The sequence below is a fragment of the Schistocerca nitens genome, chromosome 3 (assembly GCF_023898315.1).
Source record: "Schistocerca nitens isolate TAMUIC-IGC-003100 chromosome 3, iqSchNite1.1, whole genome shotgun sequence".
Taxonomy (NCBI): domain Eukaryota; kingdom Metazoa; phylum Arthropoda; class Insecta; order Orthoptera; family Acrididae; genus Schistocerca; species Schistocerca nitens.
Genome location: NC_064616.1, coordinates 435,311,078 through 435,455,256, shown reverse-complemented (window position 1 = coordinate 435,455,256; position 144,179 = coordinate 435,311,078).

Genomic DNA, 144,179 nt, shown 5'->3' with positions numbered 1-144,179 from the left:
GGCGCCAGCGCATCGAGGAACTGAAACGGAAAAGTGAGAGAGATAGAGAGATATGTATGATCGACTTTGAAAGTAGTCCCTATGGCAGCTGTGGACGACTAGCAAGCCATCGCCTCTCTCTTAAGACAGGTGGTAAGAGAAGAGATAACAGCAGTTCGTAGCAGCTTGAGTACACAAGATATGGCAGAAATGAATGTCGACCCCATACGTCAGTAGCAAATAGAGAACATTGAAGATAGTAGCACCGATCTTTAGAAACAGTCCCCGCCAACAGTCAGACCTCCTATGTAGAATGGACTCGATCAAATCGGGCTTATTGTCGCAGCCGTCAAACAACAATCCAACATCCGACAAACGCAGGTACAAATAACTCCCTCCTGAAGTGAACGCACTGAAGAAGATCACATTTAGAGGATGGAGGACAACTCGCTGGTATATTTCCAGTGTTGATGCACACGTCAAGTACGCTGCTGAGGAGGAACAAGGCCAGTGTCACGTGACTACTACGATGCCAGACTTCAGTCATCACAAAATTATTACGCACGCCAGTAAACTGCAGACAATTATAGTCGATCTGTGGGACGAAGCCTATTGCCTTACCCTGAACGAGGTTGCACCCCAACATGCGGTAGCCATTCCCCGTTGCCACACAGACGTACCAACCCCTCCCCTAACCGTCGAATTTACGGAAAATAAGGAAGGTGATCATCTATGGATGTGAGGCAGCTACAGATGAAAATGGACGACAGTTACCAGGATGTCAGGAAGTCTCATCGATGGACAATCCATCCAGGTTCTAGACGAATCAGAGGCTTCTTTTTCTCTTATGTCCAACACCTAGCGTCATCAGCTAAAGAAGAGTATGTTCTGTGACACGAGAGCAATTGTGCTAATGGGCGAAAATGGAAATACGTCTATCCAACGGGAAGACATATTGCAGGAATATCTGTCTACCAAACAACACAGCTGTTCGTGTTTGTCATTTAAAGGAGTGCGGCACTTCTTGCAGTCATCACAAGTGTTATAGGCTTTGGAAGATCAGATTGACGAAGTTATTCCAGCTAGCACACGTAATTAAGATAACTCTGGACAGCTGTGTGCAATTTAAGATAACGTTATCTCCCTGCAATCAACAAGATGAGTTCCAGTCATCAATCAAGATGCTCATTTAAACTGCGAAACTTCAATCGACTGTAAAAAGCTACGTACAGTTACAAAGAAACCTACATTCCACCAAGGATCCTAAACATTGCAGTTAGTTTAAAAGAACTTCGGACCACTAATAGCCATGAGTAACTACAATTCTTCTCTAAAGTTTTGTAGATAGGAACATGGGCAGCTCAGAGCCGTCATCCAAGAGTCATGCTTCATTAACATTGCATCCAATGCACTAGAGGAAACTACTATCGAGTTAAAAAGAGAATCTTGCCTGACTGAAGAACAACTTCAGCAAGTGTCAGGTGTGCTGCACCAATTGTCAGGTGCTTTCGTATATAGAGTGTAGAATACACACACCATACAGCCCATGGTAAAACACTGTATCAATAATGGGTACCCTGCATCAATTAGCCAGCATTCGTATAGGTTGTCGCCTGGTGAACGATCCATAATCTGAGAGGAAGTTGCCTGGATGTCACAGGATAACGTCACTGAACATTAATAGAGTCCATGGTCCTCTGCTGAAGAAGAACGACATTTGGCATTTCTGCATCAGCCACTGATGATTAAACCATATCATGAGAAAACAGATCTACCCAATACCATACACTGATAACATCTAGGACTACATGAATGGAGCAATGTATTTCTCAACTACAGACATGTACTCAAGCTATTGGCAGATTGTGGCTGGTGAGGCTGATCAGAAAAAGTTTGCCTTTATTATAGCTGACAACACCTCTACCTGCCAAGATATGCCATTTCGACTATGTTCTGCTTCAGCCACCTTGATGTGTATGATGGACAGCCTGGTTTGACATCTTAAGGGGATAACACGTCTTTGCTATCTGGATGACATTGCCCTCTGTTTGCAGCATCTGAAGGGCATCTTAAGTCGTCTCTCCATCCCTCAAGGAACAAAAATCTTGGGAAAGTTAGTTAATGGTGATGGAATCAATCCAATCCGGAGATAATGAGAGCATTTGCAGATTTTGTGACTCCTTGGTATACTCACTATAAGAGAAGTTTTCTCAGAACGTTCAAAAATGGTTCAAATGGCTCTGAGCGCTATGGGACTTAACATCTATGGTCATCAGTCCCCTAGAACTTAGAACTACTTAAACCTCACTAACCTAAGGACAGCACACAACACCCAGTCATCACGAGCCAGAGAAAATCCCTGACTCCGCCGGGAATCGAACCCAGGAACCCGAGCGTTTTCTCAGAACGTGCTCATATTACTGGAAATAAGGTATGTCCCTTGCAACAACTACTGTAGGGGGATGCCTGATTATCCTGGAACGTGCTTCAAAAAAGATCTGTCCTTGTCTTTAAGGAGGCACTAACACCTTCACCAGTCCTAGCAGCGTACAGCAAGTAAGCCAAGACAGAACTTTAGATCGATGGTAATGGTTATGAGATAAGTGAATTTTTAGTAAATTTCAAGAAGGTGCTGTAAAAGATGACAGCTTTTGGTTCCAGAGTGCTCTCCAAGACCGAGATGAGCTACTGCTCAACTGAGAAAGTGTGCTTGGCAGTAGTTTATACCACTAACCAGTTCTGGCCTTCTTTATTTGGCAAACCAATTGTTGCTGCAATGGATCACCATTCTCTATGGTGGCTGACTACCCTGATTAGCTAGCGAGACGGCACTGAGGCTTCACTAATACAACGTAACAGTCCTATAGAAAAGTGGACACAGATACAAGGACGACAGCTGTCTTTCAGCAGTACGGATGAAATCAGTGTCATTGCTGCATTAAATGACATAGCTGGTGAGCAGATAGAAAAAACAGCATTGCTGGAAACCATAGAAGCCTTAAAGAAGGAAGTACCGACCAAAGGAGAACCCCAGTTAATAAACTGGGCATAGTGTAAGAGGTACTGAATACACTGAGGTGGTCAACTCGTGTACACCCACTTATCACAAATTATTTCCACGTTGCTCCAATATGTGTTCACCCGGGAACGTGAAGACTCTAAACAAAATCTAAACTGCCCAGATCTCTGCCGATCCGTTGGACACAGTGTGAGACATTCTAAGAAATGTCAGCAGTGAAAGTACATGCCGCAATTACCTCCAGGGTATCTGACAACAATTAAGCAGTTCCGCCAGCATCTGCGCCATTCCACCGGATTTCAGTAGACGTCTTAAGGATGTTCCTAAAGTTGACAAACACAAACCACTGGATAAGACGCTGCACTGAAAACCTCACCTGGTACGATGTCACCAAAACTGTGCTGACTGCTAAAGCTCCAGAAATTTCAGTTCCTTGTAGGAGACATCATTTTGAACTACGGTGTGCGCTGTGTGATGATCTCTGATCGTGGGAAAGTTTTCCTGTCGAGACTAGAATCAGAAGTAATCACCAACTGGATAGCAATTGCCCACCATCCAGGGAAATATGGCCTCCCAGAACGCTTTAACACATGGTAAATATACTCTGACAGACGTTGAAGTCAAACACAGAAGTGAGACAGAGTGCTGCCTTTCGTGAAATACGTACACTTATAACACAATGAAGCTAGACTCTACAGATTTCACAATGTTCTTTCTGCCCCACTGACGCGAGATCCAAACGACAATCGATACACTCTTCCCGTTTTCACCAAACTATACTTAAGATGACAGCGGGAAACACCTCTTCATCAGGACCAAAGAAGCGAGGTAGCTGGCATGTATACGGTCTTCGGATGTCTAGTAGAAGGAGTAAGAGCATTGTAACGCTAAGTACCTGCCAGTGAGCTGCAGCCCAGAAGACTTCGTATGGATATTTATTCCTGACCGGAAAGTGGGACTATCACTGATTGACCTTGAAGGCTTCTTGTTCAAGGAAATAGAGGGTTGATCGCAAAGCTTCGATGCAAGGGGTTACTTTCAATGTTCTTCATTGCGAAGAGGATGTGACAACAAAACCCCAACATTAGGATCTTACGCCTGCCGGTGTGGCCGAGCGGTTCTAGGCGCTTCAGTCTGGAACCGCGGGACCGCTACGGTCGCAGGTTCGAATCCTGCCTCAGGCATGTATGTGTGTGATGTCCTTAGGTTAGTTACGTTTAAGTAGTTCTAAGTTCTAGGGGACAGATGACCTCAGATGTTAAGCCCCGTAGTGCTCAGACCCATTTTTTGAGGATCTTAAGTGCTGCCATAAAGAGGACCACTGTCTAGATATAAATCTAGGATACTGCATTAGTTTGCAATGACAACTTAATCAAAACCAGCTGCAAGGCCGTGGGCTGTGGTGCTTGCAGTGTGGAGTGGTGGCAGCGAGTGTTGCGAATCGGCAATTAAGACCTGATTATCAGTAAATATTTGTTATTTACTGTTCATCATATATTACTTCCAGGAGATTCTCGAAATTTCTTATGATTGTAATGTTTGCATATCCAAGAAGAAATGGGAGCACCGTACATCCTGGAAGCAGTTCTGTTTGTATGTTGGTGCCTGTAACAAATGCACTTTCAGTGTTAAGCGTTGTAGTTCGTTGAGAACACTGCTCTCGGATTTGAACTTGATAATAATTATTACGTGACAAAATTGTACTCATAGATGTACTTATGACGCTGATAGCTTACCTATATAACCAGAGATACTAGTTGTAGTTCATACTCTTCATGACAGTGTAATAAAACTTTGTACTGCTTACAGTGACACAACACCACGGAACATAAAATGTCGAATACATTGAAGTTTTGTGGATATGTATATCTTGGAAGGGCATTATTATATAAAGATAATCAGACTGAATTTCATTGTTGCCTCGATTTTGGACTAACTGTAATATTTTAAAATACAAAGAAATGTTCAGAGAGGCCTCTTTACCAAACCAGGCGGCTCAGTGGTTAGCACACCGGACTCGCATTCGAAAGGACGACGGTTCAAAGCCGCATTCGGCCATTCTGATTTCGGTTTTCCGTTGTTTCCCTAAACCGCTTCAGGCAAATGCCGGGATGGTTTCTTTGAAAGGGCATGGCTGACTTCCTTCCCCACTCTTCCCTAATCCGATGGGACCTATTACGTCGCTGTTTGGCCTCCTCGACGAAATCAATAACCAACCAACCTACGATAGTCCTCTTTGATTGTATTCCATTTGCAAAAAATGTCACTTGGAACTTAGTTTTAACGTATCTCTCTGCTTTGCCGTTTTGTTCTATGTATACAGATATTGTAATGTAATTTGTTGCAGGAATTATTTCGTGTTTTTTTCATAATTATGTTACGTATTGTTAACAAATAATATTATTGTTCATTACCTTTACCGTGTCAAATCCTTGAACTAAATCACACACTTGCAATGCGAACGCTTTAGTTATGGCTCTACTATTACTCTTTGACTAAAAACATGAAAAATATATAACTGTACAAAACCTTCAGTGGTCACCGACACTTTTTTGTGTCGATTTACACAACATAGGGCAACACACCCAATTTGTAAGTAGTGAATTTAACAGAGATGACGTGTGCAAAGAACAAACGCAAAATTAATTGTATCAATAATCTAAAAAAACACTGTTGTGGAAAGTCTCAAAGCATAGTGGAAGTCATTGGTTGTAAGGATGAACACAAATAGAAACATAAATATGTCTAGTGCTCACAAATCCTTTTCTTCTGTCGTGTTTACACAGCATATACATTGTACACATTTAAGCAAGCAAGGATGGTATATTAGAAACATCAGAAAGTATAAAGTTATTATGTGGCCAGCAGCAGCAAATTAATATAACAAAATTTAACATATTGTTATTACCCTATATATCTATATCCATACTAATAAAACTGTAAAACCGTCAGGGCTACTTGTTTGTGTGTTTCAATTCAAAAATGTTTAAATGTGCGTATATTCCTAAGGGACCAAACTGCTTAGGTCATCGGTCCCTAGACATACACAGTACTTAAAGTACCTTAAAGTAACTTATGCTATGAACAACTCACACACTCATGCCCGAGGGAGCACTAGAACCTCCGGCGGGAGGGGTGTTTGGATTCGATAATCTCGAAAACTAACAGAAGAATTTCCATGGGGTTCTTACAGGTAACTTAAGCGTAGCCTGGAACAAAATACGGACTTCATTTGATCAACATCGGGTAACGAAAAAACAAAAAAAAAAATCGTAATCAAAAGCTTTATCTAAGACTGTCTGTCTGTTTGTCAGTTTGGAAAAGCTAATTTCCAAACATACTAGACGAATTTTTATGGGGTTTTCACAGGTTACTTGGGCGTAGCCTGGAGGGAATTGGAGGCTTTATTCCATCAAAATCGGACCACGACAAAATTATCATTATTCAAAACTTTTTATCCGAAATGGTCGTATCGGTCAGTTGGAACAAATGGTTCAAATGGCTCTGAGCACTATGGGACTTAACATCTATGGTCATCAGTCCCCTAGAACTTAGAACTACTTAAACCTAACTAACATAAGGACATCACACACATCCATGCCCGAGGCAGGAGTCGAACCTGCGACCGTAGCGGTCCCGCGGTTCCAGACTGAAGCTCCTATAACCGCACGGCCACACCGGCCGATTCAGTTGGAACATATACAGGCATTATTGCATCGGGATTGTAACACGGAAAAAGAAGATACCGCAGTTTAAAATTTTATCTCAAATCGCCCGCTCAGCTCACTAGTTCTGATGTTTAGCCAGTGATACGATCATAGCAGCACAGTACATCAAACAACAAACAGATAGCTCTGTTAGTCTTCTTACCTCAGTATCAAGTTCCGGGTTTGACTCCCGGCCGTGTCAGGGATTTTTACCTGCCTTGAGATGACTGGCTGTTTGTGTTGTCCTCATCACTTCATCATCATTCATGAAAGTGGCGAGACTGGACTGAGCAAAGGTTGGGAATATGTACGGGCGCTGATAACCGCGCAGCTGATCGCCCCACAAAGTAAACCTCATCGTCATCATCAGTGCCACGTTCGTTTTCAGATGTTTACGTCAGAGACAGTTTCGAAGTCCAGCGAAAAGTTCAAATTAATTCTTTCCAAAGTAACGTCATAGAAGTGGAAATTTTGTCGGGACGTGGCGCAGGCGATCGAGTTCTTACGTTAAGGAACTCGCTAACCCCTAACGACTTACCAATTCCCTTTAAACGTGTACAAAACCCAGTGAACTCACGTTATGCCATTGCCATAGATGTAGCTCAAGACCACACGCTGCTTGATGTGGGCGTGGACGTAAGTGGTGGTTTCCTTTCGCACGTTCAGCTCTACGTGGGTCTCTCCCGTGTTAGAGAAGCAAACAAGCCCTTCGCCCATGTCCCCAATCACATTATTTCGAAAGTTGCATGCAAAGTAACTTTGTAAGTCAATAATAAATTCCACACGTACGAAATCTCGGGCACAGCTATAAATAAATACCTGAACCATGCCGGGTTTCTATTTATTAGTAATAAATCCATAAAACTGTCGTGTCTCTCTGTTGGAAGTTTTAATACGCTAATCTCCAAAACTACCAGTCGCTCATCTTTGCCTTTTTCACACGAAATTTGAACGTGGCTTGGGGCTACATACAGGCTTTATTTCATGAAAATTGGATCACAGAAGAAAGAGATTGTTATTTTAAGGTTTTTCCATACAAATATTATAAATGTAAAGGCAACTGTCTGTTAGGTTTTCACGATTAAGGAACGGATCCGATTCGGATGATGTTTCCTATTGAGACTGAACCCTGAGGAAGAACATAGACTACTTTAGAAAGAAAACAAAAAATCGACCATTAAATGGTCGTGTAGGGAATGGAACACATTTTTTACAATAACGAATACAATGTTAACCAATTATTAAATTTTTGGCATTATATGCACGGTATATTATTTATAGCTTCTTCAGTTGCATAGATGCATGCACCTTTCGCTGCACCTTTGTCCGCTTCGCAAGTTGGTGCATATGGACATAACATACGCACTCACCGTGTACACTCGTATACGTCAACGCGCAGCGCATTAGCTTGCGGGATATCGAGGTGCGCCAAATGTTTTGGAAATTTATGGCTGCTTCCTATGGAACCAAACTGCTGAGATCATCAGTCCCTAGGCTTACACACTACTTAATCTAGCTTAAACTAACTTACGTTAAGGAATACACTCACACCCATGCCCGAGCGAGGATTCGAACCTCAGAAAGGTGGAGTGGCGCGAACTGTGGGAAGCCGCCCAAGACCCGCGCTGCCCCGCGTGGCGAGGTTGTCCGAACGACAAGCAGAATATTCCCTCAATGTCATATTAATACCATTCTGGAGTAAAACACGGATGATTTGAATCTTCAAAGATAGCCTTGGTGGAGTTTAGCATTTGCCCTACGAGAGGGAAACCGCCTTGGAATACTTTCGAGCTAAATCAGTAGTGGGGCCAATGGGGCTTCAAGCACCAGCGACGTCACAGCCTATCTCTGACGTCACAATGACGTAATGATGACGTCACAATGACGTAATGATGACGTCACAGTGACAACCTATCTATGACGTCATAATGACGTAATTATGACGTCATAATGACGTCATAATGACGTCATGATGGCGTAGTGATGAATTACATCATAATGACATCATGATAGTGTAATATTTTTATGAAGTTATGATGACATACTTGGTGTTTTGCCAACAGCGTTGACCTTATTTCTACATGTTTTGATACTGACCTTACATAATATGACGTCTTCAGCTCACTGCGACATCATTTTTTTTATGAAGTTATGATATACTTGGTGGACTTTTGCCAACAGCGTTGATCTTATTTCCACATGTTTTGATACTGACCTTACATAATATGATGTCTTTAGCTCACTGCGATATCGTTTACAGTGCCACAACCTACATAGCTATATTCTGTTAAGTCATGATGATGTCATGGTGATGTACCTGATGGCACTGACCTTACGTAATATTACGTCTTTAGCTCATTGTGATATCATTGACAGATTTTTCCTCTTGTCCCCTCCTAAGTGACATTGAATTTTTTCATATATTCTGCATGTATAAAGAACATCAGACATGAGTAAATGACATCACTTTTCTGTAATTACACAACTCAATATGACACAACGTGCCATTGCTAATGAGCTCCATCGTAGTGCTCGAAAAGTGTATCCTAGGCGGACAGTTATTACCAAAGGACTTGATGACTTGCATGAAGCTGATTTAGTGGAAAGGAGTGCATATTCAAAATACAATTCAGGTTACTAGTATATACTAACACTGATTGATGTGTACTCGAAATATGCTTGGGCAGTTGCTTTAAAGACCTAGTCTGGAGATGAAGTTACAAAAGCTATTAAGAAATTGTACAAACATAGTGAGAGAGTACCTGCAGTTTTACAAACAGATTTTGGGAAATAATTATACAATTCAAAATTTAAAATGTTAATGATGCGACTTAACATCCATCATTATTCTACTTATTCCAATCTGAAGGCTTCAGTTGTTGAACGTTTCAACAGAACATTAAAAGGACTAATGTTTAAAGAATTTACAGCTACAGGCTCTTACAGGTGGATTAACATTCTACCACATTTAATTGATAAATATAATAGAACAAAACATTCCACAATTAAGATGCGACCTTGCGATGTTAATGATAATCACCTTTTATCCACAGTATATAATAAAATACGTACCATAGACAAATCAAAGCAGAAATTTAAAGTAGGAGAGTTCGTAAGAATCAGTAAAAACAAAGCCATTTTTGATAAAGGATACACACCAAATTGGTCTACAGAAATATTTAAGGTAATTGGAGTCCAAGAAACAAATCCTAGGACGTACACTCTGCAAGAGTTTGAACTAAATAATATTGCTGGTGCGTTTCATGGTTTTGAAGTACAGAAAACAAAATACCCCAAAACTTATCTAGTAGAGAGAGTCTTGTACAGGAAAGGAAATAAGGCATTTGTGAAATGGTTAGGTTTTGATAGAAAACATAACAGTTGGATTACAGTAACATAAAATGTAATTTTATTATATAAAATTACAGATATTTTTAAAGAGTTGTATAAAATTACAGTTATGTTTTAAAGATATACCAAACGAAAAACTGCTTCTTCCAGTTCCTAATAGTTGTACCACAGATGCACACCATCAAACCACACATCAGGAATTTTAAAGCATTTACAAAAACGGCCTGAATACTAGGAACTGAAAATAAGCTTCACAGTTTTCACAGGATTCACAATTGTCTAACAGTTCACACTTGCCTGCTTTTGTGAGGGTCCATTACACTCTTTACACTACACTGTTCGGCATAATTTTTAAGTCGTACTCTTTGTACCACTTCACTAGCAGATTTGTATTCAATTTCGCAGTTACTGGTTGGTACCTGCCAATACTATTCAGCATACGTAGAGCATGTAGTGAAGGGCAGCCTTTCTCCTCCACATTAGTTATTAGGCAGTCAGATAAGAACTCTCTTACCCATTTCACTTATTCAGTACCTTTAACAAGTACAGTGCAGTTTCTTGGTACCACTGAATTAATGTTGTAGTGGTGATGGTTCTCTGTCAACCATTTTGCTGATTCGATATCAAGTTCGTAATACGGTGTTGTACATTGAAGAATGTAACTTCCAGAGGCAAACACTGTTCCATCATCACACAGCATTTGGAATGCTAAGTCCTTAGGAACCAATTCACTCGCACATGTCTTGAAGCCTTGGCAGTCGAAAATTACAGTATACATCTTGAAAGAAGTTTACACACACACCAGAATGGTGAAGAGTGAAGTGACTAATATGATTCACATATTTGTTGTATAAATACCATTTTAGTTTGGTTGAGGAGATAATTTACAGATAAATAAATATAACGCCTTTAGCTCATTGCAATGTCGTAAATAGCTTCTTCTTTATTCCCTTCTCCAAGGGCTGGCTATGTAATAAAGAGGTGAGTAGTTTTAAGCAGCTTGTTGACCCTATTGTCAACCTTTTGCATACGCTAAACATTTCGTTAGGCAACAGACTGATACCACTTATCGATTAATTATGAGTTGCTGATTGTAACTAAGACCACCAGCTCGCTAACCTACGAATAACCTTTTCAAAGTGCGTTTCTCCATGGAGTTAACAAATCATTACTTTTATTGACCTATGTAGATAACCCTTTGCTTGTGGTAAACATTTCGTCAGCCAACAGACCAGTATTGCATATCGTTTATTTAGCAGATACTGGGTGTAATTAAGACTACTAGCTCGGTGAACTATGGATAACCCTTTGAATGTGGTAAAATTTCATCAGACAGCAGGCTGACGTCACAATTCAAGCTGTTGACCTGATGGATAATCTGTAAACATTTCATCAGCCAACTGGCCGTTAACAAATCGATTAATTAGCAGGCTTTCTGTTATAATTAAGACTGCTAGACTGTTGACCTATGGATAACCCTTTGCATGCGGTAAAATTTTATCAGACAGACCAGAATCGCATATCGTTTAATTAGCAGACACTGGGAGTAATTAAGACTACTAGCTCGCTGACATATGGATAACCCTTTGCATGTGGTAAAATTTCATCAGCCAGCAAGCTGACGTCACAATTCAAGCTATTGACCTGATGGATAATCTGTAAACATTTCGTTTGCCAACTGGCTGATATCACATCGATTAATTAGCTGGCTTTCAGTTATAATTAAGACTGCTAGATTGTTGACCTATGGATAACCATCTGCATGGGGTACAAATTTCATCAGCCAGCAGGCTGATGTCACATTTCAGCATGTTGACCTGATGGATAACCTTTTAGTTTTGTAGAAGCTGCAAAGCATTACATCTTCTAACCTTCTGGATCACCTTTTAAGACAAAAAAGTGGAACTTTAGAGATATCCTGGTGGAGTGTGTATATCAGAGAAGTTAGAGTTCTACAAGTCAATAGCTGTGTTATTCATCTTGCTGCAAAGACCTACAAAAATGTGAGTATATGTTATTGCATTAAGCATAGTTAAGCATTAACATAAAGATGAAATAGTTTATATTATATATTAAGATAGGAATCCTTCATTGCAGAACCGTAATACTCTTGGCAGTGGGGCTAGCATACAGAAGGCAACAACGAGGTTGTCAACATTACCTATAAATGAGAAGTTCATAATACTACAGGCAAAAAGGGTTACTACACCCTTTGGTCCGGCAGTGCTTGTGGAATTAGAAAGCACAAAAGTCTTTCTTCCTACTCAGTTTTCTAAGTTGAGCGAGGAAGATTTGGAGTACCTCAACAGTGGAAAAGTTCATTTAACATATACTGGAAGAGTTGAGGAAAATAATATGGACACAGATAGTTTTTGTGTAGACTAAGAAGAGTGTTTATAGTGTGTTTTATAGTGTGTTTTATAGAGTGTTTTATAGTGTGACTAATTACTTTGCGTTTAGAAAAAAGAAAAATGTCTTTAGAATTTAATAAAGTATGTGCACATGGGAATGTCAAGGTTGTAGATGTTAACAGTTTTGTGAATCATGGGTGTGATAGAAAGCTTAAAGATGAGGATACACTCAACTTCAGATTTTCATTACACAGTGTCAGTAACAATTTTTTAGAATATAAAAGGCTTCTAGAAGAAGTAATTTTGAAAGCAATAAATGACATGTTCTGTAAAAGTGAGCATTACTTAGCTTATCTGAGATACAGTAAACTCCAATGTACTTATGAGACTGAACTTTTCGTATTCAATCCAAATGAACTTGGAGTACACTACTTCAAAGAATTGTTATATATATTACAGACATCTTCGATATCAGATTCTGTGTTCTGTAGACATGACCATTGTGAAGCAGAGTATCATTTGAAAACAGATTTCTCAAACAGAGAAATCAAGTGTGTATATTCAAATTGTAAGCAATTACTTATCGGTACAGATAGAATGTACAAACTGTGGGGGCATGGCTACTAGGGCTCTACCGCAAAAGCGAGAAAGTGAGGAAGCAGATGTAGAATTAGAATGGACTGATAGACAATCAGCATTCCGAAAATGTATTTGTACTGGTGAAATATAAAATCACAACATTCAAGACCCTCGACTTTTTTTGGAAAGGTGTTTTCCATTGTTTAAGACAAATGTTGAAACAAAACATCAGGCTTTGAAAATCAATTGTTCTCTTTTGTGCATATTCCTCTCACCAATATCTGCTGAGGAAAAGGAACTTTATATTTCTTCTAAAAATAAAGAGTTTTTTTATTTCTGATGATATATAAGCATGGTACACAGAACATGTTGTGGAGGCAATCATGAAAAAATTTGATTCATTTCGAGAGAGAGATCCAGGTTTAGCATTAAAGGAAATTGTAAAGCTTTGTGTAAATCTTAACGTAAATAAAGGCTTTCAGTTGGGAGGAATCATGAATCGCCTCATGTAATTAGAGACAAGAGAGCGGTAGTTAGCATACATAGTAGTGATAATGAATGTTTTAAATGGGCAGTGTTATGTGCTTTGTATCTGGTGAAACAGAATAGATATAAGTTGTCTAATTATAAAAAATTTTAAAATGAACTTAATTTTACTGGAATTATGTTTCCAATGGAGTTTAAATATCGTACTCAATTCGAGAGGCCGAATCCAGGTATATCAGTTAATGTCTATGGAATTCAGTATGATAATGGTGATTGGACGGTTGCAAGGAAAAACATTACTCAAAATAAAGAGTTTAATTTTATACCTATACATATAAGCAAACAAAGATATAATAGGCATGCAAATTTATTAGTACTTCAAACAGATTTTTCTAATATTTATCACTTCTACTGCATAACCAATCCATCTCGTTTGATGATATCTTCACTAACAAGCCACAAACAATCGATTCACTTCTGTGAAAGATATTTGTGTTACTTTTACACTGAGGATAAACTGAAGGTGCATTTGGATGATTGTATTAAATTTGAGGCTGTGAGAACAGTAATGCCAACTAAAGAAACTAAAACTATACAATTTGAAAACTACTGCAATAAGGAAAAGGTACCATTTGTTATTTATGGTGATATTGAATGTATGTTACAACCTCTTACAACATGTTCTCAAAGTAGTGAGAGATCTCATTCAGAACCTGTTCATGTTCATATTCCATACAGTGTAGCAATGTATATACATTGTACTCATGATGAAAAATATTCCAATTTTCACTTGTATAGTGGGTTAGATTGTATGAAGTGGTTTACTGATAATCTAAATGCAATTTCGGATAATACACTATAGTACTTTAAGAATAAAAAGCAATTACATATGAATGATCAGGACAAAGAATTCTTTGAAAACGCTAAAACATGCCATATATGTAAAAAAACACTTCCTTACAAGTGATGTAAGAGTCAAGGATCATTGTCATTTTACTGGAAAATTTCTTGGAGCGGCACATCAATCTTGTAATTTAAATTATAAGCCTAGTATGATAGTACTAGTAATATTCCATAACTTAACTAACTATGATGCTCACTTTCTAATAAAATATTTATGTGAATGCAAGGTATCTGATGAGGAGAAGGAAATTTCAAAAAAGAATAAAAGTCATGTCACCTTAATACCTACAAATACTGATAAATACAAGTCATTTACACAATATGTGAGAAAAGTACTAGGTGATAGATCATTTGGCTTCATTAAATACCGATTTATAGACTCTCTAAATGTTTTAGCTTGTTCATTAGAAAAATGTGTCTCATATATGGATAAATGCTTTTTACAATTAACAAGAAAAATGATGAAAACCAGTTCAGTTTAGTATGTCAGAAAGGTATCTTCCCATATGAGTATATCACTGATGAAATGAAATTGCAAGAAACAAAACTACCTCAGACAGAACATTTCCAAAGTCTTCTAACTGGTTAAACTGTATCAGACTTAGAGTATAAATGTGTATGTGATGTATGGACTCTTTTTAAATGTAAAACTATTGGAGATTATTCAGATATATACTTAAAATCTGATGTTCTATTGCTAGCTGATGTATTTGAAAATTTCAGAAAATTATGTCTTGATATATATAAATTAGATCCTGCTCATTATGTAATATCACCAGGTTTAGCTTGGGATGCTCTTCTTAAATCTACTAATGTAAAATTGGAGCTAATTACAGATGTAACCCAATTACAATTTGTTGAAAGAGGAATCAGAGGAGGTATTGTTCATTGCTCATACAGACATGCTGTAGCTAATAACAAGTATATGAAGAGTTATGATTCTTCTAAGGAAGAATCATTCATTGGGTATTTTGATGTAAATAATCTGTATGGGTGGGCAATGATGCAATACTTACCTGTTGGTAATTTCAAGTGTTTAACAACAGATGAGGTACAAACATTCAATGTAATGAACGTATTGGATGAAGCTGATGTTGGATACATATTAGAAGTTGATCTGAAGTATCCCAAAAAATGTCATGACCAACATCAGGATTTTCCTTTGTGCCCCGAGATAATGAAATCTCCTAAGAGTAATAGTAAAGCCCCACCTAGATTAATGGGTACACTTTATGATAAAACGAAATATGTTTTACATTACAGAAATCTTAAACAAAGCCTCTCTTTAGGTCTTGAATTAGAAAAGATTCACAGAATTCTATCATTTTCTCAGAAGGCATGGATGAAACCATATATTGAAATCAACACAAGAAAAAGGATTCAAGCTAAAAACGATTTTGCAAAAAACTTTTTTAAGTTAATGAATAATAGTACCTTTGGTAAGACTATGCAAAATGTAAGAAAAATGCGAGATCTTCGATTGGTAACCTCATGGAATGGTAGGTATGGTGCAGCAGCATATATTGCCCAACCAAATTTTAAGAAGAGGGTTATTTTCGATGAAACTTTAGTTGCTATATAAATGGCAAATACATCAGTAGTATTTGATAAACCGATTGCGGTAGGAATGACAATCCTCGACATTTCTAAAACGTGTATGTTTAACTTCCATTATAATTATATGTTGAGAAAGTATCCTCTACAAAAAGTGAAAACGTGTTATACTGATACTGACAGCTTTGTATATCTTATATCTACAAGTGAGTTGTATAGTGATATCAGACCTGACATTAATTGAATGTTTGATACATCTGGATATCCATCTGAAAATAGATATAATATTCCAATATGTAACAAACGTGTAATTGGTTTAATGAAAGATGAATTTAATGGAGAGATTGTAACTGAATTTATTGGTCTAAGAGCAAAAATGTATGTAATAGATACTGATTCTAATTCTACTATAAAGAAGGCGAAAGGTGTGAATTGTGCATCTCTGAAGCAAATGAGTATTGATGACTATCGTAGTTGCATATTGGATAATGTACCAAAAATTACTACACAATACACTATTCAATCTAATTCTCATATAGTACACACTATAAAGCAAAGAAAATTAGCATTATCATATGATGATGATAAAAGGTATGTGGAAAAAAATGGTGTATATACATTACCATTGGGATATTATAGGATAGAAAAAGTTTCAGATGTATAACACAATAAGTCATTATCAAAAATTGTGATATGTAAAATGTATACTTATAAAGTTAATAAAAATAATAAGTCTATACATGTTGTTCAGTATTTTATTAAAAAAATAAACATTATCACTTACATTCACATTTAACAATTATCTCTAACATCATTGACATGAATTTGATAACAATATTGGTAACATTTTAAATATTCATCATCTTGCATACATTGTGGTAACAGTTTAAAGACTTGTGGAACTGAGATTAACTTACGTAAGAGCTTGACCGGAAATAGATAATAATCTAAACCATTTAGATTCTGAGGTTGCCCCAGTTTTTGATATATTCTAAATATAGTTTTACAAACATTTATTGACTTTAACCATTGAAACACCATAAAAACGTCGCACTCATCTTCTTGGAAACCATAATCTTCAAGTTGTATGAGATTTAAGTCATCTGGAATAATATTCTTCAAGCACTGTAGAATTTCCGTTTGCAGATGATTTCTAGAGTATGCAATTGTTTTACACTCACTGTGTGCTAGAAGCAAGGTTCTTATAAGACTTTCCAGTGTACTTGCTGAATAAGGTACAGTATGAACACTTAATATTTTTTCCGCATCCTCTATCAAGTTCACCATTAAACAAGTCACAATATTGCGTGTTGATTCAATGATTATTACCTTATTCATTTTGATTCAGTCTGTTACAAGAGTGGTACTAACAGTAGAATATAACTTTATAAGGTTATATCTGCACACGTTTTATCACACGTTGGTAGTGGGTTTCATATCAATAATAACATCATGTATTACAAGACAGTATGCCACTGAGTTTCTTTTAAAAGGATTCTTTGTTTCTATCTCAATCTTCATATCTATTATGGAGGATTTTATTGATTCATTTTGATGTGAACAATCAATAACAAATATGGGGTTGTTATGGAATTCAATTGGACTCAAAATTGGTTTACTTCATCCATTACGAATATAATATGAGGGCTGAAATCTTGAATATAAATCATATGCTCGAGCCAATGTTTTGGTTTCAAAATCACATAGAAAGTTTTCTTCTGGATATCTCGCAGAATTTAAATACACTTTCCAATTTGTTATATCTACACTATCAAATATACTAGAATCTTTGTCATAGGCTTCCCTATCAACTTGAAAACCCAAAATTACATATCTAGCAGTTTCCAGATGTGTTGTGAACTTAATTTGCCAGGACCAAAAATTAATCCCTGGTGCTATGCTTTCTATTAAATCCCAATGACGAAAGGCAAGTCTTAAACTTCTATCATTTTTCAAAATATTCCACAATCGAATTTGATTTTTATCTGATACATACAAGTGAGGCATTTCCCACCACACTTATTCCAGTATTATTTGCACATCTGGATCTGATTTAGTTGCTAATACAGAAGATGTACCATTCCTGTTACGAATTAAAACTAATTCATGTCGTGCATTGAGTATAAATTTTTTATTATCTTCACAAAAGCCAAATATCATTTTCAAAGGAATACAGAAGTTAAAATGACCTTTACTATCTACAAGTTCTTTGATGTTTGCAACTGAGCCCCATCCTGCATTTAACAGTATATTGGAATGATCAGGTGTATAAGATGCAGTTCCCTTCAGAAGTGTAGTAATTCCAGGATTACGAACATGGTCAACAACTTCATTATTAAGATGATATTGAAGTTCTGAAAATAAGAAAAGTGCACAGTTTTGGCCTAAATTAGCATCAGTTGCCTTAGTTTTAGCAGTATTTACTATTTTTCCTTCAATGAATAATCTAATTTCTGAAGGTAATAAGTAACTGTTTTCATTTTGAATGACAATTGATACTGAATCATTATACCCAAATACTGATTGTCCATAAGGTTTGTATGCATGGTTCTCAATTTGATGAATTGAATCGTCAAAAGTAATGTTTTCACGAACATTCAAAATACTGCTCATCGCTCCTTTTTCACTGTTTAGCAATCCGTGCACAAGTGTTGTTACCATCCATGATGTTATAGTATTTATACTAATTTGTACCCTAATGACTTCAATAGCTGTTTACAGAATATAGTTAAAAGCGTTTTTTTATTTTTCTTACTTTCTTGATAGTGACACCACTTCCATTATTAAAATTACAGTTCTCCTTATACACAATTCCCATTACTTAATTCGTCTCAAGTGAAGTCTAACAGTTATTTCGTCTTCATCTAGTGGTACAACTTGCCCGTCTTGGTCACAAATAGATATTATCAAATCTGTTATGTATCTTGTAATGACTGGCATATAAATGGGTGAATTTTGTGTTTCCACAATCTTATATCCTGGAGCTACTGTTGGCCAAAACTGGTGAATAACATGAGAAGGTTCACCATTAATATAGGAACCACCTGATATTTTACATTCTATATTTAAAACATTTATGTTTAGAATATTCACAGGATGCTTAGCTGTTGATACAATGTTATAATCTTTATTTCCTTTAATCACTCCTTTTGTAAATCCTAGAAGAGATCCAAGATTGTTATTTAAATCAAAGTTTAGTGTAACATTGTGCTTTATTTTGCATCGATTAAGATGTTTATCATAATCAAAGTCAAGAAAAATTTTGAGAGATGAACTTGGTAATTTTTCATTATATTCATCTTTTTGTATTAACAATTCAGAGAAAATATCTTGCAATTCGTATGAACCAGTTGGAATGACAAACTTCTGGAATATTTCATTATGTTTAGAAAAATAGAAATTGCAATTCTGTGGAGTAACATTAGGTATTGAATTGTATGAAAAATAGTTCAGAAGCGCTATTTCCTAGACACCATTTGATACATCCAATGCCGGATTAAATTTTGTTACCAGCACTGAATTTTTTCCACTAACAATTAATGTCTTACCTTGTCTAATATCCATTGTGTGGATGCATATGTATGTACACTTGTAGCTCCTTTTATTCTTTAGAAAGACATTTCAAACACAGGTGACCACAATTGTAACTATTAACTGCTTGAAAGGTGTTGTAATTATATTTAAAAGTGCAATGATTCAAATATTTTAAGATTTCATAAGGTGGTGGTAGATTACCAAAGCTATCAAAGTAGTAGACAGTATCACTCTTCTTTTTGTATGCAACCCAGTGTGATCCAGGCTCTTTTGAAGTTTTCAAGTTCACAATTGCACTTTCAAATTTTTTTGCTGTTTTAGGTAATGCGTCTCTCATGAAAACACCTCGGAAATTAGGTATTTTCATCTTTTTTGCATAGAATCTCAAATCGATATTTGTAAGAGGTAGATCTGGTAAGATAAACTGGATTTTTTTTTTAGTTCCTTTATTTAGATAAAGTCCCATACCATTCTTTTTGTATGGGGTTAAATAAAGGCCTGTACCCTTTTGCAAAGTTATAGCTTCAATCTTTCTATTATGTTGTTGCATCTCTGCCAACTGCTTACGGGCACTTTTTGCATCATTAACTGCTTTAGCTATACCAGAGGCTCCACCTGCAAGACTTCCAATAGCAGAAAGAGCTGCAAAAATTGGTATAAGAGGTAAAGCACCACCAGTTTTGGGAATAGGTATAAAACGAGTCTTATTCTTTTGTAAATTTTCGACTCCTGTCTTTCGAACACTGTCTACCGCTATTTTATGAGCAATCTTAGCTGTACTAAGAGGATTCCCATTCTTCTTTAATCCCTTCATAGCTCTACCTACCTTTGTAATAACCTTCTTCAATGTGTCTTTTTTCCTCCTTGAAGAATTTTTTGCACCCATCCCCAATTTAACTTTTGCTTTCATTGTTCCTGCAACTCCTAATGCCGCCAGTTTCTCACCAAGCTTTGCGGATTTTGCTTTAACACGTTCCCAAGCTTTCTTTGCTAACATTTCATCAGCTTTATGTCTTTGTGAAAGATTATCTGGAAATGTGGCGTATGCTATGTCATGCTCTTTACATGCATCATCTAGTGGATTGATACCACGATCACTGCGTTGTAATCTCTTCTGTAGTTTGGTACCTGGACCACAATAATTGTATCCTGGTAGGTGCAATTCTATAGGGAGTTTGTTAATAGCTGTGTTTAAAATACCTCTGCCAACCTTCCACTGAGCGTGTCTAGTCATTAAATGATTAGATTGGTAGGAAAAATCTACTTATATATACATTACACCAAGCATCTGTAACACTTTTAACCAACATGCGCTTGAAGAAGCATGTACTCCAACTACCAGTTACAAATATTTCATTTGATAATACAGAAGGTAAGAGGAAGAAAGATGGTGATTTGTTACCAGATACTGTACAATGCATTATTTGCGGTCCCTCAAATTGTGGAAAAACTAACATTGTAGTGACTCTTCTGATTCATGAAAGTGGTCTAAAATTTCAGAATCTTTATATATATTCAAAATCGTTGCATCAAGCGAAGTATAAATTTCTCACAAACATATTATCTGGGCTTGAAGGGATCAAATTCTTTACATTTTCAAACAATGAAGATGTTATTTTACCTGATAAAGCCTTACCATCTTCAGTTTTTGTTTTTGATGATGTCATATGTGACAAAGAAGACAATATAAGGGCTTATTTTAGCATGGGGTGGCATTATGACATTGACTGCCTTTACCTATGTCAGACATACAGTCGGATCCCAAAGCAACTGATTAGAGATAATGCTAACATGATTATACTATTGAAACAAGATGAGTGGAACTTAAGACATGTATACAATGATCATGTTGATACAGATATGGTTTATGCTCAATTTCTAAACTTGTGTAAACAAGTTTGGGATAGTGTACCACACAGTTTCTTAGTTATCAGCAAAGATGATAAAATTCGCAATGGACATTATCGCAAGAAGTTTGATGAGTACTTTTGCATTTAAGAAGACTTCGCATTACTTTTATTTTAGTTTGCACAATGCAGTCCTCTGGAAACGTTCAGCTTGTTCTCCCTGAACCACAAGCAGTGAATGATGTAGCTACAATGCAATATGTTGACAATTTCTTAGCTTCAATCAGTAAATGAATTCCACAGCTAAAATCATTTTTCAGTATACTACATCTTTCACATGATGCAGTCAACTTTGGAAACAAACGTGTTTCAGGTTTGCAAGATCCACTGGAGAACAGCGATGCATCTACCAAAAAGTATGTTGATAGTTCCATAACTAGTCTTAGAAGGTTTGTTGACAATATAGTTACCTGGAACAAACTTAATGTTGTTTTAAGTGCATTCGATGTCTTAAGTGATTCTATCAGACTTAACTCGAAATGCATTAGCAACCTTTCTTCTCCTAAGGAAAATAATGATGCTAGCACAAAGAAATATGTGGATGATTCATTTATACAGATTAAGAAGCAGTTTGAGCAAAAAATGGACTTGAAAAAGAAGAGCTTCTTAGAATCAGATGATAGAACCAATGTCATATGAGTTAAAGGTAAACGACTAAGTGGGGTCATAGATCCATTAATATCAAGCGATGTGGCTACAAAGGGTTATGTGGATGGAAAATATAATCAGTTAGAAGTAAAAATCAGACCACTTGTCGATTCCTATAAGATTCCTCAGAATGATTTACTACTGAATAATTTATCAGTCAGGGAAGGTGTTCTTGATATAAACAATATGAGAATTGAAAATGTTTCGGATCGAACTAATATGCATGATGTTGTTAATAAGAAATATGTTGAAAATATTGTAAAAAAATCGATCATAAAGTAACATCTATGTTAGAAATTGAGAATAATATTCGAGTTAAAATGTCACAGCCTAATATAAATATGTTAGATCTCTTTGGTGTGACAGATTGAGTGTTTGATATACAACATAAGCATCTTGTAAATTTGCGAGAACCAATAATAGAAACCGATGCAGCTAACAAAGCATATGTAGATAAAACACTCTCTAAAGTAAGTCAGAAATTCATTTTACGCATAGATAGCATACCTTCCACAAATCCTAATTCTATACAATATTTGTTACATAATGGGAAGTATGAATATGATATTCCTTGTACAGGAACTATGAAACTACGCTCAGCATCACCTGATTTGGAAGTGATTACATTTGTACACAATGGCAAGGAAACTGAGCTTGCGTTAAATGTACCTTTAAGTGTGAGGGAAGGAGATAAATTCAGTTTTAAACAACCACACCCATTTCAATTGGGAAATTATGGTCTTCATGAGGAACTGTAGTTTGAGGTAATATAAATATGCTGTAATTTGACTATATTTCTCAGATGAGATGTAACCTCAGTTCCTGTTTCAATCATTATCTAGTGCCAACCATACAAATAACTTGAAATGCTTCAACAGGCTGTAAACCGCTATATAAAATTGAAAAGGCAAATTATGTCTGCTAGAAGAAATATACGTAAAAATTTTTTATCCCTTAAGGAAAAAGAAATTAAAAGAAAAAAACAATTGGAGGAAGAATTGAAGCCAGTTTCTGGTCCTCTGAGAGAACTTGTTTCTATTAGTAAAAGAGAAAAACCTTATTTCACCCGATGTTATATCATCCGATCAAGAGGAAAAAGTGGAAGATGATGTGAAACCAGGTATTCTCACTTCATCTGATAGGACATTAGTATCATCAATATTAAGGCAAATTCCTCCTAAAGAACGTGATGAAGTGTATGGTATGAGATATGACCTCCATAATGGGTGGATGATAGGGAATGAAAAAGCGATAATTGATGGAGCGGATATAATCATTAATGATGTAACATACAATGGTTCAAAAGGATTATATAATCTACTTCTTAGAAAAAAACCTTTAGCTAGAAGCTATACAAAATCTGATCTTCTTACGTATGCAAAAATTTTAAAAGCTACCAATGCCCATAAGAAAGGTTATTCTGCTCATAAACCAGTTAATATTAATAACAGTATAAAATATAAAACAATCATATGACGCAATCTTCATTTAAATCGGTCTGATGTAAGTGAAGTTCGAAAATCATCTCGAGCAAATTTACTAAAAGCACATCGTCAGCTAAGTGAGGAAACTTTGGAAAGTGAACTTAGTATTCATAGCGGTAAAGGAATTACTGCGGATGAGAAAGAAACTTAAGGTAATGTTCCAGAAGTAAGACAGTGGAAGACACATAGCAGCAATTTACCTCCTGATTATGTGTACTGGGATGACCCAAATGAACTTGTTGAACGCCTTTTCTTTTTGCATGGGTCAAAAGCAGCAGGTAATTCATCACATGACAATGAGATTATTTCTATTGAAGAAGAATTACGGGAAGCTGGAATAATTATGTAAGATTTGGCTATCTAATCATTAGAATATATAAAGAGCAAACAACAAGTTAGTAACTGCATAACACATGTGAACTAAGAATTGTAAGCAAGCTACCCTACATTTGCTGAGCATCAAAACACTTTTGAGAATGGTAACTGGCCCATTGACTTTTTGAAGCCTGAAGACCTAGCAGAGATGGGCTTCTATAGACCAAATCACAACAGTAACGATGATGCTATAAAATGTATGTATTGTAACATTGAAGAGAGGAACTGGCAATTTGATGACATACCATTTCTGAGACGTATATGTCCTACATCATACCATCTTGCTGGTATCAACACATGTTGTCCTTGTTGTACAGTTAAAAAACTCTGATGCATACAGCACAACCAGCATGGCCTCAGTATTGCTGTCAACAAGTACGTCAACAGTCCTTCCATGATTGGCCCTCGTATATCTCAGTAAAGGCTGATGAACTGGCTGAAGCAGGCTTCTTCTACTCTGGTACTGCTGATCACACGACCTGCTTCTACTGTGGTGGGACACTGCATGATTGGGTTGATGGTTGAAAAATAAACCCGATCTGTCAGATGATGAAGTAGATTTAAGTAAAAGTGTAAAATAAATTAATAACATTTTGTAACAAAGTTTTTTTCTTGCATTAAATGATATTTGAATGAACATATAAGCTTGTTTTTATTGCACACCTTGTGTGTGTGTGTGTGTGTGTGTGTGTGTGTGTGTGTGTGTAAAAACCTTGTTCTGTAACACATGGGGTGAGGTAGTCACAACGCTTAGAGGAGGGGACAAGAGGAAAAATCTGTCAATGATGTCACAATGAGCTAAAGACGTCATATTATGTAAGTTCAGTGCCATCAAGTATGTCAGAGGAGGGAAAAAGAGGAAAAATCTGTCAATGATATCACAATGAGCTAAAGACGTAACATTACGTAAGGTCAGTGCCATCAAGTACATCACCATGACATCATCATGACTTAAAAAAACATAGCTGTTTAGGTTGGGGCACTGTCAACGATATCGCAGTGAGCTAAAGACGTCATATTATGTAAGGTCAGTATCAAAACATGTAGAAATAAGGTCAACGCTGTTGGCAAAAGTCCACCAAGTATATCATAACTTCATAAAAAAATTATGTCACAGTGAGCTAAGGACGTCATATTATCTAAGGTCAGTATCAAAACATGTGGAAATAAGGTCAACGCTGTTGGCAAAACTCCACCAAGTATGTCATCATAACTTCATAAAAATATTACACTATCATGATGTCATTATGATACAATTCATCATTACGTCATCATGACGTCATAATTACGTCATTATGACGTCATAGATAGGTTGTGACTGTGACGTCATAATTACATCACTGTGACGTTATTGTGACGTCATCATTACGTCATTGTGACGTCAGAGATAGGCTGTGACGTCGCTGGTGCTTGATGCCCCATTGCCCCACTACTGAAATCAGAAAATGTTATAGAATGGGGACAAATATTCTGTTAACGGAATGCTCTAGAATCGAATGTATCGTGTGATTTATCTTCAAGAAGATGCATTTTGTAGCGTATAAAATGTTTAATGTTGTAGCTGAAGCGATATTTATGGTCTGTCAGATGGTTTACCGTTTATTGTTCTGCTTTGTTTTTGTAACCAATATTTGTTGATAATATATCTGTAAAAATATTCTGAATTCGAAGTTTGGTGGAATCAAAGTAGAAATGAAATGGGTAAAGGCAGTGAACATTAAAAGGATTTAGTTCTTTATTGTACGTAATTTTAATTGGAACTGGCAGTGATCAGCTGATATACTAGACCTACAGCGCTAAAACCTAACTGAAAATGATTGTTTCGGAATTCCTTCATTAATTGGTGTTTGGATCGACGCAAACTAATGAAATATGTGGCATAGGAGGCGCTCCTACGACTATTTACAAACTACAGTTCGTATGTTTAGGCCAGTCTCTGTACTAAGAAAAGGGTCGCGCAAGTATAGGAGAAACATTGGTTTGCAAGTCAGCCTTAAATACTTACGACCTAGCTGCCGTGTAGTCTAACTGAAAGATATTTTGAGATTCAGTCACATGACGAAAAAGATATACGCGCTAGTGATAGTTAACAAGGCCATCGATAGATTTTCACTAATTATACACTCCTGGAAATTGAAATAAGAACACCGTGAATTCATTGTCCCAGGAAGGGGAAACTTTATTGACACATTCCTGGGGTCAGATACATCACATGATCACACTGACAGAACCACAGGCACATAGACACAGGCAACAGAGCATGCACAATGTCGGCACTAGTACAGTGTATATCCACCTTTCGCAGCAATGCTGGCTGCTATTCTCCCATGGAGACGATCGTAGAGATGCTGGATGTAGTCCTGTGGAACGGCTTGCCATGCCATTTCCACCTGGCGCCTCAGTTGGACCAGCGTTCGTGCTGGACGTGCAGACCGCGTGAGACGACGCTTCATCCAGTCCCAAACATGCTCAATGGGGGACAGATCCGGAGATCTTGCTGGCCAGGGTAGTTGACTTACACCTTCTAGAGCACGTTGGGTGGCACGGGATACATGCGGACGTGCATTGTCCTGTTGGAACAGCAAGTTCCGATGCCGGTCTAGGAATGGTAGAACGATGGGTTTGATGACGGTTTGGATGTACCGTGCACTATTCAGTGTCCCCTCGACGATCACCAGTGGTGTACGGCCAGTGTAGGAGATCGCTCCCCACACCATGATGCCGGGTGTTGGCCCTGTGTGCCTCGGTCGTATGCAGTCCTGATTGTGGCGCTCACCTGCACGGCGCCAAACACGCATACGACCATCATTGGCACCAAGGCAGAAGCGACTCTCATCGCTGAAGACGACACGTCTCCATTCGTCCCTCCATTCACGCCTGTCGCGACACCACTGGAGGCGGGCTGCACGATGTTGGGGCGTGAGCGGAAGACGACCTAACGGTGTGCGGGACCGTAGCCCAGCTTCATGGAGACGGTTGCGAATGGTCCTCGCCGATACCCCAGGAGCAACAGTGTCCCTGATTTGCTGGGAAGTGGCGGTGCGGTCCCCTACGGCACTGCGTACAATCCTACGGTCTTGGCGTGCATCCGTGCGTCGCTGAGGTCCGGTCCCAGGTCGACGGGCACGTGCACCTTCCGCCGACCACTGGCGACAACATCGATGTACTGTGGAGACCTCACGCCTCACGTGTTGAGCAATTCGGCGGTACGTCCACCCGGCCTCCCGCATGCCCACTATACGCCCTCGCTCGAAGTCCGTCAACTGCACATACGGTTCACGTCCACCCTGTCGCGGCATGCTACCAGTGTTAAAGACTGCGATGGAGCTCCGTATGCCACGGCAAACTGGCTGACACAGACGGCGGCGGTGCACAAATGCTGCGCAGCTAGCTCCATTCGACGGCCAACACCGCGGTTCCTGGTGTGTCCGCTGTGCCGTGCGTGTGATCATTGCTTGTACAGCCCTCTCGCGGTGTCCGGAGCAAGTATGGTGGGTCTGACACACCGGTGTCAATGTGTTCTTTTTTCCATTTCCACGAGTGTATATCAAAAGCAGTATCGGCTGTCACGCATCCCCGATTTAGAGAGGAACCACTACTGTACATTTGATACCTTACTTCAGCTCAGTTTTTGTTTTGTTAATCAGTTCAGTTCTTGCGTGCTGTTGAATTTAATGTAAATGCTGCCGTTTACTGTTTCTGTTGCTGTGTGCTGTTGTGATAATTCCTACTAATAGTTAACCATGTAACTGGAAAGAAGAGGAAGGCCTAATCTGATGGGCTCACTTCCGTTATGATAAGTTAAAAATACGTACACACCACTAATAGCCTAGTTACCTATCTACAGCTGTTTAGTATTAGCACTGGAGTCGTTATTTGGCGACTGGTAGAACTATGATGAGCAATAGTTCAGTATTTGACAAGACAGCGGAAAGGTAAACAACATTACAAATAAGATTGTATTAAAATCAGTATATAAAAATACACTTGGATTTGCCTATGTCGCCCAATTGTCGCGTTGATCAACAAAATTATCGACGAAACATCAATTTTTACAGTTCCTTAAAACGTTTCCCTGCATTCTACCATTAATAGCATTACTGACAAAGTACCGCCCAATCTGTTACAACCAGTTCCAATGCTGAACGATCGGGAGGGGTCTGTGGAAAGCACCTTCTATGGGTGGTTTATGTCTGAAAGAATTTTTCAGAGGGCTGCATGAATTCGTCCGAGACGACTGCGCCCAGCACCCACTCCGCCCTTTTTTCGTCCTAAATCTATTTACGCTCTTGTAATGCTATAATAACTGAAGCCGGAAATTCCACTGCATTAAGTCTTTAAGTATGGATGCATTCGTGCATTAGCAAATTACAAGAGAAGCACAGTTAAAGAGAAAACATGCAACATCAGAAACGCTGCTAGATTTGCGATGCATTTTATTTCATTTCAAAACAGTACATAACAACCAGTTTTTTCCAAATTCTCCGTCGACCAGGATAGATCTGCGGGTTGAGACGCTGTGCTAGCAACCCCTGGATTCGGTAGGCGAGTCCGTCCGCCGGTAACATTGAAAATGGGTTTCTGTGGTTTCCCATTTCCAATTTAGGTGAATGCTGGTGTTGATTCCTTACTTCAATCCCCAACCAGTTCCCTCCGAATCCCTTTCTTTCCTGACAGATTCGAAGTCTCTTGAGGACGTAGTCTCTCTGCATAAATGAAAAGAGCTGCATCGAAGACAAGAAGAATATCTCTTCGGAGACTCCCAGCAACAAAATCCACACGATATTTCGGTACTCATGCGACAGCATGAGCTACCGGTCATGTTCCAAAATTTCCGCGTATAGAAACGGGATTCTTCCGCGGTTCACACCTCGGGTTCTATTTGTGACAGAATGTTAGGGTCAGGTGATGTGAATAGCTCTTGGGCTAGGGACTATTTGTATACCCAAAAGAAGGGTCGACTTAGTCTCACGACAGTACAGACTCAAAATACGAATATTACACACGTCCTCCTGCTCAGGCAAATGGAGCTGATGGGTTGGTACTTTTTGTATTTGATGTGATTTACGGTGCGCTTTAAGGGGCTTCTGGAGGCATCATTCCTTCATGGGCGGTTCCTCAGAAATCCCATCAAAAGGGGTTTTGCCATTTTGTTGTACCAAAATAGAGACGCGGATTCGAAGACGGCTATGCAAGGTAAATGCCTAAAATTTTTACGATATATTCCTAAGATTGCTATCTCGAACAAACAAGAAAATTTTGTTGATATTGTTATCCACTTCCGAGATATAGAGGTTCAAAATAACATTACATGTAAATGTAAAACAAGCACGTAAAATCCGGTATGAGGCGAAATCTAAATAATGAATAACTGTTCATTCTCGGCAACAGGAATGAAACAATTATTGGATGCTTTTAACGACCTCCCAACGCAGAAGACACAATTACTGAAATGTTCAAAGGAAACTTTTGTTTAATTTCAGACTCTACCTGACTTATACAATTGTAGCAGGTGGTGACATCAATTTACCCTCGATATGTTCGGGAAAATACATGTTAAATCAGGAGGTACGTATAAAACGTAACCAGAAATTGTGCTAAGCGCATTCTCTGAAAATTATTTCGAGCAGTTAGTTCATGAGCCGATTCGAGGAGGAGGAAATTAGTGTTTAACGTCCCGTCGACAACGAGGTCATTAGAGACGGAGCGCAAGCTCGGGTGAGGGAAGGATGGGGAAGGAAATCGGCCGTGCCCTTTCAAAGGAACCATCCCGGCATTTGCCTGAAGCGATTTAGGGAAATCACGGAAAACCTAAATCAGGATGGCCGGAGACGGGATTGAACCGTCGTCCTCCCGAATGCGAGTCCAGTGTGCTAACCACTGCGCCACCTCGCTCGGTAGCCGATTCGAATAGTGAAAGGTTGTGAAAACACATTTGACCTCTTGCAACAAATAATCCTGAGCTAATAACGAGCATCAAAACGGATACACGGATTAGGAACACAGGGTTGCCGCAGAGAGGCTGAATAGTGTAACTCTCACATCTAAAGTAAACGAAAAATATAACTATTCTAAAAACCAGATAAAAATTCGCTTTATACCTTCCTGAGAAACAATCTCCACCACTTCCAAATTAACAGTGTAAGTGAGGCTTTAATTCAAAGAGATAGTATCGACAGCAATTGCGAGATTATACCAAATAACTTAATGAACGTCGGAGCTGACCCCACTTAGTACACAAAACGGATGAGAATACTACTGTAGAAACAACAAAAAATCGTGCCAAATACGACGTATAAACGAACATAAAATACGCAAGATTGGCGATCTTTTAAAGAAGCTCAAAATTTAGAACGGAGTTCAACGTGAGATGCTTATAATAGTTTCCACGAAAACTCGTCTCGAAACCTGGCAGAAAATCCACAGAAATTCTGATAAATTGTGCTGGCGGCAAGACACAATCAGTGCCTTCCCTGCCCCATACCAATGAAACCACTATCGATGACAGTGCTGCTAAAGCAGAATTACTAAATATAACCTTCCGGAATTCCCACACCAAAGAAGACAAAATAAATATTCAAGAATTCGAAAAAACAGCTGCCAACATGAGTAACTTAGAAGTCGATATCCTCGGAGTAGTGACGCAACTTAAATTGCTTAATAAAAGCAAGTCTACCGTTCCAGACTGTATACCAGTTAGGTTCCTGTAAGAGTATGCTGATGCACTAGCCCTATACTTAACAGTCACATATAATTGCACAGTCGACGAAAGATCCGTACCCAAAGACTGGAAAGTTGTACAGACCACACCAATACTCAAGAAGGGCAATACACTAAATTACAGGACCATATCACTAATGTCGATATGCTACAGGATTTTGGAACATTTATTGTGCTCGAACACTATGAACTACCTCGAGGAGAACGATCTGTTGACACACAGTCAATACGTCTTTAGAAAACTTCGTTCTTGTTTAACACAACTAGCCCTTTACTCACACGAAGTGTTGAGTGCTATGGACAAAAATTGATTCTGTATTTCCCGTATTTCAGAAGGCTTTTGACATGGTGCCCCACAAGCAGCTTGTCATTAAATTGCGTGCTTATGGAATATCGTCTGAATTATGCGACTGGACTCGTAATTTCCTGTCACAAAGGTCACAGTTAGTGGTAACTGACGGGAATCGCTCTAAGCTTGTGGTTATAGCTTGATACCAGCGCCTACCAATTTTAAATATGTATTACAGTACTTAAGATGGTCACTAAGTGACCGAAAATCGATTTTGCTAACAAAAAAACAACAAAATACGGCCAATGCTGATTTTCCTTCCAATTCGATCAACTGACGGGAAGTCATCGACTAAAACAGCAATTTCTGCGTGCTGTTCAAGAGTGTAATAATAGAGAGTTATTGTAAAGGTAGTTCGATGAACACTCCGCCAGGTACTTATGTGTGATTTCCAGAGTATTCAAATAGATGTAGATGTAGATATAGATGAACTACGGCAAATTGCTCAAATTTCAACTTTATGTACTCTACACATTTATCTGGAAGTGCCATCTTCCCGTTTTCAAAAATCTTTATCCGCTATTGAGAAACACAGAAAAATACGTTTTTTTCGGTACCGAAACAGAACTGCTGAGTCAGAGATGACTATGCACCGTAAGTGGATGTAACCTTTATTTCATATTCCTGACATTCCGACCTCAAACAACCTTGAAAATTTTCTTGCTATCGTTATCGGTTTTCGAGGTACATAGGTTCAAAGGCGAAAACTTAGTTTACAAAATGATTTATTACGGAAAAATATGCTGTAAAGTGTCTCCATTATCATCAGAATATTCTGGGAACCCCACGTCGTAGTACTGAACCACAAGCAAAACGTTTGTGCACACAATTCGGTAATAGGTGTAAAATGAGTTTGGCATTATTTCCACTTCACGTAAGTTAACTATCAAAGTTTTAGTGACCCATACCGTTCTTTTCATATGAGTGACGTGCCCTGCTGTAGCTAGGAAAAAAAGGAAACCATCGAAAAAATGCTTCCTATCGAAGCACAAAAAGGCGAATATTCCCATGGATCAAAGGCGCCGATTGAAAATTTGAGGTACTAACTGCCTCAGTCTACCTTCCTCAGCACCTTCAAAATTTTTTCCCAAATGTTTGGTATGCGAACATATTCCACCCTTCTTTATGCTGAGAGGAAAGGAAATAAGCGCAGTGCCAGAGAGATGGAAAAGTAATAAATACTGGACGATTGTAAACAGTGGTTGTAGTATAGAAAGAGCGAAGAAGGCGATGGTAGTGTGAGAGAAAGAGAGGGACTCAGTTGCAGTGGAATATAGTTCACACTGACAGAAGAGTATCAGCAAAAGACTGAAGGACACAGTGCCAGGGTGAAATTAATAAATAGACGCGGAAAGTGGAAGTGGGGAAAGACTATGGTAACAAGAGACAGAGTATATGGTAACGACAACGAGGAAGAGAGGTATAATGACAAGGAGAAGAGACTGCAGCAGTGGGAAGGAATAAATTAGACACTAGCAGTAAGAGAGAGGAAAAGAGAAACAGTGACAGTTTGGGAAAGCATATAAAAGTGTCATTAATGAATATCGTAATAGTCAGCTCCAAGCATTCACCGCGGGACACAAAGATATTGAGCATCTTTGGTCGGAATTTAAAGGTGTTGTCCACCACATGCTAGAGAAATATGTGCCTAGCAAAAATATAGGGGAGGGAAAGGATCCACCTTGGTACAATAAACATATTAGGAAGTAGCTGAGAAAGCAGAGAATTTTGCAGTCGTTTTAAACGTAGTCACTGTCAAGCTGACAAAAATAAATTATGTGAAATGAAAGCAGCTATCAAAAGGTCAATCAGAGATTCTCTTAACGAATTTCAAAACAATATTCTATCTGCAGTTTTTAAAAATAACGCCAAAAAATTTTGGTGATACGTAAAATCTATGAACGCTACAAATAATTCAATAACTTCTCTTGCTGACAGTACTGGTAATGTAACGGACGATGATAAACAGAAGGTCCTAATTCTAAACCTAGCTTTCAAAAACTCTTATAATATAGAGGACTGCAGCACCATTCCGCCTTTCAATTATCGAACCAACGCAAGGATGGCTGACATTGTGCTTAGTATATGTGGGATTGTAAAACAGTTTAGATCCTTAGACGCCAGGAAGGCATCTGGACCAGACGGTATCCCTGTAAGATTATATGTGGACTATGCTACAAATATAGTAACATTCTTATCCATCATCTATGAGGGATCATTGAAACAGCGTAAAGTTCCACGGGACTGGAAGAAGGCCCAGAACATAGGAATCTATAAAAAGGGTAGCAAATCGGATGCACATAATTACCGACCAATTTCACTAACATCTGTTTGTTGTAGAATCATGGAACATACTTTGTGTTCAGACATGATGACCTTTTTAGACTCTGAGAAGCTCATCTGCAGAAGCCAGCAGGGTTTCAGGAAACAGCGGTCATGCGAGACACAGCTGGCCCACGTTGTGCATGATATACAACAAGCTCTAGATACCGGCTCCCAGGTTGACGCCGTGTTCCTCGACTTTCGAAATGTGTTCGACAGTTCCGCACTGTAGCTTGCTCCGAAAAGTACGCGCTTTCGGTCTATCCGATGACATATGCGGTTGGATAGAGAGTTTTCTAACATACAGAGAGCAGTATGTCATCCTGAATGAGGAGGCTGCAACAGAAACAAGCGTAACTTCAGACGTGCCTCATAGCAGCGCAATAGGTCTGCTGCTTTTTACGATTTACATAAACGATCTGGTTCATAGTATTGAGAGCTGCTTTAGACTGTTTGCCGATGATGCTATAGTCTACAGGAAAGTAGTATCACACGAAAGTTGTGAACAAATCAATGAGGATTTGCAGAAAATAAATGCGTGGTGTAATGACTGGTAGTTATCTCTCAATATCAGTAAGTGTAACCTACTGTCTATAACAAGGCGAAAATCCCCATCAATGTACGAGTACAAAATAAATGCCCAGTCTTTGGAAGCGGTAACATCCGTCAATACTTGACAGAGAGATACAGAAAGATAAAATATGTCATGATATGCGTTTCATTTTTTGAACGTTCTGTTGGTACCTTCAGGAATATAGACATACTGAATATTGAAATACACAATATTAATGTTCTACTACTATATTTATTTTGTTCTACAACCATATTTCGTTGTAAACTGCCTTTGGGCTTAGTATGCTAAATACAGACAACTTAAAGGTAATCGTATAGTCGACACATCAGTGATTGGTTGTAGCTGCATAAATATTGTTCTACAGTGATAGTCACCATTTCGCGACTACATATCTGTACGAAAACCACGAGCACACTGAAAAACACAAAGAAACTGTGAAGAAATAGACCACAGGCTACGTTTCACTCTACGATTAGAAGTATAAGTATACAAAGACTAAAACGTTACGCAAATGAGTACTGGACAGTCTATCACGTTCTGTGGACAAAATAAATAGTGAATGTGACGAACAGATAAAGACAAGGGCGTCTGGTTGGGGAAGGATTCGATGGAATGAGTAGGAAGGGCGGGGGGGAGGGGGGTAAGAGGTACAGCTATATTACTTACAACCAGAAAATGTTAACTGGCTGCTACTACTTTAGCAAGGATGAACAATAGAAACGAGGAGAGATACTTCAAGAAACGATCCTTCCCCTCGCGCTATAGTAAATTAGTATAAAGCGGATTTCTACTCTAGAAAATAGGCTGTATCGAGTTACGCTCTTGTTTTTATACAATACGAAATTTTTAACCTGTCAAATCTGACGAAAAGCTTGGCCTTTGATTCAAAACACAGTATGTCCAGCAGCGAATTTGTTTCGAAACGCGATATCACGATTTTTTTCTGACTTCTAATGTAAATAGTACCTAAAGTCCAATAAAACCTGCGACGATAAGCCCGGAAGCATTTCTAAAGTTCACGACAAAGTAGGCGTTGTATGCAGCTTATTGTTGTGGCCAACGCACTGTAGTATACAACAGCTTTGTTGTGGAGGATTGCGTTTGGCGTGAGTCTGTAGTGTCCATGTGAAATATCAAGGGCACGGAAGAAAGGGTAATGGAGGGGAATACTCTTCTGGATCTAGGAAGCAGCTGAAGCGCGTAGCGAAGAGAAAAGTTGAACTGATTCAAAGGTAAGCGGTTTAAAAGTAAACTTTGTTGTGAAGTTTACTGGTCAGGAGGTTTTCTACATTTAATATTAAACGCGTCAGTTGCTACATGTAAAGTATTAATTCAGTCCTTATTTAAGGACGCTTTATCCTATTCGAAATGATCTCAAATGGAATGATCAGATGACACAAGTAACAGGTAAGGCGAACTCTAGATTGTAGTTTCTTGGTAGAATCCTGAAGCGATGCAGTCCTTCAACGAAGGAAATTGCTTACAATATGTTAGTTCGTCCAGTCTTAGAGTATTGTTCATTTGTATGGGACCCTGATTCAAGAGATTGAGAAGGTCAAAAGAAGAGCGGCAAGATTCGCGACTGGTACATTTAGCCATCGTGAGAGCGTTACAAATCTCATAAAAAGTTTGAAGTGGGATAGACTTGCAGATAGACGACGCTCTAAACGGAAGGGGCTGCTCACTAAATTCCAAAATCAGACCTCCGTCGAGCATGTAGAGCATTTATTATTACCACCAACTTTCAAATCGTGCAATGGTCAACATTCAAAGATAAGGTAAATTAGAGCTCGTGCTGAGGCGTTCAGAGAGTCGTTTTCCCTCGCACGATCCGCGAGTGGAACAAAAGGGGGGGGGGGGGGGGAATATGACTTTGGTGCAAATAGTGCCCTCGACCACACAGCGCATGGTGGCTAGCGGAGTATATATGCAGATGCAGATGTTGAGAGAAGACAGTAGTAGTGGGACAGACCGAAGAAGACTGTGGGTGTTCAAATGGTTCAAACGGCACTGAGCGCTATGGGACTTAACATCTGTGGTCATCAGTCCCCTAGAACTTAGAACTACTTAAAGCTAACTAACCTAAGGACATCACACTCATCCATGCCCGAGGCAGGATTCGAACCTGCGACCGTAGCAGCCGCGCGGTTCCGGACTGAGCGCCTAGAACCGCTAGACCACCGCGGCCGGCCCTGTGGGTGTGAGACGGGAGACAGCGACTGAAAGACTCAAAGGGATAACGACAATGTGTTCGTCTGAATGAATGAATGAATGACAATGGGAATAGGGAGTATATGGGTACGAGCGACGTTATGTTAATTAAACTTAGGGAAGTTTGTGAGAGTGAGAGCAAGGTTGCATGTTAAATAGTGTACAAATATGTTCGCATGTAGAAAAGTTAGGGAAAATTTTTTAAGGTGCTGAAGGAGGTAGAATGAAGATGCTGGCACTCCACCTTTCTGTCAGCGTCTTTTAAACAGCTAAGAATCCAAACTTTCCTCATTTAGGCTGATACGTTTATCTGCAGAAAATGATCTTTTTCCATTGCAAAAGGTGCCAGGTGAATACTTAAAAACGAAATTTGGGTAAGAGTAAGGTTGAATAATTGCTGATTCCTTGTATTTTCCCCATCAGAAATCGTTCTAACTTCTCTGTCCAATACAACAATATCAGGTTTATTTATTCCTACATTACTGTCGGTAATAATCATGGTGTCCGAAAAACTTCACTTTCGTTGATTCATGATTACTTCCACAGCTGAAATCGAGATCGAAAGAAGAAGAGTGTAAATCTCTGATGTTGAAGGGAGATTAGAGCATGACTGCTTCTCAGTTGTTTGCCAGAGTACGACACTCGTAAAGAACGAGACTATATCTCTGGTTGCTGAAAACTCCGAGATTATTGTCGAAGAATATGGTTTACCGTTCTTTATGGAAATTCCATATTTTATGGAGTAAAACTGAGAAAACACACAGTTATGCATAATAGTGTAATATAATGCACTAAAGGCAGGAGAAGGTAATCAATATGCAGGAATAAGTGCAAAATATGTCATATTAGGTATAAAAAATCCATATATGCAATAAGCATGAATTTACTTTGTATAAGGTCAAGATATGAGAACATGTAATAGAAAACCCTGAGACTGGATCTTGTAAGGATGTGGCACGCACGGAAATGATTTGTTTAAAATGACTGAAGCTTTATCCGACCCTCGTGGATAGCCGCACAAATCACCATACCGCGTCCGGGATTCAGGGATGCGATAGTGAAATTTGTTTTAGAAGACTGAGTTGTGTCTTGATAGCAAACGGAGAGTACGCTATATTAGAATTATACACACATCAAAAAGAGTTTTGCATCACCCCGGTTCCCAGAACTCCTGAAGATAGACGTTGACTGTGGCTATTGTTAACACAGACGCAGCCCCTTTGACTGTTCAGAGATGGCACTAAACCCACCGAAAGATGTAAACAACCACGTATGAGCAGCGCCTATTAGACGGAGGGGGTCCGACAGCCGATCAGTTCCAGTCGTTCCACCAGGAAGGAGGTACACGGCTCGTGTTGTCTGTAGTTCAACCATGCCTTGACGGTCAATAGTGCTATTTGAACGCGTCCGCATTGTTACTTTGTGCCAGGACAGGCTCTCACAAGGGACGTGTCCAGGCGTCTCGGAGTGAACTAAAGCGTTGCTGTTCGGACGTGGAGGTGATACAGTGAGACAGGAACTATCGATGACATGTCTCGCTCAGGCCGTCCAAGGACTACTACTGCAGTGGATGACCGCTACCTACTAATTATGGTTCGGAGAAACCCTGACAGCAACGCCACCATGTTGAATAATGCTTTTCGTACAGCCACAGGACGTCGTGTTACGACTAAAACTGTGCGCAATAGGCTGCAAGATGCGCAACTTCACTTCTGACGTCCATGACGAGGTTCAACTTTGCAACCACTACACCATGTAGCGCAGTACAGATGGGCTAAACAACATACCAAATGGACCGCTCAGGAGTGGTATCACGTTCTCTTCACCGATGAGTCTCGCACATGCCTTCAACCAGACAATCGTCGAAGACGTGTTTGGCGGCAACTCGGTCAGGCTGAACGCATTAGACAAACTGTCCAGCGAGTGCAGCAAGGTGGAGGTTCCCTGCTGTTTTGGGATGGCATTATGTGGGGCCGACGTACGCCGCTGGTGGTCATGGAAGGAGCCATAACGGCTGTACGCTACGTGAATGCCATTCTCCGACCGATAGTGCAACCATATCGGCAACATATAGGCGAGGCGTTCGTCTTCATGGACGACAATTCGCACCCTCATTGGGCTCATCTTGTGAATGACTTCCTTCAGGATAACAACATCGCTCGACTAGAGTGGCCAGCATGTTCTCCAGACATGAACCCTATCGACAATGCCTGGGATAAATTGATAAGGGCTGTTTATGGACGACGTGACCCTCCATCCACTCAGAGGGATCTACGCAGAATCTCCGTTGAGAAGTGGGACAATCTGGACCAACAGTTCCTTGATGAACTTGTGGATAGTATGCCACGACGAATACAGGCATGAATCAGTGCAAGAGGACGTGCTGCTTGGTATTAGAGGTACCGGTGTGTATAGCAATCTCGACCACCACCTCTGAATGTCTCACTGTGTGGTGGTACAACATGCAATGTGTGATTTTCATGAGCAGTAAAAAGGGCGGAAATGATGTTTATGTTTATTTGTATTCCAGTTTTCTGTGCAGGTTCCGGAACTCTTGGAACCGAGGGGATGCAAACCTTTTTTTGATGTGTGTAATTCGTCTGGCGATAGTGTAAAACTCTCATATTCACAAATAAAGAAATATTAAATTGTGCATCTGGGTATTCTTACATAATGTTTACAGTATGTGCTATACTTCTTTAACTAAAGCTTGTGTTGCTTAATTTTATGGACGAAATAATGTTTGTATGAAGGCACCGCGAAAGTAATTTATGTACATAAACTTAAAAGAGTAAATAAAAGTGTTTTCCGAATAAACGAAAAACAGGACTCCTTTTAAGGTCCTCCTCAACAAATGGAACCCCTTGCCTCTCTCCCGCCCTTGACAAAATCCTGACTACGTCCTTGAATATACTAGTAAACCTGTATTAGTACCCACAGTACCTCATGCTGTTCCAGGGGTGAGCGTAATCGTTTAATATACAATGACAGTGTCTTGAGTTGAGTGATCTGTGTCTATATTTGTTGCCAGCAATCGACGTTATGGAGTCAGTAACTCAACTAGTTGGGCAGCAATAAAAAAGTTCAAATGTGTCTGAAATCTTATGGGACTTAACTGCTAAGGTCATCAGTTCCTAAGCTTACACACTACTTAACCTAAATTATCCTAAGGACAAACACACACAAACATGCCCGAGGGAGGATTCGAACCTCCGCCAGGACCAGCCGCACAATCCATGACTGCAGCGCCTTAGACCGCTCGGCGCTGGGCAGCAGCTACCTCTCCTGGGAAGCAATACTTTTTCCGATATTTCCATCGCAGTTGCACTTGGCTCATCTGGAATGTGGAATTCTAAGTTTAACTGAATTTCACAACACATTCTGTCAACACAATACGTGCATATACATTCCAATGGCTGTGAAAATCGGACATAAAGATCTGTCTGTACTTATTAAAACAAGGTCCCTTTACAATACTTGACAGAGAGATACAGAAAGATAAAATATGTCATGATATGCGTTTCATTTTTTGAACGTTCTGTTGGTACCTTCAGGAATATAGACATACTGAATATTGAAATACACAATATTAATGTTCTACTACCATATTTATTTTGTTCTACAACCATATTTCGTTGTAAACTGCCTTTGGGCTTAGTATGCTAAATACAGACAACTTAAAGGTAATCGTATAGTCGACACATCAGTGATTGGTTGTAGCTGCATAAATATTGTTCTACAGTGATAGTCACCATTTCGCGACTACATATCTGTACGAAAACCACGAGCACACTGAAAAACACAAAGAAACTGTGAAGAAATAGACCACAGGCTACGTTTCACTCTACGATTAGAAGTATAAGTATACAAAGACTAAAACGTTACGCAAATGAGTACTGGACAGTCTATCACGTTCTGTGGACAAAATAAATAGTGAATGTGACGAACAGATAAAGACAAGGGCGTCTGGTTGGGGAAGGATTCGATGGAATGAGTAGGAAGGGCGGGGCGGAGGGGGGTAAGAGGTACAGCTATATTACTTACAACCAGAAAATGTTAACTGGCTGCTACTACTTTAGCAAGGATGAACAATAGAAACGAGGAGAGATACTTCAAGAAACGATCCTTCCCCTCGCGCTATAGTAAATTAGTATAAAGCGGATTTCTACTCTAGAAAATAGGCTGTATCGAGTTACGCTCTTGTTTTTATACAATACGAAATTTTTAACCTGTCAAATCTGACGAAAAGCTTGGCCTTTGATTCAAAACACAGTATGTCCAGCAGCGAATTTGTTTCGAAACGCGATATCACGATTTTTTTCTGACTTCTAATGTAAATAGTACCTAAAGTCCAATAAAACCTGCGACGATAAGCCCGGAAGCATTTCTAAAGTTCACGACAAAGTAGGCGTTGTATGCAGCTTATTGTTGTGGCCAACGCACTGTAGTATACAACAGCTTTGTTGTGGAGGATTGCGTTTGGCGTGAGTCTGTAGTGTCCATGTGAAATATCAAGGGCACGGAAGAAAGGGTAATGGAGGGGAATACTCTTCTGGATCTAGGAAGCAGCTGAAGCGCGTAGCGAAGAGAAAAGTTGAACTGATTCAAAGGTAAGCGGTTTAAAAGTAAACTTTGTTGTGAAGTTTACTGGTCAGGAGGTTTTCTACATTTAATATTAAACGCGTCAGTTGCTACATGTAAAGTATTAATTCAGTCCTTATTTAAGGACGCTTTATCCTATTTTAAAGTCCCTGAAAAGCATACCATTAAAGCATCACCATGATAGAGCATATTGAATTCGCTTAAAACATTAGACGTCCCCATTTGATTATTATCCATGGTTAAATTAAAATTACTCAGTAACAAATACGGGGGAAATCATTGCGCACAAGTAAGCACCGATAGGAAAATTACGATAAAAGTATAAGGTTATTTTCCTCTGGCTGCCGGGGCAGGATAGAAATGTCTATGTAGTTCATTCTCTCCATAGGCGGCTTCTTAAAGGATCTTCAGACTCACTGAAAGAAATAGGCCTGATATTTCCACTGGTTGGTTATTCATACTAGCCTGCGGATGACCTATATCCGTACATTGTAGAAGATTCTTCGGAAACAGACCGAAATATTAACTCCTCAACAGTATTATAATATTTATCAGAAAGTGGGCTCGGAAGAGACTGAAATATTATGAACTTTAAGGACCGCTGCCATTACCTGAAAAAGAAAATGGTGATAAGAGTTATGAAACGAATAATATTTTAAAAGAAACTGATGAAGAAAAAAACGTAAACTATTTTTAAAATGGAAGCTTCATATGGCCTGGGTGGTACATCTAAAAGTCATATGACGATATTACGAGGTGCAGTACCTGACTCAAATGTTGTCAGTTTATACACCTGATATCATCAAATAAAAGGACTTCGATATCTCCCTGAAACAGCGCTTTAGAGACAGTTGGAGTGAAGCTGAAAGCCTGCAGTTTTATTTTCAACTTCTTGAGAGATACGGTTTGGCAAACAATGTAGAAAAGCAAGCTGAGGAAGAAGAGTGTGATTGTTTCGAGGAGGGAGTTGGATACGAAATCTTTTGCAGAAGATAAAATATGTTTTTATAAGAAACAAAAATGTGTAATTAAAATAACAAATTTAGTTACAATGTAGCTTCTTCTCTTTAAAGAGTGTTTAAATTAGTACCGCCTGATTACAATTTTGAATGAATGCGCAGAGAATAATAGGAATTTCTCATAAAAACAATGTGTTACCACAAAAACAAAATCATTAATTTGACTGTACTGTTTACACTGCAGTTGGACAAATCTTCTTGTTTCTTTGTATCGTTTATTACTGTTCAAAATTAGAGGTAAAGAATAGGTTCTTGAATTTCTGTTATGTAAATTTCCTTCAAAACAGGGAATGTCCCTGTGGTTGCTGCAAAATAAAGTATGTCTACAGTCTATATATCCGAGTAGCTGCTGTGCCTTTAAATAAAGAGTGCGATTTTCCCACTTATCCCACTTTTTTATGTTCGGAATCATTAATAGCTTCTCATCTTCAAATTATCAATTATTATAAAATTTTGCTTGATATTAGTTCTGCTCCCTCCTGTAAAATTTTTATTTGTTGACTATTATCGTTTTGAAAAGATACTCATCATTTAATGTATTTGATCTTTAAGGCTTAGGTGAGGATTCATTGATTGGTGTTTATTGGTAGTCATAATTCCTAATAATCATCTTGATGTTGAAGCTCTTTTGTCTGTGTTTGCTTTAACAATAACATATGTCTCAAAAGCATATGTTACTTTTAATAATGTTAGTTTTCTCTGTTCTTTTACTCGATGCAGAACATAAAGTTTAATGTCATAAGAACCAAATTTCTTTAGAGCATACTAAGCAAAGATGGAATACTTACTTTCAGTCTCTTAAACTTTTCATGTGCAGTCAGTCTATCTGATCAACCAACATATAATTTTCCACACAAATTGTTGGAAATCCTGTAAGTCTACTCGGTTCTAAAGGTGGTTTCTTGTCTTTAGTGTTGAACAGAAAATGGACAACAGTGTTCTTAGAATCGAAAGCTCATATACATTACCCGGGTATCTCGTTTCCTGGCAAGTACTTGGGAAACGTTACGTACAGTTAGCATGGGAGCGCAATTACTGTTAGATGAAGGATGTTCCCAAAGGGATAGAAGTCATGTGTGCCATAGGTCTGTGAATAATGAAAACTTTGTTTTGTTTGATATCTTATTTTAACTGTTTCTGCACAGAATTTTCTTCGCCAAATACGGTGACCATACTATTACCTGATTAAACGAGCGTTTTAATCCGCGGGTCGGCTTCCATCTAAGTCTGGCTCACTGCTTGTTCGGCTATACGAGAAGGTTATTGCGTCTCGTTTAATATGATGGTTACATACCCATTTATTTTCCTAGAACATGTATTCCTAAACAAAAAAACACCAATTTTTGTTGCTTCCCTGGACAGCAGACCGCTTGAGACTTCGCAAGTGTATATTGATAACTGTTAATCGCACACTAGTGATCCTCCACAGCCCGGTGACAACGCGACGGCTAATTAGCTGAGTGCCTCCTGAGTGACGCAGACGGGCGGTGCATAAATAGTAAGATTACCAAACTCTGATTACGTAAATGTAAGCCGCCTGAGGAGAAATTCCCCTCACGGAAACCGCATGTGTTTCCCCGAGGACGCGGCGCCGTTTATCAGTAGCTCGGTGCGCCAGCTTCGTCTGTGCACTAAACCGAGTCGTGCGTCACTTTTCAAACTTTCTAATTTGAAACTCACTTACTCGGCCCCTGGAGGGTGCAGGGAGCGGATTGCGTTAATAAATGTAGCAGCAGCAGAGCTACCGACCTGGTGCTCTCTACTGAATCTGGAAGGAGCTCATACCCTCAAGCATCTCTGACAGCGTCGGCATAACAAGTCTTTTTCCACGTCCTTTATATGAAATGCTTGGGCTTTTATATTTTTGGATGTTTTATTTGTATTTTGTATCTTCTGTTGTTATACTGAAATTACAGCACAGTCATCTGCCACATACGTTAAAACGAAACGTAAATACACAAACCTGATAGCATTTGAAGTGAAACTGTTTCTTTTAAGGGAGAAAGGCAAACAAAAATGTTTGTTAAACTAATATTTGCTCATTACTAACCAGTTTTCGGCTTATTAGGCCACCAAAATGTAGCAATTGACTAGCATCCACCATGACACTAATATACAACCAAACAAATCGTGAAAACTAACGACATTAAAAATTGCAATGAAACATTGCTCATGATATGAAAAGCATAGCAATCGTAATAAAGGGGAAAACATCATGTTACCAAGAAAATATGAACCCATCCACAATGCTTAAAATGAATTTCTTCTCCTGGAGCAAAGAAAGAAAATATTAACATTTAAACGGTTATTCGTTGTGCATCACATCCTAGACCTCCTCTTCATTCATATACAGCGTGTTCTACTATTAGAGGGACATATGGAAGCAGTGACGAGAGGACGACTAGACAAGGAAATAATCATTAAAAATGTAGATGCAGATGCCAGTGCTTATGAGTCCCCTAGGATCCAAAGTGCAGATAAGCTCTCGAGTAGAGACATATTACTAAAACTGTTCCACACGACCACTGCCCTTGTGAATGTAGGCTTCAGCAGGTCTCGTCATCTATACCCGTACACTTTCAAAAATTCCCCGCGTGTTCCGAATGTACTGATACCCATTCACAAAGCGTTGCCACAGTTCATCGACTATATCGACAAGATTGGACTGCACCAAAGTTTTCAAATACCGTCACACAAGACAATTCAAAGCTTCAAGTCAGGCGTAAAGCCATGATATTGAGGAGCTACAATCAATACACTTCTTGTCTAAGATTCGTGCTACGTATTTCCGAACAGCCACATGCAAGTGTGCCAAGCTCTGTCATGCATGTAACTTATACGCATCCTTTCACATCATCCAAATAGTCGATTAGCTTGTGTAACAGGAAATGTTGGTACAAATGAACTGTCAGTTGGCCACGAAGATAATGTGGTCCTATCATCTCAACGGTACCATTTGGGTTCTCATATGCCCAAACATCCATGTCGGGGATGTTTATAATACCGTCTTGGGTAAAATAACACGAACACGAGGAACTGAGGATCACTCCTACATTGTGTAAGGGTCTACTGCCAGAATCAACACAGACTGGGAAGTCAGGTGCAGCCAGGGATTGCTAAATTTGTAACGTATGGGTACAACTGCACCTCATGTAATATTTACTACATGGTGGAGAGTAAAACACGTTCAGCTGCAGCAATTCTTGTGGTACTTGTATCCCACAATTGTACACCTGATGTAATACACGCTTCTCCGCTCATGGTATCCATACTGTTCTTGGTCTACCTATATGTTACACTTTGTGTTAAAATGAACCGCTCTCGCGCTGGCGCTGATGCGACGTAGTAAACTTCCTCTTCTGGCTGTCTTCTTTGAGGATACATTTCGTGATACAACTGTGCTACGTCCCGTGTATTACCGTTAGCGCGCCCTTACATGAAGTAGATGTCTGCAATTTCTTCATATGAAAATGTGTATAGAACCGTGAAAACTGATTCAGAATTTACTTGTGAACATTGCGTTTGCTGGGCACTGTGGGAACTGAGACCTTGAACATAAGGGCGTGTTTACGCTGCAGCCTCGCATCTCGCATATCGCCGTCACGGCCCGAAATCTGAGTTGCCTTTGGTTGCTTCCAGGCCACTCTTCGCTTCACATCAGTGGAAATATCTTGTTCAAGTAACCGACCGTGATGTGCCGGCAGCGAAGCTGCAGAGTAAACTTAGCTTTAGATATGAAGATTGTTGAAATAATGCATTCGTCGTATTGGGGAATCAATCGGATAACGGAAGTTTTTCGATTATTTGCTTGTTTCATTTGCCCTGTACCAGCCGCTTTCGTTCGTACCCATAACAAACACCCTGTATTATTACATGCAATGTTTGGACACTCACTGTACCTTGCGGTACCATACTGTGGCAGTCTGGCGTTGTAATCACAACCAGCCGGCAATAGTTGCTTTCCCCACCTCATGAGCATACAGAGCAAAGTGGACCAATGGAATCGCATTCTTAAGATGATGGTTCAAATATTTATCTGGCCAGCACGATTTAGGTTTCCCATGGTGTCCCTAAATCACTAAAGGCAGATGCTGTTATACTTACGGTGGAAAGTACACGGCTGATTTTCTCTCCATCGTTCCACCATTCGAGCTTATGCTCCGTGTCTAATGACCTCAGCTTCAATGAGACTTTAATCTTCCATAGTTTCATCCTATTTTACCATCATGAAATTTCTGAGGTGCAGAATGCAAGAAAACTCTTCTTCAAAAGTCCATTTTCTCTAATCCCTGCGTCAGTCCTTTCTACAAATTCTTCGTTCATTTTAGTACGAACGAATCGCACGCTGTGGTGCCCTGGAGTGAAAATTAGGTTCAGAAATGGGACGCTGTAACTGGACATCAATATCTGAGTACCGTTCTGAAATCCAGCTTCTGTTACACAACAATGAGTTTGGATGCCCCACAGATTCTCGATTATCTCAACCGACATATGTTCAGCAACATGAGTTCTTAACGAAAACTAAAAGTTGTTCACTATTAGGAAAAGTTAATTACTATTCTCGTCATGCATGGCAGCACTAACGTGAGTATGTATTACCCTTATTGTAATGTCTGCGGGCTTTCTACTTGCTTCGTTGGACTGATCACATTTCCTGTGAAACGTAATCCCTTCTGTATGTTTCCTATGCTTTTTGATAAATACTAAAATTATCGCATCTGCCACAATGGAGACGTGATAGTGCTGATGACATGAACTCTAATTTTCATTTTAACGCACTAGTACGTGCGGAAAAGTAATACTTCCGAATCTTTTATTGTGCCCGCATTGTTGGTTGCGTTATTACAAGTCCTGCATATTACGACCTCGATTTCCTCGCTTCACTTACATGTGTTTCAACCCTCTGCCGCTAGAAGCGCCCAAATTGTAACGTGTAACAGAGAAGTGTGTAATATAACTACGTCATTGCGTAAAAAACAGCTCAGAAAACAGAAAACACGAATTTGAAGAATTCGTCTACACATGGATCACCCTTTTCTTCAACATGACAATGCTCGGCCAGCAGCAGGTGCTGCGATATCTGCAAGAGTCCGACGCCTTGGGTTCACTGTCATCGAACATCCTCCATACAGTCCTCACTTGGCACCATCCGACTGTCATCTGTTTCCAAAACGTAAAGAGCATCTTCGAGAAATTCACATTGACAGTGATGAAGCGGAGTAAACAGAGATGTAGTAGTAGTAGTAGTAGTAGTAGCTTTATTTATCCGTAGATCTCTTTTTACAAGGATATAGGACATATCAAAGTATTTACAAGTTTAGACCAGTTTAAAATAAGCTAATTCGTATGCACATATATTTACAGGCTTCTAGTTAGAGACAATCATTAAATTTACTCCTGGTATACAATACTTTTTTTTTACAAATGACTTATTAAATAATGTGATGCTACACTGTTCACTCATATCTCACTATCAGTCACTGCACACACACTATATGCATATTGTTTCATAACACTTCACTCAGTACGCACACACACACACACACACACACACACACACACACACTGGTGATCTCTGGGCCATTTTCTGTACCGCAACTTCCCATGTGCTATCCTGAAAAGCTGAGTCACCATCCCTCCATAATGAGTGAGATGTAGAGCTCAGAAAGAGGAAGAGGTGTTAGTATTGTGCTATGCATAGCATGGGGGTAAGTATGACTAGAAAGGAAAAAAGAAGGAAAAAACATTAGTGAATGTGTTATGTGGAATGTTGAATGTTTTACAATCGTTATTATTAATATTTATTTGTATAACATTTTTTTTATCAAACCCCTACTCTGTTTTATCTAAGTAATGCTTCAATGTCTAAAATGTATTGCATAACAGGTACTTTTTAGCTGCCTTTTTAAATAAGTTCATTTTTGCAATATCTTTTGCCTGTTTTGGTAATTTATTGTACGGTTTTATTTCTTGGTAAGAAATGCAGTTTTGGGTATTATCTTTATTTTTTCTTGGTAAATGTAAATTGAGTCTATCTCTTGTGGCATTGTTTGTCCCCAAAACAGAATGCCATAGCTAAGAATTGAGTGTACATATGAATAATACATAACTAAAACACACTGCATGCTACACACTGATGATAGGATTCTAAGGGTATAACATGCTAATGTCATTCTCTTTGCAAGTACCTTTGTGTGTTCACACTACTTTAACTGAGAATCAATATTCAATCCTAGAAATTTTTCTTTTGCTACACAGTCTATAGAGGTGCCATCTACATTTAATTTAACTATGTCATTTTTCCTCTTCAAACTGAAATTCATGGCATTAGCTTTCTTTATGTTCAATGTCACTTTATTGCCTATTGACCAATCATAAACTTCCTTGAGAGTTTCATTTGCTTTCTTGGCAAGGTGTTCTCTTGTTTTCTCAGTGACTATCATATTGCTGACATCAGCGAAAAGAATTTTGTCACCATGAGTAACACTAGTGGGAAAGTCATTGATGTATATCAGGAATAGTATTGGTCCTAATATACCACCTTGTGGAACCCGTATATTAATGTGTTTTGGTTCTGATAGTGTTTTACTAAATTTTTAGATCCATTTGAAGTATGTGTTATCTTTACTCTTTGTAGTCTGTCTGCTAGTTATGATCGGAATCATTCGGAATTATTCCTAATGCTTCTAATTTATTTAATAGAATCTAGGGGTCGACTGTATGAAACGCCTTATAAGATCCAAAAATATGCATGTGACACACTCATCTTTATCAAGAGCATCAAGTACAACTTTTGTGAATTCTACTATGGCTGACTCAGTATTTTTGCCACTTCGTAAACCAAACTGTGCCTCGCTTAAAAATTTGTATTTATGCAGGTAATTCATTAATCTGTCTTTCATGATAGCTTCTATTATTTTTGGGAATGCTGACATCAGGGAAATGGGCCAGTAATTTTCTATGTCTTCTGCATTACCTCTCTTGCCTGTTTTAACTGCTCTGGAAATGTCCCTGATGTGAAGTATTTATTTAATATATTTGTTAAGTGGCCTTGTATAATCCCTATGTATTGTTTCAGTACACACATTCGTACTTTATCTAAGCCTACGGACTTCCCATTTTTTAGTTTTAGAACAGTGTTTTTGACTTCATTCTCTGTGGTTGGAAGTTAACATCATTGTATTTAGTGCAACATTATTTACAGGTGTTATATTTGTTTTGGGGAACTTTTGCTGTAACGTCCCTGCAATACTTGATAAATGCTCGTTTACATTGTTTGCTAAGTGTTGTGTACCATTTATTACTTTATCCCTCTCCCTTAGCAGTAAGTTATTCTGGGTTTGTTTGCCTCTCCCCGATTTCTTTTTTATGACATCCCTGACTGCTTTGCTTTGGTTCTTTGCATTATATATTATTTTGTCATTAAATGACTTTTTTGTAGCAATCCTATAGATCTTTTTGTATCTATAATAGAAATTTAATAATTCTGGATCATTGCGAATCTTTTTCATGAAACTGAGGTATTTAAGCGTTTGGGAGAACTTCTTAATACCTGCTGTTATCCACCTGTTTTTGTGAGATGTTGATACAGACATGCATCCTTTTGGAAATGCCTTTTCAAAGTTCAATTTAAACAATTTGAAGAATTTAATATTCACATTGGTCCTTATACACTTCATCCCAACTTTGTTTTTCCAGTTCTTTTGAAAAATCTGTTATTTTGATTTCTGATAGATGTCGTTTGTAGGCTTGTGGTTTAGGGAATGATTCGATGCCTGATTTTACTGTTGTGGTTTGACAGAGATGGTCTGATAGTCGGAGATCCTTTACAGCTGCATCACATTTTTCCCTGTCCGTATTTGTGGCCACATGATCTGTTACTGATGCAGTCATTGTAGTAACCCTTGTTTCACTATTGACCAATAGGGACATGCCAAAACTTTTAAGGGTGTTTTCGAAGGTGCTGCTGGATTCATTTATGATAGTAGTGTTGATGTTAATGACCCCTGCAGAATTATATTGACTTTTGTACTTGAGACTCTATTTAGAACTTCTGTTAATTTATTGAAAAAAGTGTCCACACTACCACTGGGAGATCTATACACACACAAAATGATTAATTTCTTGGTGATATCACGCCCTGTTAATTCAACAGCTGATATTTCAAAGTGTTTATCTTCACTTACTGTACTGAGGCCATGTCTTGATTTGAACTGTGTTCCTTTTCTGATACAAATACATGATACTCCACCCCTTGAAATAGTTCTGTAGCAAGCGTTTGCCCTTTCATATGATGATAATACTACATGTTAGATTTCAGTGTCTCTACACCAGTGCTCAGTAATACAAACTGCTGTACAGTTCAAAGATTGGAGCTCAGCTTCTAATAGTTGTATTTTATTTTTATCGAATGCATGTTTTGATGGAGGATTGTTAAGTGTGTGAAATGCCCCATGTTACTCTTTCCAATGGTTTGATTTTCATTGTGACTTCTGGTATGTGTGACATTTGAGGTGTTTAAATCTGTCTTGTGAGTGATTGTTTCAGTATTTTTTAAACTGCTGGACATACTCTTTAGGCAGGGAAACCTGTTGTCTGGATTTATCCTAAAAAATACTTACTTTTCCTACCTATGACAACAGGTATTTGACCATGGATGGCCCGTGAAGCACCCCATATACTTTCATGAATCAGCTGCACCAATCTTCCCTTCCCAGTCCTGTTTAGGTGTAGGTGATGCCTTGTGAAATCACATATGCTGATAATCCGACGGGCACCAGAGAAACATGAGCAAAGTAGGATGTCCTCAGTGCCACCCTAACCCCACATTGATTCGCCTCACAGACTCATCAAAGTATGGTCAATCATGACGCCGGTACAGCTCAACAAAGTGAACGTTGGTGCTATGAGTCAGGGAAGGTATCTTCTTCAGGTCACCACCTATGTCATATGCCACATCCCTGTCCAAACTGTTTCCTGCACCACCCACTATCACTAAATGGTCTTCTTTTGTAAAGTCCCTACATAAAAACCCTAGGTCCTCTATGATATGAATTAGCCCTGCGTTTGGCTTGAACATACTGGTGGCCTGGTACGCTACCCCTAAACTTTCCTGTAACTGAGGGCCTACACCTCGCCCATGGCTACTACCTAGGAGCAGCACTTTCTTCTTCCTAACACTTTGTACATTCCTAAGCCTCTTGGCCTCGGTTGAGGTGTGCTGCACATTTCCTGCTCCTCGTTCTACCTGAGGCTCTTCTCCACTTCACTCTGGCAGTGGTAGATACCTGTTTCTGGTCTCGATGATAAAACAGTCAGATTGCGATCTCTTTCTTCCTATTCTCCTACCAGCTGTCAGTTGCCAACTATTCTCCTCCCCTCCCCATCCCCCTATCTCCCTTGATCCGTACGAGTGCCTTCCTTGCTTCTTCTAACTGTGCCTGAAGGGCTCAGATTTTCCTTTCCTGCCGGCCGCGGTGGTCTAGCGGTTCTAGGCGCTCAGCTCGGAACTGCGCGACTGCTACGGTCGCAGGTTCGAATCCTGCCTCGGGCATGGATGTGTGTGATGTCCTTAGGTTGGTTAGGTTTAAGTAGTTCTAGGTTCTAGGGGACTGATGACCACAGATGTTAAGTCCCATAGTGCTCAGAGCCACTTTTTTTTTTCCTTTCCTGCTCCCCAATCAAAATGTTCCTACAGAATACTTCTAGGAGAGAGCCTCTTCTGTTCCCCCAACATTCTCCCCACTGCATCTCCCCCCCGCCCCCCCCCCCCCAATTGAAAATATTTCCCACACGATTGGTAACAAATCCCTCTACTTACTACCCTATAAGGCCGTCCGCTGTGGACGAGCGGTTTTCGGCGTTTCGGTCCGGAACCGCGCTGCTGCTACGGTCGCAGGTTCGAATCCTGCCTCGGGCATGGGTGTGTGTGATGTCCTTAGGTTCGTTAGGTTTAAGTAGTTCTAAGTCTAGGGGACTTATGACCTCAGATGTTAAGTCCCATAGTGCTTAGAGACATTTTGAACTACCCTATAACAGCTCCTGCATTTCTCAAAAAAAAATGGTTCAAATGGCTCTGAGCACTATGGGACTCAACTGCTGAGGTCATTAGTCCCCTAGAACTTAGAACTAGTTAAACCTAACTAACCTAAGGACATCACAAACATCCATGCCCGAGGCAGGATTCGAACCTGCGACCGTAGCGGTCTTGCGGTTCCAGACTGCAGCGCCCTTAACCGCACGGCCACTTCGGCCGGCCTGCATTTCTCACTCATGGTCAGTTTCGAAAGAATAATTAAGTTTAAAGAATGCGGATTAAATTTGTCAAGGACACGAGATTGGCTGTGTTTAAACAAAAAAGATACAAAGGTCTTACGTGCGGTGGTTGACTTTTTTTTTTTTTTGGTACTGATTTAGAGATACAATGACAGAAGAATGAATCTGTGGTTACTTTGCTTTTAGAGAATCTACGTTATCAGGCGTGTTTGGTCAAGTTTTTAAACGTTTATAACTCGGCAAATTTAGGCCTAGATCGCGTCTGTCCAACTAGTAAACAACACGAATTGTGTTAGTTAAATACGTTTTAGAAACGTTTATTTACACTTTTATTACGACAATAGACACTGATGAAACTGGTGGCTGTCTTTTTTAAACGAGTTTTGCACAATCAAGAAAACTTGACTAGAATTTTTTGTGTTTTATGCCACGAAAAATTTCGGGTTATGTCTCGATTATTGGGACTTGAGCTAAAGAACAAGTTTTTTCAAAAACAGGCTCTGCTGGGACGCTGATATTCAGTTGTGTGACAAGAACGGACACTACAGCAAACATACAAAACAAGTAAAATTTTAATTTGACACTATTTCCTCTTAAATAAGTTCTTTTAGCGGACGAAGAAAATACCTGTGATCTCACTGGGCGGCCATCTTGTGATTGTGACTCCGCAACAAAACCTAATATTCTTCAATGACGGTATTAACAAACTGGTCTCTCGTAGGGAGAAATGTATTAGTCACGAGGGTGACGATGTTGGGAAATAGATATGTAGACATGAAGAATAAAGATGTACAATGTTAATAACGATTCTTTTATTTAGAAAGCTTTAAGAGTTTTCACACACAAACCTGGAGATATTACTTTTTAGAACGTCCTCGTGGATTGTGTGCCTTATGAGCTTGTAGTCTCACTAAAATGTATTGATAATCAAGCTCAAACAATGCGCCATTGCCAAACTGCCGCAACAATTGGGCTGTTCACTTCAAATACCTAGTCTGGCTTTCTTTCTTGATGAGCCTGGATCCCGAATCTTGCATATGGCGCTGTTATTTCGTATATCATCGTACATGATAACCACACCAAAACACACACACACACACACACAAACACACACACACACACACACACACAGAGAGAGAGAGAGAGAGAGAGAGAGAGAGAGATCGATGCTAACGAAATACATACACTCTTACACAGCACTAGCCAAACTACTGGATACTTCCACAAAAGACGTGATTAAGAGTCACGTACAGAAACTTCCTGGCAGATTAAAACTGTTTGCCGGATCGAGACTCGATCTCGGGGAGTCTCGGTCGACACACAGTTTCAATCTGCCAGGAAGTTTCATATCGGTGTACACTCCGCTGCAGACTGAAAATTTCATTCTGGAGTCACGTGCACAGCTATTGTAATCGCAGAGATTACATTAGATAAGCTTCGCTCGACATTGCGTGAAACCGAATTTGTGAAGGCTGCAGTTCATCGTGGCGACTGGAGCATCAGTGTCATTAATTTAACTATTGGATGCACTGTAGTGGCCTAGCGCACTGGTTAGTGTGTACGAGAAAGAAGGTTCGAATCTCGTGATGCGCTCCAAAATACTTTTTTTTTTCAATTTCTAAACGTTATAAAATGACTAATTTTCTTTCTTATTCAGTTAGTTACTTTAAATGCATTATTTTGGTTTCTAATACTTTGCCGGGTCATTTTCATCGTGGTATTGACTTTTTTAATCGCTCTTATTTTTCGTACAATCGTTCTGTTTTCGTTTGGAGTCTGCCTGTGTCGTCTATAATAAGCAACCAAGTGGTAACTGATACTGCTCATTGGTTTGTACGGTGGCAGTTTGTGTAGCTAGTGTGAGGATAAGGCGATAATTACAGTTCGGTTTTAGTGCTGAAACTGAAATTTTTCTGTCTTGTGTTTGCTCGTAGAAGTTAGCTTTAATCGCCGTTAGCAAAGCGATCGTTATTTTATTTCTGCTGCAGATTACTGACTGCCGTTTAATCGGATACAATGCACATCAGGAGGTTATGGTTAAGTAAGGAGAATTTCATTCAGGTCCGTTAAACGCGTCGTCCATCGTATTTCAGTAATTGGTCATCTCGCATTTCCGTCATACCGCTTCCAATATGGCTCCGCGGTATAATTAACAGCATTTGTGGACTGATCCACCGTGTATGTGTGCCACCTATAGCCGAGAGTAAGCTGGTAGCCGACATAGCAACATTGTAGCGGTGGGTGACAGACATCAACTATCACGTAATTTTAATCGGACTATAAATTTTAAGGGTTCTTGCTTCACTTGGAGACATGGCCATAAGTGTCATCAAAACAAAAAACCTTTTTGAGAATTATTTTTGACACACACGGGTTTACACGGTTATCATAATTAACAGACAAGACTCACACGGTGTGGTAACAGAAGCAAAAACGTTGCATTAACATTCACAAACATTCCCTAGAGTCTGAATACCTGGCCTATAAGCTATAAACAATCAGTTTACACTTTTCCACACAAAACAGCAACATAATACGCTAGACTTACGACTCTCACAGAATAACGTATATTTTCATATAATTTTACTGCAACGTTTTTAAGTGCGGATGACCCATTGTACCGATAATAATTACATAGACGTTCGTTAACAAGAGGCCGAAGTTTCGTAATGTCCCACAATATGTAATTTCCGATTCTACGTCTGATCAATATGCACACCCAGGAAGCTAAACATGCAGCTTTTTTAAATATTTCGTTACTTCTAAACCATGTTATTACTAATAACGGTGTATCCTGCCCTGTAATAAATCGAGTATACTATATTTTTTCCCATTTAACTGATATAACCTTTACTGAAAACCATTTTCTGTCGTTTCCTTCTTCATGAGCAATGCTTTTGCTTGGAATGGGAAATGAGAGCGCTTATCTCCAAATATTCTCAGGTGTTTAACGTGAAGCTTGCCTATTCAGTCTATCGGGTATGTATACACGCTGCTGACGTCACTAGCAGGCAGGCAGGCGTAGCTTAACAACACACTAACAAATTTTATACACTGAAGCGCCAAACAAAGTGGTATTGTCGTGTGAAATCAAATCCAGCGATATGTAAACAGGCAGAATATGACGCTGCCTTCGGCAACGCCTATATAAGACAACAAATGCCTTGCACAGTTGTTAGATCGGTTACTGCTGCTACAATAGCAGGTTATCAATATTTAAATGAGTTTGAACCTGAGGTTATAATTGACACACGAATGTTGGGACACATCATCTCCGAGATAGTGATGAAATGGGGATTTTCCCGTACGACCATTTCACGAGAGTACCGCGAATGTCAGATATCCAGTAAAACATCAAATTTCCTACATCACTGCGGCGGAAAATGATCCAGCAAGAACGGGACCAGCGACGACTGAAGAGAATCGTTAAACGTGACAGAAGTGCAACCCTTCCACAAATTGCTGCAGATTTCAACGCTGAGCCATCAATAAGTGTCAGCGTGCGAACCATTCAACGAAACAACATCGATATGGGGTTTCTGAACCGAAGGCCCAATCGTGACCCTTGATGACCATACGACACAAAGCTTTACCCCTCACCTGGGTCCGTCAACACCGACACTGGACCGTTAATGACTCGAAACATGTTGCCCGGTCGGACGAGTCTTGTTTCAAATTGTATCGAGCGGATGGACGTGTACGGGTAAGAAGACAACCTCATGAATCCATGGACCTGCATGTCAGCAGGAGACTGTTCAAGCTGGTGGAGGCTCTGTAGTGGTGTGGAACGTGTGCAGTTGCAGTGATAAGGGACCCCTGGTATGTTTAGATACGACTCTATTAGATGACACGTACGTAACCTTCCTGCCTCATCACCTGCATCCATTCACGTCCATTTTGCATTCCAACGGACTTACGCAATTCCAGCAGGACAATGCGACACGCCACACGTCCAGAATTGCTACAGAGTGGCTCCATAAACACTCTTCTGAGTTTAAGCACTTCCGCTGACCACAAAACTCCCCAGACATGAACATTATTGAGAATGTCTATGACGCTTTACAACGTGCTGTTCAGAAGAGATCATCTCCCCCTCGTGCTCTTAAGAATTTCATGACGTCAGTTCAATCCAGCACTACATCAGAGATTAGTCGAGTCCATGCCACGTCGTGTTGCGGCACTTCTGCGTGCTAGCTGGGGCCCTATACGATATTAGGCCGGTGTACCAGTTCCTTTGGTTCCTCAGTGTATGAGCTACGTCATTTGTTTGGCGTGAGAAGAAATGTAATACCAGTAGTGCATATTGATGAAAAACTGAGAAAGTCATGGGACTGAGAATACTTCACGTTCGTCCCTGAAAAAAAAAATGCATTGTCGTATTTGTTCCCGATATGTTACATTCGAAAGTCGAAATACAATGAGTATCCGAAGAACCGTGAAAAATTTTGAGCCAACTATGCATTGACTAGTAGATATTACTGTTTTAGGTTAATAGTGAAGGTGCAGACTAGCACTCATTTTCTGTAGGTGTTATATATAAGGTCGCAATTTCGAATCCTGCCTCGGGCATGGATGTGTGTGATGTCCTTAGGTTAGTTAGGTTTAATTAGTTCTAAGTTCTAGGGGACTGATGACCTTAGAAGTCAAGTCCCATAGTGCTCAGAGCTATTTTTATAAAATCGTTTAACTGTTTCCCTATAAGTGTAAATGTCGTAGAATTTCTCCGTAACAGCCCCATCATCATTTCCTTTGCTACATATTCTCTACCTTCACGCACACTAGGAGCAAAATATATTCCTGCACCTAGATATTGTGAAGTTATAGTTTATTTAGGAGGCGAAGCACAATGGTAAAATGATCGTGCGCCACATATTGTAGACCTGTAGTATTTGTTTTACATTGAGAGGTTACGAAATATTTTTTTTTCTTTCTCCATCCTTACCCGTATCTTCACGGGGTCGGCATATTAATCTAGATTTGGCAACGTCAGTAGAAGAAGGCGACAGGATGCCCGTCCTCTCGCTAACCCTTCCCCGCCGGGACGGAATGCATGCACCCTATCAGACTGTTGCTAGTGTTAAGTATTCCATGTGAAAGAATGAGACCGTTTTCAAAATGTTGACGAATCGTGTACACGATGACAGACGTGGGTAACAGCCCGGTATGCACCTAGTCGAATGTAAGAAACCTACTGAAAATCACATGGAGTTCCGACACAAAGGATCACCGACGTTAAAACGTTCAAGACCGTGCCATCAGCAGGCAAGCTAACCTAAGGACAGCACACAACACCAGTCATCACGAGGCAGAGAAAATCCCTGACCCTGCCGGGAATCGAACCCGGGAATCCGGGCGCGGGAAGCGAGAACGCTACCGCACGAGCACGAGCTGCGGACACATTTGGAACTCTAGCCTAAATGCACCACCAGAAACTATGCAAGTCACTGCGAGACCCTCAGAATACTGAGAGCACGAATTTCAAAAGTTCGTCAATACATGGAGCACCCTCTCCTTCGGCATGACAATACTAGGCCACAAACGAGCGCTGCGACATCTGGAACAATCCGAAGCCTTGTTTCGCTGTCATCGATCAAGCGCAATACAGTTCCAACTTGACCACATTCCGTTTTCGTGTATTTCCGGAACTTAAAGAACTCCTTCAAGGACTTCACTGTCATAGAGATGAAGTGGTGCGCGCAGACGTGTGGTTGTGGCTGCGTCAACATTGCCAAACATCCTGTAGTGACGGCATCAACAAAATGGTCTCTAGATAGGACCAATATGTTCATCACCAGGATGACGACGTTGAGAAATAATACATAGACATGGAGAATAAAGTTGTAGAATGTGCATCTTCATATTTTCGCGGTTCATTGACTGTTCCATAAAATTTCGGGTGTGCAGCCGCATACATTTCACTTCTTCTTCTAATATTTCGGCTGTATACCGTCCAAACATCTCACTCTGAAGATGGCTGGACCGGTATACAGCAGAGATATTAGAAGGCGAAGTGAAATTTATGCGGCTGCATGCCCGAAATTTTGTGGAACAAAGCTGTAGAATGTTAGTATAATTTGTTTTATTTAAGAAGCTATAAGCGTTCTCACATTTAAAAAAAATCGGATACGTTATTTTCTGCACGCCCCGCATCACCATTGTCGTATGTGTTTATGCAGTGTATGTCACTGCGTACATGAACCATCATCCGGAAATAAAAAGTGACAGAGAAGTCATATTTTCCTAATCATATGCCTTTACTACCCTTAATGCGGTTAGGTTAGGTTAGTGTGTTTTAACGTCCCGTCGACAACGAGGTCATTAGAGACGGAGCGCAAACTCAGATTAGGGAAGGATGGGGAAGGAAATCGGCCGTGCCCTTTCAAAGGAACCATCCCGGCATTTGCCGAAACGATTTAGGGAAATCACGGAAAACCTAAATCAGGATGGCTGGAGACGGGATTGAACCGTCGTCCTCCCGAATGCGAGTCCAGTGTGCTAACCACTGCGCCACCTCGCTCGGTACTACCCTTAATCACATTCCTCCACAGAAAGGAGGGAATTTTCTTTACGTAAGTGTATTTGACAATCCCTCTTTATGGTACTTCCAGATAATAACAGTTACAATAACAATTTTTTATAATTGGTAATTCTGCTGCATACATGAAGTTCTAAACACATTATGTCTTTATTTTCTTGGAGAAAATCGTGTTACTTTAGAACCTACTGACACTTTCCACATAACAGCGAGTCTGTTATGATCCACAGATAATATAATTAATTAACCAATAACCTCATTTTTCAATCGATCTTGATTTGATTTGTGCAGGAGGACAGAAACAACAGTGATCCTAGCTCACTACTGCTCGAACCAAAACTGAATTTATTCTGCGGTTTTGCTGCCTGTTATTCTAGAAAATTCAATCAGTGCCCTTAAAGAGTAGCAGGAGACCGTTCACTAGGACTTCTACAGGACTTAATGTTCCGAATATTCTGTGTCTTTTGGCCTCCAATGCTTCGCATTGGAAGATTAGGTTTTCAGTGCGATTTAGTCTACGCTGAGGGGCTCCTTTCTCTTTGCCTATAGCCTGTAGATGTTTCTTACAGCTCTCATGTCCTGTCGTTAGTCCTTCCATGAGTTTAATCTTTCTCCTGTTCAAGTAGAAGATTACAGAATTTGTCTTCAGAGATGGCGTTGGTACCATTAGTTTGCGATCTTTTTGTTTTTGGATCATAGTCCAATATTATTCTTGCAGCTGATGCAATCTCAGACTGTCTGAGTAAATGTAGGTGCTACGGTCAATGTAGCTCCTACATAAATTCTCCTGCGCGCACGATCTGATAGCTGATATTTCCGCATGGAATATCATGGCCAGCCCAATCTAATCGGGGCTCTACTCCATACTGCCCTGGACCCGTGCTTTTGTATGTTTTCGACTCGTCAGGAAACCAGACTGGTGTCGTGGTTCATTCTTCAAATGCTTCCCTCTTTAACTTGTTACAGTGAAAGGGCGAAGTTCTGGATTACCTAAGGGTATACAGATATTTCCAGTTTTTAACCTGTGTACCCCTGCTGCTGCCTCCAGTGTAACACACAGGTGTAACGGGGACATGTCCAGCATGGTCTTCATCCCGGTGGTGGGTGTACTGCTGATTCAACCCATTTTAGTTAAACAGGCCAATCTCGGCAACTCGCCAAGCTCATTAGCTGGTTCAAATGGCTCTGAGCGCTATGGGACTTAACATCTGAGGTCAACAGTCCCCTAGAACTTAGAACTACTTAAACCTAACTATCCTAAGGCCATCACACACAACCATGTCCGAGGCAGGATTCGAACCTGCGACCGTAGCGTTCGCGCGGTTCCAGACTGTAGCGCCTAGAAACGCTCGGCCACCCTGGCCAGAACCTCATTAGCAGCCACCCTCTCTTACACTTTATTAGACCATACTGTAGTGCCATATATTATAATTAGTCTTATTACAGTGGTCTACATCCCGTAAAATATCCTGGGTATTTGGGCCCAGTTTTTACCAGAGACCCAGATAGTTCTCAAAAGAGTCCCTTCTACCTTGGAACATATGCTCTCTATATGAGGGTTCCATTATACACTACTGGCCATTAAAACTGCTACACCAAGAAGAAATGTAGATGATGAACGGGTATTCATCGGACAAATACAATATACTAGAACTGACATGTGATTACATTTTCACGCAATTTGGGTGCATAGATCCTGAGAAATCAGTACCCAGAACAACCACCTCTGGCCGTAATAACTGACTTGATACGCCTGCGCATTGAGTCAAACAGAGCTTGGATGGCGTGTACAGGTACAGCTGCCCATGCAGCTTCAACACGATACCACAGTTCATCAAGAGTAGTGACTGGCGTACTGTGACGAGCCAGTAGCAAGGCCACTATTGACCAGACGTTTTCAGTTGGTGAGAAATCTGGAGAATGTGCTGGCCAGGTCAGCAGTCGAACATTTTCTTTATCCAGAAAGGCCCGAACAGGACCTGCAACATGCGGTCGTGCATTATCCTGCTGCAATGAAGGGTTTCGCAGGAATCGAATGAAGGGTAGAGCCACGGGTCGTAACACATTTGAAATGTAACGTCCACTGCTCAAAGTGCCGTCAATGCGAACAAGAGGTAACCGAGACGTGTAACCAATACCATCACGCCGGGTGATACGCCAGTATGGCGATGACGAATACACGCTTCCAATGTGCGTTCACCGTGATGTCGCCAAACACGAATGCGACCATCATCATGCTGTAAACAGAACCTGGATTCATCCGAAAAAATGACGTTTTGCCATTCGTGCACCCAGGTTCGTCGTTGAGTACACCATCGCAGGCGCTCCTGTCTGTGATGCAGCGTCTAGGGTAACCGCAGCCATGGTCTCCGAGCTGATAGCCCATGCTGCTGCAAACGTCGTCGAAGTGTTCGTACAGATGGTTGTTGTCTTGCAAACGTCCTCATCTGTTGACTCAGGGATCGAGACGTGGCTGCACGATCCGTTAGAGCCATGCGGATAAGATGCCTGTCATCTCGACTGCTAGTGATACGAGGCCGTTGGGATGCAGCACGGCGTTCCATTTTACCCTCCTGAACTCACCGATTCCATATTCTGCTAATAGTAGTTGGATCTCGACCAACGCGAGCAGCAATGTCGCGATACGATAAACCGCAATCGCGATAGGCTAAAATCCGACCTTTATCAAAGTCGGAAACGTGATTGTACGCATATCTCTTCCTAACACGAGGCATCACAACAACGTTCCACCAGGCAACGCCGGTCTACTGCTGTATGTGTATGAGAAATTGGTTGGAAACTTTCCTCATGACAGCACGTTGTAGGTGTTGCCACCGGCGCCAACCTTGTGTGAATGCTCTGAAAAGCTAATCATTTACATATCACAGCATCTTCTTCCTTTTGGTTAAATTTCGTGTCTGTAGCACGTCATCTTCGTGGTGCAATTTTATTGGCCAGTACTGTAGTTTCGTATGCTGCGTTACCCTAGATATTCCACTAGCCTCTCTAATGGTGGAGTTTCGTCGAGAAGTTTGGCATTTCACTACGTACAGTGGATATGCTTCCCCGTAAATTTTACTGCAGCACTTTTCTTGGGACTAACCCTTAGGTCCTGTTCTCTGCAAGAGCGTCTCACAATCTTCGGTACACTGTTCCGTTTTTAACAGTGCTAGCAAATTTGGCCACTATCATTATAACTAATTCGTTTGCATATCTTTGTCGAAACCCCCCATGAACATCGAGTATAGAGTATAGAGTGTCAGGAAGTCATTTCTGAAAGTATTTGTATGGAGTGTAGCCATGTATGGAAGTGAAACATGGACGGTAAATAGTTTGGACAAGAAGAGAATAGAAGCTTTCGAAATGTGGTGCTACAGAAGAATGCTGAAGATTAGATGGGTAGATCACATAACTAATGAGGAGGTACTGAATAGGATTGGGGAGACGAGGAGTTTGTGGCACAACTTGACCAGAAGAAGGGATCGGTTGGTAGGACATGTTCTGAGGCATCAAGGGATCACCAATTTAGTATTGGAGGGCAGAGTGGAGGGTAAAAATCGTAGAAGGAGACCAAGAGATGAACACACTAAGCAGATTCAGAAGGATGTAGGCAGCAGTACGTACTGGGAGATGAAGAAGCTTGCACAGGATAGAGTAGCATGGAGAGCTGCATCAAACCAGTCTCAGGACTGAAGACCACAACAACAACATCCTTGTCGAAAGCAGTTTCTAGTAATTACGAGAAACTCTTGAGTGAGTTCAGTCACCAGTAGTCTCCACAGTTTTGGGGATAAAACCCATCCTTGCGGACACCCTCTGGTGTTACTGATCACCATTTTCTCATTAATAGTGGTGGCTTCTGCCTTCTTTCTACTCAGAATAGTCTTAATCCAGCTGGATATTGTAGTCTAGGTGCCATGCTCTTTGCAGCTCTAACTATGGATTCGAAAGTCTTATTGCTAAGAGCCCCCTCGATATCCAGGAAGATGAAGAAAAGAATTTCCTGAAAGTGTAAAGCTTCTTCCACCGTCCGAACGAATTGGTAAAGTGCCGTTTCAAATTATTTACGTGGATGATATGGGTGTTGGTTTACGATGGGCTCTGAGCACTATGGGACTCAACTGCTGTGGTCATAAGTCCCCTAGAACTTAGAACTACTTAAACCTAACTAACCTAAGGACAGCACACAACACCCAGCCATCACGAGGCAGAGAAAATTCCTGACCCCGCCGGGAATCGAACCCGGGAACCCGGGCGTGGGACGCGAGAATGCTACCGCACGACCACGAGATGCGGGCCGTTGGTTTACGTACTAGATGAAATATAGTTAACCTCTTTTTCTTAACTTGCTCATTAACTAGTTACTCAAACGTCTTCTAAGGGTGAGAGAACAGATTTTTCGATCTCATACCCTTTCCTTGCTGTGATCAGTTCTCCTTGGCTTTGGAATGAAGACAATCCTCTCTGTCTTCCAAGCATTAGCAAGTTTTTCTGTCACTGGGCTGACCATAAACTGTTTATCAACGGATCTAATTAATCCTTCTGCTGCTTGTTGCAGTGCAGCTGGGAAGATTCTATCTATACTTGATGACACGAACTTGATTTTATAAAACCAAGACTTTTCTGGCAGATTTCCAGTTATCCGTTTGATTACCTGTAAACCTCTTGCTGGCCCTGGGGGTGTTATTCCCACTAAATGTATTTCTTTGCAGCGTTTAGGGGACTATATGTTACCGCATCTGTACGCTCCTGGCATCTAGAAGCAATCTGCTGCGTCAGCTGCAGTTTCTGTTTGTTGTGAAAGGGAAATATAGCCTACAGGTCTGTGGGAATTATATAACCCACCAAAAAAAGTTGTTTTGATGGTTCTTGGGATGTATGGCTACCACCCAAGTAGTTTCTGGAAGGGGATTGGTAAGTATACTTACCACAGAATTAATCTGCCTTTTGTGGTCCTTGTCTTCCACCTTGACAGAAGACAGAAGACAAGAACAGTGAGTGAGGCCCTGGATGTGCTCCTCAAGACGCAATCGCCTCTGTGGCCTCTCGTAGATAACATAGACCAAGAGACATTCCCTGAGAGACACTCGGCTATCCATTTCTCGGGCGCATTTTTTGTAGCAAATCAGGGAAGATCATATTTATGCTATCCTGTTAAAATTGTGACCATCTGACTATATTTACTTTTTGATGGTTTTATTTTTATGATTTAGGACCAAAAACTATGCTAGTACATATATCACTGCGCACCTAGTGAGCTCCCAAAACTATGGTGGTAAATGGATTTCCCACCTCCCTTTTGTGAGCTGCTATGTGTTGTCATTACAGTTAAGAAATTAATGAAAGGGTTTTTGGTTTATACACTCCTGGAAATTGAAATAAGAACACCGTGAATTCATTGTCCCAGGAAGGGGAAACTTTATTGACACATTCCTGGGGTCAGATACATCACATGATCACACTGACAGAACCACAGGCACATAGACACAGGCAACAGAGCATGCACAATGTCGGCACTAGTACAGTGTATATCCACCTTTCGCAGCAATGCAGGCTGCTATTCTCCCATGGAGACGATCGTAGAGATGCTGGATGTAGTCCTGTGGAACGGCTTGCCATGCCATTTCCACCTGGCGCCTCAGTTGGACCTGCGTTCGTGCTGGACGTGCAGACCGCGTGAGACGACGCTTCATCCAGTCCCAAACATGCTCAATGGGGGACAGATCCGGAGATCTTGCTGGCCAGGGTAGTTGACTTACACCTTCTAGAGCACGTTGGGTGGCACGGGATACATGCGGACGTGCATTGTCCTGTTGGAACAGCAAGTTCCCATGCCGGTCTAGGAATGGTAGAACGATGGGTTCGATGACGGTTTGGATGTACCGTGCACTATTCAGTGTCCCCTCGACGATCACCAGTGGTGTACGGCCAGTGTAGGAGATCGCTCCCCACACCATGATGCCGGGTGTTGGCCCTGTGTGCCTCGGTCGTATGCAGTCCTGATTGTGGCGCTCACCTGCACGGCGCCAAACACGCATACGACCATCATTGGCACCAAGGCAGAAGCGACTCTCATCGCTGAAGACGACACGTCTCCATTCGTCCCTCCATTCACGCCTGTCGCGACACCACTGGAGGCGGGCTGCACGATGTTGGGGCGTGAGCGGAAGACGACCTAACGGTGTGCGGGACCGTAGCCCAGCTTCATGGAGACGGTTGCGAATGGTCCTCGCCGATACCCCAGGAGCAACAGTGTCCCTAATTTGCTGGGAAGTGGCGGTGCGGTCCCCTACGGCACTGCGTAGGATCCTACGGTCTTGGCGTGCATCCGTGCGTCGCTGCGGTCCGGTCTCAGGTCGACGGGCACGTGCACCTTCCGCCGACCACTGGCGACAACATCGATGTACTGTGGAGACCTCACGCCCCACGTGTTGAGCAATTCGGCGGTACGTCCACCCGGCCTCCCGCATGCCCACTATACGCCCTCGCTCAAAGTCCGTCAACTGCACATACGGTTCACGTCCACGCTGTCGCGGCATGCTACCAGTGTTAAAGACTGCGATGGAGCTCCGTATGCCACGGCAAACTGGCTGACACTGACGGCGGCGGTGCACAAATGCTGCGCAGCTAGCGCCATTCGACGGCCAACACCGCGGTTCCTGGTGTGTCCGCTGTGCCGTGCGTGTGATCATTGCTTGTACAGCCCTCTCGCAGTGTCCGGAGCAAGTATGGTGGGTCTGACACACCGGTGTCAATGTGTTCTTTTTTCCAATTCCAGAAGTGTATATCGTTCCTACCGCGATGGAGTTCCACCAGTCGCAGAACAAAATAGCCCAATGCCGTGAGGATTTGGCCAGTGACATCTTGATCTGAGTCGCAGCCGCCATCTCCTGTTTTAAAATTCGTTCGGCAGGCGGAGCTCGGTCAACTCATTCGTGTACGATATTTTTATCCGTATTTCATCATACAGGCGAGTTCAGCGCTATGCATCAGAATTACAAGAATCCTGAGCTGAGGAAGTGTAAGCATAGCTTAAGTTTATCTTCCCACCAGAATCCCATTATGCAGTTCCTTGTTACCAAGCCCACAGCCAGCGAAAATTCTGTTCCTTTGCTACTGTGCGGTGCGAACATTAAGTGTCCTAAAAATCTTCTCTAATGGAATATTGTTTGAGTCATACCATCAAGAAGGCTGTCGGACAAGAACAACACATTTATTCGACCGATTACCAAACTGACAATCCAATCATATGTATATCAGATACGACGTGATACGGAAGTGTTGTAATCCATCGAGGCCATATATTGCTCTAATTATGCAACGGTATTAGCGGAATTGTAAGCAATAAACTACAATAATATGAATTTATGAAACTATTTTTATATATCCATAATCCGAACTTTCTGAAAAAAACAATAAACAGATGAACATTTCTCTCTCTCTCTCTCTCTCTCTCTCTCTCTCTCTCTCTCTCTCTCTCGCTCTCATTCACTCACTACCTCTATGCTCACACACACACACACACACACACACACACACACACACACACATTCTTGGTAAATACACTCCTGGAAATTGAAATAAGAACACCGTGAATTCATTGTCCCAGGAAGGGGAAACTTTATTGACACATTCCTGGGGTCAGATACATCACATGATCACACTGACAGAACCACAGGCACATAGACACAGGCAACAGAGCATGCACAATGTCGGCACTAGTACAGTGTATATCCACCTTTCGCAGCAATGCAGGCTGCTATTCTCCCATGGAGACGATCGTAGAGATGCTGGATGTAATCCTGTGGAACGGCTTGCCATGCCATTTCCACCTGGCGCCTCAGTTGGACCAGCGTTCGTGCTGGACGTGCAGACCGCGTGAGACGACGCTTCATCCAGTCCCAAACATGCTCAATGGGGGACAGATCCGGAGATCTTGCTGGCCAGGGCAGTTGACTTACACCTTCTAGAGCACGTTGGGTGGCACGGGATACATGCGGACGTGCATTGTCCTGTTGGAACAGCAAGTTCCCTTGCCGGTCTAGGAATGGTAGAACGATGGGTTCGATGACGGTTTGGATGTACCGTGCACTATTCAGTGTCCCCTCGACGATCACCAGTGGTGTACGGCCAGTGTAGGAGATCGCTCCCCACACCATGATGCCGGGTGTTGGCCCTGTGTGCCTCGGTCGTATGCAGTCCTGATTGTGGCGCTCACCTGCACGGCGCCAAACACGCATACGACCATCATTGGCACCAAGGCAGAAGCGACTCTCATCGCTGAAGACGATACGTCTCCATTCGTCCCTCCATTCACGCCTGTCGCGACACCACTGGAGGCGGGCTGCACGATGTTGGGGCGTGAGCGGAAGACGGCCTAACGGTGTGCGGGACCGTAGCCCAGCTTCATGGAGACGGTTGCGAATGGTCCTCGCCGATACCCCAGGAGCAACAGTGTACCTAATTTGCTGGGAAGTGGCGGTGCGGTCCCCTACGGCACTGCGTAGGATCCTACGGTCTTGGCGTGCATCCGTGCGTCGCTGCGGTTCGGTCCCAGGTCGACGGGCACGTGCACCTTCCGCCGACCACTGGCGACAACATCGATGTACTGTGGAGACCTCACGCCCCACGTGTTGAGCAATTCGGCGGTACGTCCACCCGGCCTCCCGCATGCCCACTATACGCCCTCGCTCAAAGTCCGTCAACTGCACATACGGTTCACGTCCACGCAGTCGCGGCATGCTACCAGTGTTAAAGACTGCGATGGAGCTCCGTATGCCACGGCAAACTGGCTGACACTGACGGCGGCGGTGCACAAATGCTGCGCAGCTAGCGCCATTCGACGGCCAACACCGCGGTTCCTGGTGTGTCCGCTGTGCCGTGCGTGTGATCTTTGCTTGTACAGCCCTCTCGCAGTGTCCGGAGCAAGTATGGTGGGTCTGACACACCGGTGTCAATGTGTTCTATTTTCCATTTCCAGGAGTGTAGATATTAAACGTTGTATGAGGATAGTGTGTTGCTTTTCCTTACAGAATTGTAAAGAATTATTTAAAACGTTTTTGTGAGTCAATGATGTAAAAAAGAAAAAAAAAGGAATGTTGTTCTCGGCGCACAGTGAGTTAGGAAGAAGTTCTGAACTGCAAGTGGCTGCCGAGCACACACTGTGGAAGTTTACATTGCTGCTGAAACTCTGCTTGCAGACGCAGTTCTGACGTCAGACGCCAATTGAGCTGCCGCTTCCTCTCGTAGCTACAGTGAGATGCGGCAACAGTAAATCCAGATGTTTAGGTTACATGGCTGACGAAACGAGCTACACTGAAAATTGTTCACGGAATCACTGAAATTTACCGGCAATCTAGCTGTCAACAGTCTTTAAAAAACTGCTTAATCACATACCTACTTCCATGCTATTGTCCTGCTCGTTAATTAACTCTTCCGTGTATCCACCTGCAGCATTTAGTAGTGGTGATGATGCCACCAAACAGCCAACAGTGAAGTGACGTTGAGGTGAATAGAACTTCATTTTTAACTTCGTGGGAACAGGTAAACATTTCTCGTGATCCCGCTCCTCTTAAGAGAATCATATTTCTCTGAATATCGGAATTATCGTGAAACTTCACACTGTTACTCGGAGCACTCAATACAAGTAATTCAGAATCACCAACTCTAAAAAAACAAGAGAAATAACGACTAATCTTAAATTTATAACTGAAAGGACCACAGAAACTAAAAACTGTGTATCCAACAGGTTGTTACGAGGAAACAAGTCACTGCTGCATTTTGTACAAATTGCCCTTGCCGCTTCTGTGTCCTGCTTAGAAGAATGGTACTGACTGAACTCTTGGACAGAGCACGCAAATGGATGCCTGTTTAAATATATGAGTAGAAAATGATATGTACTTAACTAAGAGCGTAAAAATTGTGACATAAAAATCATTAAATATATGAAAATCAGTCATTAATAGAAGTAAAGTATGCGAAAGGATCGTAAAAGGCATAGTATTAATGGCTAGACGTGATGATAAGTTGACTTGGGAATAACAGAGGTCACAATCTCAAGTAGGCTCCAGTCTTTCTGTTTATGCTTGCAGTTAAGGTTTTGTCAAAGCAGCGTATCGAAAGGCGACGAGGCAGCGGTGCTGCTGTGCCGTATAAAGTGCTCAGGATGAAGTGGTCTTCTGTGTTGTGCGAAATGCGTGCATTCGCACCATACAGTGACAACAAAAAATCGCCAAGAAATCAAGTCTAGAAACGTTCTGAAATAAAATTTTTCATTAAATTCTCTTTGCACGTTCAGAATGCGTCTACTGAAAATCGCGATTTCTTTCTTCTAGCACGCTTTGATGCAGTGTGCTAAATCTCCATGTTATGTTTCATGTGTTGTGTCCAGGAAACCCGCCTACTTAGTTTACTAGACAAATAACATTGCTGACAAGGCGAACCCAGGACAACCAAATGCAACAGATTTTCTTTTTTCTTTTTTTTTGTTTTTTTCGTCGTGGGTTTTTGTGTTTTACTGGCGCTTTGATTCTGCCTCGTCTTTCCTTTGCAGGTGTGTGTTTACATGTTTTAACATTGTCTCTTACAGTGTTGTTTTCTAATCTGTGTTTTCAGATGGGGGTTGCAGAAATTTTCTTTGATTGTGTGCTTATTTTTATTACTTTCATTGTCTATTTATTGCATTTGCCTAATCCAAAATGAGCAACCCACCTCTCCCATCCCATCAGCTAACACAGATGTTTCAGTTTCAGACGAAACAGATTGGAACCCTTCTCAATACGGTTCGTTTGATTTGTTTGACTTTCAAATTCAGGACAATGAGTCATAACCGTTCCCATTGTATTACGGACGAAGTATCTGCTGAAATAGAGAATTGTCAGAAAGCGGAGCTATTGCGCGCATACGAGCTAGTCAATGGACGAGTCCACTGGTTTTGCTCCCCAGATCTTCAGGTCGCATTCGCCTCTGTGTTGACTTTAAGTCTACAGTCGAACGACAAATTGTGATTGATACTAATCCATTGCCGAGCCCGTATGATTTCATGGACAGATTAGGTGCTGGTCTCTACTTTTCAAAAATTAACTTGCGCGATGCATATCTTCAAATACGACTAGGTGAAGAATCTCAAACCGTGTGTGTCGTAAACAATCATTTGGGCTTATTTAAATATTTACGTATTCTTTCTGGCAGTGCTGCCGCACCCGCCATTTTCCAACGGTATTTGTAACGCCTGACTGCTCAAGTGCCGAACTGTTCGAGCTATTTGGACGATATTGTCGTAGCAGGTTGTAAATGTGAAGAACACATTGCATATTTGCGTGCTTCGTTTCATGTGTTCTCCGATGCAGGGCTAAAGTGCAGACTAGACAACAGTGACTTCTTTAAACCGGAGTTGCAGTGGTTTGGTCATGTCATAAACTCTTCAGTCAAATTTGTTATCCAAACGTGACCTCCCAGTTCCTCGCAATGTCACAGAATTGCAATTACTCTTAGGGAAAATGAACTCTTATATTCGATTCATACAGAATGCTGCACAAATCGCAACTCCATTGCATCGCTTGTGTCGCGAGAACATCCCATTTGTTTGGACAGATGAGTTCCAAGAAGCTTTTCAAAAACTTAAAGATACATTGTTCAGTGATCGATCCTTAGCTCACTTTGATCCGGTCAAACTTGTTGTGTTGTAAGTTAATGCTACCTCTTACGAAATCGGTGCAGTGCTTCGCACAAATATGGTGATAAAGACAGGCCTACTGCTTTCGCATCAAAACTGTTGTCCAAAGCTCAGTGTAACTATTCACAGATAGAGAAAGAGGCACTGGTTATTGTGTATGGTGTCACCAAATCCCACCATTGTTTATATCTAAGAAAGCTCTACTTAGTAATGGATTACAAGGCATTGCAGTCCTTGTTTCATCTGATGAAGCCGGTTCTTGTACAAACTGTCAAAAAATTGAGACGATGGGCTTTGTTGCTGTCTCACTGGGTTCCACGTTTTATTTAGAGTGAAGCCACGGTCTCTATTGATCAACCCATCCGCCACTAGTTCTTCAGCAGCCTCCTTTAGCACACAATCTCAAACCGACGAGATCTGCCCTTGTATTATCTTTTCTTCACGTTTATTGAGACTCCTGCAGAGAAGCAATGTTCTGCAACATCAGATTTTGCTGGCTGCTTAAGTTCGATTTGTCTTCTGTGCTCCGGGCACCTTTCTTCGACTGTCAGCACTTTCTACCCTATATGTGCCTTACTGAATTTGTGTGGAACACGGTAGATACCCGGTTTATGAAACGCTAAGTCACCTTTCACTGTATATAATTTGAATCTAATTCGGCGACTTGCATGTCGATGATGATGAAATGATGATGACAACACAACTCTCAATTCCCGAGCGGATGATATCTCCAACTCGACCTGAAATCGAACTCGGACCACCTGGATAGTACTCAACCAACGTGACTACATAGCTACGGTGGCGGACAGCATCATTAACAGAAGCACAACACCAAAAATACCTGACACAACACATATATTCACAAGCATTCTCTACTCAGGCACAGCATCACAGAAAATGCTATCTTAATGATTAGGAACACCAAGAGAAAAGTATCTCTCTCCACAACCAGCCAACTTGGACACAACTTGCCTCACACAGGGAACATAAACACGCCACTAACTGAACATAATAGAATGTATAAATTACAATGTAACAGTTGCACTGCATTCTACATAGGCAAAACAAGAAGAAGTTTAGTTATACTTTGCAAAAAAAATAGGCTGATGCTTTCGGAATCAACCACTTACACAAATTCTCGATAGCTGACCTTATGAGACTTAATAGACATAGATTAAGTGACATTCGAAACAGCAGATTAATTGTACTCCACACAAAAAATAAGGGTAGAAAACTCGAAGTGCTAGAACCATTAGAAACAATGTTACACAAAGAAATCTGAAAATATGTTAAATGAACAAACAGAGTTTAACAGCAACAGTTTTTCAGTAATTTTTAAAGTTTATTTTTACCTAAATGAACAAATATTTATTAATTGAATCATTTCCTCACATAAGACCAGACCTGATATCCACACATATCACTTCTTAAGAGGCTGGGGGATTGTTTTGGGGGAGCAGACCAGACAGCGACTTCATCGATCTCATCGGATTAGGGAAGGACGGGGAACGAAGTCGGCCGCACCCTTTCGATGGAACCACCCCGGCATTTGCGTGGAGCGATATAGGAAAATCACAGGAAACCTAAATCAGGATTGCCCGACGCGGGATTGAGCCGTCATCCTCCCGAATGCGACTCCAGTGTGCTAGCCACTGTGCCACTTCGCTCGGTCATCCACACATATAACTGTTTTAAAAATGACATCTATATATGTATATCAATGAAGTATATTTGTATCATCAGCCTGTGTATACGTAGAGGTGTAGCATTTTTGTATCTGGATATTTTTTGAGGAGCCTAAATTGTGTTTACAAATGTGCTGTAGGACGAGAAGTGTGTGTTGATACCAGGTAGCAGTAATTAAACTACAGCTACTTACAGAGGTCCCGTGTGGGCTGGAAATTTCGTATGGTGGTGAAACAAAATAAGATATATACCTCAATGCGTTAATGTGGAACCGATTTCCAATGGAGAAATTTGGTTCCAATTTAGTCGGCCAAGTGCAAATCTGGTGCTGTACAACATCTCAGCGGCGTCTCCAGTGGTCATATTGAACAAACTGTGTGAGTGAAACTTCCTGGCAGATTAAAACTGTGTGCCCGACCGAGACTCGAACTCGGGACCTTTGCCTTTCGCGGGCAAGTGCTCTACCATCTGAGCTACCGAAGCACGACTCACGCCCGGTACTCACAGCTTTACTTTTGCCAGTATCTCGTCTCCTACCTTCCAAACTTTACGGAAGCTCTCCTGCGAACCTGCAGAACTAGCACTCCTGAAATAAACTGTGTGAGTAGTAGTTAATAATAACATCAATGTTATGCCTTTCTCATTTTGTGACCTTTTCTGCCCACATCCCATTCCTAATGCTTTACATGTGGAAACATTCCTATACATCCTCCTTGAATTCACAGTGCCGTATTTGTACCTCGTGGACAAACTTGGAAATAATTTTTATCCGGCGTAAATCAGTTCCGCTGTGACGTGCTAGAACAACTATCAGTCAACAAAGTTTCTCTACCATACGATGATTACAGCACACACTGGGCCTCTGTGAATATCTGAACTTCAATTATGACCACTCAGTATATAAATTTGTCTATCCACCCTGTGCTTAAAACACATGCAACCAGCAGTGGAAAATGCAGGTAATTTTTTGCTGTGGTATTTGTTTTGTAGATATTGAGGTAACAGTTTGCTACTTTGTAATACATCTATGTACTCTTAACAGGTCCAATAGTAATAGTATGGTTACAGAACCAACGATGAAGGTAACGGATAAAATTAAGATATTTGTTTTACCTGATACTTATTTATTAAACTTCGTGTAGGTCTTTGTGACTTCCATGCTCTGATATTCGTTGGTAACAGCTGTCTGTTTTACTTACAAGGGGTGTACCAGATGTTGCATCATAGAATTAAAGAAATATATTTGATACCATTGTGGATGACGATAATGGGCCTTTGTTATCGTATCAGTTCTAGTCGACTTACTACACGTACCAAACACATTATTACTTTCTCAGATACGATAATTTACGCAAATCAGTTTATTTTCAGTCGACAAAAATTAACTTAATTATATACTGGGTACAGCTGATTATTAGTGCAGAATTATTAATGCCTAATTCATTGCTGTTATAGGGGAATATGTAGACACAATATGAAAATAAAAGGTATATGTTAAATAGGACTAAATTTTTCAATAACTCATACAACATGTCCGCAGCTCGTGGTCGTGCGGTAGCGTTCTTGCTTCCCGCGCCCGTGTTCCCAGGTTCAATTCCCGGCGGGGTCATGGATTTTCTCTGCCTCGTGATGACTGGGTGTTGTGTGATGTCCTTAGGTTAGTTAGCTTTAAATAGTTCTAAGTTCTAGGGGACTGATGACCATAGATGTTAATTCCCATAGTGCTCAGAGCCATTTTTAAAGGCGCCTCAGTCCGGAACCGCGTGACCGCTACGGTCGCAGGTTCGAATCCTACCTCGGGCATGGATGTGTGTGATGTCCATAGGTTAGTTAGGTTTAAGTAGTTCTAAGTTCTAGGGGACTGATGACCACACAAGTTAAGTCCCATAGTGCTCAGAGCCATTTTTTTAACTAATACAACAGGTCTTTTATAAATATTTCTACCACATGTCAGCCCATTGTGAGCTGTACTCAGTCATTATAAATTTTATATTTACAGGAAAAATTATAAAAAGGGCAAAATCTTTCATGAGTTTAACTACACTCCTAGAAATGGAAAAAAGAACACATTGACACCGGTGTGTCAGACCCACCATACTTGCTCCGGACACTGCGAGAGGGCTGTACAAGCAATGATCACACGCACGGCACAGCGGACACACCAGGAACCGCGGTGTTGGCCGTCGAATGGTGCTAGCTGCGCAGCATTTGTGCACCGCCGCCGTCAGTGTCAGCCAGTTTGCCGTGGCATACGGAGCTCCATCGCAGTCTTTAACACTGGTAGCATGCCGCGACAGCGTGGACGTGAACCGTATGTGCAGTTGACGGACTTTGAGCGAGGGCGTATAGTGGGCATGCGGGAGGCCGGGTGGACGTACCGCCGAATTGCTCAACACGTGGGGCGTGAGGTCTCCACAGTACATCGATGTTGTCGCCAGTGGTCGGCGGAAGGTGCACGTGCCCGTCGACCTGGGACCGGACCGCAGCGACGCACGGATGCACGCCAAGACCGTAGGATCCTACGCAGTGCCGTAGGGGACCGCACCGCCACTTCCCAGCAAATTAGGGACACTGTTACTCCTGGGGTATCGGCGAGGGTTATTCGCAACCGTCTCCATGAAGCTGGGCTACGGTCCCGCACACCGTTAGGCCGTCTTCCGCTCACGCCCCAACATCGTGCAGCCCGCCTCCAGTGGTGTCGCGACAGGCGTGAATGGAGGGACGAATGGAGACGTGTCGTCTTCAGCGATGAGAGTCGCTTCTGCCTTGGTGCCAATGATGGTCGTATGCGTGTTTGGCGCCGTGCAGGTGAGCGCCACAATCAGGACTGCATACGACCGACGCACACAGGGCCAACACCCGGCATCATAGTGTGGGGAGCGATCTCCTACACTGGCCGTACACCACTGGTGATCGTCGAGGGGACACTGAATAGTGCACGGTACATCCAAACCGTCATCGAACCCATCGTTCTACCATTCCTAGACCGGCAAGGGAACTTGCTGTTCCAACAGGACAATGCACGTCCGCATGTATCCCGTGCCACCCAACGTGCTCTAGAAGGTGTAAGTCAACTACCCTGGCCAGCAAGATCTCCGGATCTGTCCCCCATTGAGCATGTTTGGGACTGGATGAAGCGTCGTCTCACGCGGTCTGCACGTCCAGCACGAACGCTGGTCCAACTGAGGCGCCAGGTGGAAATGGCATGGCAAGCCGTTCCACAGGACTACATCCAGCATCTCTACGATCGTCTCCATGGGAGAATAGCAGCCTGCATTGCTGCGAAAGGTGGATATACACTGTACTAGTGCCGACATTGTGCATGCTCTGTTGCCTGTGTCTATGTGCCTGTGGTTCTGTCAGTGTGATCATGTGATGTATCTGACCCCAGGAATGTGTCAATAAAGTTTCCCCTTCCTGGGACAATGAATTCACGGTGTTCTTATTTCAATTTCCAGGAGTGTATTTCTTTTGTTCAAATTGTTTGCATTTTAGTAAATTCCTATTAATAAGTTCTGGGTTCTTTGATTAGGCCATGGTTGTATTCAATAACCAATAATGCCAACAAAGATTCATCTGGAAATTTTATTTTTTCAACAACTTTTGCAAAGTCGTAGCTGTTTTTCGCACTACAATTGTTGTTTATGTAAGATACTACTTCTTATTTAGTATTTAATAACTTATTAAGCTAGGGCACATAACAATGGGCAGACATAATTTACTTCTACTACTATCTTGATTGATAATTTGGGTTTCAGCAACAATTTCTGCAGTTTTATAAGCATTGATGTGAAGACTAATGTTGGATTGCAACCATCTGTGATTAAAATTTCAAATCTATGAAAACTGAGTATCTTCTCTATTATTATTTGTTATTTATTTGCACAACATTAAAAAGTTCTTATTATTTCTTTTAAATTGTTTATGTTTTGTGTTGTTCTGCTACTCATTTTTGAAGCATAAACATGAGCTAAGGGGATGACAATATACGACGAAGTTCTATTTCCAAACAGGACACTTCTCTTTTAAACAAGCAGTTTACCTTATATGACCATCTAATCTACAATTTTAACCTTAATCCCTTATTTCTGTATCTAGCTGTCTGTGAAAGTGTTGAACTTAGTATTGCCTGGAACAATATCTAATATTATGTGGTTTTCACTGTAAAAAATTGTTTGTTATTGTACCTGCAACAATAATGTTTGCTGACTTTGTCTTTTAACGATGGATTTCTCACTTGTTTAAGATTTGTGCTTTTAAATTTTATAATAATTATTTCTAGTCATAAATTATAAGGGCAAATAAGCTTTGTAACATACTTACTCTGGTCATACCAGGTTTGGACCTTAAACTGTCATGGACAGCAGTATAGTTTCTGGTATCGAAGTGGACGCCTGTTCAAAAAATGGGTCAAATGGCTCTGAGCACTATGGGACTCAACTGCTCAGGTCATTAGTCCCCTAGAACTTAGAACTAGTTAAACCTAACTAACCTAAGGACATCACAAACATCCATGCCCGAGGCAGGATTCGAACCTGCGACCGTAGCGGTCTTGCGGTTTCAGACTGCAGCGCCTTTAACCGCACGGCCACTTCGGCCGGCGGGGACGCCTGTTGTTCATGCTGGAAATAATGGGCCAGTATTTCCGTAACCCACGTAAAACGATTGTGAAATGCGACTGCTGTGCTTCCTAAGGAGCAAGTGACATTCTTGTGGTGGCAGGTGCTGTGCACCACCTGTTCGAAATAAGATTTTAAGTAGGCCAGGCAGGAAGCTGCTCTTCGCCCAAAACTGCTGTTATAGGTATGATAGTAGTCAGAAGTTTAGCCCGGGTTCATTGTTTAAACCATGGCTGTCGACCAACATTTTGACTAATTTAATCATATAGCTCTGCAGAAGATTAATCAGTATCCATCAAGGAAGCTTTCTTGGAAAAATATGTGAAGTAATACAGATCAAAGTATTGGCCAAAGGGCTGTTCAACGTAGGTAACACAGCAAGCTAAAGCCTATGGCTCTGTGTAGCACAATTATGAACTTCTATAGAGCGTGAATGTTCTGTTTTGTTCTTATGGCGACTGTTTTCTCTTTAGTGACGCAGGATGCTTGATTTTTCCTCAAGGGTCTACAGTTTAAATTGGGAGGGAAGAACGGTTCCACTTTGTGACCGTGTCAAGATTGTGAACACCACACAGAATGTCATCTTCAGTGGCTGGAAGCATTTACCGAAGGATAGCACAAAGTAGAAAATCCCAGCAAGGCCAATCCTGCTGCTCACTTCACTGACAGTTTTGAGCATTTTTAAGGTGATAGCACTCTGTTTTACCTGGTGTCAACTTTTTCTCTCTATTGATGGAGGCTGCTGGATTCTGCACTGAGGATCTACCTCTTAAATGAGAAATAAGAGAAATGGAAGTGGGACAAGATAAAAAATGTGGTAGCAAGATGGGGGAGGCCCGCCCGGGCGGGAAGGAGAGCCTGGTCCCCGGCACGAATCCGCCCGGTGGCTTTGTGTCGAGGTCCGGTGAACCGGCCAGTCTGTGGATGGTTTTTAGGCGGTTTTCCATCTGCCTCGGCGAATGCGGGCTGGTTCCCCTTATTCCGCCTCAGTTACACTATGTCGGTGATTGCTGCGGAAACAAGTTCTCCACGTACGCATACATCACCACTACTCTACCATGCAAACATAGGGGTTACACTCGTCTGGTGTGAGACGTTCCCTGGGGGGTCCACCGGGGGCCGAACCGCACAATAACCCTGGGTTCGTTGTGAGACGGAGGAGGGGTGAAGTGGACTGCGGTAGTCGTCGTGAGGTTGTTGACCACTGCGGCTGCGGCGGGGACGGAGCCTCTCCGTCGTGTCTAGGTCAACGGTTAACATACAATACAATACATACAAAGACGGGGGAGAATAAAGAAATATACTGGGAAGCACAGGCACTGGCAGGATGTAAACTGACAGTTACTTGTCGGGATAAAACGGACCAAAATCACAAATTTTCTGGAACAGTTAAATGGAGAGAGGAAACAAAGGGAAGAGAGGGCGGAATGAGTGGGAAACAGAGGGTACGTAGATAGGAAAGGAATGAGACTGAGACACAACAGTGGGAGAAATGTACAGAAAACTGAGAGGCAGGCAGGAAAGAGAAATAAGCTACGACGGCACAGAAGAGGTTGGTATGGAAAGAGGGAGGGAGGGAGAGAGAGAGAGAGAGAGAGAGAGAGAGAAACAACAAGAGGGCCAAGAAAGAACTTAAAAGGAAGGAAATGGAGAAGGAAAGACAAATGTGTTGAATGCTTACTGGAGCAGCATAAATTTAGGGTGGTAAGCACGTTAAAAGGAACTGAATAGCAATTAAGGTGGGAAACAAAAGGCACATTATACGGAAATTCAGCGTCACCGGATTGGAAAGATGGTAATGACTGTGACTCAAAAGGTGAACATCTTTCCCAAAACAATCTGGAAAATGCTAATTTTTCACACATGCAGTAAATGATTAGAAACTGAGGAAAAGGGAGTTCCACGAGAAAGGGAGCTACGTTATATTGTAAACCTCCCCTCTTTAATCTCATAATTCTGCAGTTCATTTATTTTGAGGGCAGTCGGATCTTTAGAATGAAGACAACGTACAAACAGATCAAGCCGGGCAAAATGATGAAACCGTGTGCGTACTGCCCGTGAAACACGTGTAATTATGTGCCACATAACAAAATTAATAGTCAGTGATGACGGCGATCATCTGCAATAAAGTAAAGTTTCATTGACATTAAGCTTCAACCAAAAGGACATTCTTAACCATGCCCTTCTCTTCACATCTGGGACTACATTTACTGCAGAAAAGACACAATCTGTTCACGCTTCCCTAGTGCAGTTCTGATTTTAGGTTTAATACGGTAGCCTACAAATTATTCCTCACATCCATTTCGATGCTGACGATGGGTATTCATATGAACTGAGTGAGTTGACATGTGGTCGAGTAAATTTAATTCTGCTCAACACGAAACACAGTAACATTCACATCTTATATATCTATTATTCGGTGTAACTGGTTAAATAATTCCCACCTTAACCTTCACGTGTCCATTTCCCCACGTCACTCTTCCCAGATGTCAACTCAGATTATCCAACAGCACCACAGACTCCTGCTGCCAGCATGAACACGCCCCAGCCGCAAGAAAAGTCGCATAACAGTAATGAAAACTTGAAGGTAAGACTCTTGGCATTCTGCCTCAAAAATAACAAGTGTTAAGAACACTGTGATCTTGCATTCCGGAACTCAATGTTCTCCAAAATGTGGGAGACGAATCCTGTAACAAGAAGTCTGCCATAGATTGTAGAAATTACTCCCTCAGTAGGCATCGGAACAGTGACTTTCCCGGTTTCACACTCTGTAAATGTTAGCATGAATAATTGTTAGCCATCACGCTCACACTTCCTTCCGTCTGTCCGTCCCTACACCCAAAAATAATTCGATCTACAATATCGTTTACATTTCTGTTAGTGTAGGAGGTATACGGATATGTGATAGAGAAGGAAGTCGTTCTAATACATACCTTACGCTGACCAAAAACAAAATATTAATATCTCCTATTAAGCATTAAGGTCACCTTGGTCTTACAAAGAGACTTCAGGATCATTCAGGGAGAACATGACTGTAACAAAGCCTGAGGATCTTCGCCAATATAATACGAGAGGTGATGATGTTTTTCCATACATGAGAGGTATTAAATTGAAATTGAAGAGATGGTAACTAGACACAAGGGAAACTTGCCTGAAACAGTTCATAAACCGGAGACTGGGGTGAAACAATCGTTATCTAAAAATGTGAGGACACAGTAATCTAGTCAAGAGGCCGGCCGCGGTGGCCGTGCGGTTCTAGGCGCTGCAGTCCGGAACCGCGGGACTGCTAAGGTCGCAGGTTCGAATCCTGCCTCGGGCATGGATGTGTGTGATGTCCTTAGGTTAGTTAGGTTTAAGTAGTTCTAAGTTCTAGGGGACTGATGACCGCAGATGTTAAGTCCCATAGTGCTCAGAGCAATTTGAACCAATATAGTCAAGAAGTATGAGTCTTTTTCCAGAATGTTCCAGTGTGAACGATGAAATGGAAGAAGACACGAAGAAAATAGATGAAATGAGCTAAAGATCTTTTAGGAAATATTGGGGACAGAGAAAAGTATGAGGGACTTAGGAAATCGACACATTTCCATCAGTGTGGGGTCCCTGATAGTGGCCTATAACACTCACAGTCATGAGCATCTCTGCAGATACGCGGGGAGGAGATCGCGATGAAAAGTGGCAGACCAAATTCCCATAGGTGCATGATGGAACATTCGGCAGGATAAAAATATGAAGCCCCCTGTATAGCCTTCCCCACATCAACTAAGCCACCAACTGTCACAATTCAGATGCGTCTCAGTGGTCAAAATCAGTCAGATGTGCAACGAATCTTCAGTGAATTTTTCTGTGACACATATATCAATACACACACTCCATGCACTGATACGTATCATATCAGAAATTTTCAGTAAGAATGCACGTGGAAGAGGAATAACGACGGTGTTGCTCTGGTGGCATGTGTGGTGCTCCTTGGTGGGTGACATGCCTTATGAGGATGGTTGTCTTTTCATTTGTCACATTAATAAAAAGGCTACTGTATTACCAGAGGCATATGCGTTAACAACCACAGCCTCCACCTTTGGCGAATGTATTGGATTCATTTCAGTTTTGTTTAAGTTAGATACATTACTTTTTATGACTCCTTACTTACTGATCGCATGTGGATTGTATGTAAAAATTTGCGCACACTATTTGGCATATTCGAAAAACTGCAGTTTGAGTTCCGTCATAGGTTCGTATACTCCAGATAAATTACGACACAGGAAAAGAAGTTAATAATGTGACTGCTTTATTCCATGAGTCACATGTTCACGGTCAACACAGTAAATGGGATAGCGTTAACCGAATCTTAAATAACAATTTAACAATACCCAAAGAATTCTTTTATACAGAGTGTCCAGTGGAACATATTTGCATTAGTAATAATTCATAACGAAATTTCTAAATACTGCAGTGTGGCTTAAATGTGATAACAACAAGGATAATAGATCAGTAGCACGGCATGATGAACAAAATGAGGACGCACAGAATCATGAAAAGAATGCCAGGAATGACGCCAGTAGTTACATGACGGTAAGTACAGATGATGTCACCGCACAGTAAAAGACTTATTTAGAGAGAAACATGTACATAAACAGTAGTATTGTCATGTAGGTACCATCGTCAATAAAACTTATTTAGAGAGAAACATGTACATAAACAGTAGTATTGTCATGTAGGTACCATCGTCAATAAAACAGGGGGATGAATGGAATTATGGGTTTGCTTCGTAAAAAAACACAGTACCACAATGAAGTGCAAATCATCTGTTACAAATTTTGACAACCAAAATAACTACTCACAACGCAATTATAAGTAAAGTAATTCTTAAACAGGGGAAGCAAAAATAGCAACAAGTTAGTAAGACTGACATTCAAGTTAAAGCATAGAGCACAAAAATGAAAGCACAAGGTAGGAAAAAAAGTCAGTAGATCGACAATTTAACAAAAAGGTGTAAGTTTTAAATACAGAAATTCAAAATATTAAAACAGAAATAGATTATCTGAAAGAAATGGAAAATATCCGAGAAAGTGAACTGAAGTGAAAAGCAAAGAGGAAATGTTTATTCTAAAAACTGAAACAGTTGATTAAAATAGGATGGAGATCTCAGATTTGAGAAAAGCTGTTTCTGAGACTGTAGCTACATTAAATAATCAGGTTGTTTCTTATGAAGAGAAGTGCACCAAGAACATTTGTGATATTGAAAGTAAAATGTGGAACATTGGAATGAAAATTAAGGAAAACCCGAGTTATATAATAGAATTGCCCAGCATCATATTTTAGGTGGTGAAGAGAAATTTGATCATCAGAAGAAATAAACTCTACGAAACTCCGTTGAATTTCTTAAGAAATGAGAAAGAATTTTCCCAAGGAATGACTGATCAGAAAAAGATAACGTAGTGATTTAGAAGTAGATACAATGTACTGGGGCCGGAGTTTAAACACAGTGATAACAAAATATTATGAGTGTAAACAACAATTTCTTAACGGGTACTGCTTGGAGCAGAAACAAGCTTGTTTAAGGCGTGAAATTATTATAACCGAAATATATGACAGCAAGGGCAGAAATTCCACGCAACATTTCTGCGAAACGTGGTTCAAGAGATCGGTACAGATTAGTGGCCAGAACCAAAAATTGCCTGAGACCTTTGGAAAAAGCTTCCAGAAGGTTCTAAAAATTACGTAGGTGCCAATCACAGAAATTTTGCTCCATGTTTGAAAAGCGTCGAGGAGGAAGACCACTGGAAAGGAAACCACGAATTCAAGCAGGATAACCATTGAAATGACCAGAACAATAATGAGAGAAATGTTAGGGAAAGGCAATGTGTCATTACAATGTGTGGATGAGATACTGCACACTGAATTCAGCAAGACACTGAAGAAGATTCAAACCGTGTAATATGAATGTTAATTATGAGGAAAACTAGCGGCTGATTTCGTTACAGACCGAACACGTGAGGAGAGATTTTCTTGACCCATAAGTGAAAGATACGAGGCAACAAAAATAACGAATCCTGTGTTCGGAATAATAAGAGGGAAACGTAGGTACAATAAGGGTGTGTAGCGACCGGCGTGCGCAGAAAAAAGTTACAGTAGGCAAGCAATAGAAAGAGTGCTGACACGGCTGCCAAGCCCTCACAGACAGAATATTGTATCTATCGCAGTATGGCAGGAAGATGACAACACTGGTGTGAACATTGGACCCTCTCCACAAAATGATATTACCGTGCTGGTCGTGGTCGAAATTACGTTCGTGGCCGAAGAAAAATGCTATGACAACAGTTCGTATAAAATAAACTAAGGGGAGTTTTCTGAGAGGGAACAGGTAGAACATATCGATGATCTGTTCCATGGTTTGAAGCAATGCAAATGCGATTTTGAAGGTTTCAAAAGAGAAGTAACGGAAATGTTATATATGTGTAAGGAGAAAGGAAAGGGATCCACGGGATTACGTTACGCAACAAGAAAGGGGAATGTAGTGTAATAATTAAAAGGGCCGCGCAAGGTTTGCGTGTTGCTAAAATAACAATGTAATGTGTAGAGAGGCAAAAAGCGGCGCTCCAAGTACCCCAGCTGCTGGCAAAGATGATATTGGCCATAAAATAAGAAGGGCCGCAAATGATAGGCGAATGGCGGATGGAATCATTAGCAGTGCTGATGACATGTGGCTCATGGAGGAAACTACAATGAAAGAAACTGTTGTCGAAGGAGGAATCTTGAAACATTTTAGGCTATGGATCATCCACCTTACAGAGTGGTAGCTGAAGGAGAAATAACTTCTATCCACAAAGCAGATCAGCTGCTTCTTATGTCACTGCAAGATGTTTATGTATGACTGATTGCACTTCTCATAGTGTTCCCAGAAGTTTTTTAAAGTCCTTCCTCGTAAAAATTGCGAATGTCTAATGAGTGCAGGTGTTTGTCACGCGACGTTAATCATTTCTATGACTGCTGACTTGCACAGTCCCCTGAAGAGGTATCCCTCAGCCCTTAGGTGGTGATTTCAACACTGGGTCGCTGACCTTGCCTGATCGGCTACGTTTCCTATGTACTCAAGTGAACTGCAGATAAATTCATGCATAAACTACACAAAGAAAAATGGTAGGAATGTAAATTTAGATGGATACGCTTGGCAACACCTGACGTTATTCATTACACTTATTAATTACATTTCTTAACAGATGGGAATTAAATTCGTATGGTACTAATTACCAATCTAGATCTAATTATGATAAGCATACGAGATGCTAGAGACTGGCAATGTGCTGTTACATATCAATATCTGTAAAAATATGGGGCACTACCAAAATAATGACGATGATCGGAAACCAGTTAAAGTAGACTATGACAATAAAGAGAAGCTCAAAACTGAAAAAAATATTACAAGAACCTTCAAAGGTATTCTGTACATATGGAAATATCTAGATAAGGAAGAGTGGAGAGTTTGTTATCCATGCCAATATGAAAATGAAATTATAAATCACATTCATTTAGCGTATGGCCATTGTGGGCCAAAGAAAAGCTCTGACAAATTTTTTGTGTATTATTGTTTAGCAATATACGGAAGAAATTTACAGATCGATTAAAATTGTGTGATACTTGGCAATGAATTGATAGTTAACAACACAAGCAGAGGTCCTATGCAGAGTACAAAACTGAAAGATAGTATAGAGTAAATATCTGTTAACGTTTATGGCAATCTGCTCATACCATCAAGAAGCTTCACTTGTATGTTGGTAGTGGTAGTGGTTTTCTGGAAATTTTTCAAGTTTTAGCGATTAAGGAAAGACAGATCTACAGCAGTGTTTAGTAGAATGGTTGACTACTTTTCAAAGAAAAGGAAACCAAAATTTGTCTTACCTCACAAAGTGTCCCATTTATTTGGTAAAGATAAAAAACAGACACACCACAGAATGATGTGCAAGTAAAACATATTTTGGCATACCATTCAGTGAGGGAACACATGAAATGCTATATGCATGAATTGGGCATAATTTATTGCCATCAGAATCATCAGATGTGGGAGAAATTTATACACAATTTTGAAAATTTTGTGAATTTGTTGATGCAGGTATCTGTTGACTTTGCTCCTGATGATATGTTGTTGGATGTAAAATTAACATTTTGATAAAGAAATCCTTGATGTGCAACCCAATAAAGAACTCGAACTTGACAAAAGGAAATAACTGTTAAGAGTAGGAGTGGGTATACAATCGGAAGACGGAATCAAACAGCATGAAAAAAAAAACTGAAGGCAGGTAAGTTTAATGTAAGAGACCTTGTTTGACTGAAAACGTTCGAAAGGTCTACCAGACTCACTCACGACGTATCGAAATTTAAGTATGTATACTATGTATTATGTATCATTTAAAGTCAAAAGGAGGCCTTAAACTAACGTATACTACCTGCCTACTATCTGTGTTATCTAAAATCAGGGAAACCACTAGGTATCACTAGTGTCATTGAATTAAAATACTATGTGCCTAGGACAGCCTAAAAAGTTATATTGATTAGAAAACTTAAAATAAAATAAGGTGAAAGCTTGTACATTTGAACATGAACATGAAAATGTGTAATAATGTTGTTTGTGGAACTTATAATTACTTATATGATCTTAAGTCCATTTTTCGAAATCTTAAATACGAAAATTTATCATTTGTGCAAGGACGAGGACACTTTACAGCTAAATACTGATTTTTGTAATAAAAAATATTGATTTAAAGGACTGCGAGAGTGAAATAAGTAGCCACTCAACTATAGATCGAATGAAACTTACTTAACTACTCAATTTGCGTTTTTTAATGAACTGCTGAATGTCTACAAGGTGAAATTCAATCTGTGTAAATGTGTCTATGTAATAGATGGCAGAAAGTTTACAAGGAGTCGAATTTAACATATTCCAAAAATTAATTCCGTATTGGAGTATATTCTATGGACTGCCATTAAGTAATTCAAATAGCAAATTTTTGTGTTGCCTAACAAATGTCGATTTAATGTCTATTTTTTGTCGTTTTCTGTATATTATATATCCCATGATGTAGCACTGACTATTTTGAAATGAGATATGTTAGTTCTGAAATATGAATAGTGTCAGTTAATATCAGTATGTATCGAGAACACCGTTTTGTAATGTATTTAAAATAAAATTTTTAAGTGCAATACGCATGTGTATTACTTTAAATTTGTGAACATTTTGTAAATTAGGTCATTATATTGTGACACATGTACTGTGTGACCTTAACATTGTGTTGCATGTTGTTTGACATCTTACTGAAGCTGTAATTGGCACAGAACCTCACTAAAGTGAGAAACATATATTAACACCTATACTGCCAATATGTATTTTAACATGATGATACTTTTACCAATTTTGTCAGGCTATTGTTTCTTCTTAAATTTTGTTTGTTTTCTGTGCTGTATTTTAATGTATTTGATGCAAAATGTTCTGAGTTTGAACATAAATGTCAGAAATGCTCTTTCTGTTTTCTCGCTAGTTCATGATAATTTAATATAAGCTGTAACTGTGTGAAGTCGTTCAGAGCCTGAGATTTAAGCTTATGTATGAAAAAACTGAAACTGAGAGTAGATGATGTGCCAGTTATAGAACAACGACTGTAGTCTGTGCCTAATCTTAGAGCACGAAACAACTGGAGAAAAGAGTGTGACAAAAATGTTTATCAGTTGTGCCAAATGAGCCTGAGATGCAACTGGCTGGAATTCTTAGTGATGGGGCATATAGTACATGCTTGTGTTTATTACTATGATATTAAGAGGAGGTTTATAGACCATATCACATGAAGACCCATGGGCAGCATCACTACCACAGCAGCTCCATACTCCGTCTGGTTTGAAGCAAAGTAATGTTTTACAATTATACTATTGGCGTGAACTAGTGATTCTGGTATGTGCTTAATATTCATATGAAATTGTGTTTGTTCTGTCCAGTCAAATTTATTCACATGAGTTATATTATCTGAGATAGGTTTCTATGGCTATTCCTTTATGTAAGTGGAGATCTTCTAAGCATGCTAGTGCTTATTCAGGCAGTTAATTATTTAGCTTTCTTCATTGTGTTGGTCGTTAAGTGGAGTTAGTAATTTAATCAAAGTTCCTTTGGCTGAGTCAAATGCCCCATGTGATGGTAGAAGTTAATTACATAATTATAGCTGAGTGGTCTGGGCGACAGAATGTCAATCCTAAGGGCCCAGTTACGATTCCTGGCTGGGTCGGAGATTTTCTCCACTCAGAGACTGGGTGTTGTGTTGTCCTAATCATGATCATTTCATCCCCATCGACGCGCAAGTCGCCAAACTGGCGTCATGTCGAAAGACTTGCACCCGGCAAATGGTCTACCCATTGGGACGCTCCAGTCACACGACATGTACATTTACATTACATAATGATGTGATTTTGTTTAGTATTTGTCAGAGTCGCACTATTTAAATATAATTTTGTTAGAATAAAAATCCGCGAGTGAAAAGTCTTGAAAAGTATGCAATGCAGTGTGCCAGTGTAATAGCCTACAACCTTATCTTAAGGTCTGACAGTTTTGTAAACAGTGAATTATACTACTAAATACTGTTTACATATTTTCTAGTCTGCTACACAGCAAAAGTTTTACCAAAGTGTGTTAAGGAATTGGTGACAGTTTAAAGATCTGCCTACATTTACCATTTAGCTTATGGTTATTTAATATAAAGTCTTTACTGGATATTTGTGTTAAGATTTAAACATTCCCTTCAAGTGCAAGCTTCACCTAAAGCACAGTAGTTTGTAATAACACAGTCTAGGATTTACACACAAGCGACTAAGTCCTTTGTTAATCAGCCATTTATCACTGAGAATATTTTGTTCCTTCTTACTCCATATACAAAGCAATGACTTACTTAACAGTTCATGGAAGTACTATGTCAGATTCAAGATCCCCATAGACTACTATCTTTGTTACTCGTTATCAGTGTCATCTGGCTGAAAGACATAGAAGTTACATAACCTGCTAGCTGGTGTGATATCATAAGAGCACTTTTAATGAAACATGATTAATGTAAGTTAAATTGTTTGTAATTTCTCATCTGCTCCTGTTCTTGGTCTGCTAACTAAACTTACAGAAAGTACAACTTATAGGTTCCATCCAACAGTGCTACAGCCATTATCACTTACGCAGTAATTAATAGTTGAATTTGAGCTGGCGACTGCATTTATCAAAATTACTGTCAAATAATTATTTTGTCTATTCAAAGAACCTCAGTTCGAACTCTGTTATTGATTATTACCCTTCTCAAACATAACTATACAGAACAAGACATTTATGCTCTGATAGCTCCATTCCATTAGACACGTATGCATGGCCAACTTAATTCTTTCAAATGGTTAACGTTACTCTCATCTTCAGTGCCAAAAATCCGTCTACTGTCTAATTTTTTCATAATTTTCGTCATTTTAATTTTTCTGTGTTCATAAATGAGATATGTTGTCTGTGTAATTTAGAACTGTTCGTGAAGTAACAGGTTAAAACTAGAAATTATAAGGAAATCCTGTTGTGGCCCCTGTGAACATCAAGCAGCTAGCATTCCTACTTCATTTTACTTATTTTTTTCACATTCAAAACCTTTATTAACCTAGTAAGGAATTATTTTCGTCTTTCGACAAGAATTGGGCGGGGGGATGTGAAATATCATTTCTAACCCAGCTGTGGGTTCAAACAGTCTTTGTTGTGGACACCAGACTGTTTTTGGTATCTGAGGTAAAGGGATTTGTTTATATGGCTCATTATGGTTTACTCCTTTCCATAATCCTAAGTCGATTGTGTTCTGGGATTACTATACTGGTTAAACGGTGACTAACTTTCCAAATTTGGTCAGTGTTTGCCAACACCTGTTGAAAATAAAATTTGAAAAAGTCAGGGATGATGATATATTTTCCTGAGAAATGCTGTTTGTGATGATAAGAAAGGTTCAATAAAAATGCCTGCATTATGCTCCTGAGAATGACTGGCATAAAAACAAGTGTGTTAAAACAATTTGCTGGGGCTGATTAGGGCTAAACAAATTAATTAGTTGATTGGCTGTTCTTACGTGCCTAGGCAGTAGGCAGTGATTCACGTGGACCGTACAGTGAAGTTGACGTATCAACAATGTTAAAAGTAGCAACTTGGAGGTGGGTGATTCTCAGTGATCGTTAAACTGTTCATCAGTACGGAGAACACAAGAAGATTGTAGTATATGGCATCCCTTATGGCGATGAATATGGACTGAAATGGCTCTGAGCACTATGGGACTTAACTGCTGAGGTCATCAGTCCCCTAGAACTTAGAACTACTTAAACCTAACTAACCTAAGGACATCACACACATCCATGCCCGAGGCAGGATTCGAACCTGCGACCGTAGTGGTCGCGCGGTTCCTGACTGACGCGCCTAGAACCGCTCGGCCACACTGGCCGGCTGAATATGGACTGACTTAGGTTGTATCAGTGAATAGCTGAATCGAAAAGTGTATGTTATAGTAACAGTCTATAAGAACAGTGTGAAGGATTGGATATATAGTGACAGTAGTAGTTGTAAAGTGCACAGTTTAAGACAGGTAAGAGTGAACGGCAGAGAAAACAGTGAGAGTAACTTTTAAAAAATTACACAATGTTCTATGACAATGAGTGACGGTTTATGTTGTTGTAACAGCAGGTAAGGTGTGTTATACAAAGAGCTTTGAAGTGAGATGTCATATAAGAGACTGACATCAAGAGCAGAAGACTGCGAGACGTCAATACAACGTCTGTAACGGCAGCTCCTTCGGCGCTGTTGAGGGTCACAGAGGCACGGGCGAGAAGGCATTACAACACGGCAATGACACTAGCAGAGCATGAGGTGGAAATTGGAAAACGAGAGTCCAGGCAATAAACGCAGCCTTTGCAGGCAGGCTTGCGTCATAAAACACAGTAACGTAATCAGCTCTTATCACTAAAAAGGAGCAGCTGAAGCATGGCAGAGACCCACGATAGCACAGTGCAGTGAACTGTAGAACCCACTGCAACGTTAGCGCAGTCATGTGCAAACAGAAAGTAGTAATTTGATTTAAATTTATGTTTAGTTTTACGATAAGAAATCAGTAACATTTAAAACATGGGTGATAACAGTTGTTGTACAGAGGGCTAGGGAGATACGTTATTCTGATACCTGAATAAATGATGAGGACAAAATTTCGTCAGATTCACAGGCACAAATGTCAGAATTAAGCACGTCAGAATTACCTGAGGATAGTTCGTCAACTCAGAATGTTGTTATAAATGTAGAACAGGGCAGAGGTAACAAGAACTCATTCATCATGTGCACATTGCTCAGGTACACTCTGCAGAGCATACGTCTAACCTGAGTGAACCAAATGCAACTCGCAGCACAGAATGGACAGACACTGTATATGACGATAGTGATGACGAACTGTCCAGTGAAGGTACAGCAGCTGATGTTATTGATAATAAAGATTATGCAACGAGATGCGAAGTAAATGAGTTACCAGTGACTGTCATGAAGGTAGTGTGTCAGTGCAAAGTGCTAATAAATAAGGGAAAGTAGTGAGCTTCAAGTGGTTGTTCTTGAAGTTAATAATGTTAATTTAGCAGAAGTTACTCAATTTCAATTAATTAAAAAGCAAATGAGAGCAGAAAGGTGTCACGTTTCAAATAAGCAACGGTGCTTCAAAGCAAACAAGGTTCACAGTGCCATGTGGCTGGTGGGAGATTTTTCAAAGTGTCTTCGTAGAGCTGATCATTGATTCTGATTCCAAGCTCGAGGAAAGAGACGATCAGAAGGCGCCTGCAGACCAAGGAGAAGGTCGACATGACCTTACGGGAACAGCTTTGGATATCTTTGGCGGGGGAGGTGTAAGACGTTTCCGCTGTTGCCTTTGCCGTTTCCCTTTGGGCTGTCGGAATGTTGGTGGACGGAATCATCTTGTTGCACGATGACGCCCGCCCCCACACTGGCAGTCGGACGAAGGCTGCTTTTCAGCGATTTCGTTGGGAAACACTGCAGCATCCTATGTACGGTACGGATCTTTCATCCTGTAACTTTCACATCTTTGATGACCTGAAGAAAGACGCATGTGGTCGTCATTTTCAGTCAGACGAGGAAGTGCAAGAGTGGGTGCGGCTGTTCATTCGTCAGCGGTCGACCACGTTCTAAGAAAGAGGAATTTATCATCTCCTTATCCAGTGGGATAAATGTCTTAACGCACTCGATGATTATTTATGAATGTCACTATTCCTTGATCCCATTGTGGCGGGTGTTCTGTTTTCACTTTACTTCCCCTCATAGTTCTTGCACTGAAGTGTAGTCGATGTACTTCTAATTAATGAGGTAATGGTCAAGTATGTGACTCTAGCCCATATCGTGCTATTGGCCTGGCTGCAGGTAGCGTGCAGCATTTTTTCGCAGGAACACTGTTCCGAGGGATGGTGGGGCGGGGGGGGGGGGGGGAAGGGAGGATGAGTTGGGGGTCGGAACAGCACATTGGTCGCTTTTTATCTCCGGGGTACTCATTTGACAGCAGGCCGAGTGTACATGGTGCCATACACTGGAGTGACTGGAAGTAGGGAAAGTCCCCAATCTTACCCGAGATTGAACACAGGACCTCTACGTCTGGGGTGTAGCTTTCTCCCAGCTAGACTACCACTGCCCCCATTATATTCAAAATATGCTGGGAAATAGCTTGACATATCTAATACTGTGTAATGCATTCCAGAGAGAAATATTCTTCATTATATAATACGGTACTGCAGCGTGAACCCGAATTCCGTAGGCAAAGTTTCGAAATTGTTTTAGCGATATTGTCTAAGTATTGAGGTACAATAAAACCTTGATATATGGTGGCCCGTTTCAGAGCAAACTTATTTCCAGTTGTTTTTTTACCTCCATATATCTTTGTACATGTATTGCACCAAAAAGTCTTCTCAACAGGGCCAATGTCGTGGGTATGCGCTTTGTCTCTTCTTGTGAAACAAAGTTACTCCACGTACTTAAGTAAATATTCTGTTGAAAATAGTACTGTTGACTTCACTCATCCCTTGATCCTCGCATGCAGCACTACTTGGTTGTGTCTGAGAGTAATTTATCCAGTCGCGTTAGCTGTACAACAGGAATACACAGCAGTAGTAGATCGGTGTACAGATGAAGAACTGAGGAATATGCACCTCACAAATGGCTTCAGTAAGTGCAATGGAAGAGTGGCACAGCAAAGCGATGTTGAGCTGTTCCCACGGTGATGGCTGTGTCCCCAGAGTACATTTGCACCTTATGGTTCTTGTTTTACTCTGTATGTTTTGATGGTTGTATATTGGTTGTGGCACTGTTGTGAAACTATTTTCGTAGAACCTAAGGTAACTGAGGAAACAAAATACATCGCTGTTACATTATTAATCTGTAACGAACCTCCGAAATTAACTTTGAATATTAACCAAATTTTTTCCAATGGCTTTCGATTTCATCGTGCATATCATAGTACTGTCATTCATGTACAACCTAATATGTAGTCTAATAACACTAATTGAAGTGAGCATTTACGAATTCAACATTTGGATAACTGTCTAAAATAAAGTGCTTTAAAATTTTGATAACGACATTGCAGACAGAGATTACGTAATAATAATGAATATTGTCGCACTGCACATTTATGTCGCCTTTTACATTCGAGCTATGTTTTGAGATATTTCTTAAATGAAAATTCGGGTCGGAAACATTCCGTTTAGTTGTTATATTCCACTCTCATATTCAACAATTTATCCAAGTTTAATGATCGCAAATGTAATCATGTAGTATTTTGTTGTTCGATTTTATTTATGCAATTACAAAGACCCCTCTGGATCGAACAGTGTTCACTGAGAAAGTTAGGCGTGCAGAGAAGACCACAAAAATCTTTTCATTTCTCTAAAATATTGACTGAACTGAAGTAGCACAGGTCGAAGGTTTCTACCTTTTTTATAGAATAGTTTACCGTCTCGCGCTTGTGTTAAATATCGTTTTTTATACAAGACGAAGTCAGTGTGAAGTTTTAAAGTTATTTTTGTCAAACGCTTCAAGCGAACAAAACTGTCTCTTGACAAAAACAGTATTTCAGGTATCTGAAAGCGCTCCAAACCAATAAAATATAGTTATATAAGTTAATTTTGTCAAACGCTTCAAGCGAACAAAATTGTGCGTTGACAAAGACAATATTTCAGGGTACATGAAAGCGCTTCAAACCAATAAAATTCACTATTGTTTACTCTGTATGACAGTATCCGCTTTTCCCACTTAACCTGCTGAGCCACTGATATAATCCTGAATGATGAGACAAATATTTCTATGGAAAGACGATAAAGTTAAATTAGTGCGTATTAATTAAGACGGTCTGTTGGCTTGCATTGTTCGCCGTCCTCCAATTACCAATTTAGCGGGTTCCGTAGGCGCTATCTCCCTAGCTGAACACCGAAAACAGTGTTCAATTACGACATTACACGTCAGGGCAAGCTAGCAGTTGTTAATGATCGTGCTAATAATGTCAAGAGAGACGGCGGGAGGGGGTGCAAACGACACAGAGCGAGAGAGCTGCGCGGCCTGTATCAGCGCCAGGGCGGCCGCGATTAACTCAGAAAACATAAACGATGCCTGTTTAATACGGGATTATGGATCGAACTGTATAGTCTCGTAGTACGCTTTAGCATTCAGTAAAACTATACAAACAGAGGGAAAACAAACTGCATCTCTTCGTAGTGAATGTAGCAACATTAATAGTTTTGCTAACAGTAGAATAATTAACAAAAAGCATTAAGTAAATACCGAAGACAAGGGGCATTATGGGATTATACTGGATAAACGGGACCGCATGTGCAGACTTGCTTATAAATACGAAAACATAAAGATTCACCTAGAGCGATACTTTCTGTGGCAACTAGAGATGAGAATGCAGCAACTCCTACGCACACATCCTTAACTGTGCGGACTTCGAGAACTGTTGCTCAGACATTATCAGTATTCTGCTCTACGTACTACCCCTGTAACAACTATTGAACAGAAAAACTGTTTACTAAAAATCTTAATGATAGAATATGTTTACCAACACCGCATTTTGTATTAAGGTGATAGAAAAGGCTAACTAAATGTACTCTTCGTGCACTACCAAAGAAGCGTGATACATCTTCCCTACGGAAGCAAACAGAAATAGAGTCAGTTTGATAGTGGTATTAGATTGTCTTGTACTTGACAATTCATAATCATATAAAAAAGTATGGGAAAGTGATTTCTGCCTATAGCCGAGATTGATCTTGACCTGCTCTTAAAATGGAATGCGACGAAAATGTTCTTCTCGAACTTCAGGTGCGGGTTACGAATGGAATCTATACTCGAGATTACTAACACCTGACCGCCACAATTACTATCTTCGCACTTACCTCAAGCTTCACTTTAGATTTTGGCCCTTTTACGATTTCCAAAGAACACTTACTAGATGGTGGGCTGTTGTTGTAAGAATAAATTCTTGGGGAATTCAAAAATCCAAGATGGGACACCGTCACGTAGATGTGAAGTTCAAAATTTGAAAATGGGAATTCAAGATGGCGATCTTTACATAGTATTACCGGCTCTCTGACGTTATAAGCAAAGATGGCGATCCTAGATGGCTCACCTGGTGTACTGGTGTAATTTTATGTTTTCATAATCCAAAAAAAGCCTTGAGAAGGAGTTAATTCCAGCAATACGATTTCATTGTTGAAGAGTTGGTTGTCTCGGTTATCTTACGTGATTACAAGTTGCAGGTAGGTGTTAGTTTCATTTTAAAGTTCTATTGTAATGGAAAACCGCACAAAATGAAAGCGGGGTGTGGGGAATGAAACTGAATCCAGGAGCGAGGTAGTTAAAAGAGTACGTGTTCAGGGAAGTGAACACATAAACTAGGCAAGAAAAACAATTTCGGAAAGAAAAACAGGTGAAAATGCAATTCTAAGAAAGTGTGTTTTGCTGATGTTGATATATTTCATTAGACATCTTTGTTAGTTAGAGTTAATAATTTCAAGAGAAAACACGAACAGGATGTATACTTAGAAAGTTTCACCGCCTGTAACAATGTTCAACGACCTCGTCCGTCTAAAAATGTGTGATCTATTAAGCGTAGTCACAGTTTTAAGTACTTCATCATACTCAATGGTGAAAGGAAGGAGGCCTGCCAGAAGGCATTTATAGGACACCATGTTCTTAAGGGTGACAAAAGACTCCATCGTCTAAGAGCATTGTTGATAGCCAGTAAGTCCCCAGTTGATTTAAGAGGAAAAATCACCACAGAAAATTCACAGCCTTTCGAAATTAAAATGCTCATTCATCAAGATACTTAGTCTTCTCCAAGAAAACAGACTCACTATTCCTGCAAAGTGAAAAATTACCTTGATGCAAAGTTAAACGTGAGAAACCATGTTTCAGATATTTCAGGGAAAAAAAAATTCCTGACGCAGACATTACACATCAATGCTACGCTAAATACTTGAAAGACCATTTTTATCTCAGTTTTCGGAGGTTGCAGGAAGATACTGTGAAATTCTGCAACAGGAAATTAAGTCCGAATTCCCTAACGAGAGGGCAAAGAAGCTAGCTGAGGCAGAAATAATGATTCACAGAAGAAGAGCTAAACAATTTTACACTTCTCTTCAAGCTTCAACGAATATTTCACTGTCTAATATTCCGGTGCAGGAGTTGTTGTATCTTCGACAGTTAACCCTCGAAGTTCTTGCAATGCATAATGCAAAATCTGGAGAATATCATTTTTACTTCTATGATTAAACCCAGGCTAACAAAAGACCAAAGGAAGTAGCTTCTTTCTTCTGCATTACTTACATAATTGCATTCCGGAGGATGTGAAGAAACTGCACCTTTAGTGGTAACTGTGGTGATCAAAGCAGAAATCACACCATAGTAATTTTTTTAATGGTTCTTGTATAAACAGAGCTTTTTCATAAAATTCAGCACTTCTCTTCCCTGAAAGGACATTTTCTCTACGCAGTGAGCGTGATGTTGGTTTTGTGAAGAGGAATTTTTCAAAGCACGACCAAATTTACGTTCCAAGGGAAGTATGTGAGATAATAGTGAAGTCAAGACTCCCTGGAAACTTCATGGATACTATGGTAGGCGTTTAAGATGTAGTTAACTTGAAAAATTGGTGACATCCTCTATATAGGAAGTTAGTAAATTCACTGGAACGCGAATATGTTTCAGGAGACAAGTGTACTTCTTCCATATATAAACTTTAAGGCAATTCCAGTTCTCATCTCGGCATCCAGGAACAGTAGTTGCTTCACCACTACACAGTATACCAGTGGTACATACGTTGATCCTGAGGGGTGCTGGAAAGCGAAATGTCTATTTATCGCAAACAAGGGCGTACTACAGACAGCTGCCAATCACTTCAAAAAATGGTTCAAATGGCTCTGAGCACTATGGGACTTAACATCTTAGGTCACCAGTCCCCTAAACTTAGAACTACTTAAACCTAACTAACCTAAGGATATCACACACATCCATGCCCGAGGCAGGACTCCAACCTGCGACCGTAGCAGTCCCACGGTTCCGGACTGCAGTGCCTAGAACCGCACGGCCACCACGGCCGGCTGCCAATCACTAAAGATAAACATGCTGATCTGAAAAGGATGTAATAAATTTTTGTAAGTTTGCTGTATAATGCAGTTTTCATATGTTTTACAGCTTTTGAAAGTAAAATTATTATTAAGTTGATTAGAACAGCACATTTGAGTGATAAATTTTCACAAGAATTTAAGTTAATTTTAGAAAAAAAGCAACGGCAGACACTTTGATCACTGTTTTGGCTAGGTCTACTAGGAGCATGAAATTATATTTTATGTTATTTTATCCACCACACTGTAATCCTTAAAAAGGACAAAGCAACTTTTGGTATTTGTTGAAGATATTTGTTGAACTTTCTTTTAAAAACAGTTTCTTATATTTCCTTAAAAATATGCATTTATGGAGTTATGCAGTTTCTAAAATGACAGATTCCATTTTGAGCTATGTGTGAGTACATTTCGAATTTTTCGCCAATTTTAAACTTAAGGAAAATGACTTTTATGATTTTTTCCATCATTTTAAACTTACGAGAAGTGAGCTCTTCTGTGTGGCACTTCATGTACCCGGTGGATAGGTTAAATTGTTTAACCTAAGATTTCAGCTAAGTGAGAGGGGTAATAGATTAAACTTTAATGTGAGAGGCGTATCGTTCAAATATAGCACTAGAGGACTTACTACAGGTAAGCACACGTGATGATGACCGCCATATAGTCTTAAAGTAAGCTCCAAAGCAACTTTTTTAAGCTGTAACGTAAGAAGGACAGACGTTTAAACTTGTGGAAAAAACGTATTCACGACATTTGGTTTTAAATAAAACTATATTGCATGATATGTGTAATTTCCTTCTAAACTTAAACTTTGTGTGTCGAGTGTTCAAGTGGTTACAAGAGAAGGGAAGTCTATAAGAGAAGGGAAGTCTATAAGTGTATCTGATACAAATATCCATACACGTCAGAGTGAAACAATAGCTGCCGCCCGGAGTGGCAGAGCGGTTCTAGGCGCTTCGGTCTGGAAGCGCGCGACCACTACGGTCGCAAGTTCGAGTCCTGCCTCGAGCATGGATGCGTGTGATCTCCTTAGGTTGGTTAGGTTTAAGTAGTTCTAAGTTCTAAGGGACTGATGACCTCAGAAGTTAAGTCCAATAGTGCTCAGAGCCATTTGAACCATTTTTGAAACAATAGCTTGCGGAAAGCATCTGAAGTCGGGAAGCAGACCAATTACTTGCATTTTCGATCCTGACGTCATAGAGTCTGTGCTAGTATCGCGGAGGATTGTGTATTCACCTCAGATTACCTGCTTCCACAGGAATCTGGCAACAACGCTGACAAAGAGACCATATAAACCGATTTGATTCATATTGACAGGCTGTGTAGAGTACAACTAGGACTTCATGTGTCAGTAGGAAGACACAAGTACTCCAGAAAACCGAGTTCGCAAATTTCAGGCTTAGTTATATACTTTGTATGGTCGCTAGTACTCCCCGAGATCGCGGCAGAGCGAGTAAGCGCTTAGTTTCCCAAGCACGAATACTTTGGTTCGTATCTCGCTGCCGATACTTTTTTCATTCCCACGTAATTCTAGCGACAGACGTATTATGAATGTGCAAATGAAAGACCAGTGACTCAGTTGTTCTGAGTGTAAAAACGTCTGCTGATGAGTATGCACGAAAATACAAAAGTATTAAGATAACTTCTTAAAGTCCTGGAAACTCACAACAGCGTTATACATGCATTTTCTTACCCACGTATTGAAGTCATATGTGGGAAAAGTAAATGTTCTTTTGCTGCTTGGTTCATGGAGAAGGTAAATAAAAAAAATGGTTAAAATGTCTCTGAGCACTATGGGACTTAACATCTGAGGACATCAGTCCCCTAGAACTTATAACTACTTAAACCTAACTAATCTAAGGACATCACACACATCCATGCCGGAGTCAGGATTCGAACCTGCGACCGGAGCGGTCGCGCGGTTCCAGACTGAAGCGCCTAGAACCGCTCGGCCACATCGACCGGCCGAAGGTAAATAAACTCGGGTTTGTACGACAAAACTTTTCAGGATGAAAAGGGTTTGTCAACGTGCAGTATTACAGTAATTGCTCCAGTATGTAGCCTTGCGACGTTTATTTATACAGGCAAGTGAAGAACCTTGTAAAACGACTGCAGAAATGCGTGTTTATTATCGAAAACAGTAGACAGACAGCTTCTAGAGAGGATAGCGTAGAAGTTCAATCAGTCGTTCACCATCAGTGAGCTGCACCTCTATTCGACGATATACTTCGATATCTTTGGTACACCGCCAAGCTATGTGGTGACTGAGAACTGTTTACGAATGTAAACCAAGTCTGTTTTGCAATAGGCACAAAAAAGCATGCACGTGCTGACTTCCAATGCTGTTCGTCGCGGTGATTATTGTTCTCCATGTTTCTATAACCAGTATCATCTTGATTTGTGCAGTGCTCCAAAGGTTACACGCTATACTTGTCACAAACGTAAATACAATAACACAAATAAAGTGACTATACTGTTTTGACTTAAAGTTCTCATTTGTTCTTTCTTTATTTCCAGTCTCCTTACGAAAACATTGTTTCTCCTTTTTCTGGGTGGTGACAAATGAATAATTAAATACTGATATTTTTCACATTCATAACAAATCTGTTGTTAGATTATTTCTGAATGAGAAAAAGTGCCAGCAGTGAGATTTGATCCAGGGACCTCATGCTTAGGAAACTAAGTACTTACTCACATGGCTGCAGACTCGGTTAATATTAGCGACTATTACAAAATATATAAACACTCCAAAAATTTTCAAACTCAGCTTTCTCGAAAACGGCTCCGAGTTGCATCTTCCTGTTCACACTCGTCGAAGTCCTGGTCGTGCTCTACATACCCTGTCAGCATGAATCAAATTGGTGAGGGGAATTCTCTATGATTCCCTTGTGAGGAAGCCACTATTCCAGATCAGCCATCTTGTAGTCTGATGCCACACAGCTACACCAGTATCCCACATCAGCCCTCCTCGATAGCTATCTTGGAATCTACTGGCACACTGTCTGTGCCCCTATGCTGAGATCACCATCTACGATCCACATGTTGATAGTTTGAATTTTACAGCAACATGGCTGTGTTCCATCTTGGATTTTTAAATTTCCTACCAATTTATGCTTAGGCTAACAGTCCTACTTCCACAATGACATAGTAGGGGGAGGGGGGAGGCCTGTATCACCAATGGGCTATTTATTAATTTCCCGCCAGCCTCTGTTAGCAGAGGGCTGGGAACATTGGAAGATGTCATTTATGATGTCATAGGGGGAAATAGGGATATCTTCCGAACGCAAAGCACCTCAGAACAGACCTAGCCTACCTACTTGTAAAGATAAAGAAAGGCCTTGTCAGCAACACACAGAATGGAATTTTTATGGCTAATGTTGTAGGACGATAAGTATAATAATGAGATCCGTAATGATAATCAGCACAGTTCCCAACAATAAAAAAATTATTTGTAATTATGTTAAATACGTCGTTGGAGGAAATGGATGGAGTGTCATATATGTTCTTTTCTAAAACAAATACATGTCAAAAATGACTCAGCACTGCCATTAGCATATCATACCATATACGATATCGAACCCCTCCAGAGTCTAATCCAATAATTTTACTGGTTTACAAATGAACACCAGTGTTTCTCTCGCAACCATCAAGGAATTACCTCCTTTATTTATCTTAAGAGATTGTCACATAACAGCTACATAAACTTACGCTGGCGAGACTTACGTGAACTCCATGTATTCTCATGACAGTTCGTTTCAATCCCAGATGTATGTTGTGACGGGAAATTTTCACGAAATCTCCACAATAAATACTTTAGATTATACAAATGGTGTCCACATTCTCCATGCGTGCATTTGAAGTCTTAAAAAATCTTTGTAAGAGCGACAGCAAAAGCTCAGCTAACAAAAGCCACAACGTAAGATAACAGTTCGAAAATGGCTAATCGTATCTCGGAATTAAAGAAGCTGTCTCAAAATTTTGTGTGCAGTTTGCTGGAACGTAATTAAAGTAGGCCTGTGATCCTTGAGATTTATAATTACAGAAAAAAATTATGCAGTCGTGAAGTATACATATATGGTGGATTTTATTGCATTACTATGAAAATAAAGTGCTTCACTGCACATGCATCTCGTAATAGCTGTTCATTGTTATGCCTGACAAAGAGTCACAGAGTATGATGTACTTTTTATCAATGTACCTATATCACAATAGAATCGTCAGCATACAGTGTAATTTTGGCATCTAATAGTAAGATGGTTCTTCGATTGAATCGTAGAGTACCATATTACTCAAAAGTTTGAACCATATAAACATTTACATTAAACACGTACGCCTTCAATGTGGTGATGTGCTATAGTGAAGAACTGTACTCCACATTATGCGCTACTATACTCGTAAAAAAAAATCTTCCATATATGCAGTTAACTTTCTTAAACTTACTCGTTTACCGCTGTTTTTCTTACTGTTAGTTTCGTTTGCAATTTTTTTTTAATTTAACACACAACCTTCTTCTCATAACAGGAACCTGAGTTTTCACAATTTTCATTGTTGGAGGTGGAAGTGGAAGAAGATAAGATGGACGTACACGGCACGAAAACGTAGTGTAATATCGTAGTAGGGGACATGAAAATAGTTATGACTCGATGTGGGTTTTTTAGTGTACATCTTCAGTATCAATATTGTCACTTCCAAAACTGTGAACTATATATGATATTAATATTAATAAAGACGTTTCGTTTGCAATGTATGTAACTGATCTTCATTTCACAATATATTCACGAAGTTTTCCCTCTAGTGAACGTAAAGCACTTCCATAAGCTTTCCGGAAGATCGAATGTCTGATTTTATTACACACTACAAAAACTTGTCATTTGTCACCAAATTGTGAAACAAAGTCACCGATAACGAACAAGTAGGTTGACAACTGCATCAGACAGTAGCCACATCACTTGATCTAATGTATTAGGTAAGCACACTTGAAAATATGTCGATGGAACTACTTCGCAGTAGACTATGAGCACGCAGAGAGATAGTCTGACTTCGGAATGGGCAGACTCATCAGCTATACACCATTGAAACATTTTCTATGGTGACTGTGTCTAAGACACGCGCTTCTGTCAGTCGAGGTGGACATGCCTTCGGTAATTACAGTGTTTTGTAACGTTAACGGAGACGCACGTTCTTAAGAGCTTTTTACGCAAATACTTCCCACGTCCTATGTCAAACAGCAAGCGACTGCACCATCATGTAAGAATGCTGTTTGAAACATAACTGCTAAAGGATTTATTGTTCCTCAGCGTTACACCTTTACAATCTTCAGAGCGATATTTCCGTGTGCTCGGTCTATTGTGAGAATACGAAAGTTTTCTTCCTATTTTGTGGTCATCTATGCTAATGGTAAATCACACTTCGAAAAATTATAGATATTCTCCCACTATTATTACTGTTTAGTAACATATTATCCACTAGAATACTGTAATGAAATAGAAATGAATTGCTAAGGACTACAATTGTTATAAACCAGAGATTATGATAGGAGAATCCTATTAGGTGTACTGTCCTTTACATAACATAGGAATTATCTTTCGTCTCTTCAGCGCTGCAACCTTTCAGAGTCACCAGTGAACCAAAGATGGAATGTTAAAAAGTAAAGTACTTTTTTACTTTGTATATTTTATTGCAGATAACTGTCACGTCGTTTTATTATAAGAATTTATGCTACATAATTTAATACCATTGTGCTCTAAATTGTATATTCAACTGAATCGTAGTGTGTATGTTGGCTACGATAGCCTATTAGTTAAAGTAGTTTGAACTGAGCATATTACAGGTCTTATTTAGTCCGTAAAAATGAAAATAATAGAATATTACTTTGAAATTTGCTCTGAATACTGAAGAGGAGGTTTTCCAGGACGTGGAAACTTTAGGAAGGAGGTCTCCAATACTTTCTTACAGTTACGAGTATATTGTCAAAGTTTTTGAAGCCCTGCTTGCCAAAGATGAGCGATGTAGATCCATCACAAGGTGCTGTCGAGGCCGCTTATAATGTAATGATCCCTAACGACAGTATAAGTGGAAACCAGACCTGAGTCTCTGTGGCGTAATTACTCCAGTACAAGATAGCATTGGCAGCAGCTCCAACATTTACACCTGATGCCACTATCGTTTTCTCGAAAACTACATGTCAATTTTCGAATGTGACTACTTGCGAGCACCATTATTCTGATTTATCCGTCTCGATAACATCAAAGTGGGATGACGGAACATCATGAAACGGTATTTTAAGAATTAAATTCGTATCAACCGTGTACATCAGCAACATTAACTCACAAAATCTTGGTACTCTATTGAGCTCATTTTACAGTAACAACAAACCACAGATGTGAAATGTAGCTCTAAAAGCTAAATTTGTGAAGTTTGGTTATACTGGGTATAAATTCTTCAATTGGATATTTTTGGACTCCGAGTTGCAGCAAGACAATGACGACATTTAACACATCTGTCTGCTGTTAGCGGTAACTTACCGAGTGGCTCATCGGTTATAATTCCAGCTGCTTCGTTTCGTTGAACAGAAATAGGCTTATTGGAGAATTCTCTATTCACGTCGAATAACACTTACATTGAGGTGACAAAAGCCATGAGACAGCGATATGCACATATACAGATGGCGGTACTATCACGTACACAAAATCAGTGCACTAGCGGAGCTTTCGTTTGGATTCAAGTGGTTCATGTGAAAAAGTGTGCGACGTGCTATGGTGACACGGTGGGAATGAACCAACTATGAACGCGGAAGAGTAGTTGGGGCTAGAATAATGGGACATTCCATTTCAGAAATTTTTACCGAATTCAATATTCCGGGATACACTGTGTCAGGAGTGAGCCGAGAATACTAAATTTGTGACATTACCTCTCACCACGGACAACACAATGGCCAACGGTCTTCATTTAACGACCGAGAGCAGCGGCGTTTGCGTAGGGATGTCAGTACTAACAGACAAGCAACACTGCGTGAAATTAATGTGAGACGTACGACCAACGTATCCATTGGGACAGTGCGGCCAAATTTAACGATAATAAGCTATGGCAGCATACGATCGACGCAAGTGTCTTTGCTAACAGCACGTCATCGCGTGCAGTGCCTCTCCTGGCCTCGTCACCGTATGTTGGAAAACCGTGGCCTGGTCAGACATCTCCCGATTTCAGTTCGTAGGAGCTGATGGTAGGGTTCGAGTGTGACGCAGACCCCTCAAAGCCATGGACGGAAGTTGTCAACAAGGCACTGCACAAGCTGGTGGTGTCTCCATAATGAAGTGTTCGGTGTTTACATGGAGTGGACTTGGTCCTCTAAATGTTCGGCCATTTGGAGACCATTTTGAGCCGCTCATGGACATCATGTTCCCTCACAACGATGGAGCTTTTATGGATGACAATGCGCCATATCACCAGGCCACAGTTGTTTGTAGAACATTCTGAACAGCTCAAGAGAATGGTTTGGCCACGCTGATCACCCGACGTAAATCCTCTGGAAAATTTATAGCACGTAATCGTGAGGTCAGTACGTGCCCTGAATCCTGCACCGGCATCACTTTCACAATTATGGATGGCTGGAGATTCAGCGTTGCTCATTACTTCTGCAGGGAATTTCCAGTGACTTGTTGAGTCTATACCACGTCGAGTTGCTGGACTACGCCGGGCAAAAGGAGGTCCGACACGACATTAGAAGGTAACCCATAACTCGTCACCGCAGTGTATATCACTTTTATAACTCGCTCTTAAATCAGACACTGTGGTTTCTCCAGTTCACAATGACAATAAAAAGACATTGGCTGACACTTTGTTCGTATGGCTCTCTCGTTGTTGAGAAGACTATTGCCGTCTTTAATGTGACATAAATCTATGCCATTTACCACAACTTAACCATAACAGATACATGGGAGCATTTTTTACTCTACATGTTATTGGCAGGGGAAGAAAACGAGATAAAAATCAGAAGGTGGTATACACTAACAGTATCCAAAAAATGCCACTAAAAAGTTCTCAAACTGAAGGTTCACATAAAACAACTGAAAAACATTCCCGCAGCCATAAACAATTAGTAGACGTATGACTACACCTGGCACCTACATGTCATTGGCTGAGAAGCAGGGCGCGTACGATTGACGAGGTTGTTTTTGAGGTCTGATGCTGGTAGTTTCCAGGGTCTACAACAGTCCTGATAGCGGCTTTATTCTTCACAGTATTACTGAGATAAGTTCGATACGATTAGGTTCCTGAAACTCCGCAGTCCATGCTGTGGATATCTCCAATTGCGAGAAATTCATCCGCTAGGGCATCACGATGCACACGGGCATTATCATCAACTGAGAGGAAATCTGCTGCTCTGGAAAGTGGCACATGTGGCTATAGTATCGCATCCACGTATCCGTCTACGCTCATAACATTGCTCGGACCACCAGTGATGTTACGAAGTGCTGCACGCCACTCCAAAGTGATGCCCTCCTCCCCAGACACAAAATAGCGGCTTCCACGAATTCCTCTGACTGGACGGACTACATTTCCTTGAAAACCAACATAAAGCTAAAATAATTCGTTAGTCCCGACTAGTATGCAAAAACCCATATAGGAAATTCTTTACTCCTTAGTCTCCATAATGCTGATGACACAGTAAACTCATCAAACTTCTCAATTTCGTGAGAAAATAACACATTTGGGATCTTGTTCATACATAAATAGCGTAATTTCGCTGTATGAATAAATCTTCTCTGTAATTTACTGTGGGTGCTTACTCGTTCTCGTTCCTGGAGGAGCAGGAGGAGATCAGTATATAACGTGCGGTAGACAGTGTTCTCATTCCAGTCTCCTGTGTTTTCCATTACAATAATTTTTTAGAAATCTGAAGGTACCTTGTTACAAAATTAACTTTTTTCTATCCTACTCCACTAGTATATCGAGAGAGAGAAGATCAGAGCGCACATGACGTTCTGCAAGAACTCTACACCAGTTCTCGTGATGCTATGCCTAGGTATTTGGTGGTAACAACAGATTATCGTCCTTGAACACCGATTACCGAGATTACCCAATAAGTTACATGAGAACAACATCACTGTGGTTCCATGAATTTCGTTCATGTTCCATGAGCACCCCTGTGACGTTATTACACACTGAAAGCCAAAAAAACTGGTACAACTGCCTAATATCGTGTAGGGCCCCCGCAAACACGCAGAAGAGCCGCAACACGACGTAGCATAGAGTCGAATAATGTATGAAGTTCTACTGGAGGGAACTGACACCATGAATCCTACAGGACTGTTCGTAAATCCATAAGAGTACGAGAGGGTGGAGACCTCTTCTGAACAGCACGTTATAAGGTATTCCACATATGCTCAATAATGTTCACGTCTGTGGAATTTGGTAGCCAACAGAAGTGATTAAACTCAGAAGAGTGCTCCTGCAGCACTCTGGAACAATTCTGGACGTTTTTTGTGCCACATTGTCCTGCAGGAGTTGTCCACGTCTGTCGGAATGCACAATGGTCATGAACGGATTCAGGTGATCAGACAGGATGCTTACATACGTGTTATCTGTCAAAGTCGTATCTAGACGTATCAGGGGTCCCATATCACTCCAACTGCACACGCCCCCTCACCATCACAGAGTCTCCATCAGCTTGAACAGTCTCCTGCTGATATGCAGGGTCTTTGGATTCATGAGGTTATCTCCATACCCTTACACGTCCATCCGCTCTATACAATTTGAAACCAGACTCGTCCGACCAGGCAACATGTTTCCTGTCATCAACAGTTCAATGTCCATGTTGACGGGCCCAGGCGTACCGTAAAGCTTTGTGTCATGCTGTCACCAAGGGTACATGAATCGGCCTTCGGCACCGAAACCCCATATCAATGATGTTTCGTTGAATTGTTCGCACGCTGACACTTGTTGATGGCCCAGAAATTAAATAAGCAGCAATTTACAGAAGGGTTGCACTTCTCTCACGATGAATGATTCACTTCAGTCGTCATTGGAACAAAGTGGACAGTTTAACATTTAGATCTATGGGGATTAGTGCAGAAGTGTCTTCCAATAGGCAGAAGAAGAAGTTTGATCGTCTACAAGAGGGTCGACAGGAAACACCGATTCCAAACAATTCCCAAACGGTTATTAATTTATCAGAAAAAGAGTTGTCTAAGGAAGAACTTTCTGTTCTGTCTAAAGGAGGGAATTTTGCAATAACTCCATCCAAGATTCCTATGGAGGACATTATTGCTAATATAGAGGCAGGAATTCGTCAGTTACCATCATATTCTGCTGACGAAATTAGAATGGAAACCTCCAGGATATTACGCAAAGCTAAGCCACCCAGTAGCAATCTGTCTCAAGGGGAAAGGAAGGCATTGCGAGAGATCAATGCAGACAAGAATGTTATTATAGTTGCCGCTGACAAGGGAAATGTTACTGTTTTAATGAATACTGAGGATTATCACAAGAAGATCAGTGATCTCCTGGAACCCAGCACATACAAGAAGTTGAAAAAGGACCCCACAACGAATGTGCTGAATGCCACCAATCGTCTGATAAAACAGTCTTCCATCCCTACAGAAGTTAAAAAGTATCTTTGTAAAACGGAGGCTTATCCTCCGAGATTATATGGATTACAAAAGATACATAAGCCTGATGTTCCTTTGAGACCAATAGTCAGCGCAATTGGAGCTCCTACCCAAGAACTAGCCAGACACCTTGCCTCTTTGTTACAACCTTACATAGGCAAAACTGAAAGTCATATTAAACACTCTCTACATTTCATTGAGAAATTGAGGGAAATTACTGTCGGTCCTAATGACATCCTTGTCAGTTTTGATATAGTGTCTTTGTTCACGATGGTTCCAGTTGATGAAGCTCTCTCCCATATAGCCGATATGTTCCCTACTGATACAGTAGCCTTGTTCCAACACTGTCTATCCTCGACCTATTTTCAGTACAATGGCGAATTTTATGAACAGATCGATGGGGTAGCCATGGGAAGCCCCCTAAGTCCCGCAATTGCGAATTTATTCATGGAATATTTTGAACATCAAGCACTGCAGTCGGCCAAAAAACGCCCCTCGAAGTGGTATCGGTATGTGGATGATACCTTTGTAATATGGAATCATGAGGAAGAAGACTTGAATGATTTCCTGGTACACTTAAATAGCATCAACCCAAAGATTAAATTTACTATGGAGAAGGAGAAGAACGGACAACTTAACTTCTTGGATGTATCAGTTATCAAACGGGCGGATGGGACCTTAGGCCATAAGGTCTACAGGAAAGGTACACATACTGATCGCTACCTCCATAAGAACTCAAACCACCACCCTAGGCAAAAGAGGGGGTCATAAAAACATTAGTGGATCGGGCCAATAATATTTGTGAACCAGGCTACTTACAAGAAGAACTAAATCATTTACGAATAGCCTTTGCAAAAAATGGTTATACGAAAAACGAGATTAACCGAGCACTTCACCCAAATAGAAAAATGCCTAAAAATAGGAGAGAGCAACAACCATCAGCTGGAAAAGTATTTCTTCCGTTCATCCATAATATCACGGATCGCATTGGGAAAGTACTAGCCAAGTTTCACGTAGAGACCATTTTCAGACCTACTAAGAAAATTAGTGAATGCCTAAGATTAACAAAAGATGCTCGTCACCCCCTAGCCACCCCAGGGGTATATAAAATTCCGTGCAGTTGTGGCAGGGTTTACATAGGAACTACAAAAAGAAGCATCAATACACGGTTGACGGAGCACAAAAGAAACTGTCGCTTGGGACATATCGACAAATCGGCAGTAGCGGAACATGTTTTTAAGGATGGAGATCACAAAATAAAATTTGGTGAAACCAGCGTGCTAGCGAGGACGTCGCATTATTATACACGTATGTGTAGAGAGGCAATTGAAATCCACAAACCTCAATACAATTTTAATCGTAAAGAAGAAGGATTAAAATTGGATAAGATATGGCGGTCGACGTTGCATCAATCACGTGACAATCGATTGCCTGCAATCGAGAGAACAGACGATAGCCAGAGATTGCTGCACATCGACACCACGTGACGTGCGGTGGCGCCCTCTACGATATCCATATAAGCGGCGGCCCCAGCTCCCAGCAGCCAGTCGTTGACTCACCTCCGAAGATGTTCTCCGTAGTTGAGAACGAAACGTTAGGGAGAAGAAGTTTTACAGATCGACCACGGCAACTTAGCCCGGAAGTGTTTATTGATGAAGACGCCGGCCGTGAAAGCCTACATGGAATGATTCGACGCCTCTACGGGGAGGAAATGTCAACTAGGGTACGACGACTGGAGAAACAACGCAAGAAGAAAGGTCAACAACTTTGCTCACTCACGTTTCTGCTACGCTGTCGTGATACCGGTATATTTCCCAAGTTTTTAAAAGTTAGAAGAATGTTTCATTCGGCACAAGCTAACCGTATTTACTCTCGTATGGAACTGGCATTACTACGTGAGCGGATACATCAGACACGACGAGGACTGGCGGTATGTGATGGTCAACTGCTAAATCTTCATTTACTTATTAGCAATACTATGCAGTTTTGTCATTGGAACAAAGTGGACAGTTTAACATTTAGATCTATGGGGATTAGTGCAGAAGTGTCTTCCAATAGGCAGAAGAAGAAGTTTGATCGTCTACAAGAGGGTCGACAGGAAACACCGATTCCAAACAATTCCCAAACGGTTATTAATTTATCAGAAAAAGAGTTGTCTAAGGAAGAACTTTCTGTTCTGTCTAAAGGAGGGAATTTTGCAATAACTCCATCCAAGATTCCTATGGAGGACATTATTGCTAATATAGAGGCAGGAATTCGTCAGTTACCATCATATTCTGCTGACGAAATTAGAATGGAAACCTCCAGGATATTACGCAAAGCTAAGTCACCCAGTAGCAATCTGTCTCAAGGGGAAAGGAAGGCATTGCGAGAGATCAATGCAGACAAGAATGTTATTATAGTTGCCGCTGACAAGGGAAATGTTACTGTTTTAATGAATACTGAGGATTATCACAAGAAGATCAGTGATCTCCTGGAACCCAGCACATACCAGAAGTTGAAAAAGGACCCCACAACGAATGTGCTGAATGCCACCAATCGTCTGATAAAACAGTCTTCCATCCCTACAGAAGTTAAAAAGTATCTTTGTAAAACGGAGGCTTATCCTCCGAGATTATATGGATTACCAAAGATACATAAGCCTGATGTTCCTTTGAGACCAATAGTCAGCGCAATTGGAGCTCCTACCCAAGAACTAGCCAGACACCTTGCCTCTTTGTTACAACCTTACATAGGCAAAACTGAAAGTCATATTAAAAACTCTTTACATTTCATTGAGAAATTGAGGGAAATTACTGTCGGTCCTAATGACATCCTTGTCAGTTTTGATATAGTGTCTTTGTTCACGATGGTTCCAGTTGATGAAGCTCTCTCCCATATAGCCGATATGTTCCCTACTGATATAGTAGCCTTGTTCCAACACTGTCTATCCTCGACCTATTTTCAGTACAATGGCGAATTTTATGAACAGATCGATGGGGTAGCCATGGGAAGCCCCCTAAGTCCCGCAATTGCGAATTTATTCATGGAATATTTTGAACATCAAGCACTGCAGTCGGCCAAAAAACGCCCCTCGAAGTGGTATCGGTATGTGGATGATACCTTTGTAATATGGAATCATGAGGAAGAAGACTTGAATGATTTCCTGGTACACTTAAATAGCATCAACCCAAAGATTAAATTTACTATGGAGAAGGAGAAGAACGGACAACTTAACTTCTTGGATATATCAGTTATCAAACGGGCGGATGGGACCTTAGGCCATAAGGTCTACAGGAAAGGTACACATACTGATCGCTACCTCCATAAGAACTCAAACCACCACCCTAGGCAAAAGAGCGGAGTCATAAAAACATTAGTGGATCGGGCCAATAATATTTGTGAACCAGGCTACTTACAAGAAGAACTAAATCATTTACGAATAGCCTTTGCAAAAAATGGTTATACGAAAAACGAGATTAACCGAGCACTTCACCCAAATAGAAAAATGCCTAAAAATAGGAGAGAGCAACAACCATCAGCTGGAAAAGTATTTCTTCCGTTCATCCATAATATCACGGATCGCATTGGGAAAGTACTAGCCAAGTTTCACGTAGAGACCATTTTCAGACCTACTAAGAAAATTAGTGAATGCCTAAGATCAACAAAAGATGCTCGTCACCCCCTAGCCACCCCAGGGGTATATAAAATTCCGTGCAGTTGTGGCAGGGTTTACATAGGAACTACAAAAAGAAGCATCAATACACGGTTGACGGAGCACAAAAGAAACTGTCGCTTGGGACATATCGACAAATCGGCAGTAGCGGAACATGTTTTTAAGGATGGAGATCACGAAATAAAATTTGGTGAAACCAGCTTGCTAGCGAGGACGTCGCATTATTATACACGTATGTGTAGAGAGGCAATTGAAATCCACAAACATCAATACAATTTTAATCGTAAAGAAGAAGGATTAAAATTGGATAAGATATGGCGGTCGTCGTTGCATCAATCACGTGACAATCGATTGCCTGCAATCGAGAGAACAGACGATAGCCAGAGATAGCTGCACATCGACGCCACGTGACGTGCGGTGGCGCCCTCTACGATATCCATATAAGCGGCGGCCCCAGCTCCCAGCAGCCAGTCGTTGACTCACCTCCGAAGATGTTCTCCGTAGTTGAGAACGAAACGTTAGGGAGAAGACGTTTTACAGATCGACCACGGCAAATTAGCCCGGAAGTGTTTATTGATGAAGACGCCGGCCGTGAAAGCCTACATGGAATGATTCTATTAGAAATTGCTTAATATAATAAAAATTGTTTGAAATTTGCCCCACATTTATGTGTGGGTTCAGGTTAACAGGAGCGGTCTTTGGGCTGTTAAACCATTGGACGGCTTTGTCTACAGCTGGAAGGTTTTACACATGTTTAATGAATGCGATTTCAAACCTACATCAGTGAGGTTAAGTTCACCATTTTCTGCTGGGAGAGACTGTCAAGTTTAACTCCACTTTCCTAAGTGCGACATTATTATCATGGCTATATCCTTGTGTTTTTGTAGAACGTGAGCCTTATATTCCAATTTAGATGTTATGTGTGCATTTGTAAGTACTACTCTCTGAACCTCTTCCGGGTTCCTCATGCTGTTCGCTTGAAGTGCACCACGTATGTTTGTTAAGATGTTGCTGTAGGTGTCAGAAATGATGTGTTTTATACTGCACCTATATTCAACACCTAACGTTTACTTACCTCGTCCTACTTTCAGTATGTTTCATTTTGTCTCGTTCATATTTACACCTGTCACCAGCTCGTATCTGCATATAATTTGTAGAGCAGTCTGTTCGTCATTTGCATTTTTTACTATAAGACTTACGTCGTCTGTGTATGAGTTGCAGACAGTGTTCTGGCCGTGCACGTATAGTATTCGAATCTTTTGCTGCATAGTGGCACGCAGAAGATCAACAGCAATGCCGAACGAGGCCATCGACATTGGGTAGCCCTGCGACACCGAACTACTGGATTCGAAACTCCTCCACAGCTGACCGTTGATCATAATTATTGATGACCCGTCTTTTAGTATTCTATGTATCATGTTGATAAATCGTATAGGGGAGCTCACTGCGCTTGTCGTCTCTATAAGGTACTGAAGAATGACTACGTCAAAAACTGTTTCAAAATCTAATGACGTTATGGCACACCGAAGTGCAAGAGTGTCTGCTGTGGCTGAAATGCCTCCATAATCACACGCTATGTGGAGAGCTGACTTATCTACAGTAGTTGGACAGGATCTAGTGACCTCGTGTATTACCATTTTGAGACATTGTGCAATTATAAAGACCATTATTTTCTTGCCATTGTGAAGCAGTGTAATGGGTGGTTGCGTTCCGTGAGACACAATCTGTGGGTTTTTCGGGACGAGTCGAACCGCAACTTCCAAGAAATCTTTTGGGATTTCGAAGTCAGATTTCGTACGTTCGTTACATACTTGCAATAATGTAGGTATCAGTTGCGCCTCAGAGGCCTGGTTAAACTCTGCCGGGATGCCATTTGGCTCAGACGGTTTGTCTTACGGACAATGTGATATTGTGGCATGTAGATCCTCTTTATTAATCTTCTATTTGAGACTGTAAATACTATAAAAGTAAGTCTGAAGTTGCAGATTTCGAAATAGTTCGGTCCACGCGTTGTTTTCAACAGCACTTCGCGACGTTAGTAGTGCAAAATGTAAATATTTTCCTCTGACCCTCGTCTTTTCACGTGCAACATACGAAACTAATGTTTCTTAGAGAGAAAAAGTGTCCTGTCATCTCGACCGAAATTGTGTCCAAAAATTTTTCGCTTCTGAATAAAAATTTTCGGTTTTATAATTTTGATCTGGGTATAGTACACTATCTCTGATGCATCTAGTTTATGGAGATCACGCAGACATTGGTAACAATCGCGAAACATTTTAGCGCTAACAATCCATTAATATTTTTCGTAATTTCGGTTTCGCGTATGGAAGCCACTATGTCAAAGGAGAGTTATAAAAAGGTAACTTCCACTCACATTCCTATCACGAGTTGCTAAAATGCTCGCGGCATGCGGCATGCGGCATCTTGCAGATGCGCGACATTTAATATGTAATATCCCCGTGCTCCAGATTATTTTGTCGTTCCAGTATTTAAAGTCGTTATATAAGGGACATTGTCGGAAGAGCGTGTCGCCTACGTTTAGGTATGCAGCATCCTGTTCTCCAAGTTAATAGAGCCGTACATGCTGTCTAATACACTCACTGCGATAATCCGAACAAAAGTGAATCCAGGCGCAACGCCCTTTCTATGTTACAGTATCAGAGAGATTAAACTCATTCAGTATGTATGAGAACTCTATGGGCGCGTTAAAACTGGGGGCTTGACCTTTGGGGTTATAACACAGTAAATGTCTCGTGCAATTATGATATTGTCATGGCGCGCGCTAAATAGGAGAACAGATATATGTTTGAAAACTCTGCTCTACCACGTCGATCGCTATCTCCGTGACGTCACGTATATGTTAATGATCATAGTAGTATGGAATGTGCTAGCAATACCTCTACCATTAGGGAGAGTTTCAACGTCTTCAATGATAATTTCCTTTTTCAGTGGCATCGCTGTACACAGTACCATTGTATGTCCCGAGTTAAAAGTAGAACTGTATCCCTTTATGTCATTTAATTCAGTCTTATTTCTCGAATTTAGTCAAAGTCAGTATCTGCGGCATATAAGGCGCCTCAGACCTTTTGGGTCAAATTGAAACTAGTAATACAAGGTCCAAAATCGATTATATTGAGATAGGGAACCAATGGTCGAAAATGCGTGTTTACTGTGTTATTGAAGTACACAGCGAACACCACATAACAATAACGTAGCTCATAGTAACTGTGGAATGTGACGACCGCCAGTCTCAATGCATGCTTGGTAACAGCGCATGCAGCTCTGGAACAAGCAGTGGGTGATAAGCAACGAACACCCCTGACCACCAATCCGACATCCTGTACACAAAATAGGTCATAGCACGTGTCTCATATGACGTCCACATGCATCGCACCGGTCCATTAACTTTGGCCACACGCACACCTCAATCCATGTTTTCAGTTGTCCCTTGCATCAGACAGCTTAGGATGTGTCCACGATGATGTGTGTTACTGTGTACAGAGCATGACGTGTAGTTAAAAATGGAACGTTATTCGTCACGAGAAGTGGCAGACATGAATTTAATGTACCGTGCGGCAGGATGTAGTGCCCGTAAAGCAGCACGAATGTAGAGAGTACACTTTCCCAACAAGTGTCATCCTAAGAGGAAGACGTTTCTCTCCGCGGGTACCAACTTACGAGCGACATGGTCGTTCACACCATAGAGAGCTGGCTAAGATTCCCACCAAAGACATGTCGGTACACCAAACTTGGAGGAGATGGTGATGGATCGTGTGACCGACTCTCAGAAATTAGCACCAGTCATCTTGCGCACACCTCGAAGGATACAGCGTGGAGAGTCCTGGCGGATCAGGTATTATAGTTCCATCATGAAATACATGTACAAGTACTGGGACTAACGGATGTTGAGCCCCACGTTCACTTCTCTTAACGGATTATCCACTGCAGTGCTGTAGCGCTGAACTTCGTACTGTTTGTATTGAGCACGGATGAGACTTGATTCACCCGTGATGTTGTTTTCAACAACCGCCTCCCACATCGGTGTCCACCAATAACGATTCTCTGTCAATGTATGGGCTGGCGTTGTCCAAGAACACCTAACAGGATCACGTTTGCTGCCTCCCCATTTGACTGGTCCACGTTACCAGGTATTCTTGCGAGATATCCTACCACAGTTCTTGGAGACTGTCCCCCTTTTCTGCGAAAGAATTTGGTTTGAACACGACGGCGCACCAGCCCACTCGATGTTAATGTGAGCAAGCTCCTACACAAGACGTAGCCTCATCGTTGGATCAAATGGGGAGGTCAGGTCCCGTTGCAAACGTGAGTCACGGATCACACGCCTCTGGGCTACTTCCTCTGAGGTCACGTCAAGACACTGTCGTATGAAACCGCCATAGAAACGCAGGAAGACATGCAAGGTACCTGTCTTCCGCTACACCAGACACCAGGGATCTTTGAAAGAGTGTGGCAGGCCTTTATGGGCCGTTGCCATGCATGCACTGAGACTGGAGGTTGTCACTTTGAACAACTGCTATGAGCTACGTTGTTGTGGTGAGGTGTGGGCTCTGTGTGTTCATAACACAATAAATATGCATTCCGACTATAAGTTCCCTATCTCATTGTAACAAGTTGTGGACCCAGTATCGCCTGTTTCAGTTTGTCCCAAAGGATTTGAGACAAAAAAAAATGGTTCAAATGGCTCTGAGCACTATGGGACTTAACTGCTGTGGTCATCAGTCCCCTAGAACTTAGAACTACTTAAACCTAATTAACCTAAGGACATCACACACATCCATGCCCGAGGCAGGATTCGAACCTACGACCGTAGCGGTCGCGTGGTTCCAGACTGTAGCGCCCTTAACCTCTCAACCACTCCGGCCGGCTATTTAACTTCACTGAACTTCGTTGAGTGGAAGATTTGTTTTCATTTCTTCCAAATTTGCGATACAGGTACTCCACTGATTTTACTATCTGTTTATGCTTTTCGCGTATTCACGGAGCAGTTTTATTGCCTTAACGCGCCAGCCTTCGCTTTTTGATGTTTTCTTCGGTAACAGCACTTTTTTGGGGTCCCTTAAGTGTCCACTGCAGTTCGCTGTTCCTGATCAGGAATGTTACAGGCAGCAGATGCTTCCTCTGAAACTTTAGAGTTATCTGGGATGTTGCTGATTGGAGCTGTCGCCACAGGTTCTGTCGTTTGTGCTTTGGGCAAGGACGCCCTTACTATGTAGATACTCTCCATCGGACTGTCTCTTTAACGTTCATTGTCATTTGTGGTTGTTGCCGAAATCAGGGTTGGTGGTTCTTGCCCAGTGACAGCCGCTACATTAATGTGTTCTGGGTCGATAGTGATTGGAGCTTTCTTCACAGGTTATGTCAGTCACGATCTGGTAAAGGACAATTCTGAATTATCGGTGATTCTCAATGGAATGTCTATTCCACTAACTCTGTCATTCGGGATCGTTGCAGAAATCGGGGTAGGTGGTTACTATCCAGTGCCAGCTTCTGCAGAAGACAGAGGTATTATGGACACAGCCACAGATCTCACTTCTTCGCTGCCTGGCGGTTCGGCCATGTGCCTCTGTAGACATTGGGCACACACGTGATCCATTCCATGGCACTGGCACATGTACGAGGTAGCACAATGCACATGCCTATTACTCGATATCCGCACACATTAATACGTAGGACGGAATGTGTCGTTGTGGATCAACTTTTTAATGTCTCGCACCATTCAACACAGGGTACCTGTGAGCAGGGGACCATTTATCGGCAATATTACGAGTACTTACAACTATCCCATAAGACAGGACTACTGCATTTTTGGAGGCACTTCAACGGTACGTCATAAACTGGGACTGCTCTGATATCAAATGCGTCGTATGTAACGCTAATATCACTGATATTACCATCATAATGTTTAAATTTTAAGGTGCCTCCACAATCTACTCTTTTATTATAAACTTCTACATTCTTCAGTTTAACAAACAAAACATTATTTATAATCACAGATGCATTCCAATTATACCATAGAAACTGAGTTTGAAGTGTTCCTCAAGGAAAGTTTCAACCTCAAAGAAAGTCGTTGTAATAAAATTTCTGTCGAAAGTGAACTTCAGAGAGTTTTTCCTACCTGGTTGAGACATCGCGACTTCTTGTACTGTTCAAACGGTTTCAAATACTACAGCTGTAGACAGCAAAGCACATAAAATCACCGAGCTGTGTGAGTCTGGTCGGCCACAGCACACTGCCGACAACCACACACCTTAGCTGTCGATGGTGGATTTCCTCCACTGTACCAATAGGCCCATTGCCTTGCCAGTGATAAGCGATTTACAATCTGGTAGGAACTTCTGTTAGCAGTAAATGAACATTTATCTCAACCAGTTGTAGAGCGCACGTTACGAAAGGAACTGCTCGTAAAGAACATTTGCTATTGCATACCTAGCAAGACGTAATTGCTTATATAGAGCTGGACGTCTTCAATGTATCAAACAGATATTGGGATGAAGCAGACTCGACGCATAGGGTTTGATCTGATGAGTCCTGATTTTCATTCTAACCCACGGTATATTCAGACTGGAGACAGCTGTGTGACGATCTTGGGGTTTTTTTCATACCTTGGCTTGTGTCTAATCAGTTACGTTAATGTGAACATCTTCCAGGATGTTTATCTTAATTTGTTTGGTGACGAAGTGTTTACCTTTCTTCTGCAGATTCATGTTGAACATGTTGTAGACATTCTCGTCTTCCAAGGTCAGAACATCTTTATTCACATGACTGCACATAAACAATCCTGCTTTCACGAAGTTCGTCTTATTGTTACCTACAACCGGAGACAGCAAACCGATATCCTATGCAACTAGCGGAACATCGTGAAAAGTGTGGTAGGTGAAGAAACTGTCAAATTTACAGCGGTGTATGGCATAACGAGCTCCGGCTGGGATCAAAGGCAAAACGCAGCGGTAGTCTAGCTTGTGAAGAATGCTTCAACGAAAGACATGTGTTATAAAGTCCACTTGCTGTTAAGGAAAATCTTTGTAAGACAGTAACTGAAACTTTATGCAGAGAGAAAGTGTGTGTTAGAGTGACAGCAGTGCATTTACTGACTAGGACTAGAGGATTACCTCTGTGTATACCTCTGCCTTGCATCAGGTACTCAGTTAGTCCGTCGCCAAAGTACTCGTCGGTATGATTACTGAAGTAGCAATACTTATCTCGGTCACTATATATTGTAAGGTTACATTCTATGTCACTTCTGTATTACGAATAGTAATTTCCTGATACCTTCTTTTCTAAACAAAGTTGGAGTAGATTCTGTGGCCAAGGTAACTTTAGTTCAGTGCTGCCTACAATATGATGATCTGCAATTTTTTCAATTTATTTTTCTAAAGTTATAGCTGAATGCTACAAGAGATATGTTTGGGACGATATTCTGAAAAATACATTTTCCGTGGAAAGAGTATAATATGATGAAAGGTAATTACGTCTGTGTTTTGTTATAAAGCCTACCAAAATCGGCGATGGGCTTTGTATTTCTGTAGAAACGGACTGTAGTTATCACATGCTCATCTTTGGGTATTGTGCGCGGCATGAATAAGTTCGACGAATCACGCCACTTCTTTGAAAAGTCTTCTTCAAAAACAATAACATTTATTGTAGTAATATACTTAAATGTCAATTGCTTGTCACAGCACCAAGTATTAAAGAGTGTAAGAATTTAAAGCTATGATGTTAAGCTGTAGTTAAAACACTCTAAAGGGTTACTACAACAGCAGATCCACACTACAGTGCTATCTCTCTAACACAATTTTATATTGACTGTGATTGTGTATGCTAATGAGAAGTGAAATGACTAAATTTTGTGTCCTGAAATGTTAAATATGGAAAGCGCCAAAGTTTTGCAAATTGGAGTCGAGTCTGCGGTATGTTGTTTAAGAAGAAATACTTGTGGCCATGCAAATTAAATACGGTCGCCAGCCTAATTAGGCAAAACTAATTTCAAGTAAATGTACGAGAAAGAAACTAAAGTAACTGGTGTATTAAACTTTACTTCAGTTAGAAATCTGTTTATTAAATGGACACGAAAACAACATTACCTCTAGCGTGTATTGGCAATATAACTAGTCATGATCCTGACATGTTAATGGCCACAAACTAGTTAACACTAACACACACTGCTTGCTTTGGTATATAAAAAATAATGATACATTATACTGCACCACTCAACAGGGAAAAGTACGGATAATTTGAACATGTTGCCACCCTAAATCTTCACTACCGAAAAATAGGAATTTTGATATAGTTAGGAAGGTATTATTTTAATAACGTGATCAATAGTAGTTTTCAAATGCTGCATTTAAATTATGCATAGCACAGAACGTGATTTTATAGTGGGGGCCACAAATCTCTTATAGTTTAAGTAATAGTTTAAGTAAGATAACACAACTCAAAATTTTAGTAGCACAACTATTTCAGTAATAATTAATTCAGTTTAGCATGAACTTTCACTGTGGATTACTGGTTAACTGGCTATAACGGGGAGGGAGGGGACCCTAAATTATTCTCTGAGACAAAACATATGTTGATTAGCTCATTCATTAACAAAAATCACTAAGAAAATAAACAAACATGTTATACAAATATGAGTGTAAATGTTGTAGGCCTTCAAAATTCTATAGCCCAGACTCTGTTTCTGCAATTACAGCTTTCGAGCAGATTTTGTATTCTGAGAAATGATTTTAGTATTCTTGAAAGTTGCACGTCAGAATGAAATTCTCGTGAAACAAGTTTAGTCTTAAGAATTTATTATTTGAACACTTCAGAAAAAAAATTCCATACATGCATCAAAATATTAAATATTACTTGGGCTGAAGGTGGATGCCTTGGCGATCTTCTGTGACGGTAGTACAAAGCCACGTAATGGAATAATGGCTATTGATGCAATATACTGTGTGTAACTGGCGTCGTAATTACAGATTTTAGAGCTGCCCAAGAAATGTCTTATACACCGGCTAATAACAGTCCACATTCGACGCATTATTACTCTACTTCTCCATAAATTTTTCTTTGATTGATCATTCGGGATGCTTGCTCGTAGAGTGCTAGCCACAGAGTATCTTGTCACATACACTTTTCACGTCAATTTGCGCCCTTCCACCTTTCCCATTCCCACGTAAGCCCTTTCGTTGCCGAGAGACTTCCCTCTAACTTTTCTATCGCATACAATTATACATTTACTAAGCATAAACCAATTATACACTACAATTTAGTACATGAAATGGCATAAATTCAGAAAAGACATTTACACAATATTTCCAATTCACATCATATTACAGGCTGAGAAGAGTTGTTTTCGTATATCTCAAGAAAAGTAAGTTACATAATACAGATGTGACAGTGTCGATAATCGAAATAAGTATACAGGCAGTTTAAAAGCATACAATACACTGTGGTGACGGAAGTCATAGGATACCTAATACCGTGTCGCAACCCCATTGGCCTGGTGTAGTGCAGTTGTTCGACGTGCATGGATTCAACAAGACGTTGGAAGTTCCCTGCAGAAATATTGAGCCATGCTGCCTCTATAGCCGCCCATAACTGCGAAAGAGTTCCCGGTGCAGGATTGTGGGCACAATCTGACTCTCGATTATGTCCCATAAACGTTCGTGGGGACTCATGTCGAGTGATCTGGATGGCCAAATAATTTGCTGGAACTGTCCAGAATGTTCTTCAAACGAATCATGAACAATGTGGTACGATGATATGGCGCACTGTCATTCACAAAGATTCCATCGTTGTTTGGGAACATGATATCCATGAATGGCGGCAAATGGTCGCTGATCGGTTCAGTTGGACCAGAGGACCCATTCCATTCCGTGTAAACAGAGCCATGGTTTAATGGTGTCTGCGCCACTCTCGAATTCTTCTATCAGATTCATCCGACGAGGCCACGATCTTCCAGTCGTCTAGTGTCCAACCGATATGGTCACGAGCTCAGGAGCGGCGCTGCAGTCGACGTCGTACTGTTAGCAGTGGAAATCGCGTTCGGTCGTCTGCTGCCATAGCTCATTAACGCCAAATTTTGACCCACTGTCCCAACTGATACCTTCGTCGGACGTCTCACATTGATTTCTGTAGTTATTTCACACAGTGTTGCTTGTCTGTGAGCACTGTCATTTCTATGCAAACGCCGTTGCTCTTATTCGTTAAGTGAAGGCCGTCGCCCTCTGCATTGAACGTAGTGAGAGGTAATGCCTGAAATTTCGTATACGCGGCCCTCTCTTGATACTGTAGATTTGGGAATTTTAAATTCCTTAACGATTTCCGAAGTGGAATGCCCTATGGTTCTAGCTCCAGCTACCATTCCGCGTCCGAAGTCTGTTAATTCTCGTCGTGCTGCCGTAATCACGTCGGAAACCTTTCCACATGAATCACCTGAGTCCAAATGATAGCTCCGCCAATGCAGTGCCCTTTTATACATTGCGTACGCGATACTACTGCCATCGGAGAGTTATTAGAGTCATCCTTTATCATGACCAGGGTCGTTATATCAGAATGTTATGTATCACGCAACCAGTGACAAAGCTATTCAGTTGCTTACAGCACTGGAGAAATAGAACTTTACAGACATTTGCTATATCCTAAAACGATTCCAAAAAATGTACGTTTCCAATTGTCCTCTCTACTACAGGTTTTACAAATTCCTTTCAGTATCGTTTCTTAGTATTACACCTAGAAGTTCATACAATGTGACCTAAAAACCTATCAAATTCTCATAAATTCTTAAATCGGGTTTTGTTCGATTCTTTCTCCCTGTCATGGGCACTATTTCGCTATTTCGTAACAAATAGTTGTATACTGAAGAGATTTGCGGTACAAAAGATGTTTCTGTCGAACAATCGACATTCAGATTAAGGTATTGGGCCATATTACTCAAAAAATCACCGAATAAATTGTATATTTGAAAAGTTACGTCACACGATCATATCTAGTTTATCAATGATGCAGAACTCTGTCTATCGCCTTTCGGAAATCTATGATGTTAAAATGTATCTGTTGACCATCATCTGTTATTAGCAGGGCTTCAATCTGTGAATCAGACTGAAGGGAATGATAAAACACCGCGTCCTGCTGCGTGAAGAAGTGCATGATTGTATTCTGCAAAGCCTCGTCCGACATGAATCGTCAAACATTCCATTTTAACCCAAGGCATGATAATCGCGTACGAAGAGATCTGAGCTAGAGGGCGGGGGCTCGCATATCTCGCACTTTAGTTGGAGTAGCTTTAGCTTTACGACAGCAATTTTGGGACGTGCAGCAGCAACCTTTAGTTTGGTTTTCGACAGAGATTCTACGCCATTCATCATCATTCGGAGGACGTCTACCGGTGTTTGTCCTTTGGCAGCAAAGAAAAAAGTATCAGCACGTTGGTCCTGTTTGGACGCATTTCGTAATAACGGCCCTATGGTTCTGCAATTACCGTACCCACGTCAGAAACATACGGATGTCACACTAATCCCGTGCCTATATGTCTGTGCTTAAATACTCGCATCACAGTAACACTACGTTGCGTAAACGCTCCGGCAACGCCCTCAGGAGGAAAATCTTTTTTCAGTCCCGTATATATATATATATATATATATATATATATATATATATATATATATATATATATATATATATATCCCCCAAGGGACTCACACCTAGTGAGTACGTGGCTGGCGACCGAACTGGCATTGCTTCCACTTACTTATGCCAGGCTCTTCACTTTTATCTCTCCTATCTGGCCATCCTGGCCAACTCTTGTTCATTTCCGACCCCTCCTCTCTTAGATTTCGAGGGCTAGGGGGTCTTTCATTTTCCAAGCTATACTTCTCATGCATAGGCGGCGTCTGTACTCCAGAGGAGCGGCCTGCTAAAGGCGTCTGTACCCCATGTTAGGGGCGGCCTGAAAGCTATATCGTCAATCCGTCCTGAAGGAAGCGTGACGATTATACTTCTCACCTTTGAGTCATGATGTATGACAGTAAGGTAAAATGTTCCGGAGTTAAAACAACTCCACGTTCGGATCTCCGGGTGGGAGCTGCTTTAGTGTCACAAAATCCTAAGTCTACAGAACGAGAGAAGCAATGGCTTCAAATATGTGCTTACAATTGTCGTACGCTATTGGGAGATGATAGATTAACGGAAATAGAAGGGGAACTAGAGAAAATTAACAGGGACATCGTTGGTTTAAGTGAAGCGCGCCGTAGAGGCGAAAACTGCCTTTACTTGAATTCACGTTATCTCTTATATTACTGTGGAGAACCAAATGTAAAATTAAATGATAGTTGCATTTTAGTAAACAAAACCATTGTCGACAAGGTAACAGTATTAGAAGGAATTTCAACCAGAACTGCACGCTTGACCCAAAAAATGTCAGACAGGTATAAGATCTAAATACACTCCTGGAAATTGAAATAAGAACACCGTGAATTCATTGTCCCAGGAAGGGGAAACTTTATTGACACATTCCTGGGGTCAGATACATCACATGATCACACTGACAGAACCACAGGCACATAGACACAGGCAACAGAGCATGCACAATGTCGGCACTAGTACAGTGTATATCCACCTTTCGCAGCAATGCAGGCTGCTATTCTCCCATGGAGACGATCGTAGAGGTGCTGGATGTAGTCCTGTGGAACGGCTTGCCATGCCATTTCCACCTGGCGCCTCAGTTGGACCAGCGTCCGTGCTGGACGTGCAGACCGCGTGAGACGACGCTTCATCCAGTCCCAAACATGCTCAATGGGGGACAGATCCGGAGATCTTGCTGGCCAGGGTAGTTGACTTACACCTTCTAGAGCACGTTGGGTGGCACGGGATACATGCGGACGTGCATTGTCCTGTTGGAACAGCAAGTTCCCTTGCCGGTCTAGGAATGGTAGAACGATGGGTTCGATGACGGTTTGGATGTACCGTGCACTATTCAGTGTCCCCTCGACGATCACCAGTGGTGTACGGCCAGTGTAGGAGATCGCTCCCCACACCATGATGCCGGGTGTTGGCCCTGTGTGCCTCGGTCGTATGCAGTCCTGATTGTGGCGCTCACCTGCACGGCACCAAACACGCATACGACCATCATTGGCACCAAGGCAGAAGTGACTCTCATCGCTGAAGACGACACGTCTCCATTCGTCCCTCCATTCACGCCTGTCGCGACACCACTGGAGGCGGGCTGCACGATGTTGGGGCGTGAGCGGAAGACGGCCTAACGGTGTGCGGGTCCGTAGCCCAGCTTCATGGAGACGGTTGCGAATGGTCCTCGCTGATACCCCAGGAGCAACAGTGTCCCTAATTTGCTGGGAAGTGGCGGTGCGGTCCCCTACGGCACTGCGTAGGATCCTACGGTCTTGGCGTGCATCCGTGCGTCGCTGCGGTCCGGTCCCAGGTCGACGGGCACGTGCACCTTCCGCCGACCACTGGCGACAACATCGATGTACTGTGGAGACCTCACGCCCCACGTGTTGAGCAATTCGGCGGTACGTCCACCCGGCCTCCCGCATGCCCACTATATGCCCTCGCTCAAAGTCCGTCAACGGTTCACATCCACGCTGTCGTGGCATGCTACCAGTGTTAAAAGACTGCGATGGAGCTCCGTATGCCACGGCAAACTGGCTGACACTGACGGCAGCGGTGCACAAATGCTGCGCAGCTAGCGCCATTCGACGGCCAACACCACGGTTCCTGGTGTATCCGCTGTGCCGTGCGTGTGATCATTGCATGTACAGCCCTCTCGCAGTGTCCGGAGCAAGTATGGTGGGTCTGACACACCGGTGTCAATGTGTTCTTTTTTCCATTTCCAGGAGTGTAGTTCAAGCTGAAACGTCCCCTTTGAACAATTATACGTGACTGTGCTTAAAATGCTACACAATATTTTTAGCGCAACGCAATCTGACTTTCAAAAATCCCTACAAAAGAATGGCCCTGACTAACATTAACCTATACCTTTCACAAATCACTTACCTCACAAAAATCTTCGTTACTCAAGCTACTGCAATACAGCGAGCGCCACTAGCGCCACTACTGCCAGCTAAATAAAAGATTCAAACTACTGAAGGCACTAACTACTGATAGGCATAGTTAGCAAATGAAAGATTTTAATAGAGAACAAACAATGTATTTACCTTAATAGTCATAATATATATAGCAGTTCATGACATCCAGTCTTACAAATTTCAAAACTCCGCCATTTCTCTCCCCACATCCACCACTGCTGGCGGCTCACCTCCAACTGCGCAACGCTACGCGCTGTTCACATCCAGCTGCCGCTGCCCAACACTACAATGGCAGACAACAATGCAAACTAGCCACAGACTGCACACAGCACAGCCAGTGATTTTCATACAGAGCGCTACGTGGCGTTACCAATAAGAAAACCTAAACAGCCTACTCACAAAACGTATGCACCTATGTCTACTCCCTCAGATAAAGAGATAGAATCTTTCTACGAACGTCTGAAGGAAACCTAAGAGAAAGGCAAAGATTGTTTTTATAAATTCATAATTGGAGACTTTAACGCCAAAGTTGGGACATACAAAGAAGGTGATTCAGTTGTTGGCAAATATGGGATAGACGAAAGAAAAGATAGAAGTGAGAGATTGGTACCGTTTGCAGAATGCATGAAAACACCTACTATGAAGACGTTTTTCAAGAAGCACCCAAGTCGCAAGTGGACTTGGAGGAGTCCTAATTTTGAAGCGAAAAACGAGATAGACATCATTCTCACCAAAAGTCCTCAAAACATTATACACTACGTGATCAAAAGTGTCCAGACACCCGTAAAAATATAGGTTATTCATATTACGTGCATTGTGCTGCCACCTGCTGCCAGGTACTTCACATCAGCAACCTCAGTATTCATTAGACATCGTGAGAGAGCAAAATGGGGCCCTCCGCGGAACTCACGGACCTCGAACGTGGTCAGGTGATTGGGTGTCACTTGTGTCATACGCCTGTACGCGAGATTTCCACTCTCCTAAACATCCCTAGGTCCTCTGTTTCCGATGTGATAGTGAAGCGGAAACGTGAAGGGACAAGAAAAGCACACAAAAGCGTACAGGCCACCCTCGTCTGTTTACCGACAGAGGCCAACGACAGTTGAAGAAGGTCTTAATGTGTAATAGACAGCTGTCCAGACCATCACAAAGGAATTTCAAACTACATAAGGATCCACTGCAAGTACTATGACAGTTAGGTGGGAGATGGGGAAACTTGGATTTCATGGTCGAGCGGCTGCTCGTAAGCCACACATCATGTCGGTAAATGCCAAACGACACGTCGCTTGGTGTAAGGAGAGTAAACATTGGACGATTGAACAGTGGAAAAACGTCGTGTGGAGTGACGAATCACGGTACACAATGTCGCGGTCCGATGGTAGGGTGCGCGTATGGCGAATGTCCGATGAACGTCATCTACCAGCGTGTGTAGTCCAACAGTAAAATTCGGAGTCGGTGGTGTTATGGTGTGGTCATGTTTTTCATGGAGGGGGCTTGCACCTCTTGTTGTTTTGTGTGGCACTATCACTGCACAGGTCTACATTGATGTTATAAGCATCTTCTTGCTTCCCACTGTTCAAGAGCAGTTCGGGGATGGCGATTGCACCTTTCAACACGATCGATCACCTGTTCATAATACACGGCCTGTGGCGGAATGATTACACGACAATAACATCCCTGTATTGGACTGGCGTGCACAAAGTCCTGACCTGGGATGTTTTGGAACGCCGACTTCGTGCCCGGCCTCGCCGACCAACATCGATACCTCTCCTCAGTGCAGCACTCTGTAAAGAATGGGCTGCTATTCCCCAAGAAATCTTCCAGCACCTAATTGAACGTGTGCCTGTGAGAGTGGAAGCTGTCATCAAAGCTAAGAGTGGGCCAACACCATACTGAATTCCAGCATTAGCGATGGAGGGCGCCACGAACTTGTAAGTAATTTTCAGCCAGGTGTCTGGATACTACTGATCACATAGTGTAGGTGTCACTGTGTTAAACAGGTTCAAGACAAGCAGTGATCATCGGTTAGAAGGAGCAAGATTTGAATTTAATACAAAATATGATACATTAATACTAATTAAACGGAAAAGTAAAATTTTAAATCTCAAAAACCTTGAAGAACGGAAAGAGGATTTTCTAGAAAGAATTCAGATAAAATTAAAAGATTGTGAAGCAGAAGAAGTGTCGAAGTTACTAATCACGACAGCAGAAGAAGTGGGTGGCTTATGTAAATCTCAAAACCAAAACAAGGAACTGACAAATAAAACAACAGGTTTGATGGACAAGAGGAGAAGAATGAAAGTGGGTACAGACAAAGATAAGATAGAATATGCAGAGCTGTGCGAAGCTCTGAGAAAGAGCATGAAAGACGTCATCAAGAAATATGAAGAAGACACGCTAAAAGCCAGTCTTCAAAATAAATCTAGTTTAAAGGAAGCCTAGTGAATGCTTACGATTGGAAGGAATCAGCTAATAGCATTAGACACAGATCAAGCCCGAATTACAGGCAAGGCAAAAATACTGCAATATATTGAAGATTTCTATACTAACCTATACATTAAAATCAATGATTATACCTTGATCCTAGACGAATTGGATGCTTCTGTCTCCCAAATTCCCGAAATAGTCCAATCAGAAGTCAAACATGCAATAGACAATATGAAAAAAGGGACTGGTTCAGGTAGTGATGACCTTCCAGTCGATGTTCTAAAGCTAATGGACGAGGAATCCATAAAGCATTTAGCTAAGATATTTTCAGGTGTTTGCACCGTGGAACATTACCAAGACACTGGAATAAAGCCAAGATAGTTCTAATATATAAGAAAGGTAGTAACAAAGATATAAAGAACTATCGCCCTATCAGCTTACTTTCCATCATGTACAAAGTTTTCATTAGGATATCCCACTGAAAAGGGTCTAAAGTAATGTGATTCTATATCTCGCAAAATATTTTCAGCAGTCTTAGAAAAAGACATGTCTACATTGGATTGGGTAGAAAAGGGAATTCAAGTTCTCGGAAAAAGATTGAACAACTTGACGTTTGCGGATATTATTGTCCTATTTGCAAATGACGTAGAAGAACTTCAAGTATTAGTTAAAGAACTTGTATTAGTGTGCCCTGAATTTAGACTAAAAATGAACATTGATAAAACCAGCATAATGATCAATGAATGGCCACCTGAGGGAAGTATATCAGTTGGAAGTACACAACTCCAAAGAGTCACAGAATAAACTTATGTTGCTCAACTAATAAACATGAAAGGAGATTTAAAACCAGAAATATTACGACGAATTAAATTGGGCTGGCAAGCTTATGGGAGTTACTCTTCAATTTTGAAATCTAAGATGTCGGTTGAGCTGAAGAAATCTATTTTTTACCAATGTATATTGCCTGTAGTTACTTAAGGCTGCGAAACAAGGACATTAAATGAGTTAATTGCTAGGAAGCTAACAGTATCTCAAAGAGGGATGGAGAGATCAGTTTCACGTTACACGAAAAAAGACAGGAAGAGAGCAGTTGAAATAAGACGAACAACGAAGGCCATCGGCATAATGGAAAGAGCGAATATATTGAGTAGGCTGGTCATGTTGTTCGAACAAAAGATGGTAGATGGTCTAAACAAGTCCTAGACTTGAGCCCAATTTACCAAAAACGACCTAGAGGAAGACCACCAGACTGATGGGACAGAGATATAACGCAGACTGTGGGATTCAATTGGCAACGAGAAGCTCAGGATCGGAAGAAATGGAAGATCTTACTGGGATACTTCGTTACACACCGACTCAAAGAGCCACATCATTAAGTGAAAGAACTGGCTGTTAAGGTGAGCTAAAGTAGTGAAGGTAAAATTATGGGAAAAGGAGGATCGTCGTTTCTTCTCGTTAGAGTATCTTGCAGAAAGAAGAATTCAGCCTGGCTTAACCTTCCCACGGCGCCGGCATGCAGCTCGCGAGGCAGGCCGGGCATTGTCGTCGCGATGCCCACCAGATAAGCTGCGACCCGCACGCCCGCTTTCATGTTTATGAATATTTGTTCCGCTGATGCAGCGCCTACAGTCTTCATAAGCGATCTCCCTCTCCTCCTACCTCCTTTCCCCATACCCTCCACATTGTCGTCGTTACAGCGATGGCGTTTGATGGTTCACCTGTGACCTAGAAAAACGTGCAGTCAGATTCTGATAGATCTACAGGCTTTTCCACTCACCTCAGACACCCACAGTTCCATTAATAGAAACAGTCTATTACAATTAGAAAGAAGAGGGAACAGATACTGGTTCAGAAATGAGCCCTTTTAGCTGCACCAAGAACGGTCAGTCTTCCTGTTGCCGATTTCTTACTAGTTTCTAACTGTTCTTTGTGATCTGACTGTTATGCTGTCACGTATAGTTTTCAGATTATTTTAGCATCACAACAAGATATGTGATTTTGTGGAGTGTCAACAAGGACATAAGAAATTACCCACGCTTTTGTGTAACTTACTCTTTGCAGAAATATAACATATGTGATTTATTCCTGCCAGGGCTATACGTCATTATCTTCACCTCGTACGACAGTACATAACGATAACTTTTAATGAGCGATGGACTAATCGAGGTGGTGCAGTAACATGGCCTATCCGTTCTCTTGATCTTAATCCCTCAGATTTCTTGCTATTAGAACGTTCAAAAGCCTTTGTGAATTTCACATCCATATACGCTGTGCTCAAGTTACAAGATCGTGTACCCATGGCATGTGTGCAAATGTGAGGGCCGGCCGTGGTGGCCGAGCGGTTCTAGGCGCTACAGTCTGGAACCGCGCGATCGCTACGGTCGCCGGTTCGAATCCTGCCTCGGGCATGGACGTGTGTGATGTCCTTAGGTTAGTTAGGTTTTAGTAGTTATAAGTTCCAGTGGACTGATGACCACAGCAGTTAAGCCCCATAGTGCTCAGAGCCCTTTGAACCAAATGCGATGGCAGCAAAGGTTTATACGCAAGAGTTTGTAATTCATTTAGAAAAGGGCTTGACGTATTGTCAGTTAGATGATACATTGAATATGCTGTGACATTAGTTTTTTTCCTAGTTGCTATTTATCGAGATTTCTTTGCACAGATAATATTGGAACGTGACTAGAGAAGAGAGCAGGTCATTCCTGTCTACAAAATGGGTAAAGGCTTAAATGTACCACCACAATTACGTACCTATATCGCGAATGTCCATCTTTTGCAGTGTGTTAGAGCATGTAATAAGCTCAAAAACTGCGAAGTTTATGGAGGAAAGCAAGCTCTTCTCTTACATACACTGCAAGGCAAAAAAAAGCACGACAAAGGAATTATTCGAATGGAACGGAAATATGTACATATGATGTACATGTACAGACAAAGAAACTATTAAAATTTCAGAAAAATTGCATGATTTATTCTGGAGCAAGAGGTTCGCAAATTGAGTAAGTCAACAACGCTTTGGTCCAACTCCGGCCCTTATACAAGCAGTTATTCTGCTTGACAGTGACTGATAGCTTTATTGGATGTCCTCCTGAGGGATGTCGTGCCAAATCCGAACATATTCTACGCCCCGTTTTCTAGCCCTTCATGGAAAGACATCCGGGGCTTACATTTCACCAAGGCGCAAGGCCAGAGTTTCTACTGCTTGTTTTTGAGCTGCCAAACCGAACAAGCTCGGGATTCTTACGCTCTAACGAGCCAGTTGGACAGAACTAGAGAAGACATCCCTCTGGAGGACATTCAACAACTCTGTTAATCAATGTGAGGCCGAATAACTGTTGCAGAAGAGCGAGAAGTGGACCAACGCATTACCGACTTGCCCATTTTGTGGAACTTTTACTCCTGAATAAATCATCAATTTTTTCTAAAATTTTAATCATTTGTTCGTTTGTGCATGTACATCATACCTATAGCTTTCCGTCCCATTCGAATAACTCCTTCTTAGTGCGGTTCTTATTTATTTATTTATTTTTCATATGAGAGTGCAATTAGCTTTGTTTCAAAAGGAGGAAGTGATGGAACATACCGTTTAAGATACTCATACACATTATGTTGCAAACATTAGAGGCAGGTGAACACTTAGGTCCTGTCTTCCTAAAATTTACAAAGACATTTGACACTTCAGTACAACGTGAGTGGCCGGCCGGTGTGGCCGTGCGGTTTTAGGCGCTTCAGTCTGGAACCGCGTGACCGCTACGGTCGCAGGTTCGAATCCTGCCTCGGGCATGGATGTGTGTGATGTCCTTAGGTTAGTTAGGTTTAAGTAGTTCTAAGTTCTAGGGGACTGATGACCACAGATGTTAAGTCCCATCGTGCTCAGAGCCATTTTGAACAACTTGAGTACTAACCGTTGCCGATGTGTGATTCTTGCTGTAAATATTTGACTAGTTGAACTCAGTACTCTATACTGGACATGAATATTGAATGAGATCTATAATGTCCTCAGAATACATAGGCGATTTCGTAGATAGAATCAGATAATAGTTTGTTGACGGTTTTGATGTCTATAGGAAAAGTATCTTCGTTCGCCGATGGTAAAGCAGTGCAGAACGACTTCGAAAAACTTTTCTACAGTACGTAACAAATGTCAGCTCTCTTAAAATGTAGCTACATGAGAGGTAATGCCTATAACACAGTGAAAGAACAAGAAAGTATCGGACATCAATCTAAGTGGTGAATATATCACGTCTTACAAGTACTTAGGTGTCATGTTAAGAGGTGATATGGAACATGACGATCAGGTAAAATTTTTATTCGGATAGTCGACTTAAAGACTTAAGACTGTTGAAAGAATTGTAGGGTACAGCGCATCTACCAAGGAAATTGCATGTAAGACGCTAGTGTCAGATTATCTGGTAAATTGTTCCAGTCCTTGGCGTCCTTATCCAGTAGGCATGAAAACAGACATCTAACGAATTTAGAAACTCGTTGTTACTCTCTTAACAGGACAGGGTAGCTATTATGAAAGTGTAACAGATATTTTCGGGAATTCAAATTGGCATCCTCTGGAGAAAGGCATCGTAGTTTTTGCGAAACCGTCTGAAACATGGAGAACCTGTATTCGAGGAAAGCTGTGCTATCACTCTGTTGCCACCAACGTTTGTCTTCCACAGGTATCGGTTGACTGAGGTAAGAGAGGTTACGGCGCGTACAGAGACAAAAATACTCGATTGGGCAGGACAGAATGTACATAATATGGATACGAAATACCCCCCCCCCACCCTCCCAATCATGCACAGTACAGTAGCGTATGGCCGGCCGAAGTGGCCGCGCGGTTCTGGCGCTGCAGTCTGGAACCGCGAGACCGCTACGGTCGCAGGTTCGAATCCTGCCTCGGGCATGGATGTGTGTGATGTCCTTAGGTTAGTTAGGTTTAACTAGTTCTAAGTTCTAGGGGACTAATGACCTCAGCAGTTGAGTCCCATAGTGCTCAGAGCCATTTGAACCATTTGAACCAGTAGCGTATGGAGTGTATATTCATATAATTATGCACATTTAAATGTTTAAGGAGTCGGAACTACACTGGGGCCATCCTGAGTCCAAGACAGATCACCACCATATGACTGAATGAATCATATTAATCACTTCTCAACAAGTAGTTGTTTATCTAATTTGTTAGTAGGACTTCTCTGTTCTAGTTTTGACCAGTACTTTCTGCTGTAAGTTGTTTTAACTGCCTGTAGAGGGATAAATGGGTATTTAGGTGTAAAACAGCGAAAGACACAGGATAGAGGTAATGCGACTGAGCCCGATAGCGTATCCGCAAGATGATCAATAGTATTTGCTAATGAACTGACCCCTCTTCTTGTAATAGCCTAACGTAGGCCACGAAAACATCGGAATGTCCTGTGAGATTTGAAAACGCACAAATTGTTTCAATCATTAAGAAGAGTTTCGTGGCAGATTCGCTGAGTTACATACTCTCCCCACGTAGGTCAATTTGATACTGAACTGACGATCATATTTTTTCTTCCCAAATGGTGACTTTTTCTAGAAGGCTATCCCTCTGTAGAAACCAACAGTGATGCCACATATTTCAATTGTATAAACACAACTTCCTCCCACAGTTCACAACGCTTTAAACATGTAATTCCATGTTAGCGTCGCTTCTTTCGCTTCCGGGAACTCTTCGATACAGTTCCTTTCAGTCGCCCGGTGGAGAAGCGTCAAGTTCCTTAAGTAATAAAGCCACAGCTATGCGATTATACCTACCAAACTGTTTCAACAGAAGCCTGTAAGTTGCGTCAACTAGTCTTCTCAGAAATATACCAGCACCAGTTACTACGACTGTAAACGAATCAGGGTGTAATGCGAGTAGTGTTTTAAGACTGATTTCAAAGACACCGTTATTTACACTCCAAGCTACTGAAAATACGTTATTGTCATAGTATGGAAGAATTATTGAAAATTATGAGTCAACAAGCTGCGTGATCAACATTTAAATGTATTGTAGAGTTAATAAACCACGTTCTGCCTTGACGTTTAGTTTGTACGTGGTTTCCCTAAGTCACTGACGTCCAATTCCAGGATGACTGCTTTGAAAATGACACGGCCGGTTTCCTTCCTAGTCCTTTCAATCCAAAATCTAGCCCCGCCTCTAATGATCTCATAGCTGACGGGAAGTTAAACCAAGATTTTCCTCCCACCTTTGAAATGGTAGACCCATTATGAATGAAATGGAAATGAAATAGCGATGGTGATGGGTGGAACACGTAGCCAAGAGATTTGATGGTAGGTAGTACTAAGAAGTTCTTCAGTGAATTCCAAGGGATACGAGAAATCCGAGAAGACGAGCTAGAGGATGATAAAATGAGAATACAAGCGGAGGAATTATTGATGTCTGTAACTGAAGGCAGTAATGCATAGAAAAGTCTACAGGATACTTTTATCCATCACGGAATTTCAAATGGCTGATGACGTTCGTCTCTACGGAACGTCGGCAGGTATGATCTCCACCTAACAGTTTTTGAACGCATGAACTACGCTGAAGCAGAAAACAGTGTCATTTATGATAATTAATTGAGAGAAAGCCACGGGGCAGGCAGAATGGTGCATATATCATGAAGAGATATGCAGATTTTACTTAAAACATTTTCAGGCTGGCGTCTTCAGAATACGACTCACACTGACGGCACGTAAGATGTGGAACATTGTGAGTCTCCTAGCATACAGGGAAAGTCGAGCATTTAAGGCGTGCGATTAAACCTGTCGACTAGAAAGGATGTAAAGCAGCCCGACGCCCATTGTCCGAGCGTCGTATCTCGCTGCGATGAGGCACCATTGTATCACAAAACAATTTTCTGATTTAAGTCGTTCAGAAAGACGGTAGAACTTCTCTGAGAGACGTTTTGTTGTAGTCCGTTGTAGAACGCATTTTCTCATTAAACGGTTCACGGCCGCTGGGTGGAAGCCTCAGCTATAATGGTATTTTAATTAAAATGTAAGGGACTGTGTGTGAGTTTAGAGGCAGGCGGCTTTTGGTATGCAACTCGGCAGAGCCTTTATGGTTGGTCATCGCAACCTTGATCCTGTATAACCTTTATTCTGCCTTCTCAGAAAATGAGATTACTGCTTAGTATGCACGGGTAGCAATATCGTCCGACTGCCCTAGGTGACTCCACTCTTGGCAAGGACACCGGTGTTTAATGAGTGTACAGTCCCAACAGCTAACACTGCCACACTTCATGCGCCGCGCGCTGCTGGCAGCGCAACACAGCGCAGCGACCTGATCGTCTTTATCACTGCTCGTCTTGGTGAATACTTTTTTCTTACGGTAGCTATTGAAATTCCCTTCTGAGTAGTCCGTAGGATCCCCATTGCTAATATAGTTGTTTATGTGTTCAGGTCTAACTGCAGACAACAGTGCAGTGGCGTTACAGAGCACGAGGACAGGAAGGGGAGAAATGATGAAATGAAGATACGGTGCTAGTGTGTAACATCCCACTGTCATCGATCTTTCTAGAACAGAAGTATTGACAAAGTTGGGCAAGTAAGCTATAAAAGAAGGAAATTTTCCAACTACGAGAACCAACCCACATAATAGGTGACGTAATTTCCCAAAACTAAGGAACATGTAAATAAAGAGGAGAGACTCAAAAGTAGAACTTCGTTTGTTCCATATTTGAATGCAGTGTCTTAAGCACTGTACCGCTCACCTGTGTATAATGAATTCACATTCAGCTAGTACATAACTGAAATTGTAGTCGTTTTTCATCCGTCCATATCAGTTGCTGAACTGCAGTATTAACGGCTTTACGTCAGTAGTTAAAACGGCTGTGTGGTTTTTATACAACTTATCGCTTAAGCTCTGGTCAGCTATAACAAGAAAAACTTAGGATTTTTTACAGTTCATTACTATGGGCTTAACAATATCCCTTTCCGTTCTGATTAGCTGTTTTAAAATAAAAATTATATATCTACTAAGGTTGCTGATTTACTCCTCGCATATTACATCACAGTGGAATTACAAACGTACGCGCTTCGGCATGAAGCTCCACAGCTCTAAACTTAACTGCCCTGAAAGCATCCTGTTATCAGGAAATTCAGTATCAGATGAATGGCAACGTTTTCAGTCTAGTTTTTGCAAAAACCTTTAAATGTGTGTTAAAATTTTAACGATATATATTTTAAGTGGAGGTGAAATTCTGTGACTGTTTCGAAATTATAATTTTTCAGGATACCAACTACCAATGACACGTTTGAGTTGCACTTTTATTATTATTAGAGTCCTTCGAGATTAGAATCGCAGTGAGACAGGACGATAATATTTCACCACTTTTGTTCGTTAAACTATAGACAATGTAGTCAAGGAATGGCGAAAAGAATTTAAGATATAGACAGCGACTTAATAAATTAATCAGTCTAGTCTAGAAAAGAAACCAAAAGATTATATATTGGCTGTCTGAAATTCTATGGTGATCTCGGAATACTTACAGATACCACAAATAATACAGGAAAGCAAATAAAGGTACTGAAAGAGACGCCTGATTAGGACGGATTGCATATCTCTTTCGAGAAAATGGAATAAATTTCAAACCAAAAGGAAACACCAAACAAGATACCGACAGTATATGGAAAGGTGAAGAGAGTTCACAAGGGTCGGGCTCTGTGACCGAGCGGTTCTAGACGCTTCAGTCTGGAACTGCAAGATCGCTACGGTCGCAGGTTCGAATCCTGCCACAGGCATGGATGTTTGTGATGTCCTTAGGTTAGTTAGGTTTAAGTAGTTCTACGTTCTAGGAGACTGATGACCTCAGATGTTACGTCCCATAGTGCTCAGAGCCATTTGAACCATTTGAAGAGTTCATAAGATCAAGTACGTTGGAAGCAGAGCGGGTGAGAACATCGGCAAATGGGAAGAAACTTACTAACACAGAACCGAAATAGGCATTGTAGAAGACTGGAAACATGTGCAATATAGTGTAACTATCACGTAATGAAAAAGTGAAACATTGCAGCACTGTCGTCAAACCAGAACCCTTACACGCATTAGAAACTTTGTTAAGGACCGGAAAGGTACTTTAGACAATATCAAGAAAATACATAGAAGAAACACCAGAAAAAATGTTACGGCCCACAAGACAGAAGAATGTTACACATTGCAGAATAGACAAGAGACCAAACAGACATGTAACATACCACATGAAATGAACAAACTTAGAGTGAAATTTTCCAACCATATTAAGAGTATGTCAGACACCCGTCTAAGTAAACGAATTTCGGATTACACAGAAAACATTAAGAACATGAATTGAATCAGTGAAATCATAAGAGACTTGAAGGATACTGACATTACTAAGTCAGACATACAAGATTGAAAATTGTACATTCACGACAGGAACAACTTGATAGGAATAAAGAAAAAAAAGAAAGACTGAAAATCCATGGTGAGAAGATGAAGAAAGTGTGCCGTCCGAGAAAATCTCACATCAACTAGAGGCTTCGCATGGTCCTTTAGCGGGATATACGTGTATAATAATAATAATAGTAATAATAATTGAAACTAAGTAGTTTAATAAACTTATCCTCGGATGAGCGGTTATATTGGAAACGTTGTAGGTGTACCAAACCCATACCAACTGTAAATACACTGAAGCGTCAAAGAAACTCTTATGGGCATTGGTATTCAAATTCAGAGATAAGTAAACAGGCATAATACGGCGTTGCGGTCGGCAACGTTCATGTAAGATAAGCGTCTGGCGTAGTTGTTAGATCGGTTTCTGAGGCTACAATGGCAGGTTATCAAGATTTAAGTGAGTTTGAACGTGGTGTGGTCGTCGGCGCATGAGAGATGGGATACAGCATCTCCAATGTAGCGATGAAGTGGGGGTTTTCCCGTACGATCATTTCACGAGTGTACCGTGAATATCAGAAATCCGGTAAAATATCAATGGTGTGACATCGCTGCGGCCGGAAAAAGATCTGGCAAGAACGAGACCAACGGCAACTGAAGAGAATCGCTCAATGTGACAGAAATGCTACCCTTCCGCAAATTGCAGCAGATTTCAACGCTTGGGCCATCTACAAGTGTCAGCGTGCGAACCATTCAACGAAACATCATCGATATGAGGTTTCGGAGCTGAAGGCCCACTCGTGTACCCTGATGACTGCACGACACAAAGCTTTACGCCTCACCTGGGCCCGTCAACACCAACATTGGATTGTTGATGACGGGAAACATGTTGCCTGGTCGCAGGAGTCTTGTTTCAAATTTTATCGAGCGGATGGACGTGTAGGAGTATGGAGACAACCTCAAGCTGGTGGGGGATCTGTAATTGTGTGCGGCGCGCACAGTTGGACTAATATCGGACGTTGATATGACTCTGACAGGTGACACGTACGTAAGCATCCCGTCTGATCACCTGCATTCATGTCCATTGTGCATTCCGGCGGACTTGCGCAATTCCAGCAGGACAATGCGACACTCCACACGTCCAGAATGGGTACAGAGTGGCTCCAGGAACACTCTTCTGAGTTTAAACACTTCCACCGGCCACAAAAGCACATTATCGAGTCCACGTAACGTGTTGTTGCGGCACTTCTGCGTGCTCGCGGGGGCCCTAAACGATGTTAGGCAAGTGTACCAGTTACTTTTGCTCTTCAGTGTGTATCTGCTTGTAAAACTATTATTATCATACTGTTCCAAATGTGCAAGCCTTGTTGATTCTCGAACTACACTCGACCTTCTGGGTGGCCGATTATATTCCGTACAACTAATCATCTAATTTTTGTTTACAATACATAACATTTCAGTTATAGTTATCGTGTTTCCACTGTGGTATTACCTTACTCATATGAGTTAGATCGTTGAACGTATTGTTTGGTTGGTATTCTGAATATTCGCTTGTTCTGAAAAAATAGCTGCATCTTTCATAGTCAGTTCGCGAAAATGTTAATTTCAGTCTGTATATTTAGTTTTACAAATTTTCTCAAATAAACATCAAAATATCTCTGCACTATAAGAGTAATGTTCGATCACATAAGTTACTTTTTTCATCTCCTAAAAATCTGTAAAACTATATGCATATGAATTTAATACAAACGTAGTAGGAAATTACGAATGAGTGAACCTGGAATGTGTAAAATAATGTGGAGATATTTCTGCTCACATTTCATACACCCTACATGTAAGTAAACAACAATTACTACGTGCATTGATTTTGATCAGTGATATTTTCCACTGCTTGGATGACTGTATGATATAAATCCTAGATGCCAAATAAAATATTAAATTACAAAATGTTACATATTTACTCAACGCCTGAAAGCTAGGGTAATACTTATTATTTGAAAGGGATACACACATTTGATAACAACGCAAATTTATTCTAAAATGTATTCTTACCTTTTAGCATTTTGATACTGACAATATGCTACTAATTTAGTACAGTTGTGATACGAAATTACGAATATGTTACTACAAAATATGAACAGAATTTGAGAAACCACACCCAAATACGGTACACGCTGCCGTTGCTGTACTCCTCATAGCAAGACCAAATTCATGCCAACTGTGATGGTGTGATATTGATAGCTGCCTTCTTTTACACAGGTGAAACGTGAACGCCAACTATTACTGAGAGACTCTTCGCAAGTTGAGAAGGTCTATTGATAATAGAACGAGTGAAACGCTCAGAGGTGTGTTGATCGTCAAGAGCAAGATCTAGAGTAGTTGCACCTGAAGCTGCTTATCTAAATATCAGGTAGTCCTAACGTGTGCTCTTACCATCTTTCAAGTTTTCATACACCTAAAGTGATACCAGTCCACTCACCTTATCCACAGAGAAGAAGAGAAGCGGGTGGCTGGCCATTTTATACAGGCGCTCTAACAAAATTCTTGGTAAGGTGGTAGATGGAAGTACTTGAATCGACAGGAACTGACAGATTTTTGCCTGATGGATGTGGGAACTGGCAGACAACCCTGTGTTTAGTGTGGCTTTATCTACGAAAGCAGAAGAGACATGCTGAGTTATCAATGGCTCAGATGTTACGTTGAACTGATTCTGAAGTCATCTTGCTCATTGTCACATTACACCTGCTAAGCACATTGTTCTCTGCTAGCAAAAATATGGCAGCAATTAGAAGAGTCAATATTGCTCAATGAGGTTCGATTTCTATCGTTTCAGCTATTCCCATCACTCATCTTGTCGGTAATCTCCATAGAGAACACATACAGGGTATAGTTCTGTACCCAAGTTATGGTGGCGGGCTTGTACTGCACATGAATATATTACTTCATAACGCAGTATAATACGTGTGTATTGTAGGGTTATGAATCTTTTGAGTGTAGCTGAGCAACTGTTGAGTATGTTCCAACTAACGGTTTTTTAACGTGTTTTCTTTCGGTGCAAGATGTTGAGCAAACTGCATTTCTGCAACAGTCTTGATTAAATTTAAGGGTAAAATATAAGTCACAGTAAATTTTCATGTACGAAGGACAATATGTATAGGAGAAAATCATCGTCACATCAAGTTGAAACAGAATATTTATTATCCATCAGGATCACAAACTACAAATTTAGTTGGTGATGATAGGTTTCGGATAGTTAACTGGAAGTTTCCAGATGTTGGTTTAATTAATCTTATCATCTGGCATGCTATGTCAAACTGCTGTGTTACTGCTAGTGTAGACCATTTAGGCATCGAAGACATATAGAACGCTACGGAAAGGAGTAATTTCTTGTTCAGAAAACAGAATAGTACAAATCAGGAAATATCCTCCAAATCTCCTGCAGGAACATCAGAATAGAGAGATGTAAGTATTTTCTTACTGTGTGAAGAAGAGAAGAAAATACGTAAAACATTGATATCGTCAGCACCCAGCTTACGAGTAGAGATTAAATTAGTTAGAAAACGAGAACTATTCGGCCCATTGTTAGTGATAATAACTGTTCCATCTACTAATGTATTAAGGAGCTTAAGAAGAAACTGAAATCAAGGTATACTTCCGGTGTACTTGTAGAAGAGATAAGAACATAGAAGGATACGTCAGTTAATTCTCTCAGTATTCAAAGTTTGTACATAATTACATCAACTATTCAGATTAATGGCCACAATTCTGAAAGAGAGATGAAAGGCAAAACAGTAGATTTATTTTACTTGAAGACTGGAAGCGTGTATTGCCGCTGCAGGTGATCATTTTGAACACAACCTGTGATGGTCGATTGTCTCGTTACCCGTCATAAGACTCATAACAAGAGGATGCTGTTGTGTTCTTCTTTAGTGTGTGATACCACGGGTATTAAACAAGTGCTGGTGTGTGAACTTTTCAAAATACAGTACCTCGTAAAGATTTAAACTAGCATTCTTAAAAAAAAAGAAAATGCGACTGATATTGTAGCTTAACTTATTTTTAACCCCCTCTGACTTCCACCTGTTTGGGCCATTGAAGGATGCCATTCGTGGAAGACATTTTGAGGACAATGAGGAGGCGATTCACACTGTGAAGCACTGGATACGCCACCAGGACAAAGATTGGTACCGACAGGGTATGCACGCCCTTGCTTCGCGCCGGAGGAAGGCCATAGAATAGGATGGATGGAGATTACGTGGAAAAATAGGGTGTGTAATTCTTATTTCGTTCAATACAGAATTGTTGTATTACGTTCTGGCAACCCTCATGTTTATAATATGAACTATGTAAACATGTAATATCGCTGAACCACTGTCATCCCAGCTGCCAGAAAAGTAGCATACATAGAAATCAACTAAAATCAGATCCAGTGTGCACCTAGGGGAAACTAATGATTCTAAAGAAGACAGGGCATGACAGCAACTACGTTACATGTTAAGTTAAAAACACCTATTTATTATAGCTTTTCTTATCGTAGTTACAGACCATTATATAAAGACCATAGATTACTTATATGTTTACAGAGCATTTGATGATAGCATATGACAGCAACGACATTACATGTAAGTTAAAAACACCTAACAATTTATTACAGCTTTTCTGGTCGTAGTTACAGACCATTATATAAAGACCATAGATTACTTATATGTTTACAGAGCACCTGATGATGGTAATATGCCGATATTTGCTCATCGTGAATGGTAAAAGGTAAAAGCATTTTACAGAGCAGTGTAGCCTATTACTCATAAAAATCACAAGATTACTGTGTGTTATCTGTTGTACATTTTGGTTATTGAATAAGACAGGCTTCTTCACCCTTGTGAAGCTATTGTCATAGAAACAGGTGGGGGGGTGGGGGGGTGGGGGAGGGGTTAGGTGACTACAGTAACAAACTGAGTGAATCATAATTACAGTACTCTGTAACTAGACGCTGGGAGTTCTGGGTCCCATATACCAGAATCAGAACAGAGTAAATTGAAGAAAAAGTTTTAAAGTTGCGTTGATAAAGAGACCATTAGAGAAAAATTTACTGGAGTTTATGAAACGACGAGTATTTAGTTGAACAATTGAACGTATATCAGTACTGAGGTCTTGGTTATTTAGAGTAATATTATTTGACGCACTTGTGAATATGAATAACACATTATGGGTCTTACATTCTAGAAACCGTTTAAGGTTTAATTTGCTTCAGATAACGTCGTAATATAGCGAAACTAGAAATCTACACACTGTTCCCCATACCATGTGAGTACACGCTATATAGCCAATACAGAATAGGTAAATTGCTAGCGTGAAAGTAAATGCGATTACAATGGCGTAAAATGCCATAGATGAACACCTGCAAAGACTATGAGGCTGAGAGTACAAATATAAATTCACTGAGTCGATATCTTATGATTTGTGGAACGTATACCCACAAAAGGCAAACCAAATATGTTGAATGGAAAAGGAATTAACAACTAAAACCAAGATGTAAATTAAAGGTGGGTTACAATGAGGTGAAGAAGTTCAAAAGGTTCAAATGGCTCCGAGAACTATGGGACTTAACTTCTGAGGTCATCAGTCCCCTAGAACTTAGAACTACTTAAACCTAACTAACCTAAGGACATCATACACATCCATGCCCGAGGCAGGATTCGAACCTGCGACTGTAGCGGTCGCCCGGTTCCAGACTGTAGCGCCTAGAACCGCTCGGCCACTCCAGCCGGCGTAGTGTAGAAACTCGACGATGCATGAACTCAACAAGTCTTTCGAAGTCAGCTGAAGAAATATTAACTCATTCTGCCTCAACACCCGCCTATAATTGTAAAGTGTTACTGGTGCAAGATTTTATGCGTGACTTGACTTCTCGATTATGTCCGATAAATGTTCAATGGGGTTCATATCGGGCGATCATGATGGCCAAGTAACTCTTCAGAATTGATCAGAATTTTCTTCAAGCCAATTGCAAACAACTGTTGCTCCGTGCACAATGTCATCCAAAAATTCCCATCCTTTTTCGGGAATGACTGCTGATGGCATCCAAGTAGCCGAACATAACCGTTTCCTGTCAATTATCGGTTCAGTTTGGCTAAAAGACGCACCCCACACCATTGTGGAGCCACCACCCCCTTGCACAGTGGCTTGTTGGCAACACTGGTCTTTGGCTTCGTGCGGTCTGCGTCACACTAGAAATCTACCATCAGCTCTTATCAACTGAAATCGGGTCTCATCTGACCACACCAAGGTTTTCCAGTCGTCTAGGGTCCAACCGAAATGATCACGAGACCAAGAGAGAGACTGCAGGCGATGTCATGCAGTTAGCAAAGACACTCATTTCTCTCATGTGATGCCATACCCCGTTAACGCCAAATTTCGTCGCACTGTCCTAACAGATACGTTCGTAGTACGTCGCACATTGATTTCTGCAGTTATTGCACGTACTGTTCCTTGACTGTTAGCACTGACAACTCTGCGCTAACTCTGCTGTTCTAGGTCGTTAAGTGAAGGCTGTTGGCCACTGCTTTGTCCGTAGTGAGAGTTAATGCTTGAAATTTGGTGTTCTCGGACGTTCTTAACCACTATCGTTCTCGGAACATTGGGTTCATTAATGATTTCCAAAGTGGAATGTCCCGCACGTCTAGCTCTAACTGCCATTCGGCGTTCGAAGTCCGTTAATTTCCGTCGTGAGGCCACAGTCACGTCGGAAATCGTTTCACATTAATCACCCGAGTACAAATAAGAGCTTTACCAATGTCCTGCCTTTTACACTTTGTGTAACAGATTCTACCACCTGTGTATGTGCATATCTCTACCCAATAACTTTACTCACCTCAGTACCATGTTTCATAGTTACTGTAAGATGTTCTATGGAAGAGGACTCAGACATACCAACAGATAGTCTTTGATAGAAATATAGATAATTCACAACATTTTGAATTTCATGAACGGAGCAATAAAGAACATAAGCTGATTGAAAGCGGTACAGTAGGTATTCTGGTAAAATTCATCAGACCTTCTTCTTTCCGAGCTACGTATTGTGGGAGCGTGTGAGAGCTTACTAGCTGCTAAGGCCAAAGTCATAAAATTTCGACAAGGGGATAGTGAAGCTACTCACGTGGCATTTGCTCGTGCAGCATGTAACATGACAATCTTTGAAGCATAAAATCCACCAGCGTAATTAAAATGTATCACAAAATTCAGTTGAATATTACACTGCCATATCTATCTTACGTAAAAGGTTCGTTGTGGAATGTTTGAAGTTTATCGCACAGTAATCAAAACGTGAATTCACAAGGAAATTGATTCTATTCTGATGCAGGTAAAAAATTAAAGTTGTGCAAAAGAGTTTTAATTCAGATATTCCATGTGTTTTACATCTCCAGATTTATCTCAGTGTATTTATCACTTCTGTAGCTTTTGTGGCCTGTTCCCAGTAAGACGAAAAACTCAGTAACTGCTGTCATTAATGGTCTCTCCAACCCTTTTCATTTTCTATCTTGTGAAGTAACAAAGTATTTACAAAACAGCCACTTCTGGTTACTGCTACGAGATACTGAATCGATGATTTGAGATGGTTTCTAATGCAGAGCTTGTCTTAAGAAGTTGATAGTGAATTACGTTCTGGCTGTTTGCAGATCGAATAAACAAAACTAGAATAAGACTTACGAATTGTAGCATCTCTCCAGAGAAATCAGAACCGACATGGAAAGCAGGCAGCACTTTAGAAGTCAAGTGTTCCTTCTCTCACTACTTCCATGTTTCCTAAGGAAGACTGCTCTGAATGTGAAAGGAGAGAGTAATCGTAACTTATGTGTCAAACATCAACTCTGTGTTCAATCAATGTCACTCAGTGTCACATCCTAAATGAAAGCCATTCTGAATATTTAATCAAGAAACTACAAAGTATCAAGT